Source organism: Phacochoerus africanus, chromosome 2, assembly GCF_016906955.1.
Source record: "Phacochoerus africanus isolate WHEZ1 chromosome 2, ROS_Pafr_v1, whole genome shotgun sequence".
NCBI classification, from domain to species: Eukaryota; Metazoa; Chordata; class Mammalia; order Artiodactyla; family Suidae; genus Phacochoerus; species Phacochoerus africanus.
The window spans coordinates 39,607,293-39,751,471 of NC_062545.1; the positions used below are offsets into that span (position 1 = coordinate 39,607,293).

Here is a 144,179-nt window from a genome sequence, read left to right on the forward strand (position 1 = left end):
AAAGATTGAAAGGGCATATATGCAATCCACATTTCTGAATCTGAAATTTCATTTAGAGACATTTTATTTAACAGAACTCCATTTGTCCTCAGAAATTAACAAACACATGGAATAAACTAGACATTAAATGAAACAATACTATGGGTTTAATAATATAATAAAACAGTGGCCTATTTTGTAAAATTTTTAAGTCCATTAAAAGGCGGATATACTAAATAAAATTTATCAAAGAACACATTGTAAGATTTCAATCATAAAAATAATTCATGAAAAAAATAAAATTGAGTAGAAGATAATATTAATTACAGTATCTTCCATATACTGTGTGTACTTGAGCTTGAACACTTTATTTCTGAAATGGTGCTAAACATATTCTTGAAGACTGGCAAAAAAGGATGCCACAGAGGTGAATGTCTTCCACTGTACACACTGTCAAGGATCGAATAGTTATAAACACAAGAAAATCCTGCCTTGTTTCTGAGCCAGAGACATTTAGTCTCTTCTCTCTAGAAGAAAGTTTTCCAAATTATCCATTAACCTGATTGCCATATATTTATATAATTGACAAGAAACATGATCAGTTTTGAGTACCAGTGTACCTAGTATTCATCATAAAGCCATTAATAATTGGTTGTCTTCTGAAAATACTTTCAAACATCTATCCTTATTTTTCAAGTTATAGTTCATACACTATCACCTGCCAACCATTTATTTTCAGTGTCTTCTTAATAGAAGACCTGACAGAAATTATAAAACTGGACGAGTGAATTATTATAATAGGGAAAAGCACAAATACTGTAGTGGAGGAAAAGGAATAGCATAGGTTTAGTAAGAATGAAAAGATATACTGCAAAGTATAAAGGTGAGGAACTCATCATACTAAGAACCAATATCTAAGGTATTTGGTTACTAAAATTATGAAGAAACCATGCCCAAATAATAAACTGAAGTATGGGGATAATTAAGGACCAAAAAATGTGATTGTAAAGTTCAGAAAATGAGAGCTGCAAGTAAAATACAGAGGAGAAGGGAAAAAGGTGGAAAGTCAGTCAGAATATATGTTTGTGCAATTCCTGTTCTGTGGTGTCAGAACTGTAAAAAATATGTAAACATACCAAATATAAAACCCAGTTGACATAAGACTTTTGTTATGAGAATTCATAGACTAAGTGGGCATAATATATAGATTTCAAGGTCATGGGAAGATCTTAGAAACATCCCCAAACTTCCTCTTTTATTTTATAATTGTTTCAGAGAAGAGGGATCATAATCTTTTTCCTTCCTCCTTCTTTTTTCCTTCTCCTTTCTAGTAAAAGTAAGTATATAGGTATAGTATCTTAATGTGGCTTCCAATATTGGAGGAATTATGGTCTTTTAATTTCCTGCAATTTTTAAAAATCAGAGTAAACTAGGATAACCAATGCAGAACACTTTGCTATGCTTTTGAGCTCAAAATGACTAAAAATAAGATCCAAGATATCTTACAGTCTATTAGTAAATATAAGCCATGAATATATAGACACAGTATCTCATAATCTTAGAGTAACTTCCAAAGATAAAGCTCACATGTTGACGTAAAACTTAGGCCCTGGGGATCTCAAGATTTGTGAGAAAGGGGAATATAATTCTTGGCTCATAATTCTATCATAATCAGAGAAGTAAAAATTCCCACTCTGATGACGGATTTTTAAAAAATGTTTCTTAGGCAAAACGGGCTTTCCTTAAATGCATACTACTGGCTACTATGTAATTTGGTGAAATAACTTAAGATATTCATGCAATCTTTTTGGATTTGCTAATAATTCCAGGCACTGTTCAAGGCACTGGTAATGTAACAGTAAACAAGACAGACAAAAACCCCTGCCTGTGTGGAGTTCATATTCCATTAGGGGAAAATGTAAAATGAACAACAACAACAAAAAGCTCTATGGTACATTAGAAGGTGATTAAAGCTATGGAGAAGAAATAGAGCAGAAAAAATAATGTGAAGAACCACAAGGCCATGTCAGTTTGAGGAGGGAAATCTAAAGAGTTCTAAGAAGGTGACATTTGAGCAAAGATCTGAAGGAGGTGAGAGAATAAGCTACATGGATATCTTGGGGAAAGAGTCAGAAGAAACAGAGTATAAATGTTCTAAGATGCAAGAATGGTTGGTGAGTTCCTAGAAAGCAAAGATGAGAGTTTAGCAAGATAAGAAAGAGTACAGGAAAGATTGTTAAGAGGTGAAATAAGAAAAACAAGATCAGGGGTGAGAGGATATACTGTATAGGACTTTAGAGGCAGAAATTATTTAACAATTACACTTGCATCATACAGGCAAAGATGCCAGCCCAATCACAAAACATGATCTTCTGCTATACAGGTGCTTACAAACTTCATATCAATCCTCCTCAAAAATGAGTATAATCACTTTTTCTTTCTTTTCTTTCTTTTCTTTCTCTTTTGGCCACACCATAGCATATGGAAACTCCTGGGCTAGGGATCAAATCCAAGCTGCAGCTGCAACCTACCCCACAGCTATGGCAATGCCAGATCCTAACCCACTGTACCACACCTTGTAAAGACTTTGGTTTTTACTCTTGCAGAGGACATTGAGAAGAATGAAATCATCTGAGCTCACCCTTGCTACTGTGTTATAAATTGACTCTAGGGGGCAAGGGCAGAAGCAGGGAGACCGGTTTTCAGATTATTAAACTACTTCAGATGGAAATTGAAATTTCGGAGCAAGGTACTAACAATGAAGCTTAGATGAGTGGTCAGAGTGTGGATACTATATTTTGAAAAAGAGCTAATTGTATGAGCTAGCAGACTGGATGAGGTTTTGAGATAAAGAGAGGAGAGAGAAGATAACTATAAACTTTTAAGCACTAGAAACTGGAAAGTTAGAGTTGACTCTTAGTGAGAGATAAGGCTATAAAGGCGAAGCAGGTGCAGAATAGAGAAATTTCGTTTTTTAAATGTTTGAAGTGAGATGTCCATTAAACATCCGAGTAAAATGCTGAGATATATGAATTTAATAGGAAGGATGACCAGTCTTCTCCATGAATCCTAGATACAAAGCGCATTTAATAATTTTCTAGCACTAAAATCTTATTGTATATATTTTAAAACTTTTAGGAAGAATTTATAAATCAGCATGCAAATATTTGAGTCCTATGTAAGTGAGTGAATTGTGTTTACAGGTGTATAATATACTATCTTTTTCTTAGAACATAACAAAGTGTTTATGGTTTCTAACTGATACTTTCATTTTTCCAGTTAGAAAAAAGGGAATAAGAGCATATTTTATTTTTAGAGAAAAGTGATACTCAGAGATAAGGGTGTTTGGCATTGCTGCTCTGTGAAGACAGACTACACATCAGAGCCCTGACCATCACAAAGCTATTTTCTTTGGCTAAGTATTTAACTCTTGATATCAGAAACCCTTGGCATTTTTCAATAGTTTTCTGTATTTATACTTAGTAATACAATGTAATGCACTTTGAAGTAACAAGAAGTACAGACCACATATCTGGCTTTGTGTTGTATTCTCTGGTTTCCCTAGGTTTATTTCCACGCAGGGTGCTTCTGCAGTAGCTGCTGGAAAAATTGGGCTCCTCCTCACAGTTCTTTAGGAAAAGGTGGCCGTAAAGAGTCTTGATAACCTCAAGAGATATGCAAAGGAGAGTCATCTGCATTTGAGCTAAAAACACTCACGAAGTTGATCACAGAGCATTCTAGTTAAAAGTCTTTTTTCCCTCATTAGATGATTTTTCATCCACAGGTAGGATAAACAAGGGAAACTTGCAAAAGATACAAATGTGTATTTATTGGGTAAGCAGTTGTTTTTTCCTTTCAAATCAGGCCGAATATTTTTATTTTACTTAATATTTTGAACTGGAATTATCTTTATAGGATTTATTTAAATCGATATTTTTATAATTTAGTTTTCTGAATTTAGTCACTTGTCTATTCCAATAACTTTACATGAAAATGTGAAATGTTAGTTATTTTACTTACTGATTATTCCCATTGCTTCATGCAACTTAGAAGTTAAGTTAGTTCTTCATTCAATCTATCCTTGAAATTTTGTCTAGAAGTCATAGAATATTGAAATGTGATTTTAATGAAATGAATTGTGTTTTCCCCTTTCAGCCCCAAATATACAAGTATCATAAAATTTCAGGTATCCTAACACAAATAGCTGACTACAGTTTCTCTCTAAATAAAGTTATTGCCCACTTTTAGATGACATTTTAGAAAGCTCCATATCACAGCTGCAACAAATCCACTACTACAAAATCCAACATTCACCATATGCAAAATAAAGGCTTTTTTAAGCAGAAATGTATATTTATTCAAAATTACATTAAACCATTTATAATACTGTATTGGAATAAACAACTCCCAATAAAGGTAGGTCAAAGGTAGTTGAGCCAAATAGTAAATAGTGTGCTTAGTATTCCTATCAAGGATTTGTATTATTACCTCTTAGATATCTTGATTAATCTAGACAGTTTCGAAAATAAAAGTGACTGGTTTGGGGAAAAACTGAAAAAAGTGAATTAGAAACAACACAAAGCTGTTAACCTCTGTTATATGTAAACCAATTATAATCCACTGCAATTTTTAATATGGTTTAAGATTTGTTCACTCTTAGTAGTTTTGTCAAACTTTATTTTGATTCTCATCCAGGTCCTTCTTATTCACCACAAAACTAATTTTGATAAAATAAATGCATTAAAATTAATTAAGGAGGAGTTCCCGTCGTGGTGCAGTGGTTAACAAATCCGACTAGGAACCATGAGGTTGAGGGTTTGATCCCTGCCCTTGCTCAGTGGGTTGACGATCAGGCGTTGCCGTGAGCTGTGATGTAGGTTGCAGATGCGGCTCAGATCCCGGGTTGCTGTGGCTCTGGCGTAGGCTGGTGGCTACAGCCCCGATTAGACCCCTAGCCTGGGATCCTCCATATGCCGTGAGAGCCGCCCAAGAAATGGCAAAAAGCCAAAAAAAAAAAAATCATTAAGGACAAAAATATTTGCATGAAACTTGACTAGGTCCAATTATGACCAAACACGCTCCAAATTGAAACAATGTTCACTATTTACTATAAAATTTCATTTATTGTATTTAAGTCCTATATTTATTTGGTTTCTAAATTTTTTTTTATTTCAGCAATATCATTTGTACTCCTTTAAAAAATGGTACAACTTGGGTGTTTCAATTCAGTGAATTTCTATTTTATACATTTTTTTCCTACAGTCCTAGGGAATAGATTCCCACACTTAGCACAAAATAGATTCCATAGCATTGTGTCCACATGTGGGGCCAACCTATAGACTTTGGCAAAATAAAAATTTCAACTCATGAAAAAATTATATTCTTTAAGCCATTAAAAATGTGATATAATAATGTTTCAAAGTCAAGTTTCCTTTTGTTTATTATTTTCTCCCTTTCAAATATTAATAGTGCTAACTAGTTCTAATAGCACATTGGAAAGTAGTTTTTTCAGCTAAAACAAAAAACAAACAAACAAACAAAAATCCTTTTACTGCTAAAGATAATTACGCTGGATATTTAGCCAACCCTCTACATTTGTTCCAATACATTTTATATACTCTGCTGATTCTTACATGATCTAATAGCCTCATAAATTTAAAATGCATCACTATTTCTTAGGCTATATATCTATATAGCACATATTAAATAGAACTTTTGCCTATTAGCTTATTTATGCAAAAAATGTAAATACCATATCTGAAAGTTCACATATTGTTCCAGAGCTCTGTTTCTTTATTTTGTGCATTGAAAGTCATTCTGAAATGTCCTCATGGCTAATGGAAATTTTCCAAATAATCATTAATACACAGCAAATAAGCAAAAGAGATATTATTAACCAATCAGACCACTTAGATGCTTAGATAAAACAACAGAAGGAGAGGAAGTCTGTTCCTGAAGACACACTGCCATGGCTCTAAAAGTTTCTTTTTGTTAAGAGTAATAAACATGTTTCTTGATGTCCAAAACAACCCTGAATTTTTTTTGTTGCATTAGAGGGACCTCTGTTCCTTCAGGCATGTTACAGAAACATCAAATGTTTAATTCAACAATGTGACTTAGTTAATATTAAAGAGAATCTAACTGCCTGACTTTCTGGCTTATAATTTTATGAATTTTCAGTACTGTGAAGTAAACAAGCATTTTATGTGAAAACACTTATGCAAACTATTATTGAAATAAAAGTAATCATGCATGCCCACTTCAAAAACTTGCTTGCAAAACTCAATTTAATGCCTTGATATTGTTTTAGCATAGTGCCAGGTTTGTCAATAACATGTTCAAGGTACTGTTTTAAACTTACACAATAAAGACAATACTACATGAGAATGCTCAAAGCAAGACCTCAAATATTCTCCTTCAAATGGTATCTATAGTTCACCCTTATAATACAGATGCATGTATTTACTTTTTGTAAGAGAGCACAAATAAAATTCATATTCTAGTATCAACTGCTTTATTCCATTTTTAAAGAGGCACTTCTTCCTATTTCTCAGAGTATATTTTTATGATAATCTCTTCCTTTTAAAATATCAGTCAAAATGTGTGCAAATATTACAGACAACACAAGGAAGTTACTTATTTTTAAACCAGCTTTGGAAGCAGCTGCCCTTGAAACACAGGAGAAAAGAAATGATACAAGAAATAGAAGGTAGGGCAGGCTGAGTAAAGGAAGTAAGTGAACTACTGGCCTATTCCAAATCAGACGTGGTAATTCATTGATGCCTACAGATTTTGAGTAACATGACAACTGAAAAAGAAAAGCATAGATCTCAAAATAGGCAAATCATAAGAGCAAACAATCTAGTGTTTGCGTGTATGCATGAGTGGGGATATACTATCATAATTAAGTTGAAAGAATATAACGGCACTTATTTGCTAAGTTGTGACAGATAACAGGCATAGCTGCATGATACAAAAAAATCACATGAGGAAAAAGAAAGCTCCTAAATGTGTTAGTTAACTGATGCTGAGTGGAAATTTCATAAAGTTGATCAAATAGCCTCCAACTAAGCAGCTTCAAAAGCATGACTGGATTTTTTTTTTTTTCCCAAACTGAAAAGATATAGGCCAAGTGAACTAGATATAGCCATTTCAAAAGACATCATTGTTGTAATGTGTTCATTCATTTAAAAATATTTCACACAATCTAGCCAACTCTCAGTTGCTCATTTGAGGAAGAGCAGCCGAGCAGCAATGCCAATGCAGTTTCCAAATGTTGGGTAGGGAGAGAGTGTAAGTGATATTTATAATTAGGTAGGTATACAGCTAAAATATGCCTTTTGACACTAGCCTATCATGGGAGGAAAAACCTGGGTAGGCTGATGGACATCTGAATGTGGTAGAATTCTGAAAATTGTCAATAGATGGTGTATATCAAAAGAAATTCATGAAAATGAAAAGTTGACTGGCCTTCTGCACTTAGTTTGTTTCTATTATTCCAATGCAATCCAATCTCTATAACATTTATGAGTGGAACACAGCACTTTATGGGCATCATTCTTCTGCACATGATTGGAAGCTGATATTTTTAAAGTATCTCTCATTCATATTATTTATGTACATTTATGTATTGTTATGAACACTAGACAATCCATTGGTGATACTGCAAAATGGTTTACTGATCTTGACTCAAGATTCTTGGTTATAGAATTATAACTGGATTTTTTTAAGTTTGGGGCTAAAATGTATGGAAAGGCCACTACATGCCTTTATTTCTGTTGGTTTCCAAAATTTCCTTGAGATACTTTTCTTTCAAAAGAATATTTTAATGATAAATCCTCAATCTCAAAAATTATCACTCTGAAAATGTGGTAAAAATCTTGCTTTTTCACACTAGAAACTGAAATTCAAAGTTAAATTTTTTTAAATGTGCTATCTTTGCAGAATTTTTGTGAAATGAAAACTCTAACATAAGGTCTCCAAATCTAGACTTAAACTATAATATAGTATCTCTGATGCCCTTAGATGATTTCATTATGTCTCCTGGATGCAATATGTTCTTAAAATCCTTTATGAAAAGAAAATATGTACTTATTGGATCATTAGGACAATTAACTTGAATTTGAGAAAAACAATATTACTCTCTGCCACCTGATACTGCCTACCTGTTTTTTGTTTGGTTTGGTTTGTTTTTTTGTTTTGTTTTGTTTTGTTTTGTTTTTTTGAAGAATCAAGTATATTTCACTAAAATGGCACAGATTCAAGATTGAATTACTAATTAAACTGAATTCTCTTAAATAAGATCACTGAAAGTCTGTTTCATTATACCTCATTAACTTTAGTTGAAGTGGTTTTCCAGAGTTACCATCTCATATAATAATCTATAACATTTCTAAGACCACTGAATATGTATATTTTATAAGCCTATCACATCAAGGACTTATTAGAGCTCAGTAAAAATATATATGTGTGTGAATATATATATATATTTTTTTTCAACCAGTGCACAAGAATTAGAAATTCCCCTTATTGGTACTTAGTGACTTTTATATTCAAAATTAACTGTCAAACACTATTCATTTATGAGTTCTCTTTCTCTTGGTCAAAGAATTTTTGGGGGAAAGTGTCTTAAATTATTCATAACGAGGTCCTGAATAAAGGATACATTGTGAAAACAGCAGTTTAAAAAGAATCCACTCTCTTTCAGAATGTCACATCTTCATTTGGGGAACATATTTTTTTCACAAGACTCCAAGAATTAAACATAGAAGAGTTCAAGTGTTGAGTTTACCAGCTCATCTGCCATTTCTTTCCTCTCAAATGCAAGGCCAGTGATAGTCCTAGGACACATTTTCCATGAACTGAAACTCACTAGACAGGAAATACATTTATCATAATAATTTCCTAGAATTATCTAGTTCCCTGTGACCATTAAACATACATTTGAATATGACAGTTTCAGAGAGAAAAAAAACCGTGAAATAATCACTATGATAGCTGAAATATGGCTTCATAGGAAACAGGGCTACATTTAATTAGCTTTGATTGTTTATATGTCTCTTCTGTTTTTGTTATAGTTCATATCACTGGCATGGACTCATGAGCCAATCTTCCCATTTAAGTTACTACCAAAATTTACAAACTTGATATGAAGATTACATTGTATTTACAAAGAGCTTGGCACTTACAGAATTGAATTATTGACTTGTGTTAAAGTCCAGACCAGGGCACCCATGGTTCAGGCAAATGGGAAAGCCTGATGCCTTATTATATAATATGCTACATTAACATGAATAAATAAGTTTCCAGCTGATAATTCCTCCATGGTGCTGGCCCTGGTGCTGAAAACAAGTACCTTCCATTTCTAATCCATGGGGAGGGTAGAGAAGCTATCAGTCCAGAGAAAGCAAAGGTTGCATGTTTTCTTCCTCATTTTTATCCATGCGTTTTAGCACTGTAGGATCCACAACTGATTGGGATCTGAAAATGATAAAACCAATGTCAGTGTGTTACTGCCAAACCATCCATTCTCTGCTCTGTCTTTTCTATTTTATTACTTCTCTCATGGATGCAGATTAACTTCTACATCAAGGGATTTATGAACTGAGAATGCTGTACATTTAGAGAGAGATACACTTACGGTGATGTTTTGCATCAGAAGAAACAATCCCCTCTGGCCTTTAAATAGAATAATGCACAGTAGAGGATTCTAAATACACAATAATAGGCTTAAGTTCTCTTTATAGCTGAGCAAGAACCTCTCTTTGAGACTGAGGATTTCTAGTACAGGACAGATGTGTATTCCAAGAGAACATCACCAAATGGGGGGGTATAATAGTGAATTTATTGTTATAAGAAATGAAGAAGAAATAATAGGAGCCTTGATTACTCTCTTAAAGGGTTCTATGAAACAACTTCAATAGGAATGTGCATTTTCAACCATCATTTTTTAGATTTAATGAGCACAGTAGGAAAAAATCAGTATTTCAGTGTGTTTTGTTAAATTTTCCACTGGAGCATCCGAATAAAATCAACCTTACTCTTGAAAATCTGTGAAATGTTTTAAAACTTTTAAAAGTACAAACCCTTATTGTTTAGGCAGCAGTACTTTATGATTAGGAAAGTAAATAATGTGAAAACCCCTTACACATGCCTTTGATAGCAAATGGGAGTTATATCTTAATTCATCTCTAGGAAACAACATGAAACTGGGAAGGAGGAAAGTCAACGAAACGTCCTGTGGCATTAAAGTCAATGGCTGTGGCATTAAAGAAGCAGCTGCCCTTTTAAATTTCTCCTCAGTAATGAATTTTTCCCTGCTGCTTCATTCCAGCTATTTGGCTATTGCTGTGGCAATATGCCTCTTAGCAGACCTCATTACCATTCAAAAAGAAAGACTATAAGCTAAAATACAACTGCATGTGTTAATGAAAAAGAACAGCAACAGAACTAATTATCAAAGCAAAAATAATTACAGGATTAACAGATAAACTGACTTTTTCATTGAAATAAATTCATTTCTAAAGAGGGGATGAAAAGGAAGGTAAGAATATTAAAACTGGGAAGTTTATTTCCTAAATCATTTCTACTATTTTACCTTTTACCTCAGTAATGGATATGAGATGCCTATGTCAGAATGGAGACTGACTACAGTTGAATGTGGGTGTGTGTGTGGGTGTTTGAGAGAGAGAGGGAAGTAGATGAAAGAGCAATGATAATTTATCTTAGAAAAAAGTACATGAATAAATTCATCTTAACACAATTGACAACTGCACAAAACATTTAATAATTAGACCTATAATATTGTTTTTCCAGCACTCAACTAAAAAATTGATTTCCCAAGATGAATCCATGCTAAAATATACAGCGATTCATTTAATGTCCTGCACTAGAACATTAACTCAACAACTAGTCCCCATTAGACTATAAGTTCCATGAGAAAGTACTTTATCAGTTTCTCTCCTTACTGTGAACTCAAGCTGTATCACAGAATCTGTTATGCAGTCGGATTTCAATGTCTTAATTTTATCCAATAAGTAGTTTCCTTACTGAAAGAATTTGGGTATTAAGCATTGAAACCGAAGAGCAATGAAGATAAAGCAATTTATCCTGCAGGGAAAGGAATTCTTAACAAAAATTTTATTTTAAAATTCTTGCAAAGTTAAATATTGCACAAACGTTGAGGTATATCCTCATAATAGTCATTAAGTACACAACACAGCTCTTCATACAACATAGAGTACACAATTTAAGCACACGGCATAATGTTCTATTAAAACGCATATTGTAAACACACATATATAACCTCTTAAAAAAATTTTAGAGAATATGGCAGTTTTAATAAAATATTTTAAATTACAGTGCACAATTCAACCTGGGATCAAGTTCCTAGTTTGCTTTTGTCATGCACTACAGATGTCAGAATTGTCAGATGATGAACGCTGACTCCACATGCAGAAAAACTCCTCAATAAGGCAAGCCAGACAAAAACAATTTCCGATTAAGATCTAACTGCCCCCAATGTACTATTGTTTTAGTCTAGATTTTATTTTTGCCTTCTTATATAAAACAACAGGATTATTTGTATACATCATAACTGTTAATGAACTCATCTATTTCAATGGCAAGAAAGGAAGTTATCAATCATTCACTCATTATACATCTTGCCAATCTCCAGCTTCTACTGTCTTTGCAATGAATAAATTTCCCCCCACCCTGAAAACTTAAAATTTACAATTTATTATCCAAGTATCATTTATTCATTTATTATGCATCTACAATATTATGCTATACTTTATTGTTTAAGAGATGAAATTTTGGACAGAAATGGATTCCAATTCTAGTTCTGCTATTTACTAGCTCTGTGACCAAGGAAGTGGAGGCTATTTAACTTCCTAAGAGTTTGTTACCTTGTGTATAAAAATGGGGAAAATAACACCTACATCATACAAATGTATTGAGAATCAATAATGCATGCATAACCCTTAGCACTAATTCTGGCAGATAGCAATGGTAGAGGTTAAGGAAATGACTTAGAGAATACTATTTCCTGTGTTCCAATATTAGCACTGCTGCTTTGTAGCTAAGTGATAGGTAGATGTGACCTTTTGTCTGTATATCTAGATTGCCTCATCAATAAGAAGGGTATTAGTGGTTTAGAGAAGCAAAGGAATTGATATATCTAAAACATCAGATAGGGTTTGGCATGTAGTAACAATAGTTATTAAATATTATTTAATAAGATGGAAGCTAGTCTTATCATAACAACATTAGCATTGATGCTCGCTGCAACTGTTGTGTGTCAGGCACCATCCTAGGTACTAGAGACATAAGGTAAAACACCCTTCCCCAGGTTAAGGAACTCAGAGGCTACTCAGCTTTGTATGCTTTAACACGATTAGTCTATCTCTCCACAGATTTACTCAGGGAACAAAATCTTCTTCCTATACATGTAGCTAAATTCACCCAAAAGAAGAGTTATCTATGACTCCTTAGTGAAGGAATGATTTTTCCCCATCAATCTAAGACTGATAGAAAACTGGAAAAGAAAATAGATCCTAGAAACAATTTTCTCCCATCCCTAATGGGGAGCCACCTTCCCTGCCACAGAGAAGATGAGAATCAAGTGAAACAAATTTCTTGCTCTCATTCTTCAGGAATTTTCAAATAGAACCATATAAGCTTCAAATAATTAAAAAAAAAACCTACACCAAACAAAAGATGTCTTAGATTCTAATTGGCCCACGTCAAAAGCAAGAAACTCAGAGCTGGGGAAGTCATTGTGCTATGAGCCAAATCTGCAGAGGACAAAATGGCCTAATTAATTGGAGAAGAAAATCAGGATCCAAAAAGACTTCAAAAGGTGGGTCATCTGTGCCAAGTGTAACAAGATGATGTCAATCAATTACAATAATGTGCTTGGAGGAAAAAACTAAATACAGAAGTAGAGAATAATGAGGATAAGGATCTGTGAGTAATGAGACTAGTTTTAAGGAGCTCAATATGAGTCAGCAATTTGGTGATTCGGCAGCCTAAATGACAGCAATAATGACAACAGCAACCAAAGGAAGCCCACGGGGTCTATGCTGCAAAGCCAGAATTCCAGAACCTCAGTGTGAGTAGTGATAGCAACAGATGTCACCTCTACAGTTCTAGACACTGTACTTAAAAGGACGAACTGGTAGACAACAGAGGACTCCTTCATTCATGTAACTGGTACTTAGTAGGCACCCTTTGTGTGCCCACCTCCATTCCAAGCACTTAGAATTCAGAAGAGAACAGGAGTTCCCGTCGTGGCACAGTGGGGGAAATAAGCACTGTTAGTTGGCAAAGGAAAAGACTAGGAGACACCCATGAGAGCTGCTTCCAAAACCTTCTGTAGCTCAGTCTAGAGTGAGGGCACTCTGTATCATGCTGCCACAGAAGAGTAGACAAGATTCCTATTAACAACGTGAAAGGCTCTGTACTTCATGGACTAGAACCCTGTTCTATGACATCTAGACTCTGTAACTTTGGGGATACAAATATCTGCTTAACGGAGTTGCTGTGAAGATTAAATAAATTAATGGTACAAAAAAAAAAGATTCCTAGTAAGGGTACCACAGGTATAATAAATGGTTGATTGTAACAGCTATCATTATTAGGACTATTATGTTTTTTTCAGAAGGAACTTAGGCAATGGCTCTTAACCATTTTGGGCCTAGATGAGAAAACTTTCAGAATTTGATGAAATATATGCCCTCTCTCCAGAAAAATATGTAATTCACACACAGACACATAGTTTTGAATACAACTTTTAGCATTTAACAGACTGCTTTCACAGTCCATTAATGAACCCCTTTGGTTAGAAGAGCATAGAACTCAGATTAGGAAGTCCTGTTTTAAGAGTAGGGAGTTGAGAAGCCTAAACTTGATTTAAACATAATCTTGTTGATTTGTAGAGGAATTAAAGCTGGAGATGTTACTGGCTTTTCCATACTCTCCTAGGAGGTGTGGAGCAGTCTGGTGAGAGAAAGGCATCGCATAGACACCAACAATAGCAACAACAACAAAAGCCAAAAGGAGGCCAGCCCCAAGGAACAAGGATGCCACTGCTGAGTCACAGTGGTGGCCAGAGGACCATAAGGCTTTTACCAGAGAAGGATGAAAGACAGTGTTTGGGATGACATGTGAGGTGCCCTTGGGTCCTCCCTGAACTACGTGAAGAGAGACTTGTAGGAACTGTGGTTACTTTATTTCCAAGATAGGAAATGAACCAAGAAAGAATATTTGTTACCATTATCCAAATGAATTCTAAATTGGTGTGCTCTGAGGTAGCATGAGAATTTGATATCTTCCGGTTTGCTACTGAGTGCAAACTCAGAGGCAGTTATGCATTTGTGTGCGTCTGGTAACCCCTGGTAACCCCTCTGCCCTCCATCACCAGGAGACTATGGCTGGACATATGTTTTATCCTCCTTGGATTCAGAACACCAGGGAAAGAGTCTACACAGAATATGCATTGAATAAATATGCACTGATTGAAAGAAAACAGACATAATAACACTATGAGAGTCAAAGCAGGGCATCAGATTCTGACTCAGTAATGAAGTCTATAAAGATAAAAGCTATAGGGAAATAGAATATTTTGCCTCAGGAATGGTTGGACAAAAACTTTTAAACAAACATGGCAGGGATACTGAAAAAAAGAATGTAAGCTTTGAATGTTAGTGTTCGAAATGCGTGTGTGTGTGTGTGTGTGTGTGTGTGTGTGTGTGTGTGTGTGTGTGTGTTTGCTATGGATCTCTTTCTTCGAATGAAATCTTACCTAGAAGTCTAAGAGATTGCTTTGATAGAGAGTCATTCTCACCACGGTGGAGATGGGCACAATCCGCACCCCACCTGCTTGCCCTGAGGCACTTTACCAGAACCTTAAAGTACAGTTTGAAAGAAAAAACCATTAGATTTGGTGACTTCTAGATTGTGAATTTGGAGCAACAGTAGACTCAAGGATACCTTGAATGACTATCTTTGACTCAAAATTCCAAGACATCCAATCATGGGACCATGAAAGGCTTTAAATTCCCACCCAATATCTACTTCAGAAAAATATAAAATCTGGAGTTGTAGTTGGGGTCCCCACTCTGGTCCCAGCCCCCTTCCCAGCTATCTCCAGCATACCTCTTCATGGACTTGGGGGAGAGTTCCTTCTCCATGTCCTTCACAGGCATGCTGTAAGAGTCCACATTGTACTCACTGTCATCATCATACTCGTGGTCTAGCAGTGTTCTTGCCCAGGTTCCCATATCATAGGGAGGAAGCATTCCTCCAAACTCAGAGGGCAGAATCTCAGGATGGATTAGTTGGTGTAGACTGTTCAGGTTGTTACCATGCAAAAATATCTACAAAGGCAAGAAGAAGGTGGGGGAAAACACACAGAGAAGAATAAATATCACCCAGATGCTCGGGGTGGGAGGGAAGGATTGAGACTAGGCAGAGCCAAAACAAGAGTTTTCCAAGTCTATTAAAATATTTAAGCCCTTCCTTGACTCTATGAAACAGGCAGGCTGGTACTGTAATTGTAATATTTCATATAAAAATCCCAAGGTTCAGGGAGTTTAAGTAGCTTTGAGAAGGTCAGATAGTTATTGGGTTAAGGAGCTGGAAACAAATTTGGTTTCCTGCTTCATAGCTGGGAACATGAGCCGAATCTAATGTGCACATTGATGTGTACATTATCCTGGTGTTAGTTGTGCAAAGCTGATAATATGCATAATGAATGCTGTTAAAACAGACTCTTCTCATAAGGGACTCATCAACTGCAGAGCCCATTCAAGTTATTAAACCCAAAATCTGTCACCAGTATGGCTTTCTCTTTATCATCAATAAAAAATAAGAATACTATAAGCACTGAATTACTGCTTTATAATGCAAAGTATGTGATGTAAATAAAAGTAGATTAGCATCATCATAATAAAAGGTTGAGTGAAGTTTCAAGTCCCAAAGGACTTATGGTCTGTCATGTTGCCAGCATCTTCTCTGCTAGAGATTTCCTGGCTTATTATTCAAATAGGAAATGGAATAATGACTTAAAACTGCAAAGCTGTGAGTATATGCTAATTACTGTTATTATTGACTACATAAAATTTTTGTTAAACAGGAGCATTATTTAAGCTACATATTCAAGATTTGTTTCTCTGTAAATTGCTACCTCTTTTCTCTTCTTTCATTTCTGTCTCAAAACTGCAGATCGGTCTTTTCTGATGCAGCACTGTTGTCATCTCATATAAATTTATATGTATATACGTATATTTAAAAGGTTATAGTTTACAAGTGGCTTAGAAATGATCTCAGACTTCAGGTTCAAGATGAACAGGCTAAGACATTCATCTTGCTTTCCATACTTTTAGAATCCACCAAAATAAATATAGAGGAAAACAAAGGAAGACTATTCTATACCACATAAAATAAGAGGAATGGGAGTCACTAGACAACAAGTAAATTCAACAAATTGTGGAACATTATAAAAGCACATGAGAGTAGATCCCTGGCCAAAACGATTAAGTAAGAGGCTGCCTAGAATACATGATGTGGGGCTTAGAGAGGTGGAAGATACTGTCTGCCCCAAGTTAAGTCAGGTTAATTGCAAACTTTATATCTTCCCACTCCTATATGCAGAACACAACAGCCAAGGAAAACACACACACACACACACACACACACACACACACACACAGACTCCCCTAGAATTTTCCTGGGAAAATTAAATTCTAGCACCTGAAATCCCCACTTTATTAGGTATATAAGCTTTGTTTCATCAGATGTGTTACCTCATGTAAGAAATCTCTTTCAAGTCACAAAAGAGTTATGGTAATAACTCCTTAGAAAAGTAAATGTAATTCACACTACTTCCTCTCTTTTCGCTAACACTCTGTTACCTCCTTCCTCAACACCACTTTCAGCTTTGGCTTTGTTTCCTCTTTCCCTGAAAAAATAGGGCAACCAGATGAGACCCACCCACCAGCATCTGTGTCCTTATGCTTTGCCTGCGCTCCTAGCAAAATAAAAGAATAAACCCTCCAAAGGCCAATCCCTCCACCTGTGCACTAGAATTCATCCTTTCTTCCACTCAGTTCTGTTTCCCAAGCAATTATCTTTGGTCTCTCTTGCATCATCAAATTTCCTCTCTTATGGATCTCTTCCATCAAAGAACAAACATGCCAACTCTACTCTCTTCCCTTCCTCCCATACAGATGCATAAAACCTCTCTTGACCCTACTTCCACCTCCAGTTATCCTATTTTTCTCCTGCCCTTTATTGCAAAACTCATCAAAGGAGTGATCTACATTCACTGTCCAAGTACTTTTGTCCCATTTTTCCTGAATCCAATCCAAATAGGCTTTGCCTCCCACCACTGCACAAAAATAGTTGTCAAGATCCTTTCACTGCTAAATTCAGTATCCAATTCTCCGTCCTTATTTTTCTTAAACTCTTAGCAGCAGTGGATGGAGTAGATGACTCTACTCATTGAGACATTTCCTCCCAGGTGCTCTTGGTTTCCTCCTATTTGATAGATGCCTTTTTTCAATCTCTTTTGGTTATTCCTCATCACCCAAACATCTTATCAGAGAGCTCCAGGCTTCACTTCTTGGATGTATTCTCTTCTCTAACTATATTCATTCCTTGGTGATATCATTCAGTCTAGAGGCTTTGAATATTGTCCATACACTGAAAATTTATATCTTGAATCTTGACCTTTCTCCTGAACTTCACATTGGTATTTCTACTCTCCATGTTACACCTCCATTTAAAAGGTTCATGAACACCTTGAACTTAACATGTCCAAAACTGAACTCAGAATTTTCTACCCCAAATCAGCCCCCCCTATTTTTGACATCAGTTGATGGTACAAATATGCTTCTAATTTCTCAGACCAAAACATTGACTTATATTTTCCTTCTTTCATAATCTAAGTTGATAGTAGATTCTTTTGACACTACCTCCAAAATCTACCCTGAATTCAAAATCTGATCAGCTTCACCCCTACAACCCTAATTCAACTACTGTCATCCTTACTATTATCATCCTTCAAACTGTATTACTGCACTAGCCTCCTAACTGCTCTCCCTATTTCTCCTCTCACCAATGACACTCTATGCTTTTTTTAAGATTTTTATTTTTTCCATTATGGTTGATTTACAGTGTTCTGTCAATTTCTACTGTATAACAAAGTGACTCAGTCATACATACATGCACATATATGTATATGTTCTTTTTCTCATATCTATTCTCAACACAGCAGCTGTAATGACCATGTCAGAACATCTGGCAGATCATGTCAGTCTGCTCACAAGTCCCCACTGACCTCTTCTTTCTCTGTAAGACCCTCTGTTAATCCCTGTAAATCCTGTAAGACCTGCTATAAACCCCTTCTTTGAATGAATCTCCTACCACTCACTCCCTACTGAAACATACCATGCACACATTAGTCTCATCATTTATTGATGTTTTACTATATTCTACCCCTTATGTATTTTTTCTTCTTCCACTTCATGTAAGAAATTGAGTCCTGTTGGGCTCCTTTGCTTCAGATACCCTACAATTATAATTATCCTGAATAATACTTCAATTTTTAAATCTTATTTTCCTTTAATGCGCTATTAAAAAGGTTGTGGTAGGTGGACATAATTATAGTAGGAGGAGGGTAGAATTTTTTTTTTAATTAGCAAGGAGTAGAAGTGAAGGTCCATGATACTGAAGAAGTAGTCGAAATTGGTGCCAACTAACAGTGGAACCAGTTTCCTGTCATTGCCTGGGATGTGGTAGGACAACAACTGTGGACCAGCTGAAGAGTACACTGGGAGTGGATCGAAATCTAGCCATTGGGTTCAAGCTTCAGTAAAGATACTTGGGACCAGAAACAGAACTTCCTTTAAGGAATCAATACTAGCTTGATCATTGGGCATGTACAAAAGTGGCCATGATGGATGGGAAATTAGGCTTACATGGAAGATTCCAGACGTAGGTAAAATTGTGAGACGAAGGGACCCCTATAACACCTAAGGTTGGCATTCTCATCAGCCTAGCGTGTAGGAGAGTCAAGGTCTGATTAATTTAAGAAAATGAAGAACTAATTTATTGTGAAAAATGATTCACAACAACTCCTTAGGTTTTGTTTTGTTTTACCAGTTTTTTAAAACAGATTTATAGCATCTGTATTATAAGGTGTGTGAGTAATACTGTAATGCTGAATCACTTGGAATCCCAGTAAGGAAATATAATAACTTTGCAGTGTGCATTGATTTTACAAGTAGAAATTAAAGGTGTTTTAATCCATAATTATTTTCTCATGTGAAAATTTCCAAGTTATATAGTTTTAATTAAAATGGTAACATTCAAATACCTCACTTGCATCTGGAATTGTGCCAGCAAAGCATTCTTCTAGGCATTGTCAAAATCATCAAATTCAATCAAATAACCCCTAAACTTGGAGCTTTCCTTCTTTTCTAGACTTGACCCCCTTCGGTCTTTTGAACAAAACAGAGTCCTGTTAAAATCATGTCACAACAAGTCACCCCTGCACGCAGTCTTTCAGGTGCTTCTCACTCCACCCTGACTGAAAGCCTTGATCTTTGCAGTGAGGTACCAGGCTGTCTACGAGCAGACACACCCTGTTCTTCCCTATCTAGTCCCCTCCTCCCCTCTCCAACAGCTTATTCCACTCCACCTTTTCTAGCCTCCTTGCTGTTTGTCAAATGTCCCAGGCCTGTTTCTACCTAAAAACTATTGCCTTTGCTATTCTCTCTAGAACAGTCTTCCAGGTAAATCCACATATTCAGTTCTACTACCTCGTAGCTGTGATTTAGAGCAAATGGCTTCAGCGCCTGTGCCTTGTTTTCCCATTTATAAAAGAACAGTAACAATCCTTACCCTAAAGCCTTGTAAGGATTAAAAGTGTTAACATACTGAAAGTACTTAGAACAGCATGTGGCACAGAGTGAATACTACAAAAGCATTCGCCAGTATAATTTGTACTAAAAGCCCCTACAGGTGTTTTGGATCACCTGATCATCTCTTCATAAAACAATGTTTAAAAGCCTTATTTCTGAGGCACAGCAATACATTTTTCTGAACTATAAAACGCAAATCAATTTGATTCTTGGTGATAGAAACAATTCCTAATATAAATTATAATTGTTTATAGAATTCTTCCTCCTAACTATTGGAATATTTTCAACAAATCCATAAACTCTCTCTTCATGAATGTTTGACAAAAACACTTACTTAACAATGATTTCACTTCCACACTCACAATGAGGCTTTTATGGCACTGAAATACCTGAAGTGCCTTCTCATTCATCAAGAAACATGGCAAATTATCTTCCATATGGATTTAGAAGTAACTATATTTTACTGTGGAACTAATCATTTGAAAATTGGTCACAGCATCATGGTAAAAATATCGCTAAATGCAGAGCTATTTGAATTCAAATGTTAACTCCTCACAACTTTACAGCTGTGTAAATGAGTAAGCAAGTTATTTATCCATCCTAAGACTTCCTTTCCTCAATTTTGAAATAGGAGATGATGCTTACTAAGCTTTACTTTTCAGAGATGTTTGGAGGATAAAATGATATAATGTATATTAAAGTGCATTTTAAAATCTTATTTTAGAGTTGTGGCTCATTGGGTTAAGGATCCAGAGTTGTCACAGCTGTGGCTCAGGTCAGGTTGTAGTCCATGTGCCACACATGTATTAAATGATTCATATAAATTATCTTATTCTCAGAAAAATGATTATTTTGGTACATACTTTGAATATCCTCATTGTTAGGTGAAATTGAATCTCAGAATTCAAGTAACTTGTAGTTTAGAGAAATATTAAAATTTCTACACATTAGCATTCTTTCTGAAATGGGTGATTAATCATGATAATCACTACAAAATTATATTAGCACAAAATTCACTCTGTTCAACATAATACATATTGTGAAATAGCCAACACCCATTTATCAACATATAAAATTATAACTTTTGTCTAAACGTTTCTAGAAAGAAGTGTACCACTAACAACATAGTAACATGGCATAATTTGTTTTTACCTTTAAACTGATGCTTTAATATATAATGAATGTGCTAAAATATTCTTCTCATTTGTAGGAAAGCAAGAGAGCTAGCTTTTAAATTTTTATTCCACAGATACACTGTTCAGAATTAATCACAAGATCTTTAAATTTTGCAAAATATCTTTTATGCTGAATAGTTACATTCTATATAATACATTTTACCATAGCCAATATCATACATAAAGTAAGCATCAGAATTTATTGCATGGGGAGGAGAAAAGAGATTTAAAAAAAGAAATAAACAAATACCCTTTTCCGAGTCTTCTCCTTTAGGAAAGGCCGGATCACAGTATACAAGGCGTGGATATACCAGGGTTGGTTGACAAAGTGAATTCCTCCAAATCGTGCTGGGAAACTATCCTAAAGTAACATGGAGGGGAAAAAAAAGTCAAAACATGGTTTAAACACTGAGAAGGTTTAGGGAAGGCCACATGGCACACAAATGAGATTATCCCTATAGTTAAGAAGAAGAAAGAAGGATGAACCTTAATGCAATTAAAAATTGTAACTTTCTTACACAAACTGAAGCAAGATGTAATAAAGCACATCTTTCTCAAGAATATGTTGTTGATAAGAATTTCAGCATTTTTAGGAGGGTCACATTTTAAGCCTGCAGAGACATTAGAAATTTGTTAAATAATGAATCTAGGAAGTTCCCTTGAGGTGCAGTGGGTTAAGGAGCTTGTGTTGCTACAGCTGTGGCTCAGGTCGCAACTGTGGCCTGAGTTTGATCCCTGGCCCTGGAACTTCCACATGCTGGAGGTATGGCCAGAAAAAAAAAAAAAAGAATCTATGTTAGATAAGTTCACATTAAAGTATATTTAAGTTGAAATGTTTTATTAAATTTCATTGGAGTCATCTATGATATGAGCACTGACACATATGAAACCTCACTTTACTCTCTTATTATCAACTTTACTATAAACACTCTCCTTTCCTTATCCCAACTATTAAAAAATGAAAATGTGTGTAAGCAAAATAAAAACCTGGAACTGTAGTGTGAGAAAGTTGCAGATGCATTCTCCAGGTTAAATGAAGGTCACACTCTGAGCTCCCCCCACAGGAAGAAAATGGTGCTATCACACTCATTAAACTTTTTTGTTTTTAGGGGACACTTATGAGCACTAGAAATTAATAAGTGATTTTGTGTATTGAGTTTTAGAGTCAACAAACATTTTTTGAAAATTAATTTTTATCTCTGAGAATAACACACTATAAAAAAACAGTACTTCAAATAATAAATTGGTAAAATGTGTCTTATTTTGTGCCTTCTTTTATAAATTTTTAGCTTTCATTCATGAGATTATTACAAAACAGAAATGATTCAGATAGAAATGCAGACATAGAATGTTTTAATATAATGACATTCTTATACAAAAAAGAAGATAAATAATATATATTTATGAAGTTCACTGTATTTAAATATTCTTTCACTTTCACTCATATTTTATAATCTTATTTTTAAATTTTGTTTTATTGAAGTATAGTTGATTTACAATATTATGTTAGTTTCTTGTATACAGCAGAGTGATTAAGATATACATATATACACACACATATTCTTTTTCATATTCTTTTCCATTACATTTTTGTTACAGGATGTTGAATATAGTTCTCTGTGCTATACAATAGGAACATGTTTATCCTGTTGTTTATCCATTCTATATATAAGAGCTTCCATCTGCTAATCCCAAACTCCCAATGCATCCTTCTTCTTGGCAACCACAAGCCTGTTCTCTACCTCTGTGAGTCTGTTTCTGTTTCATAGATAAGTTCATTTGTATCATATTTTAGATTCCACATATAAGTGATATCATATGATATTTGTTTTTCCCCTTCTGACTTGACTTCACATAGTATGATAATCTCTAGGTCCATCCATGTTGCTGCAAATGGCATTATTTCATTCTTTTTATACCTGAATACTATTCAAGTGTGTGTGTGTGCATGTGTGCCATATCTTCTTTACATTCACCTCTTGATGGACATTGAGATTATTTCCATGTCTTGGCTTTGTAAATAGTGCCACTATGAACATAGGGGTGCAGGTTCTTTAGTTCGTTCAGATATATGTCCAGGAGTGAAGCTGCTGGATCATATGGCAACTCTACTTTTAGCTTTTTGAAGAATCTCCATAATGTTTTCCATAGTGGTTGCACCAATTTGCATTTCCCCCTTTTCTGCACATCCTCTCCAGCATTCATTGTTGGTGGACATTTTAATGTCGGTTATTCTGACAAGTGTGAGACGGTACCTCATTGTGTTTTAATTTGGATTTCTCTAATAATTAGCAATGTTGAGCATCTTTTCATATGCCTATTGGCCATATGATGCCTTTTTCAGATAAATGTCTATTTAGGTCTTCTGCCCATTTTTTAATTGGGTTGTTTTTGTTGTTACTGAGTTTTATTAGCTTTTTGTTTATTGTGGAAATTAAAGCCTTGCTAGTTGCATCATTTACAAATATTTTCTCTCAGTCTGCAGGTTTTCTTTTCATTTTGTTTATAGTTTCCTTTGCTGTGCAAAAGCTTACAGGTTTGAGTAGGCCCCAATAGTTTTATTTTTGCTTTTATTTTATTGCCTTGGGAGACTGACCTAAGAGATCATTGGTATGATTCATGTCAGAGAATGTTTTGCCTATGTTTTCTTCTAAGTCATTTTGAGTTCTAGGAGTCATGTCTTATATTTAAGTCTTTAAGTCATTTTGAGTTTATTTTTGTGTATGGTGAAAAGAATGTTCTAACTTTATTGATTTACAAGCAGCAGTCCAGCTTTCCCAACACTGCTCACTGAAGAGACTGTCTTTTCTCCATTGTATATTATTACCTTTTTGTGTGGAAGATTAATTGACTCTAGGCATGTGGGTTTATTTCTGAGCTCTTTATTCTGTTCCATTCACGCAGATGTCTGTTTTTGTGTCAATAGCACACAGTTTTGATTACTGTAGCTTTGTGGTATTGTCTGAAGTTTGGGAGCATTATGCCTTCTGTTTTGTTCTTTTCCTCGGGTTCTTCTGGCAATTCTGGGTCTTTAATGGTTCCATATAAATTTTAGGGTTATTTGTTCTAGGTCTGTGGAAAATGTCATTGGTAATTTGAAAGGGACTGCATTAAAGCTGTAGATTGCTTTGGGTAGTACGGTCATTTAAAAAAATATTAATTTGGGAGTTCCCATTGTGGCACATTAGATATGAATCTGACTAGTAACCATAAGGTTGCAGGATCAATTCCTGGCCTCGTTCAGTGGGTTAAGGATCCAGCATTGCTGTGAGCCGTGGTGTAGTTCACACATGCAGCTCTGATCCCGCATTGCTGTGACTCTGGCATAGGCTGGTGGCTGTGGCTCCAATTCAGTCCCTAGCCTGGGAACCACCATGTGCTGTGGGTGCAGCCCTAAAAAGCAAAAGAAAAAAAACAAACAAAAAAATTAATTCTTCCAACCTAAGAGCATAGGATATTTTTCCATTTCTTTGAATCATCTTCAGTTTCCTTTGTTAATGTTTTTTAGCTATCAAACGTCTTCTACTTCTTTGGTCAGGTTTATTTCTAACTATTTAATTAATTTATTTATTTGATCTTTTTTGATGTGATTTTATTTTCTATGATGATTTTTATTTTTTTCCATTATAGCTGGCTTACAGTATTCTGTCAATTTTCTGCTGCACGGCAAGGTGAACCAGTCACACATATGTGAATACATTCTTTTTTCTCACATTATCATGCTCCATCACAAGTGACCAGACATAGTTACCAGTGCTACACAGCAGGATCCCATTGCTTATCCATTCCAAAGGCAATAGTTCTTATTTTTTTATAATGATTTTTATTTTTTTCCATTATAGCTGGTTTTGATGTGATTTTAAAAGGGATTTTTTTTTTACTTTCCCTTTTTGATATTTCATTGTTAGTGTAAAGAAATGCAACTGATTTCTGTATGTTAATCTTGTATCCCATTACCTTGCTGAATTCATTTATCAGTTCTGGTAGTTTTCGTGTGGAGTCTTTAGGGTTTTCTTTATATAGTATCATGTCATCTGCATATAATGACAATTTTATCTCTTCCCTTCCACTTCAGATACCTTTTATTTCTTTTTCTTGTCTGATTGCAATGGCTATGGTTGCCAATACTAGGTTGAATAGAAGTGATGAGAGTGGGCATCTTTGTCTTGTTCCAGGTTTTAGTGGGAAGGCTTTCAGCTTTTTGCTATTATTATGTTGGCTGTGGATTTGTCATTAATAGCTTTTATTGTGTTGAGACATGTTCCCTCAATACCCACTATGCTCTGGCCAGCAAAGATTTTCCTAGCACAAGCTTTCCCTAAGGGTATAGCACCTGGAGGATTGCAGGTTCCCACATACAGTCCCCAACTTGCCCTCAGTGTGTGCAAGCCTTATCTTCACTCCTGCCCATCCCACAGCTGAGGCTATCATTAGTCTCTAGAACTCTTAAGTTTATGAAGTCAACATTTGCTTCTAGAACCATCCAAGCTCCTGTTTTATTTATTTATTTTTTCAATAGACTCTGTGTGCTTGGCTTTGGGGTAAGGGTAGGGGTACTTGTTTTATGTTCCCCAGAGTTTGATTAAGCATTTAGAAGTATTTTCATTATGATTTATCCAACACCTCGGTGTTTCATGGCAGGGAGATATTTAAGAATTTTTAAGTTATAGCACTACCTACAGCAGAACTACTTAGTATGCTTTTAAAATATACTCCTGAGTGAGCATCTGATCTCTAGAGCAAAAGTGAATGAACAGCATCTTTTGGGTTATTAAGCCAAAACTCTTAGCTCAGTGATTTTTTTAACTTTGAAAATCATTTGAAGGGTATGCTTTTTTCGCCCTGAAGAAAAGATTATGCACATGTACACACATAACTTACACACAATGCTGTGGGATTTCTTGAACACATCTTGCCATGAGGCATTGAAATTATCTTTTTGTCTGTCAACAGGACTAAAGTGTGAGCTCTTTGAGTTCAGACTCAGAGGTTTTGTGTTCTGTATGTCCTGTTGATGCTAGGCCTGGCATCCATTTCCACCTTCATACCACACATAATAGAGTAGGGGATAGAAGGCTAAAACACAGAAATCTTACAGCTAGGGTTCCGAATAGGAGAGTTCTGTCAATGAGATGCACTTGAGTAAATTTAAAGGACTAAAGGAAGGTGTCCATCACTTTTCCACTGCAATGAGCTGCTAAGCAAATTCTAGAGGGGCAATTGTTTACAGCAGTGTCTGGATACCACCTTCCACTTTCTAGTTATCATTTTGAAAGGTAAAAGGCTGCTGGGATATCAGCAGTAAGATAGTGAAGACACCAGTTTTTTGACCTCTGGATCATATTTTCAGGGTTGTGATCTCAAAACCAAGAGAGAAGTCACAGTCCTCCCCTAACTTTCATTCTCCTTCTCTTCTAACAAGGTTTTAAGCACTTGTTCCTTGCATTTAAATCAATTTTCTTCCTTGAACTATCCAGAGAAATTTCTGTTTTGTGCACTAAATGCTCATCCAGACTATGCCTGATTCATTTTAATATTCCCAGCATTTTGAAAATGTGTGTGTATGTGTCTGTGTATACATGCCTCAGAGCTAAGCTAGATGAATATTTATTAAATGAAATAGATTCTGATATTTACTATTTAAGTAAACTATTTATATTATCTGAGCTACAATTGATAGTAACATTTATTAGGACTACTAATGACTAACTATTGGTGTTACTCATTGAGCACATTTCCTTGGTACTGAGTTACCATATTAACTGTCAACTCCCAATTTTCACATGTGGAAATGACCACAGAGATAATTTTATAATATGGTTTACTGGGCAGTTGTTCAGCCCTAAATAGCACTACAGGGTAAAAAATAATAATCAAAATATCAAGAATATATAATATACTGACCATTGGCTCTGCTATCCATACTGGTTTTCACCAGAGACAGTGAAAAGAAGTGCTTTAGAATATTGCCAAAATGGGCTGAAGAAAAGTTAAGAGAATTTATACCTTCCAAAAGATTCTGTCAATTCACCTGCTTGCATTCATTTTTCCTTAAGCAGAACATTTTGTGCTTGATGCACAGATTGTCTTGCCTGAATTCGTCAGTTAATGGAAACTTGGCCCACCAAAGCTCTGGGGGAATTCAGCACCTCTCAAAGCCTCTGTTAATCATAAACTCAAATAAATATGCTTCTTTGGGAGAAGATGGATTTGGAAGTACTTCTGTCATGTAATAAGTGAGTTTCATTAAGTGTTGATTGCTAGGGCAAACAATTACAAAATGAGCTCAGTCGAAGCAGAGCCTTGACCTTCTTCTCGCTGACATGTAAACACTACAGACACTGGTCATAGACTCTGGCACTATGGAGCACTATATAGAGGGGTAAACATATCTATGTCTATCAAATATACATAAGTGAATTATTCATATATTTCTGGCAAAAAATATATGTGCCTCAAATATCTAGCTATTCAAGGAAAAATTGGAGAATCTGAACTATTAACACATTACTCAAAGTTTTAAACTGATCGTGAAGAAATAGAAAAGTTGTATATTAAGATCAGCACAAGTAAATTGAGAACATAAGTCAAAACAAGTTCTGCTGTAATTAAAGTCTGAGGTCATAAATGTGAACAAAATGAACTTTTCCCTTATTAAATCTACAACTTTGGTCTTTTTTCACAAGTAAGGCTATCTAGGATTCCTAAATTAGACTGTCTAGGGTTCCCAAACTTATCAACTGTGTTAAGAAATATCCTCAGTGTGAATATAGGCAAAAATTGTACTTATAACTCAGCCATTCAGAATTAAATCTATTATGCTTTTTAATTTTTTAGTTTTTATTATTTTTTAATAAATTTCCATATTATGCACCCATGGTATATGGAAGTTCCCAGGCTAGGGGTCGAATTGGAGCTATAGCTGCCAGCCTAAGCCACAGCCATAGCAATGCCAGACCGAACTATATGTGGGACCTACACCACAGCTCACAGCAATATCGGATCCTTAACCCAGTGAGTGAGGCCAAGGATCGAACCCACATCCTCATCTATACTAGCCAGGTTTTCTACCCACTGAGCCACAATGGGAACTCCCTATTAGGCTTTTTTAAATGTTTTCTTTTCTTTTCTTTCTTGCACTTTTTTGTAGCACTTAGTTTCAACTACTATATGCACTGCGACAAAATGCATGTAGTGGTAAATCGTAGCATCCAGTGTCTAGAAATTACATCTTGAATTCCACAACTCTATCCCTAAAGTTATACTAGGATCAAAAATAATTGCACTATTCTTTTATGATGCTTTTAGTATAAATATCAAACATGCTTGTTGTAGAAATTTTGAGCACAAAATATGGTATAACTTTTTAAAAGTCACTCATAACCTTACCAATTAGAGACAAAAGCAATTCTCTAAACATCTTGAGGTGTGCTTTCATTTCTGTTCAGCTAAGTTTTGTTTCATAACATGAAACTCAACAATCTGGAATTATGATAATAGTTTTTGTTAATAATAGCTAATAGATATGCAATATACATAATATCTCTCTATAAGTATGAGTAGGTTAAGAAGGTAGAAGATGTTTATTGTAGTAGTTGGTACTCCTGGTTTCTTAGGTAGGATCAATATTAGTTTCCTTCAGATATATTCAAACTTATTAATATTGGTCTGCTTTGATGTGCTACCCACACCATGTTCTCTTAAATATGTATATTGAGGGTATTCTTCCTAGATGTTAAGATAGTATTTTTATGTCTCATATCCATCTTTTAGAATATTGAATTAGCTATTTGTCTAGATGTTCTACCCATCTTCTAGAAGGTTAAAATTCCTGAATAAAATCATGTTAAGAGTTAAGTTTAGTTTCTTAAGCTCCAAAGTCTTGCCCCCATTCCCTACCACTAGTTCCTATACAGTCTCTGGAACAGAAAAGAATGGAACTACAGTTTTGATTCCATATATCAAATGTTACCAATAGTGGACAGACAGATCCAGGCAAGTCATTCAATTGCTTTCACAAGGGAAAAAGGTCTTTGCCAAAATATTCTAACTAGTGACTTCTGCCAAACTGAGAGAAGACAGATAGGAAAGTATTAACTACCAAGCTAATCAGAATGTCTTTTTCTGTGCCTGTCTCATAATTGGTAATAAGCCCTCTGTAAATAAACATAAAACATATATTGAAAATAAAGGATCTTGACCCTGCTATGGAGATGAGTTTATACGGGAATTTTACACATGCCAAAGGATGCTTAACCTCCATCCTCTTAACTTCTAATTGTCAATTAAAACTTCATGCTATCCAGGTAGGCATACACTAAAGGAACTTGGTTAGATGCAAAGAAGTGTGTAGAAACAAAACCTCATCCAAAAAGTAATTGCTCTGTTATGTAGGGAAAGAATAATGATTAAGACTTTCTACAATCAGTTCATTTAAACACAAAATTTGTCATCAGAGAAAAGAGGAAAAAAAATAATTGAACAGTTGAAAAAAAATGAATAGTCAATTCCTTTTAGAGGAAACAAGTCAGCCTTCAACAATATATCACACTGTATTTCAAAATAGGCACTTAGCAAAGCTTTTTATTTGATGAGTAATCTCTGAAACAAAATGCATGTAAATTGCAGATTTAAATTTTTATGATTCCTCAGAAAACAGTGTCTTAATTTTAATAAGTGTTTTAAGAAACATGGATTAACCATGACGGCTCATTTAAAAGAATGATGAATAGGATACATTAATTTCCCATTAATATGTGGCAATGTAGGTAAAATTCTTTTTAGAATGAATATTTGTCAAGATATGAATATATTTTGAAGTAATTTTGCCCTTCTAAAGGTTGAAATCTTACATCCAAATATGCACTAAAATATGGATAACTTTTTGTGTTACATTTTTAAGTTTGAAAAATTGATGTTCTTAGATTTGCATCTGCATACTTTAGAATATCTGTTTGCTTAAGACCTCTGGAGACCTCTGGCAAAAATGTCACCTATTATTTAAACTGTCTTTCTTGAATACAAGTATGTCAACCCTTAAGGGTGACCAACAGAATGTGCTCTACCCAAATGCAAATGTATATCATTTCTGACATTTCTATTTAAAAAATAGCCACTTTCCTTCATCCCATATGCATCAATATTTGGCTAAAAAATACTTTATGACACTATGACTCCTGATAAAACTGTCTTTTGCCTTGTCACTCTCCTTTTATAAAATTCTCATTACAGAGATGTGCTAGCTTTGTTCTTTCTCAGTTTTGACTGAGCATGGTCTCTACTGGTTTTTTTTTTAAGTTAATTAGAAATGATGTCCAAGTGCAATTATGTCACCTGATAGTCTCCTTTCTGGTGAACATAAAAGGAAGCTTAGACGGACTAACTGGAGGGCTCTATCTTCTCAATGCAAACAACTAGGAAAACTGCCATAAGATTCTAAGGTGTTAAATCATCCTGTCCTGTGAATTGTGAGTGAGCATGTGCTGTAGGAGGAGCCAGTCTCACATCAACATTGTGAAGGCAGAGGGATGTGACTGCACTGCTTTGGTGATTGTTTGGACTGAGATAGTCTTTGAAGTCCACTCAGAAGGACTAGGAAGAATCCTCCCTGTCCACTCAGGACGCAATGGTGGCCAAGGGCTGCTCCAGCTCATGGAGCTACAGCCCTAGAGGAAGGGAAGGAGGGACCCTTTCTTCATCCAAGACAACACATCGTTGTCATTTGCTCACATGAAATGACTTTTGTGATGTTCTTGCCACTGTTGTAATCTTAATGGAGACCCACACGTCCAAATTTTTATTTTTGTTTTAAAAAACTTAAATAACAGTACAGTTGGCTTGTTTAAATTTACAAAGAATAACCTCATTTTCTCTCTCACCAGTACATTATCACTGGTAAATAATGGATATACACTGATTCCAGTTTTTTCCTATTCCTTCTTTGTTCTGAACAGACCTACTGCAGTAATCCACAACACGCTTGGCTTCTAGGTTCCAGGGATAAACCCACTTCCCTATTAGATAAATGTGTCTCCATCAGCAAAAGTAGCCTTGTCCTGCCCTCCCAGCCACATAAACAGAATTGCTAAATAGACCAGAAGATTATTTTCAAAAGAAATTCTACAAGAGTACATTATGCCTATATGATCATGATCCCTGAAATTTGTGGGCTTGAACTAACAAATCTTTCTCAAAATCTCAGGAATAGAGATCTCAAAATCTCTCTAACTCCATGCAAATCATTATTTTATTATTACTTTCCCATGCCAGTAGATCACTTGGTGCTGGTTAACTTTGCTTGAAATACAACCCTTCCCAACCTGTGAGAAACCCTAGAATATCAGTTAGGTCTATTAGTATGGATAAATCCCTGTATTTAGGCTAAACTCTCAAAATACACTGGTGACACACTGACATCAACTTTGCATGTAGAAGGGAATGTCGGAGTCTTGAGTACAGTACAATACAGACAACTTAAAGTGCGATATTACATAAAATATTCCTCCTCGAAAGAGCTCTACCTAGCTAAGAATATTTCATAACATAAAAACAACACCAAAAATTAATTTGCAACATGTTTAGTCATCACATAACTGAATGAGCAAGATCTCTCTTTCATGAGCTAAATAAGTTGGTAGTCTCCCTGCTACTTCTTTCTGTCAGAGAAGGTTGAAAACAGATTGAAACAAATCACAGCCACAGAGCTCTAACATGAAGACACAAGGCTTATTTAAGTTAGTTGCTGCTGATATGTGCCTGGCACATGCAGGGGGTGAAAGAGCCTGGGGAGTGGGACACAGAGCCATTCGTATACCTCGTCGCAACCCGTGATGTACCAATTTCAATCAAATGTAACAGCAGGAGAGAAGCCAAAGTAAAAATGACTGACTGCCTTATAAAAATGCTGGGTTCTTTTATTAAAACTGAACGCAAAGCAAAAGTAACAAATAACAGCGCCATTTCTAATTAAAAAAGAATATATAATAAGTTTCTATGACCTGTATCTTGAGTCATGTGGCTTCAATTTATCTGTTAGCTCTAGCAAGACAGCCTTACTTTTACCCCCAGCCAGTGTATCAATAATGAATTAGATCTCTCACTTGACTTTTAAACCACTTTAGTAATACACATTCAGAAGTGCTGACATTCTTATATTCAAAATTGCCAAAGGGGCATGAAGCAGCAGAGAACTTCAGCTAGAGGAACTGAGAAGAGCAAATTATAAAAAGAATTAGGCAGAATCTGTAAGTGAATATTTCAGGGCACTCCTGCCTCCATCAGGCACGTGAAACTAGCCAAGGTTGTTTGTAATGGTGAAACTCAATACTGCAAGGTTTTGGCAAGACAGGACCTGTCATATTCTGTTGAGGGAATATAAATTGCTTAAATGTCCCTGAAAGAAACTTCAATGTATACACTTTATTTCCCCTGATATTACTTCTAGAAATAAATTATAAAGAAATTATAATTAATTGGGGCAAAATTTTATGTACAAGAATGTTTTGTACATATTTGTACTGAGGAAAACACTGGAATCAATTTAAATGTATTCAACAAAAAAGTGAATATGTGAATAAGGTATTTATAATATATAATACTGAAGAGCCACTGAAATGGCACTTTCAGAGAATTCTTAATGATAGAAAATAATCAAAACATAATATTAGGCAGTAAATCAGGAAAAAATTTACATTTATTTTAACAAAGACTATAAAAGAAAAGACTTGGAAATATATATCAAATATTGGCCTGGTTAATTCTGTGTAATAAAATAATAAGTGGCTTGTTTTATTTATGTAGTTTATATTTTTCAAATGCTTGGAAATGGCCATATACCCCCCCACACACACACACACAGAAATCTATTTTTAAAAAATCAACATAAAGAAATAATATACAACTCTATGCATTGATTAACTCTAGCAAATATTTACTGAAAACTATTCAAGCCTAAGAAGGGGAATATGAATGAAGCAGAGTCCTTATGTTAAAGGAATTCATATTCTGGTAAAGATAAATAATGTAAAACAAGGAAATATCATGTCCACAGGGTGTTATAAAGTTTGAAGAAGTGAAAGAATATGGATTGAATAGAAGTTGGGATGCTGAGGAAAGAACTCCCTAAAGTAGTATTTGGGGAAAAAATGAGGGTTTTAATGAGAATCTGGTAGTTGTGGATGAAGCAATGAAGCGAGCAGAAGAAAGCATCTCAGAGAGAAGGAGCAGCAGGGCTGGAGATGGGACGACTGGGTCCCCTTTTGGATACGGTTGCCAGGACTGTTTGGAGTTGAAGGTGCATATGAAGAAGCATCGGCAGCATGGTTGAGAAGATGGTTTTGAAGTCTACCTAAACTGTCCAAGTTGTCTTGCAGAAGAGTTTGTGTGGATCTTAGCCCTGGGCCTTCTTGGGAAGAGTAACATATTGCAGTTGTGCTGTGGGAACATTCATCTAGCAGGGGCATGTGGTTTGTTATGGAAATTTGACATTTTAATATTTATGTTTTAGTACAACCACTTTAATATGGAGCCAGTCTGTCTCAGGTTAAAAATAAAAAAAAAACAAACACTAGAGTTTAGGGTTTTTTGTTGTTTTTTGTTTTGTTTGGTTTTGTTTTTTAATGGCCAAGTAATGTGTGACACTGATATCCATCCACCAAGTCCTCTTATCATGGTCACCCACCACTTGGCAACAGAGATGAGGCAGTGAGGGTAAGAATGGGGTGGGGCTGGGGGGAACTAATGGAGATAAGGGTAGAAGAAGGGTCTTGGGTGTCTCTGGTGCACATTTCTTGGAATACAAACAGTGATTTTGTGTTTTGACCTGCCCAGTTCATTCGATGAAACCTTGGAAAATGTCCTACTTTACTTGATTTCAAGTAGGGAGAAGGGGAAGATGGAGACATGAAGTCAAGGCTATTAGCGCTACGCGGGTAACTAGAGTAAATCTGAGTCATTGTAAGGTGTTAACTATAAAAGGAAAACAAGGTACGTTGGTCAGAAATGTAAGGAAGATGGAAGTTATAACTTAAATGACGGGATACAGAGGGAGTATGTGAAAGAATGGCTGAAAGTAGGCTGAAACATTTTAATCTTGGTTAGTTGAGAGACCATTACTTGTACTAGAAATTGAAGTAGGAAAAGGAATGATTTTATTTGAAGAGAAATGTGATATGTCGAATTTCAAGTGGCAGTAGGCCATGTGGAGATAGATGTCCTCAAGTTTGGATAGCTCAGACTGGAGTAGAGACAGAGAAAAGCAGAAACAGAGCAAAAAAAATTGAGATTCATGAATATGCTGAAAAACATTTTAAAACGTTACAGACATCTGTATATTTAAAAATAATAATAGTACACATTTGTCTCCTTAATTTAAGTTTTTGACCAGTATCATGTTGGTGGCTTGAGTAAAGAGTTGGGAGCGAAGAGGTCACCGAAGCCAGAGTGATGTTTTCCAGTCATGTGCCAGAACACATTTAGCTCTACCAGCTCCTTCCAAGACTGTGTGATGTCCATATGGATTGTGAGGCAGTGGATTATAAAGATAGCTTGAGAGGGTCTAAAGATGTTCAGGCACGTGTCCTTCAAAGAAGCACACGTGAACAACAATAGCACGGCGGAGGCTTAGGGTGTAGGCAGCCCCTCCGCCTGACACTGCTAATGAGGAACTCCCATTCAGTCTCTGAATGTCTTCAGCAACACCAGGCAGGCGTAAAGAGAATGATGGCTCAGTTTAGCTACTCTGGGAATATATACTTTCTCTTATCTGATAGTCTTATAACAGGAAGGAAGCAAGGGTTTAGTTTGAAATGGTCATTCCCTTTCCAAAAATCTGCACTTAATGAATGTACTTCTGAATAAAAGAACTTCTAATTCAATGCTTCAAAGACAGCACTGTGCTTTTCTTGTGTTTATCACAAAATCAAAGCTAGTTATCGATTTTGGTTAATTTGAGAGGATTCTAATTAAACCAACAGGAAAATCATGTGGCCTGTGCAGGATTCTTCTTCCTTTTGCTCTACCCTCCGTGATTTTATTGGCAATCATAATCATCCAAAGCTACTCCCTGGAAGTTTGCCTTCGTGCTGAGGCAGAGTCCTCCTACAAATAAAGCTCCATAAGGAGTAATTCTCAGCAAGTGGTTGAACCATGGTGAACTTGTTTGGAGTGGCGAGGTCAATGATTAGCACTTATCCCACCACCCCCCACCCCCGCCCGCCATGGCATTCCTAAGGACTCAAAGTCTTCATTCGTTCTTTTTTCTTTTTAATTGTTATTTCCCCAAAACAATTTTTTTATATATATTGTACATCATGGTGACCCAGTTACACATACATGTATACATTCTTTTTTCTCTCCTTCATTCGTTCTTGAATCTTACAATGAAACTGAACTGTTCACATTAGGCTTGAGTCTGCCAATTTGCATGAACAAGGTATGCAAGCATCTCTATTTGTCTAGGCATTCATATCAGGGCAACCACAGACACCTGCGGTCTTTCTATAACCTCAGTCACGGCATATACATTTAAAAAATGTCCAGCCCAGCCACATACCGTTGCATAAAATCCTCAAGGAAGCACAGATTTTCTGAATAAAGAAATGTTATTCCCAGTGATTGCTGTATGTATGGATATATGCTTATGTGGTTAAGAGAGCACCCTAGCTACAACCTCTTCCTTATAATTCATGAGTATGATATGAGATTACATTCCTTGCCCTTCATCTGCCCTTGAAACCTAAGTGAACACACCAATTCTGAACTAGTGAGAAAGCTGGTAGATTTCCTTTTTACATAGCATATAAATCTGACTGGGGCAATGCATATCATTTTAAAAACTGAAGCATGTGACATATTTAGGCTGATATTTTGATCTATGAAATTTTAAAACATTCATTCTCTACTCTTTAGAATAGTCATGGCCCAGTCCTGAGTTATAATTTACGTGGATTCCAGAGACTTTGGAGACAAACACAGACAACTCTATCTTTTCTCCAACTTCAACATTCTCCCCATCCCATCCATGTGGTTTGTCACTGGATCAGGTCTTAACAACATTCGTTTTACCTACCAACCATTTACCATTCCTTCAACATGGATCTTATCTGTGTTCATGTATGTACATATGTGTGTATTTGATGGAAAGTTTCATGTAAAGCTTTATGTATTAATTCTAAAAAAATAATCCACATATTTAGATAAAGCCATCAAAAAAATCCATTATGAGTAAATATTACCAAAGGGGTGGATTTTACTTTAAAGAATTTTGCTTTTGTCTCTCTACTAGTCTCTGTCATATAGATCTGATCAAAAAAATAAAACAAAACAGCAAAAAAAATTCTACTTCTTTTAAAGATGCAAAATAAAAACACTTTCTGAATGTTATGGTGTTCTTCAAAAGAGACAATAAGAGTGTCTTGATGAAGTTTAATTTGTTATTTTTTTCTTTTATAGATTGTGCTTTCAGCATCAAGTCCAAGAAACCTTTGCCTAGCCTTAGATCCTAAAGATATCCATCATATTTTTATAGTTCTGTGTTTTACATTTAATTCCATAGTCCATTTTGAGCTAATTTTTGCATAAACTTTGAGGTTTAAGTCAGAATTCATTTTTTTTTTCCTGTGGATATCCAATTACTTCTTGCATCATTTGTTGAAAAGCTATACTCCTTCCACTGAATAGCTTTTGCATTTCCATAAAAAATCAGGGCATATTTGTGTAAGTCTATTTCTAGGTTCTCTATTCTACTCTTTTTTTCTATGTCTTTATCCCTCTAACAGTTCAGCACTCTAGTATTTCTAATATTACTGTGGCTATGTAGATTTGACACACACAAAAATTTACTTCTTTTAAAGACATAAATTAAAAATAATTTACAAATAACCCTATGTTGTTCTCTGAAAGATAAATATAAGTTGATTTTTAAGGAAACTATTCCTTCCATAGAAAAAGCTGAAAATTAACTTGCCATTTTAAATCTTTCAATTTAAATTAATTTCAATCAATAAATAATATTAGTTCAAAATGTTTGTGTTAAAAAAAGATTAATATTATAACATGGGAAAGACAAACCACAAACCTGAGTCAAAAATATGTATCTGAAAACTAAGAAAAACTATTAGGAAAAAAATATAGCTAAGAAGTAATTAACTTAAAAAAAAATCTCTGATGTAGATAAAGAAACAAAAGATATCAAATAGCCCTTTGGTGTTTAGGATTTTCTGAAATGCCCATAGCGTCTTGGACAAACCTCTCATTGCATGATCTTTTTTTTGTTTTGTTTTGTTTTGTCTGTTTGTTTGTTTTTTGTCTTTTTGCTATTTCTTGGGCCACTCCTGTGGCATATGGAGGTTCCCAGGCTAGGGGTCTAATCGGAGCTGTAGCCACAGGCCTACGCCAGAGCCACAGCAACGCAGGATCTGAGCCATGTCTGCAACCTACACCACAGCTCATGGCAACGCCAGATCATTAACCCACTGAGCAAGGGCAGGGACCGAACCCACAACCTCACGGTTCCTAGTCGGATTCGTTAACCACTGCACCACGACGGGAACTCCCTCATTGCATGATCTTAAATTTTACATACTGAGAAAACTGAGGCACAGAAAATTGGCAGATTTAAAGGATTAAAGTTCTAACCAAGCTGTTGTTAGTCAAGGACTCTGCCACAGTTTCAAATCTACTTCTTGTCTACTCTTCTATAATTTTTTTATTCATTAGTGATAAAGAGGTCAAAATTTGAATATTAGAGTTGATTATCATACTAAGAAAATACTGCACATACTCCTGTAGCAGTAACACTGCCTCAGTTACTCTACATCCAACAGCCACCTTTATCATTTTCTTGTTTAGGCAAAAAGAACACCACATTTTATTGATAATATATTAATTCAAGAAACATTCGTTAAAGCCTCATTTTTTGCCTTTCCCTTAGTGATGATGAGTAAGATACCTTCCCTGCCACCCATGGATTTTGCCATTTAATTGAAATAAAAATTTTATACCCTATGTTTTACCAGAGAACATTTTGGCAGCTTACAATGATACATAAAATTGGTTAAAAGTGGGTGAGTATTTTCTGATTTAAAATGACAGTAGTTGTCTCCTTTACTCCTTAGACTTCATTAAAATGATGGGAAAGAAAATGTTAAGGAAATTAAACCATAAATAGTGAGAGGAGAGAAGAAAAAAACATGATCACATAAATTATTTCAAAGCATTTTTAGAATAGGAGAAAGATATAAGAATCTAATGAATAAAACAGAGGCAATATTGATGTGAAGATAAGAAGAAATAGAGATTTTAAATAAGAAACAGTAGTTTTAAACCAGGAATTTTCTGAAAAATAATCCAGGATGATAGCATGCAGCAAGAAGAGAAGGCAATTAGACAACTTAGAAGAGAAAATTACTGGGGTAAAAAAAAATGATTTTCTTTAAAAAATAAAAATTTCATTAGTAAATATTATGAAAAGAAGACTATAAAATACTGGCAGTAAATAGTAAGAAAAGGTCTTTTAATTATAAGCCCTTATATTTCACTTTTATGAAGAAGTAAATATCTTGATATAATATTTTAAATGGAGTTAGGTGTAAAAGAAGGAAAAATAAGGTCAAGATGCTCAATAATGAGATTAATACAGTAAAAATTATATGTAGTATTAGTTGACTGCAGATGTATCTCTGCATGTTTCAGTAGCAGAATTTGGAGCTGTAATCCGTGACAATCTTCTGGAAATAGTCCCTTAAAAGTTCATCAGATTCTTAGCAGGTGTGTGAGCTGGAATTAGAATTGGCATTTGCTTGTGAAAACAAGCAACTATTAGAGGTAGCCTAATGGAGACACTTCACAACAGAAATTCATCCTTCCTCTACTCTGTGATAAGCTGAATGATAACCTTTTAGGCAGGATTAAGATCCTCCTTACAAAATTATTTTGACCCTATCCTAATGCATAGCAAATAAAGTTGCATTAAAGGAAGGCCCTAGGATTTATTCCACGTAATTTGACAGAAAGTTTTAGTCTCAGATATTAATGTGAAGAAGGAAGTGTGTGTGGTCATTCGGACTTGCACATCTTAGTTCCACCCTAAAATTACTGAGACAGCAAAGTCCAACTTGGAGCTCTGAAAAAAGACAAAGGGAAGCATATCTGAAGAAAATGTTACTGAAGATAGGGCTGACCTTTATGCTTAGCCAGCAGAGAATGAGCAATTCCGCAAGCAGTCATGTATGAGTCTGAACAACACAGAGTTTTAGGTGGCATAAAGCTTGACTTCAACATGACTCATTCCTGCTTCTCACTCCCTTAGCACTGAGAACATTAAAACAGAACATGAGATAAGGTTCTTGGATAACTGGGACTCCACTGAAGATTAAACATTACACAAAGAATTCAAGACTCCAGTCTCCTATCTGTCTCTTATAAAAGCTCCATAGGACCAGAGATGAGATCAAAGATCAGACACAGATAGAATTGAACAAGAAAAGAACTAAATTTACACGCCTTTTATTAACAGCCTATTTAAAATCCTATTTCAAAGAAATAAGAAAAAAGTGATATAAAAGGAGACATTGCAATATTAGAAGGCAACACTGTGATGGTGATAACTGTAACTTCCTGCCTTTTTGACAGCTGGCATTGCAGAGCTGTGACAAAGCTTTGGCTCCACTCTCTCTGTGTGGCTTGCTAAAGGTCCTGTGTGCAGCGGTTATGAGCCTTTCACTAAATGAGGGTGATGCATTTTTGCATTCTCCATGTAAGATGATTCATGAGAACTATTCTCGCAGTGCTTTTAACAAAAAGTGCTCATCAGTCTGTATTTTAATACACAGGTTTCTTGCTACCCATGAATACCATCTTCAGAAAATATTTGCAACAATATTTTACAATCCACAGCATATTGCAAGTGCTACAATATTGCTCTCTGTTTAATCCATTCTTTAGGACAAGCCCACTAGATTTTTGTATTGAAATACCCTTATCCTGTCAAGTTAAAAACTTGACTGACCATCCACAGAAAATATTCAAACTAAAGCGACATTCATGACCTACTGTTAAGTATGAATTAACTTTCACAACCTTATTTCCTACTTTACCTTTTTCCGCCTTTTTTTTTGGCCACACCTGCAGCAAGCAGAAGTTGCTGGCCCAGGGATAGAACCCAAGCCACAGCAATGACAATGCCAGATCCTTAATCTGCTGAGCCATCAGAGAACTCCCCTACTTTACTTTTTCATGAATGCTAAAACACAACTAAATTAATTGACTTGCTATTACCTATCATGTACATCATGTACAAAGGATGAGATTTTTTTCCCCCTCAACTGTTCCTCGGCCTCTAATGCTTTTAACAATTTCCCTTCTCTCAAAAATCCTACCAGGGCTTTCTACAGATATCTTGTTTCCTTCCCTTAGGTAAACTATTATTGCCCTTTCCTTTCTCCCTCATTGATATATTGTTTTCACTTTTACAGAGCATTTGCAATTTTAAGTTAACATCACCTTTAGCTATTTAATAATATAATGATATTTAATGAGATATTTGCCACAGTTATTTAAACACATATGCAATATTTTTTTAACTTTGAGATAAAATGAAAAAAATAATTTGAATTTAAAAGAAGGCAACTAGCTGCGTCTCTGGCATAGGCCAGTGGCTACAGCTCTAATTAGACCCCTAGCCTGGGAACCTCCATATGCTGCAGGAGTGGCCCTAGAAAAGGGAAAAAGACAAAATAAAATAAAATAAAAAATAAAAGAAGGTAACTAGAATGATACACTATTTAGAAAATTTGCCATAAGAGAAAGGGATGGAGGAATAGACCAAATGTATTTGGAGAATAAAATCAGAAAATGAAAAATATCAGATAATTCTAAATGTTCAAAGGAACAGACTATATTTTTGAAACATTTTTAGGTAAAAGGTCAAGAATTAGGTGCAGGAACACTTATCCCGTCTACATGAGTTGGTATAAGGACCAACAGGTAAAAGATTCCAAAGCAGATTTTAGCATAATTTAAGAAAGAGCTTTTTTGCCAAACCCTTAGGGATGAAAGGGACTGCCTTTTGAGGTGCTGCACTAGCAGGCTCTGAATGTATATAAACAGAAGCTGCAGAATCATCCCTTAATTCTACCATAGAAGTCAAACTTACATAAGATGGCCTGTGTGACTTCTATGTCTCCTTTAAATGTTAAAATTCTAAGATTCTAGACATGTCCACGCTAAGCTCTTCACGACAGCATCTGATACAGAATGTGCTCCTATGACATGAACCTGCTAAAACTAATTTAGATCTGTACATAATGGTCAGGAGCCCTATACAGAGTCACATAGAATGCCAAAAAAATAGCATCTCTATTAGACAAGAAAGATCACATTAGAAGGCGCTCTGATATTTTTATACTCGGTTTTCCATTCACCTGTACTTAGTCATTAGTCTAGAAAGTCTACAGGAAAAAGAAGAATCCAATCATGAATTTATAACCTTTAAATATGTAAAATATGTAAACAGTTGCTTACAATTTACCAACATTTGATCAGATTTTAGGAGAAAATTAATTTCATTTAAAAAGCCCTATAAAACAGAATGGACCTCTCTATAAATGCATTAATATCATAAATACAACTTATCATCAGATCTCGAGCAAATGCAAGTATAAACCTTGTCAAGAAAATCTTTTCTAAAAAGGATTTATCATGAATAATAAATGATTTAATTTTTTCAAGAGTATCTTTAAATGGAATTTTAATTTAAGTCTCAAACTGTTGCCTTGCCAAAACCTCTGATTTGTTTAATTCGAGGTAAGTCTGACAAGCTCTAGGTCTACACAGCATGCCAGAGCCCTTACTTCTTGTCTATGCAAAGGGAACAATGTGAGCAAGGCATGGAGTAGGAAGATGTCTGGTGACTAGATCATATTTTAGAAAGACAGCTGTGATTACCATGTTCATATTGAGGTGGGACTGGAGAGGGGCCAGTTGGAGGCAGGACCACTGATTTGTTTTGCACATAACAAAGGTAAAAGGTAACAGAGATTTAAAAGGGGGGACAGGAAAAGATGTGAATCAGAAAGGACACAGACAAAAAATACCCTCCTCTTTTTTTTTCATCATCACTTGGCTGGCACTAACGTGGACTTTCCAGTATCCCTGGGCTGCCTTACTATAAAAGTCTCCTAACTTACCAACTTACCCATTTCTTTCTTTAAAATCATTCCACTCCATAGATATTTGTGGGCTGAAATCATGAACAAATGAACTATGTCAATTGACCATTTTCCATGATTTGTTCTCTGACTCAAAATACTCATTGATTCCCCAGTCTTTGTAAAATGCAATTCAGGAGTTCCCGTCGTGGCGCAGTGGTTAACGAATCCGACTAGGAACCATGAGGTTGCGGGTTCGATCCGCTCGGATCCTGCGTTGCTGTGGCTCTGGCGTAGGCTGGCAGCTACAGCTCTGATTCGACCCCTAGCCTGGGAACCTCCATATGCTGTGGGAGCGGCCCAAGAAATGGCAAAAAGACAAAAAAAAAATTTTTAAAAAAATGCAATTCAAATTCAAATTCCATCCCATTTTGACCCCAACCTATCAGCTGTGTATCTTTCATCAACCCTTCGCATCAGACTGCCTAGATTTGCTGCATATCCAAAATGCAATTTGTGAATTTTTACCCCTATACTTAGCTCTGCTCTTTCCCTCCCTTGATCTGTATACATACCAAATCATGCCGTCCTTGATACAGCTCAGTTTCTAAAACTTCCAGAAAACATTTCTAGTATTTTAATTCTCACACCACAACTCCTTCCTCTGAACTCTAAAATAATTTCTGTCTGTGAAATTTATTTTGCCATTTTTTAGAATTAATTTTAATAATTTAAGGGTATGACTGACAGGCATGAAATAAGAGGTACTGTTTAAAAGCATGTTTTTATAAGGTGTCATTTATGTCCACTTTTTTGTCTTTTACTTAATTCACCCATGGCTTTCTTATTCACATTTGCAAAAAATGTTTTTAAATGAGGCTTATTGGTGACTGTGTAACAACTTCCTTCTTTTCTCTTACCAGAAACGGATTGTTACACACCAGGTATATTAGCATGATATTTTGGATTATATATTGGACTGGTAGCTTTATGAAATATGCTTTCATAAGCATGTCTGATTTTTAACTCCAAAGCATATTTACATTTCCACTGACTCTTGCTTTCCTAGGTCTTGCTGTAAATTTCCTTTGTGACCCATCACAGCTATGTGTGTTAGCATAATTTTCTTAAGATGAGCAGCTGCAGCTGCCTGATTCCATTAATTTTCTCATCAGACTATGTTATTATCACTTTAAAATAGAAGATAACCTTTTAAACATGGCACATGTATATTTATTTGTTAAATAATGTGCTTTATTTTCTACTGTATATCCATTACTGTTTGAAATAAAATTTTTATGATAAAAATACTGTTCCAACGGTAAAATGCAGAAAGTAGAAAAAATAAAATTTCACCATGGTCCTACCACTCTCACATAATCATTGCATACATTCTAATACATTTTCTTCTTTGTTTAACATATTACTAACATAAATGTGACCATATTTTCCATTTGTTTCTGTCACACACACTTAAAGATTATACATAATCATTGCCCATATTACCACAAATTCTTTGCAAACATTAGTCCTAGCAGCGGAACATCATCCATCACAGAATCCATTTGGTGTTGCAGGATCCTTCTTCATGGGGATTTGTAATCTCCTTCAGTTCATGGATTCTGAGTCTGAGAATGGTCTCAAGTCAGGGAACTAGGCATGGCATTCTAGCTTTATATTTGAATAGCTGCCTTCAATCCTTTTCTTTCCTTTTCATTGAATATTTTAAGCAATGCTTATTGTCTTTCCATCATTTTTCCTATAGGAACACCATGTTTCATAACCATATCCATAGCTCTCTAAGGACCAGGTCCTTATGGTTGCAATTCCAATCTTGCCACTTAATAATAATTGTACCCAACATACTACTGATATTTAAATGCTATCCCCTGGCCAGTAGTATTTCTGAATCCTGTCAACCTCATTGCTCAGGAAATCCTTTCACTGACTTTCTCTAATGTATCATCCCTCTTTACTATAGTCCTTTTGATTACTAATTCCTCTAAATCTCTCCAATGTCTTAGATATTGCACTCTCCAGTGCAGGAAACTCTCCCAAGAGTTTCCCATCCTATTTCACCATGGGTGAAAGTGTTAAGAATTGCAGTTCTATAACAAGCTTTTAGCCCATCCAGGACCAGTGATATGATCCTCCTTGATAGCCAGCTAGTGAATTATTTAGCTGAATTAAATATTGTTCTTGATACAGAGGAACTCATCATCTAGTTGAGATCAGTAAGGAGAGATATGTATATTAATCATGTATATACAGGTCTCTTCACATATTTCAACAGAAAATATTTGTGATATTCCTAAGAGTGAAAAATCTCAAAAGTCGTACATCCTAGGAACAAACCAATGAGTTCTACATGTTATAAAGCACAATACTTATTATAATCATGTTTAACCATTATCTTACAACTTAGTATAACAAAGGCAGGAACTATAAACTTCTAAGAGAAAATTACCTACTTAATTTTCTTAAAACTTCATAATTTGCAGGAAATGGGGGTGGCCCACCTAACTTTCTTCCCACCTAATTTAAATTGTTGAGTTCTATTTGATCTGTCAAGTTAGGCTGATTAATTATAATATATAAAAATTGCATTTTGTTCTAAAGAAGGAATTCTCCTGTTACATAGTTTTCTCAGATTATCTTCTTGAGCCCAGGGCAGGGAAGAAGTCCATGGGCAGGACTGACTATAACCAAGAGACTTTTCTGATTAGGTATCATTCCAATCTCTTTCATCTATGTTATCTTTTTTAATCCTCATAATAACACCAGGTGGAAAGTATTAATCCCAATTTTATAGGTGATAACAAAAGACTAGGATCAGGTAAGTGGTCTATCTAAAATTGAAATCTGGATGTGGCTACGGCAAGATTTAAGCCCAGGAATGCTTGATTCTCAAGTTTAACCTATTCTAGCACTTGTCAAGCAGAGAGACAATTTTGCATTCAACTATATCCTGTATAATTTTTTGTACAAATAACTTTCATGAAGAAAGCATATAATCAAAACATGACTTTCCCAGCAATTTTCTCAGGTGAAAAAAAATCTCTTTCTTTCTTTACATGGCCTTATGATGAAACACATATCACAGTGTTATTTACCCTATATCCAACTTAGGAACATTTTATATTGTAAAAATTAGGATATATACAACTTATCCGAAGATTTCAACAAGAAAGGAAAGAGAGAAGATAGTTCTAATTCCAATAACAATACATGAGTTTCCAGCAAGTAATTTCAAAAAACAGGAGCTAAATTGTAAAGGAAATCTTAAAAGGAAAACCCTTGGACCACATGAAAAATGTAGCCTTGACTCAAACAGAGAAACTATAAGACTCAGGGGAGTTCCTGTCGTGGCGCAGTGGTTAACGAATCCGACTAGGAACCATGAGGTTGCGGGTTCGGTCCCTGCCCTTGCTCAGTGGGTTAAGGATCCGGCGTTGCCGTGAGCTGTGGTGTATGTTGCAGACGCGGCTCAGATCCTGCGTTGCTGTGGCTCTGGTGGAGGCCAGTGGCTACAGCTCTGATTCGACCCCTAGCCTGGGAACCTCCATATGCCGAGGGAGCAGCCCAAAGAAATAGCAAAAAGACAAAAAAAAAAAAAAAAAGACTCAGGGTTACTAATCGAAACCTCTACTTCTGTGAGAACTGTGACCTATTCCAGGAGGTAGAGGGGCTTACTTTAGAGATAGTGAAGACCAGAGAAAACCAGAACTGCAAAGCAGAAAAGACAAACAGCAGCAAGACTTTCCAGGAGCTCTCCGTGGTGCTGTGCAATTCAGCCTAAGCCTCCTTTGATGGTTTCTGTGCTTCCCTGAAGCCACATTAACTCTTTCTGAGTTAAGGCACTTTCCAGATCCAAATATTTATGAGGCTAGAAAATAGCCTGTTATAATTTACAGCAGAGTGTTTTTACTCTATTTTCACTGACTAAATTACGTCTCCAAGTTTAGTACATAGTAATAACCCACTATGATGATCTACCTCCTGTTGAGACAACAGATATCACTAAATACAGTTTGTTCACCAGCTCTGTAGCAACACATCATTGTCTAATAAGTGGTGGAATGTACTCGCCTCTTTTTTTATTTTATAGGATGTAGTTGAGTTACAAAGTTGTGTTAGTTTCAGATGTACAGCAAAGTAAATCAGATAGTTAGATAGATAGATAGATAGATAGATAGATAGCCATTCCTTTTCAGATTATTTTCCCATATAGGTTATTACACAGTATTGAGTAGATTTCCCTGTTATATCCAGTATATCCTTGTTACCTACCTATTTTATATATAGTGGTGTGTATATGTCAATTCAACCTCCTAATTTATCCCTCCCTCCCTCCTTTCACATATCCCCTTTGGTACCCATAAGTTTGTTTTTGAAATCTTAGAGTCTGTTTCTGTTTTGTAAGTTCTTGTGTCATTTTTATTAGATTGCACATATTAGTAAGCTCATATGACATTTGTTTTTCTCCATCTGACTTACTTCACTTAGTATGTTGATTTCTAGGTCCATTCATGTTGATGCAAATGGCATTATATCATTCATTTTTATGGCTGACAATTATTCCATTGTATATATTTACTGCATCCTCTTTATCTAATCCTCTGGTGGTGGACATTTAAGTTGCTTCCGTGTCTTGGCTACTGTAAAGAGTGCTGCAATGACCATTGGGGTGCGTGTATCTTTTTGAATTATGGTTTTATCCAGATATATGTCCAGGACTGGGATTGCTGTGTCATATGGTAGTTCTATATTTAGATTTTTAAGGACCCTCCATACTGTTCTCCATAGTGGTTCCCACCAACAGTGTAGGAGGATTCCCTTTTCTACATAGCCTCTTTAGCATTTATTGTTTTGATGATGGCCAAGAATGTGCTTCTCTTAGCCATCTTAGGCAGATAATGGGCTGACTGAAAGCAGGTCTTTGAGGTCGTCTTTGAAAACCAAGAGATAAAATTCCCTATCTGCCTGAATTACTTGTTACCTGCAAATAAACCTGGTTCTCCGAGCTTTAGTCTTAGCTCTATATTGATTTGCAAAGAATTATGAATTTATCTCTCGGATTTTTATTTTTTGGAAATAAATTTATTTTATATTCACCCTAGAAAAGATTTCTCTGGGGAGTTAAAGAACATAATAATAATAAAAAGCTGTTATTACACAGAAGAATTTCTCCCTTAAATTTTATCTAAAGATAAAAATCATGCCTCTTGACCTTCATTTCTATCATCGTGTGATCATAAACTAGATAATAGTTGGCTTTAAGGAGTTAAGGAGCTTCCAAGTCAATAAGGTAGACTGAATAAACACAATTTCCTCACCTGTCTCCACAAATTTAAATGACAGTAAACAGTAAACTATAATAAATTTACAACCACATTGAAAACTAAATGAGGCAGAGTAACTTTATTAAATCAAATATTTGATATTTTTGGAAGATAAAAAAATATATGTGGTTCTAACTTCCACTCTTGGGAAGATGGAATAATTACTTTTTCTTATTCTTCCCATTAAGTATAACTTAAAAGCTTAGGCATTATACATAAAACAAGAGACTATGAAAGGTGAGGAGAAGAAGGCAGACAAGTCAGGGACTTTGGGACCTAAAGAATGAAATACTAGCAAATGCCCTGGGTTTGATTTTGCTTCATATATCTCAGATTTATTGCTCAGGAAACTGGAAACTACAATGGGCATATCATAAAGCCCTAACTAAAGCTTGATCTCACTGTAAAAAAGGACAAGGAAAGGTGCATATTAGCAACACACATAACTCTTGTGCATAACTATTCTATTCCAGCCAAACACCAAAAGAAAAGGAAAAAAAGTGATCTCACTCCCACCCACACTAGCAAAGGATGACAGCTGCAAATTCACCAAGCTGTGATGAGGCACTCCATCCCCAACCAGTGTCATGTAAGAGACTGAGTGAGTAACCAGGACTTTCATCCTTATTACATCAATGTTATAGCCTGGTTGTGAGAATGTACAATATTTCTGCAAGATGTTACCATTGAGGAAAACATATGAGATCTCTCTGTACTAATTCTTACAGTTGCATGTGATCCACAGTAATTTCAAAAATAAAAATAAAAATGTAATTTAAAAATGTGATCAAGAAACATCATAGGAGTTCCCATCATGGCTCAGCAGAAGTATCCATGAGGACACAGGTTTGATCCCTGACCTCACTCAGTGGGTTAAGGATCCAGCATTGCTGTGAGCTGTGGTGTAGGTTACAGATGCAGCTCAGATCCCATGTTGCTATGGCTGTGGTGTAGGCCAGCAGCTACAGCTCCAATTGGACCCCTAGTCTGGGAACCTCCAAATGCCACAGGTGCAGCCCTAAAAAGACAAAAAAAAAAAGAAAAGAGAAAGAAAGAAAGAAAAAAAGAAAGAAAGAGAGAAAGAAATCATAATGCATAGGTGATTAAGCCCACAGATACAATACCCATACAATAGAAGTATTAAAAAAAAAAAAAGATCAGAGAAAAATTAGAAGGGAAGAAAAATAGAAATGTTTCTTTTCTAACTGAAGGATTCATTAAGGTCTGGTAGACACATAAAAAAAAAAAAAAATCTGCTCCCAGATGCATGCATGTAAATGCCAAAGAAGAAAAAAAAGATCTTAAATCTTTTACAAAGTACAGCTACCTACGAAGTTACAAAAAATTGTCTGGATCCAGGCTACCTATCTGAAATAATGGATGCCTAACAGCTATAAAATAGTGATTTCAAAATTACTGAGGGAAATTATTTTGAATCTATATTTCTAGATGCTAGATAGACAAAACTATCAACTAATGTGACAACAAAATAAACACATGTTATAGAATGCAAGTATTCTTCAATTTTACCTCTCACCACTCTTTCAGGTGAAAACTTACGTATTTTCAAAACAAAATGAAAAAAGAGAGAAAAAAGAATTCAAACACTTAAGAAATGTAAATCTAAGAAAGAGCAAATATCAGAGTGAAGTTTTTAAAATTTCTGAATGACAGCTCTAATACAGATCTAATAAACAAGAAGCAAAATCATAACAGGAAATGATCTCCTAGAATACTTTCAAGAGGAAAGTGGATTCTTTATAGTACACAATATAAAAGCTAGGTACTGATAATGTAACTTTTACTTTATTAATTTCTATACTAAAACTATATTGACATGCTTGCATGTTTCCACTAAATGACTAAACAATAAGTAAAATTTCAACTGTTTTATAAAGCACTTGAGAGGTATTGACAAAATGGTAAAAACTGATGTACTCTCTATCCTAAAGTGTGGCAAGGATTTTCATCTCTAAGTCTATGCAAAAGAACTTTATAGTGAAATCCCTTCAGTGTTTTAGCAGTTAATAGTCTTTGGGGGCAGTTTCTCAAGGTAGCTCATCTCAAATTTTTAAAAAGTCATATTCTCATTTAATGAAAATTGAATCTCCAATTCAGAGGATTTCTAACTTCAATGTAAAGATATCACATCACCATAATTGTCTTATATGCAATCTTAAGATGTTAAAGGAATGATTTACTTTTTTCTCCTTTTAAATTAAAAGGATTTTAGGAGAGTTGAATGGATTGAATCACAGGTGTGTTATCTTTGCTATAGGGATATAGGTAGAGTGACCTGGATGCCTAGAAATTGCCAGCACCCTTACCTAGGCAAAATTGGTTGGGTACAGAGATTGCAATCCAAACACAGAATGAATTGTAGGGAAGAGTTGTCTATTCCTTTGTGCTTAAATGTTGGAATTAAACTTCCTTTAAACACTGTCTAATTATCACCTCTTCCTTTCAGAGAACATAAGCAAATAAGCAAATACACTGTAAAGAGCTGATAGAAGAGTCATCAAAGCTATTTTAGGGCATGAGCATTGTGAAAGAGAGGATGAAACATCCACCACTGCTCTTCTTCCTAGGATCACAGACTACATTCCATTGCCCACTTTGTAGTTATGATTATTGACTGAGTTTTCTAGACAATAGAGTTCAAATAAAGCAATGTACACTGTTTTCAGGTAGCAATGTATCATATGCGGTCCTCCACACTTTTTCACTTTATAGGAAAATGGAATGAAACTGAACAAAGTGACCTAGAAAACCACATAGAAAGTGGTAAGGCAACAAGGTGGAAGGCAGGTAGATTACTGACTCACTAGGAGAAACACTCTACATTGATCAAAGCACCCTATTTGACCTTACAGTGAGATGGTTGAGCCAATGCACACATTTTGGTTTATTTGTTACAGCAGCTATGTATAACTTATACAACTACCTCACACTCACCCACATATTAAAATTCCAACTGATTGAGATGTTTCAAAATGCAGTTGACTTAAGCCATAGAAACACATTATTATTAATGGTGCATCAAAGAGTAGCCCAGGATAAATCCAAGGAGGCATTCTTCTTATAAGTTTATTATGACTTCTCCAACTGAATATATGAAAAAAATTAAGCCCATTAAAACAAATTCTCAGAAGAGCGATAATGAAAAGTAAAGAGTATTTTAATTTCCAGATCAATCTTAAGAGAATACATGAACACTCACTACCTATGGAGGGGACAAAAGAATTGCTAACCTCCAAGATTCTGGCAAAAAGGTGTCAGAATTTAAAAACATAGGAAAATAAAAATGACACCTTAATTTGAGACTTCAAAAGATTTTGATTTAGGAGTTCCCGTTGTTGCTCAGCAGGTTATGACCCCAACTAGTATCTGTGAGGATGTGGGCTCTATCCCTGGCCTTGCTCAATGGATTAAGGATCTGGTAGTTGCTATGGCTGTGGTGTAGGCTGGCAGCTGCAGCTCCAGTTTGACCCCTATTCTGGGAACTTCCATATGTTGCAAGTGCAGCCCTAAAAAATAAAAAAAAATAAAAAGATTTTGATTTAGATGTCCACAAGGTTACCTTTATGAAGGTGAAATGACTAAGCATTAGAAAGACAAGGAGGTCCAACATCTGTAGGAAAATCTGATGGAACTAGGGTCTTGAACTAAATTTTTTCCAGTTTCGTTAAGGTACGATTGACAAAAACTGTTTATATTTAGGTACACAGATGATGTTTTGGTATATACATACATTGTAAAATAACTGTCACAATCAGTCTAACATATCTATCACCTCACATTATTACTTTTTTATATGCGTGTGTATAAAAACATTTGAGATCTACTCTCTTAGAAAATTCCAATATATGATACACTATTATTGACTAAGTCACCATGCTGTCCATTAGGTGTCCAGAATTTAGTCATCTTATAATGGAAATGTTGTACCCTCTAACCAGCATCTCCCCATATCCCCCACCTCCCAGGCCTTGGCACTCCCGTTACTATGAATTTGACTTTTTAGTTACTGCACGTTAAGTGAGATTTGCAGTACTTGTTTTTCTGTGCCTGGCTTACTTCACTTAGCATAATGTCTTCCAGGTTGTTGCAAATGGCAGGTTTCTTTTTTTTAAGGTAGTATCTAAACTAATTTTTTAAAGATAAGTGAATGTTCACATTTTGCAATGTTGATTTGAAGAGAGTGACAAAATGAAGTTCTGCTGGGAGATAAAAATGTATCAAGATGCATTTACATTGCCACTAAAAAGAATAAGAAAGGCAGTTACTCGTGGTTTTTGTTCTCCAGTTGAGGACCCGTCTAAACATAGCCAATAAAATGAAATGTAGAATAGCTCATAGTTTGTTCAGTTCTTTGTTATAGATAAGTACTTTCTATCCATTTACCATTATCTCAATGACTCAAACTGAAAGATTATGCGCTTCTTTCCTTTTTGTTGCTTAAATTCTTTGGCTGTTTGAAGAAAAATGATAACTAGTCTCTTTTCCAGGGGTTGAAAATATAGAGATATTTAATTTTATTAATAATTACTGATACTCTAATTCAGTAAGCATATATTAAATAAGTCTAGTGCACTTATCTCTTAATTTTTTGTCAAGGTTGACAGCTACTTCCTGAAACCAGACATTTTAAATGGATTTAGCTGCCAATCAAAAAGATCCAGCAATTTTAATGCAAGAAAAAAATAGTGAGATATATATATATGTGTGTGTGTATAAGTACATATATGTGTCATGTGTATGCATATACATGTCTATACATATGCAGAATTAACCTAGCCTGTTAGCAAAGGTTATATAATCCCTAGCATGCTTACTGAACTAAATATCATATATAGCTTTTACATGCCTATTGTCAGCTTTTAAAAAGATTTCCAATGTCCTAATTTTGGGGACTAAACCTCTCAGCCAAGCCACATTCTCACACCATGAAATAAAGCAACTTTAGGGTTTTCATTTATTTTGTTTTAGGTTAAGAAATAACTGAAAGAAAAAAAAAATAACTGAAAGGAAGCACACTTAGCTAAAACAGCTATGCATGTGATGAACAAAATGTCACTTTTTTCACACACTGCCCTTGTCACTGTTTCTCAATATGGTTCTGCCTGTGCATACAAAAAGTGAAAATAAATGCTCCCACCTCTAGGCTGTCTGAATGAATATAGTTCATCAGTTTGTGTGTTCATTTTCAAAAAGATAGGCATTAAGAACTCTCCCATCACTGCACCATCATGTTGCCTTAAATTTACAAGGTAGCTTGCATGCAAGAGGTTTCTGCTATTATCAAAGCATTATGAGCCTGAAAATTATTGGCAGGTTAACAACCATTGCAAAAAAACACTGTTGCAAAGCAGAGTCCTTTGTTTTATTATGAACACCTAATTTATTCAATAGCTCAGTGAATTCCCATTTCATATTCTCCCATAACCATTCTACACACACACACACACACACACACACACAATTTCAAAGTAGCAGGAATTGTGGGTAAGCTCTGGAGGACTGAATAGGATAGTGCTAGACTGAAATAAATGGTGCTTCTCCCCTGTTAGCCCCAGAAAAGAGTATTCCAAGTCATTAGCATGGCGTCTGCTTTTGGCAATTCCCCTAGGTAAGACTGGGCTTCCAAACAGCCAGAGCCAGAATTTGTAGTGGCAGCACTTTCTGCCTTCCACATGAATGACCAGAGCTCTCAGAGCTAGCAGATTGGTGGCTGCTTATAACACTGGACCCTTGTGTCAAAAGAAAAGGCCAGCATTAAGTACTGTGAATTGATTACATATTCTTTCTTCTTTCACAGGTTCTATTTATTAAGGGCTCTCAGAATATCTGGCACTGATTTAGGCACTTGGTGATGGCCCTACATCTGAGTCTTATGTAGCAATTCAAAGAGCTATTCAATTCCTTGTTATAGCCATACCCTTGCCAGCAAGCTACATCTTGACTGATTTATGTACTTTTCAGCAGATGGAGTTTGGGGATTCCTATGAAACTGTGAAAGCAAAAGCACAGCAGGACAGAGCTAAGGGGGAATAACAGGTAAATATATTCAAAGGGCAACAAACAACATAGGTAGAGTCAGGTTAAGTTAAGAAAATCAAATAAGAGATTCTGGATGCATAGGAGAGTTTGAGCTTTTCATTACTAAAGAGTTTTTAAGAAGGTACTGTTTCACAAGAAAAAAATAATAGAACAAGAGGCAACCAAAAAAAATACTAACAGCATATCACTTCATTGTAAATTCAAACAGTCTAAGCTGTTCCAGGTATTTCCAAACATTTCACGCTTTAATTGGCTTCCCAGGTAGATATCTTAGAGTCAACAAGTAACATCCACTTAATCTTGTATTGATTTTCTAAGATGCTTCCAGTTACCATGACTACCCTAATCAATTAACTTCTTGTAAGGAGCAAGACAGTTTTCCCTTCCTCTTTTCTTTCCAACAAAGCCTGAATACTTTATCTCCACAAACACAAAATCTGATGCTGCCTCATATATCAAGGAGCTGCATTGTGTTGGTAAAAAATGTGGAATGCCTTTCATTAAAAAAATATATATATTTGAAGAAGATTCTTCAGAGAGAAAGCATACAGAATAGCCATGGATTGATAAAATAAATGGCTTACCAATTTGTGGTTGTGTGAATAAAAGATCTCTTTCGCTATCGGAAAAGTGTCTTGCCCTTGGCCTTCATCACATGGAACTAGGATGTTGGTGTCACTCAAGGAGACCACTCACTGGGAAGAAGAGAATGGCTTTGCCACTTGATGTCAAAAAAATGCAAGGCCAGCCATTTGTGACTACTTTAGTACTCTACTATATTAATAAAGAAATTTCACCTGATTTAAAATGTGAGGATTTTTGACATGGGAGAGGGAAATTACTCTAACCTGAGCCTACCCACTTTTTCTTAGGCACAGCCCTGGAAACAACAGAAACAACAAGTGGGGGAGGGGAGGAGCCACAAACTATTGAGTGTAAGTTCAGCTCAAGCATGTACATGTACAACCTGGGTAATATAGCCAATATTTTGTAATAATTGGAATAATAAGTGGAAAGTAACCTTTAAAATATTTTTAAATATTTTGTTTAATTAAAAAAAATTGGAAACAAGATTCAGGAAAGACATTGCTCTTTGGAATCAAACAACCTGGGCTCAAATCTTGATGTCAATTGAGAAAATGAAGGTAAGTGTCTTAAACTCCCTGAAGTTTCATTATCTGTCCTACAAAATGAGATCAATATAACTACCTCCAGGGTAGTCCCAGGTTCTCTATATCTAACCCTGCCTCCTTTGATCCTAGTCAATTCTTCTACCCAGGAGATCTTTCCAAAGCAGAGGAGTGACTAGGTCATTTTCCTGTCCCAAACCTCCCCATGTCCGGAAAACATAGGCCAACCAGCATCGTATGCTTTCCTCTATCCTCTAGAAACAGATCTCAGCCTGCCTTTCCCAGATCATCTCTGGTCTTTCATTTCAATCCATTTTTCACTCTAGCCAGATCAAAACAGATTTATCACATACTTTCAACCCCTTATAGCTGTCCATTTGTTCCGATCACCTCCCCAAAGTTTCCCTACTCAAATTCCTCTTCTTGTCCTTGGCCACTTAGCAAACTCTTGTCATCCCTCAAAGCCAAGGTTATCTCCACAATTACCACCTTCCCAACTGTGCCTGGAGCTTATCCCAGAGGAAACAAAGACTAATTTTCACCAGGTGAAACAATCTCATTTTTTGTTTGGCTTCCAACATGAAATTTGATTTGGCATCTAACATGAAAAAATCTAGAATCTATTTAACCACTAAATGAAGTGATTTAAAAAAAATGCAAACTGTGTACCTATCATCTGAGCACTAAAAGAAAAGTGTGGTATTTTTCAAACTCCCAAAGTCAATCGTCTTTAAGTCTTCACAGTCTAGGTAGTTACTGAATTGTCAGAAAACCAGCACACATCCCGAAATATATGCCACCTGAAAAATGAGCTTATCCACATCAATTTCTTCAATCATTAATATCACCTGCTAGGTGCAAGATGTATCATTTCTAATACAATGCTTTAAAATTGGTATAAATGAATAGACCGGCATCCAAATAAGTTAAGTAATTTGCCCAAGTATTTGATATGCAGCAGGACTGCCATCTAAACCCATGTCTGCCTGCCTCTGTAGCCCATTCTATTTCCACCCCTCAATAGTGTCTCTCTATTGGCCTTGTACTATGATCATAGGTGGACCTTAAAGCAATGGTATATGTTTTTATCCAAAGTGTAAGGTGCTATCTCTAGCTGGGTCACTCAGAGTACTCTTTTGCTTGAAGAAAAAGAGGATTGGTGTGTGTGTGTGGATAGGCAGGTTATATAGTCACCTCAAAAGGAAGAGAGATGGGTCCTCTTTGAAACACAATTACATCCCATTAATAATACACATCAGTAAAGTAAGTTTTTTCCCCGGCACTAAACCCATTGGTAGCTTTTCTTATTTTTGGATCAATTCCCTAAGTTTTTTTTTTGTTTTTTTTTGCCTAAATAAAAGTAACATTATCGCAGAATGATGACATGACATAAATTTCACTGAGTTATTTAAAATGTTATCACCTCTTGATTTCCCTGAATAATTGAAGGGGGTTGATATGGTGTTAGTGACGGTCTTAGTGATAGTAGTAGTTGTTTTTAACAACCTAAAATTATGTATCTTTATACATTTTATGGTCTTACGTAAATCAAAAACATGTTTATTTATGCTCTGTATGAAACATATATTATACGAATAATACTTATCATATAATAAGTGCAAAATAAAACAGTCTTAATTAGGAAAGTCAGAAAATGTCACTTCAGGAGTTCCCGTCGTAGCACAGTGGTTAACGAATCTGACTAGGAACCATGAGGTTGCGGGTTCGGTCCCTGCCCTTGCTCAGTGGGTTAAGGATCCGGCATTGCCGTGAGCTGTGGTGTAGGTTGCAGACGCGGCTCGGATCCCGCGTTGCTGTGGCTCTGGCGTAGGCCTGTGGCTACAGCTCTGATTAGACCCCTAGCCTGGGAACCTCCACATGCTGCGGGAGCAGCCCAAGAAATAGCAAAAAGACAAAAAAAAAAAAAAAAAAAGAAAATGTCACTTCAGTATAAAACTAATATGAAATCATACATGTCACAATGGAGCATATTTAGCACATCTTATATTGCTATTCAGAATCTCTATTGTTCCTAAATATCGATATAGACATAGACACAGATACACATAGAGAGCATTTAAAAATCAATTTGAACAGAGAAAATCTGAGTTGAAAAATTAGTAACATGTCAAATTTATCCCCAGGAGGCGCTCCCTTCTTTTAAGTGGCTTCCTAATTGGTAATCAGGAGGAATCAACCCTGGCCACTCAGTGTGGATCCTGGGGGAAAGGAAAGGGGGTTGTAACTCTGATGAGGAGCAGAGATAAGGTGGTTCAGCACAGGTTCCTGAGGGAGGGGCACCATTTTCCTAACACAAGCACAGAGGTTTAATCCGACTGAGTTCCCGTTGTGTTGACCCTCAGCAATTAACAGAGCTTGATCGGGGCTGTGGGTAATGAGTAAGCTCCCAAACATGTCCAAATGGTTGGTTTTTTCTCCAGCAATGACTTATTAGATTACTATTAAGTGATTCCATAAAGTATGTAAATTTGGCAAACAGCAAGATACTGAGTCTATCTCTGAGGTGCTTTTTTTCCTTCAATTTTTTCGGAAATAATATACGTTCTCCAGTTCTTCATGTGTTGAAAGCCTAGCCTACGCCTCATGTTAGTTAAGTAGGGGTCACAATTATAAAAGGATAGGTTACCATTCCGTGTTAAGTACTGTGGTTGGTGGTAAACAATTTTCTCTACAAAGTGAAGATCACTTTATACACTGCTGGCAATAGGGCAGAATTAGGACTGATTCTACATGACATAGATATTTCCAAACACATGCCCTCTCCAAACCCTTATTAACTGTCTCTATAGAGTTGAACAAGTGTTGTTCAAGATAAGGTAAGAGCAAGGCTGACTCACCAAGAGCAAGTCAGGAAAACTGCATCAGGAAAAACCTATTCAGAGAAAAGGATCTGTGTGTCTTATTCACTACAGAGCCAAAACCCAAACTGTGAATTCAATTTGGTTACAATGTCCTGTTGCTTGGAGAAGTGACCTTTTTAGGAGACCATCATCCATCAATTTAAGCGCCAAGAGACGCAGTCAGAAATTATTATAAAGTAGAGTTCTAGATGATTTTGGTTACTCAACTTAAAAAAAAAATCTAACATGTAGCCTAATGGATAAATGACAAAGATAAAATAAGCTCTTTTTGTGATATTTTCAATGCCAAAAGTTACAAAAATTAACTGTTGCAAATTTCTAAAATGCATGTGGAACATACTGATAATAAATACTGAATAACATCACTCAAGAATTAACTTGCAAATCTTTTTAAGTATTTAAATTTTATTCCATAAATATTGTCTATAAAGTAGCATAAAGCAAAGTACAGAAAGAGCAGGACATCCTAAAAGTTAAAAAAAGTTGTCAACATTAGGTTTATGACATGCCACTAAATAATAACTGATTTTCCATTGTATAATTCCTAACCAGTTCAGTGTCATTCATTGGAAGATGTAACATCCCTATGTCAGTTCCACATGATGGTGCTTACAAACACAGACACACACACAGAGAGCAACCAAAACCCGAATTCAGTCTAAAAAAGTAATTCAAAACAGTGATTTCATATCTTAGATACCAAAAAAAAAAAAAGAAAGTCGATTGACTGGCTTTCTAACAGTGATTGGGCAACATGAAGATATTGCTAATCATATCCCAAATTCACCAGGTTAAATAGAATAATGAACCAAATATTTAGCTAATTAAGAACTATACACAGAGAAGGAAAGAGAAACAAACAAGCAAACACAAGCCTAGATCGTTAATAACTCAAAGCCAGAATATTCGCTTGAGTTGATTATCAAGATAAAAATCCCAGATCATCTCCAGCATTTATGTTTAGACATAATGAGGGCTTAGGCCAAGTATCACAAACTTCCATTCGTTAAAAGGCCCACATCTTTTAGCTTTTCTTCCATAACCTTTTGTCCAATTAGTGTTTTATCGTTTGTGCTTGAAAATTAGTTTTTAAATGTGTTTTTATTATTCTTTAAATAAGACATTTTATTATTCTACCACAGATAATTCAAACATGGCAGACTGAGAAAAGGGATAATTTGAAAATCATTACCTGAAGGCCTTCAATAGCCAATCGCAGCATGCTTGGTGTAAGTTTAGAGGCTTGCTTGAAGGTGAAGTTACTCCAGTCTATGATCAAAACAAATCCATTGACTTGAAGCTCAGGATCTTCAATCATGGCTTCTAAAGAGAGTAGGATGGCACGCAAAATATCCACCAGTGTGTACCTATCAGCAACGGAAAAGTACTGCATCGAATCTGACAACCACTTTTGCAGAAAATTTACAAAGTTTTTAGCACACTTAAATTTACCTTTGAAATACCTCAGGAATCTTAAGGAGATGATTTTGGTTAAAATTATGACATTCACTTTATTCACAGTACTCAGGGGATATAGAAGAATTTAACATGCATTCTACCAAAACCAAACTCCAATCTTTTGAAAAATACTATAGTTCGTTTCATATTTTACCACCACTTCCTTTACTTCCAGGTCTTCCTATGATTTTATAAAATCTCACTTCAACAACCCTAAAAACTAGGCACGATATTTTTTTTCAGCTCAAGAATGATCTCAATAGTATTGACATTTCCTATCTTCACATTTGGAAAATTTGAGAATAAGATTTGATTGAAGGTGTTTCATCAATAAACCACCACACTATAGCTAAACAACTATGGTTAAAAGTGTCAACAGATTTTAATTACCTGTGTTGAGCTATATCATAAAGAGAAAAGAGAAGACAAAAACAAATGTGAGATGGACAGAAAAAAAGGGAGGTCAATGAAAATAAAAGAGAAAATGTACCTATTATTACTTAGGCCATCCAAATTTAGGGGTTGAGTCTTTATCTCTTTATGCCTTGCAACCTAGCATAGTGCCTGGCACACTGTAGAAACCTAAGAAATGCTCTTTACTTTCCTATAAAATGGAACTAGACTATAGTGCAAAGATATTTATGTAGATTAAGACACTTCCTGAGCAAAGTCAGCAAAAGTAAGGACAAAGAGAAAAAGAAGCCAAATTTGAGAAGTATTTTAGAGGGAAACTTGTTAAAATTTAATACTTAATTGGGACTAAGACTGAGGGACGAGTAAAAGACGACACACAGATTCTAGCTTCAGAGCCCGAGTAAATTTAAAAATCTTTCATCAAAATCAATAATGCAAAAAGAAAATACAGTTGAGGATGGCTGGAAATGTGGGATTTGGCATAGAATCTATCATATTTGAGAAATATGTATCCCAGAAAGATATCAAATAAACATCCCAAAAAGAAAATCCCAAACTCAGGAGAGAGCTCAGGGTTGAAAATTCCATAATCAAAAGCATACAGATCCTAAGTTCAAGGAAGTGAAGGTGGCAATGCAATCAGAGCTGAGAGGAAAGTGAGATAATGATTCTAAGAGGGAATCCCAGCATTTCAAGAGGAATTAATAAATTTATGAAAGATGTTAACAATTTTCCATTTTTAGCAGCCTGTATTTCAAGTTTATTTTTCTCCTCAGACATCCAAGCAGAGGTGTCCAGGAAAGGCTAGGGAAAGAAATCCTAAATAGGTTTAGATAACATTAAAAAAAGAAAGAAAAACGTGAAGAGGCAGTCATTTGTCCTTGAGGACAAAGGAAGGTCCTGAACCCACCAGCTCCTATGGACACACCTAACCCACAACTACAAGAAATTCCTAAAACTGAGTTCCCCTGTCAAGTTTATAATTCATCTCCTGATCCAAAATTTTATTCCCTTTCTTGCCCCCTCTGACCTAAATCCTGTGCTAAGAGAACTAATCAGCAAGAGTCAGATGACTAAAATTGCTATTGTAGATATCACCATTAACATACAAATGCAAGTCTTTCCTCCAGGGTAAGAGGAGCCATCCAGTCCCCAAGCCATGGACCACCTGCCCAGAAAATTGTAAGCCAGAGACATCTTGATTCCTGAAACTACTATTAAGGGAGGTCAAAGAAATGTCACCAAGACAATGATTAATCCCAACTTCATCATTTTTCCCCTTTAAAAAAAACCCCAACTCAAAGACCAGGTTGGAGTGGATCTGAGACTTATTTCCCACCCCCTCCCTTGGGGCCCTTAAATAAACACTTCCTTTGCTGAAGGAAAAAAAGAAAGGAAGGAAGAAAGGAAGAAAAAGAAGGAAGGGAGGGAGGGAGGGAAGGCAGGACGAGGAAGGAAGGAAGGAAGGGAAAGAAAGAAATCCTGTCCTCAGGGAAGAGGTGGGATGGGGGTGGGGATGGGGAGGGGGGGATGGATCAGGAGTAGAAGTCATTGGTATTTAGTGGGAGCGACAGGCTCACCAGGAAGACAGTATGAGACTGTGAGGACATGTGAGGGAGTAGTTCTATTTTTACTACTAAAAACATTTGGAGGCGAATGGAGAAAGCAGAGTTCAGAAAAGAAGGAATAATTAACAGTGAAACCTCAGGCAGTTTCTCATTTTCTCTGGGCCTCGATTCCTCATCTGTAAATTAAGTAGTTTGGAACAGACCTTCTTTAGGGTCCCAACATGAATCAAGCGAAGGGCATGGTGTCAGAAGTCTTTAAGATGGAAACTCTTCCTTGTTCCTCATTAGCTGGGTGGCCCCAGATGTGTCAACAATTTGTAATTCTGATACTTAGATCCCTTATGTGAGAAAAAATGAAAAGTACCTATGATTATCTTACTGGCAGTGGTGAGGTGGGAGGAAGGGGAATGAGAAAGGAAGTCAAAGATATGCTTGAGCGGAAAGCAGGTGCACAATGCTAGGTATAAAGCCTCTTTTCAGGACAGTGGGTTGGAAGATACACACAAAGCATACTCTGGATTGTAATAGTAACCATAGATATAGTGTACGAGGCATGGTATAATCAAAACTAAAGAATGTTTGGGGAGTTCCTGTTGTGGCTCAGAGGTAACGAACCTGACGAGAACACAGATCTCATTGCTGGCCTTGCTCAGTGGGTTGGGGATCCAGTGTTGCCATGAGCTGTGGTGTAGGTCGCAGATGCAGCTCAGATCTGGTGTTGCTGTGGCTGTTGGTGTAGGCCCAGGAGTTGAAGCTCTGATTCGACTCCTGGCCTGGGAACTTCCATATCCTGTGGGTGTGGCCCTACCAAAAAAAAAAAAAAAAGAAAGAAAGAAAAGAAAAAAGAAAAAGAAAAAAAAAATATGTGCTTATAAATTTTACTTAAAAATTAATGATGATCTTTAGACAGCTTATTACTACTGTGAAAGGCAAAGATCATGAGATTATTTTGAAACCACTTGAAAGTGTACATGCTATTTACAGGCCTAAGGATATAAGGATATGGCATCCCCAAATATATATATAAAAGTTTAAAATAAAACTTCTTGTAGAGCTCTGTAATGTATTTGTCCTTAAGTCTGTGAAATATGGGTGGCTAAATACCTTTATCTGTCACTTTATAACTGGGTTATCTTCTTTTTAAATATAATAGCCTAACACAGTATTATGACCAAAAGCCTATAAACCTACACAGAGTGGAAAGGTGGAACAGCAAGTCTGTACATCTAGTTAAAATTTAGACACCCCCCAAAAAAATATTCAATTTATTTTCTGAAATTTATAATAATATCAAAGTTAAGAAAATTTAAAATTATAACAATACAACTTAGACCTTCCCATTAGGATCATTCTTATGTTACCTATAAGACTACCAAATAGCATTAGGTAAAACTCGAATCTGATATTGGCTTTAGAAGAATAATGATTTGTATGCAGTAAGAATAAACCACAGCACCAGTAAGGGCTGAAAATACAAACAATTTGTTTTAAGTAACACATTTTAAGTATGGTTTTCCAGAACTATGCCAAATCAAGAGATAAGCTTACATACATATAATTAATCCAAAGGAAATAAATAAGGCAAATCCCAGAATCATTAAAGAAGAAAAGTAGGTTTGCAAAGGTTTCAAGAGTAAATCTAACCAATGAGTTTCCTATTTAGAACCTTCTTCCAAAAACGAGAATTAAATAAACTTTATATACATAACATTAATATATAAGCTTAATAAAAGAAGCATAAAACATCCTAGCTAACTGCATTCTAAGGGCAGGTCAAGACCACTCTTGAAACTCCAATCCTCTGTTGTCAAACATGTCACATTACTACCATTAGCAACTCAGCAGGTTCATCCTAAACCAGACATTATTACATGAGATCTTGCCAAAGTCTAGAAAATATCTTCCCCCAAAATGGAGCATCTTATGATTTTCCCGTCTTCAGGAATCCTACTTTCATTAATCTCTTTGAAACTAGTTTTTACCTGCAATATTTTAGAAATTAGAGGTCATTACAATAAGTATTTCACAAGTTCAAGTTCAGGCTTTACACCCCAATTACAGTAGCTGTTCTTCTCTTCTCTGTTGAAAGAAAGCCATAGACAACAAACCAGCACATTAATGGAGCTCTTGACTCCTGGTCATACTCCCCCAAGTAGCATTAGGTAAAGCCTGAGTCTGAAATCAATTTGGAGAGGATGAAATAATGACAACAGTGAGAAATTTTGCAACTGACACACAGGGTTATGTAGACCATTGCTCTTGAAAGAAATCAAAGCTGTTAACACACACTAAAAAATATTTTTTTCCTATTACTACCACTGCAATCAAGAGCAGGAAAGCTTCTCCTGCCTCTGCCCTTGCAAGGTTTTGGGGAGCTACCTGGCTGGTGTACGTCTCCTAGGGTTCACAGTATCTCATCCTGTACTAGAGCTTACAATCAGTGCAAAGAACAACCTAAATCACAAACAGGTCATTTCCTTCCTTACTCTCCAATGCTTTCTTTTAGCCTGACAAGGAAAAACTGGCATGTTGACATCACAGTGAGCAGCACGACAGCAAGCAGTTTCCCTTTGTCACCAAGTCAATCAGACATTATTAAATTCTTCATTAAGGATGCCCCCAACCCTCAGTTTTCATTAAGACACATTTTCTAAAGTCTGAAGTACTTTGTGTTAGAAAGGTGCCAGAGGGAGAGTCAAAGGAGAAGAATTACCTTTAATAATGCCTCAGGATATCGTTAGTACAAAAGTTGATGAATTCAACAGGGTATTTTATATCACTGAGTGATAATAATAATATCCCTATCTGTATAATCATTTAAGATTTCCAAAGCAATTTCAAATGCATTATCTTAATCTCAAAATAAGCTAAAGTCTCTGTGCTTGGCTTAGTTCCTATTATTTAAGAGACGAGGACACAGACGAAGTCTCAGAGAATTTTAGAGGTGAAGACAACAGGGTCTCAGAGAATTCAGACAGTTTGTACAAAATCACTATGGGAGTAAAACTGGAAGTGTAGATGAGAAGCCAGGGCTTTCTCACACCACAGTGCCCTCCATTTCTCAGGGAGCCTAGACCTAGAACAAAGCTTGACGAATAGGTTTTCTGTTTTTTCATGTCTCAGTGATGTAATGTGTGTCAGAAGATGGATCAGAAAGTCAAAACCAACATGGCGCCAGGCAAGGTACCAGGGCAGCTCCAGCCTGGTCCCAGCAAGGAGCTGTGGCAAAGAAAAAGTAACAAGACATTCATGAGACTCAAGATGGGAAGGGGCTAAATCTATAAACCTTGGAATAAATACTAACTGCAAAATAATCTTTCATCTGCTTTGTATCACTAGGCAGAGGAAATTAGCTGTCTCAGCCTTGCTTTAATTTAACTGCTATTGAAATGCAGGTGAGTGAGAACGAGAGCATCATTGGAAATGAAACAGCTAGAGGAAAAATATCTTTCTTTGGGGAAAAAAAGTTTTAAAAAATGTGCACCTACTGCCACCAAAGTAAAATATACTGAAAAGAAATAAAACAAAGTTGTGCTGGAAAAATAGGAACATCAGAAAGGCAACTCTATCTCAGGGCAGAATACTCTATCTAAGCAAGTGTTTGCTTAGCTGCTTAGTACAATCTTTGCCTCCAGAATATTAATTCCACCAAAGTAACTTTCATTGCCTAACTGTCTATATTCTGATATTTAATTAAGATTTTCAAAACCATATGTGAATTTTTTTTAATTATCAGAACTTGCTTTTTGAACGTAATTATATTGAATTATTCTTTCCCAGCTTTATGTTGGTTAACTATCTATACACATAAGAAAGTTTGACCTGTTCTCTTACTAGTTGTGTGGTTATGGGTGAAAAACTTAACTTCTCTGTGCCTCAAGTTGCCTCAGTGCAAAATATGGATATTAACAGGACCTATCTGGTATGACTGTGATAAAGATTTCATAAATTAATGCTTGCAAAGTGCTTAGAATAGTGCCTCACACATAGTGTATGCTATAAAAAGTGCTTTAAAATGAATGAACTATTCACAATAGCCAAGATATAGAAACAAGCCAAATGTCCATCAACAGATGATTGGATTAGGAAGATGTGGTGTATATATATATATATATACAATGGAATACTACTCAGCCATAAAAAAGAACAAAATAATGCCATTTGCAGCAACATGGATGGAACTAGAGATTCATACTGAGTGAAGTAAGTCAGAAAGAGAAAGACAAATACCATATGATATCACATATTTGGAAACTAATATACACCACAAATGAACCTTTCCACAGAAAAGAAAATCATGGACTTGGAGAATAGATTTGTGGTCGCCAAGGGGGAAGGAGAGGGAGTGGGGTGTATTGAGAGCTTAATGGATGCAAATTATTGCTTTTGGAATGGATTAGCAATGAGGTCCTGCTGTGCAGCACTGAGAACTATGTCTAGTTACTTATGATGGAGCATGATAATGTGAGAAAAAAGAATGTACACATATATGTGTAACTGGATCACCATGCTGTACAGTAGGAAAAAAAATTGTAAATGAAGTGATTAATTAAAATGAAAAAATAAAAGGTTGAATCACATTACCTAAGCAGGCGATGTTCCTTCTACACAATGCTCTGAGCAGCCTGCTGTTGCCCTCTAGCCTGATCTTCCAGCACTGGCAGACAGTACCCTCATTAAGCACTTACTACTGCTCTGGTAGTTATTTAGCTTTTCATGTTTTTTTCTTCCCAGAGAGGTTGTATGTCCCTTGGTGGTATAAAGAATATGTTATGTCTTTTTTTGCCCCTAGCACATATTAAATTTCTATGTATGTAGCAAATGCTGGATGAAAGTGTACTTTTGAAAACATTGATTTGAATCAAGTACTGTTCACTCAGTTTATTTGATGTCATAAGGACCCAACCAACATACAGGGACATCTTTTCCCTCATGTCAGTAGTTCCACTTACTACGCTGATGAAATTTATGTACCTGCCTTCAATGATGTAGAAGAGTTCAATATTTTTTCCAGAATGAAGGACATGTATTAATTTACTAAAGATAATTTATTAATTTAAAAACAGTTGGCCCCCATTTTAAAATATCTTTAAATATTTCTTTTAAGGCATCCTTTCAGAGCACTGCAGTAACATCAAATCCTTTGCTTCTTTTCAATTTTATTTAAAGTTGCATATTTGGAACATGAAAATAGCCTGGTTTGGGCCAGACCCAATCAACGTCCTACTGAAGGTTGGCACTCTTGGTCATTGCTGTTGTTTCAGGATTATTTCACTAATTACTGCATAATTGCCCTAGTTTTTAGAGACTGTCCTATTTTTTTTTAGAGATTTGTTCCAATATTATGCTAACATTTCTCAGGGTAATTTTTTTTCTCCCATTTTCCATGTATAAACTATGGCCATATTTTGGAATAAGCTCCAGTTCCCAGAGTATTTATTTAAAGAGCATCCCTATCAGGAAGCAATACAGAAGCCCTATGGAATCCACACCTGCCATTTCTAGCACTGAACCAATCGCAAAATTATCCATTATATAGCCCAGCAGTACCTCTAGGATTTTGAAGATAAGGATTCCTGACCCTGCCAAGATATATGACACTATGAAACAAAAAGTTGAGAGATATTTAAAATATTTAAATATATGTTAAATATGTTAAAAATATTGAAATATTTTAACAAACGGAGCCAATACTTGAAAAAAAAAATCACACGCCTCCCAAATTAAGCCTCCTTTTATGCTTGTTTTTTTTAATTTAGCAAGTAAGTGTGTTTCTCCCTAATTATCTAGTTGATTGCCCCTGTCTGTTTTAGTCTATTTCTAGTCATGTTATTTTATTTTAGATTTCATTTTATTTTAGCAAATATGTATAGTCTATGGCTATTTTTAAAATTTTGAGCCACCATCGTCATAACCTTCTTTTGTTTTGAAGACTGGCCACATTATTTTAATAAATGAGAGCACAATCATAATTCAAACTGAAGTTCCAAATATCTGGCCATTTGTATAGCATTTTATTGCCCTTGTATAAGAAAAGCCACACAATAGGATCAAACAAACTGACAACAATACATTTTTTAGGTAAATTCCAGGATATGTTAGAGGATCATAGCACTGTCTCACCCATCAGTCTTCTAGTCCTTTCCAGAATTCAGTAATCTAAGTGATAATCAATGTCCATTATGACCAGCCAAACATAGTACAAGGCAGTCAGTGCTTTCTGAATTTCCACAGTGTTAGAATCATTTTTAACATCTCTGTATTTAATTGTTTTCTTGTGGTTATTAACCAGATTCCAGATAAATAGTTGTCTGCTGTACTAAGTATAGAGAACTACTTTGTAAGTCTAAGGAGATAAAATACTACTTTCAGGCTAACTGACAAATCCCTCAGACCAACTATCAGAATATATATCATCATATGTTTCAGGTGACACAATTTACTCATGAACATTCCCAATGATTACGTGCCAGTAAATTTCAACTTCTCAGATGTCTGTGTATGCCCTAGGGTCTAGACCACAATCTACATTCATTTTAAACTTCCTTTTCTTAAGGTAATATACTCTATTCTAGCTTCTTGGTGCATTATCACACTCTGTTGATGAAATTGGGTGGACAGCTGGAAGGTATCTGCTGAGTCCTAAGCAGGGCACTGTCACTCAGGAAAGAAATACAGCATGTAACGCATGGAGAGTAACTGCATCGCTGCGTAGCAGTGGAAAAATCCAATTGTTTTTAATTTTGTGAAATTTGCTTTTATTTTCACAAATTATGTTAGACAACTTGAAAGAAGATAAAAATGTATGAATGTTTCCCAGGAGTAGCCTGCTCAATAAATGTCATCTGAACCTGTTCTACGGTTTCTAAAAGGAACCACAGACCGCCCTGAAAGTCATTTTGACATTTCATTATTTCAATTATTTTTTTAAGATTTATTAGAAGGTGGGTATGCTGTAAACATTATTTTACTTAGTCTTCCTGAAGATTCCATATTTCTTGTAAAGGCTTTGGAAGTGGTCCATTTATTTGCAATAACCTGAAACTGACCTGCACTATACTGCAGCAGAAAAGGACACTATTTTATTTATAGTTACCATCTCACACACATTTACAGTTTCCAGTCTCCTGAGACGCACAGAAAACTGTCCTAAAAATTTAATAGAGGGGAAAGTATATATCATATAACTTCCTACTTAGAATCCTTCTTTTAAAAACTTCATGACTCAATTCAACTCCACGAACATTTACTGAACATTAACTCTAGTTCAGGTGCTATTATAATGATATGCAGCTTAGTCTTTGTTGTTGTTGTTATCTAGATCAGTTATTTCAGAGGTCTTTACAACTTTTTTTTCAAAATTCACAAAAAATCTTGACTTTTCCCCCTTTGGGAAATTGAAAATGACCTATTTTCTAAATAAAGGGACACATTTCTATCTCATTTCTGGAATTTCCCTGTGAAACCCTGGACAATTTCCACCTATTCTCTCTTTAAAACAATGTTATTTGGTTTCTTTTAAAATGTTACTTTTAAAAAAAAAAAGTTGTTGAAAGCCAAATAACTCACTGAACAGCTCCAGGAAAGTGGTCAGAATTCTGTTCAAGGGTACAGCCTACCTGAGGGACCCAGGTTGTTTGGACTGGCAGATCAGAGCAGGAAGGTGGGAACACCTGACTCACAGAACAAGGGAGGGATGAGAAGCAGGAAATTTTGGCACATGGCACAGCCACCTAAGAGAGCAATAGTCAGGTAAACATCTAGAAATTGTGGCCAAGACTTCTGCAGGAAATCAGATAAGCCTTGAAGCTGTAGAGTGGAGGAAGGAAGGGGATTCAGGCCAAAGGTAGGAAAAGGGCCAGTTGACACCCTGCTTCTGTAGAAAGGTAGTTGTCCTGCAGGTTTCAGAGCAGAGCAGAGACAGCCCTTATGCACATCTCCCAAGGATAAAGGTTTACAGAGGATGCCAAGAGGATGGACCTGTTTTTCCACTTGTCCTTGGCTATTTGTATGGAGACCTGGGATGGGGGGGCAGGCAGGGAGAAGGAGAGACTTTTTTTTCAAGGGTCACACCTGTGGCACATGGACGTTCCCAGGCTAGCGGTCAAATTGGAGCTGCAGCTGCCAACCTATGCCACAGACACAGCAACACCAGATTTGAGCCATGTCTGCGACCTACACCCCAGCTCACAGCAACGCAGGATCCTTAACCCACTAAGCAGGGCCAGGGATCAAACCAGCCTCCTCATGGAGAGATACTAGTTGGGTTCATTACTACTGTTGAGCCACAACAGGAACTCCAGGAGGGACTTTTTTTAAAGAATATAAAAGGAGGAAACAACTGAATCTTAGACAAGCTCTAAATAACTTGTATACCTTTTGACCTTAATGTACTATAATTTCTTGATCATACCTGTTCATTCCCACCAGGGAAAAAGAATTCTAAATTATTAGTCTACAGGTCCTGATAAGGTATTTTTACAGGACATAGCTTTTCATTTTTAACGTCACATGTATGAAATTTTAATATTTAATATTTTGTGTAGATTTAAATAAATAGTTCCATATATCAATTAATAAGTCTCCTCTCATTTTGGATTTCCAGGGAGATATATTTTAATTACTAGTAACGTATCCTTTATGTGAAAGCATGAGATAGACAGCTAAAACATAGTTTCTTTAGAATATCCAAAATAATCACCTTCCCATATTCATGAGAAATAGAAGTCACTTTCATCTTAATTAGGTTTATGAATCAATGTGAATATTAGCTCATTTACAGAAATAAATGAAAATAAGTCTGATGTACATTCATATGTCTCTAAGTGCAATCTGCCTCCCTAGAGATATATTTAACAGCCTCTAAGACATATTTAAATATACAATTTCCACAGCCCCCATTTCATGGTAGTTCAACAAACAAAGTTCCATTCTAACTAACATGTGAAATATTAGGTTCTTTCTTGAATAAAGTTTTTCAAATTTGATACATGCAATCATTGGTTTGTATGACACTACAATGTAACTTTTAGATGAGATGAAAACTTTTTAAAGAGAAATTGTGGTCAAAGAATGGCATTTCATGATCCTTTAAACTTTGCCAATTGATAAAAAGAAAAGTAAAATTTCTACACCTAACCAAAGTAAGCAACAAAAACAGAATTCTATTCCCCCACAATAGCTAACTCTTTCCATGAGTTTTTTAGCTTTATGATTTCAGGTAGTAGTTTATATTTACCTAAAAAAATAATTAGAGTAGTTATCAACTTAGAATTACAGGGAAAAAGTGACAAACTGAAGGGTTAAATATTTCTTAAAAATGATTAATTTGCAATCCCAAATCCCAAGACTCTGAGAAGCCTATCTAGAGATCTATAGGATCTATTTCTCTGTGACTGTAAGAGTTCTTCTAAAATTGTTCCAGAGATGGTTGAAACTAACCAGATGCATCGAAAATCGCTGTTCACAGAACTAAAAATACACCAATGTTTTAACAACGAGCTTCTTATGATTCATAATTCTGGTAACATTTTTAAGTTCCATGAAATTTATTTAACTATGAATGTAATGGAAACTACCTTACACAAGAGCCTTTAATCATTTCTTATATCTTTCAATCTAAGAAAATAATTCCTCTGACTGAGGAAGTAGAAGAGCCATTGTCTGTATTTCTCTATTGTAATGTAGATGAAATAAGAATATCTATTAAAAAGGGAGAGAGCCCAAAAAATCTACCAACTGACATATCTGAACATTTTTCACTTCCTTCCAAAAGATGAAAAATCTCTTCAGACAGGAAACACATTCTTTAGATTAGTGACAGGTGTAGAACAAGAACACCAGTCAGCCTTTATTTTCAGTGTCGGCAGGCAAGCTCAGCAACAGAGGGGACAACTCTTCCTTTTCATTGAAGTGACAGGCATCATATTATTCCTTCATCTACACATCACCAAGCAGAAAAGTTCCTAAGCAATAAAACTGTTTGGTCTTGGTTGAGTGTCAGGCTATTCTTTAAAAAAATAAAACTACAGTACTAAACAGAGATAATGATGATGATGATGGTGATGATGGAGAAGAAGACGATTCTAGTTTAAGAATTCCTTTAGGGGAAAAAAAAGAGAGAATTTCTCTAGAAGGAAGGAGGAATTGCTGTCTCCATTCTCATTCTCATTTCTCCACAGAAGAGTAAACTTAGGAGTTGAAAAATTCAGCAGCTTTATTTAGAAGATGAATGATTTAGATTATACAGCACAGTAACATGGTTCAGAAAGTACTTAAAGCTGCAGTAGAAAAATGGGTGCTGTGAAGTAAGAGTTTCAGAGGTAATAATCAAAGTCCCCCTCCCAACCATCCCCCCCCCCACCAGGGTGCCCAACAAAATCTCATTTCCTAGTTTCAGTTTCTCTTTTTTCCTAGCCAAATAAACAAAAACATCAGAGCTGTAAACCTAGGACACTATTCAAGATAAATTCTGGAAAATGGAAGAGTAAAGAAAACCTAGCACAAGCTTCAATTTAGGATTTACCTGCTCTGATCCCAGTTGGCAGCGAAAAGGACTAGAATCTTCCTGCCATAGTGGTCCAGATTGGCCAGGCCCCCAGGGAAGCCATCCTTCAGTGCCTGCTTGATGCCAGGGTCAGTGGCCTTGAAGCTTTTGAACATGTCCAGGTTCTGCTGCCGGTATTCAAAGTATTGCGCCAGGAGGCGGAAGGCCTCAAAGTGATGAAACTTCCTGGCCCGCAAGAAGCGTAAGATGAAGGCATCATCTGTGCGGAGGAAGCCAATGTCCGGCCTGGTGATGACCATATCCCTTACCTCCTGGATGTCCTGGTGCAGTGTGTCTGGGTTCTCGTTGAGCTCCAGGCGGGCTTTCTCCAGGGTCTCAGGAGAGAGACCAGCTTGTAAATGAGTCATTGTTCTGCTTGTTCCTGAGCCTTGCCTTTCTCTTGCTGACTGTCCCACCACAGAACTGACCCTGGCCACCACTGCACCCTGGCTTCCAGACCTCGATGCTGCCGCTTCCTCTTCTTTACAGGAAATGATTCGTCTCGTGTCCAGTCAAGTACCCTGTTGCTCCTGCTTTCCCACACCTCGTCTCTGAAGGTTATAAACTTCTTTCCCCACCCTCTAAAAACAACGTCCCACTTCGAGTCCCTCTTCCCTTTCTTTCAAAGAGATGTGGACCTCTGGCGACCCAGCACTCCTCTTCCTATCCTTTCTCTCTCCTAGCAAAACACCCCTAATTGCACTCAGCACGGGTGGTACTGTCCTCTTCTCTTCCAAGATGTAACAAAAACAACCCCTACGCACATCTCAGCCCCAGCACTGTGATGCCTCTGCGGTCCCCAATGAAGGATGCTCCTGCCAGGGATAACGATGGAAATTCTGATTAATAATAAGGTGGCTCTTTAGCGCTGAGCTCAGGGCGGCGGGGAGAGAGCGTCTTTGCCAGAAGGAAAAAGAGAGAAAGAGAAGGGGGGGGGGATGGAGCTTATTTCTCCTTCTGTTTATTCAAAGATGCTATTTCTAAGACATTTGTTAGATTTTATTTTAAAAGATTATGATCCAATTAGGGAGAGACTGCAGATAGCGCACCTTCCCTCCTCCCCTCCTGGATACACCGTGATCTCATAAGGCACCAGAAGGGGTTTTGGTGGCGTTGGCACCAGCGTGGGTTCCCCCCACCCCACCCCCAACTTCTGCCTTCCTCTAGCCCTTTATTTCAACGGACTTGCTGAAGGGGGGGGGGGGGGGCAGGGAAGGTACATTTCAAATGCGGGTTGGGGGAGGAGAGGGTAGAAAAGAGGAGTGGAGAATAAAATTAAAATATCGCTACCTTTTCTATAAAATCCCAAAGCAAGAAAGAAGAAAGAGCAGCCGGCTCCTACCAGCAAACCCGGAGGCGGGGACGCTAAGCAATGCGGCACTCCCTGGCATCCATCAGCCCCGGCTTCAGTGGCGGCGGCGGCGGCGGCAACAGCAGCATCAACTCCTCTCAGTGGGATGGAGCGAACAGAGAAGAGGGGCAGCAGCGGGAACCCGGGCGGAAGACGCACAGGGGAGCAGCCGCGACCACATCGTCCTCGAGTAGCCTACTACTTCTCTCCGCAGGAGGGGTGGGGAGAGCAGAGCTAGAGCCACCGCTGTCCCAGGTCCTCACCCGGCCCTGCCATTCTCGCCTTCGGAAGAGAAGGAAGGGAGCGGGAATCGAACGCCTGGATGGAGAAGGCCACGCGGGCAGCCGCTGCCTTTGTGCACCCGGAGCCGCCGGGGCCGTGGGCGCGGCGGGGCGGCTGCTGCGGGGCGCGGGCCTCACCCTGTGCGCGCCCCGGCGGCCGGAGTCAGGCGCGCCCCTCCGGGCTGCTGCTGCTGCTGCTGCTGCTGCCGCTGCTGCTGCGGCTCCGGCTGCCGCTGCTAAAAGAGGACTCGGCTCAACCCAACTCCTCTCTAATTATCCCAGCACAGATCTCGCTGCGACGTAAGCACTCGCTGAGTTCGCTCACGCACTCCGCTCCTCTCTCCCAGACTCGTCGGGGTAGGACTGCAATTTCCGTGGCATTCAAATATCCCGAGCCCCAAGTTTAGCGTGCCCCAGGTCCCCGCTCCGGGTCTGGCTAGTTCAGTGGGCAGGGACTGGCCAGGCAGGGCGGCCGCGCCTTGCAGCCTCCCCACACCCCTCTCTCACCCTTTGTGTGCAAGACCCAGGAGCGGCCCGGCCAGTCGCTCTTATAGATGGTAATTCCCATTGACACATATTTTCTAGTTCCTGTAGGAGGTAATTTTGATGGGGAAGGAGTACAGAAACACTTTGTACTCTGCTCATTTCTTGTTGACTGAAATGTTGAATTTAGGAAAGAAGACCAGAGTGATTCCCAAAGCATCGTGCTGATGATTAAGCCTCCGAAGGAACTTATATGAATAGTATATCAATCATAAACTGGCTGCTGAATTCCTATTGAAGAGAATGGAAATGAGCACGGGTGAGACTGTGGGGACGAGTTCTCAGAGGAAGGAAAAATAGGCGCTCCTTGACTTACTTCTCATGTCATAATAAAGCACATATTTCTGGAGACGCATATGATGATTCCCTGAGTTTTATACATCTGTATTCTAGAATCATCATAAATTAACAGGAGTCTTTGAGCATAAGATAACTACGGGTTTGAGGAATAGGAACTTTTTTTTTTTCTATTTTCAAAGCACAGCAGGTATTACTGAGCATGTGATCAAGAGTAACTTTTGACTTACAAAACATTGAATGAGGTCCTGAGTTCAAGTCAACTCAATGTAACAAATATTTACTGTGCTCCGCTTTGAGTGTGTTGTCCTAGAATCTATGGATAGGTGGTCTTAAAGATACAAAAACGTTGTCAAATTTAATGACTATTAGATCTCTCAGATTATAGACACGCTTTGTTGTTGCGCTCAAGGAAATGGTGCTGACAAAGAGAAAGAGGGATGGCAGACCTCTACCTCTGTATTAATTAGGTTAATGCAAAGTAATGTAGGAAGCAGTATAAAAAATAAATTACGCACAGGAGAAATCATACCCACACATAGCCATTACCCTCAAGGAATTAACTCTTATTTTAGCCGCACCCACAGCATGCGGAAGTTTCAGGTCAGGAATTGAACCCAGGCCATGACAGTGAAAACGTGGATCATCCTTAACTTGCTGAGCCAGAAGGGAACTCTAAGGAATTTATATTTTAAAAGAAGGAGGCAGAAAATAAATCGTATAGAGATATGCATGTATTATATATAATATCTATCTATCTATTGATCTATCTGTGATCTATCTATATGTATTCAAGGTCTTCTAGGGTTTTATGTGATTATGACTGTCTAAAGCATTCTGAATTCAATATAAACTGTTAAAAAAATTGGTTCCCATTTCAAAAATTTTTGAAAAATTCGATTTAGGCTAGTATCCTAGAAATGGAAGAAAATGTCTCATATCAACTGTATAAAGAGGTTTTAGCCATCACTAATTTAGAGAGACAGTTTTCCATGGATCTCTTTCTGCATGTCTCATGAGAAGGCCCTAGCTGTCCTTTTTCTGAGAGTACCCTTTCAAGGCTGTACACATAGTGAACAGCCTTGAAGAGCCTTGGAAGCTGGAGATAGTACCTGCATCTGAATGAAGGATAGGTTTTTTTAGAGCTTTAGAAGACAGGAGAAAGGGCAAGGGAGCCTATTTGGTTTCCTTCAACTCAGAGCTGCTTCCTGTAAGACCACCCATTGTGTATGCAAATATAATCTGAGCCTCTTCTCTTAGTCTTCCAGGATTGGCGGCTCAGGGAAACCAGCCTAAAATATGCTGATGCTCACTGTTTGCTGCACCCAAGTCTTTCTTCTCTAACCCAGGAGTTTTGCATCCATGAAACTGTGGCCAGCTAACTTTTTAGCTTGCAAGTAGGGTTAAATCTAAAATCCTTCAAAGTACATAACATGCAATTGCTTAATTTTGTTCCCGGAGATGCAAATATTAGACTATATTTTTAGAAAGGAGTTTATAAAATAAAATTAAACTTGTTGATCATTGGTATGATGTGACATATATTTAGTGAAGGTATTTTCATTATATATCAATAATAGAATTGCTTTAAGTAAGGTTCATTTTAATAAATCAGTATATGATCTAAACAGCCTTTGTCATGCAGTATTATTGTCAGAGTTATTTAGTTGGTTATATTTACAAATTATTAAGTCGTCCAATGATTATATGATTTTGCTTTTATTCTGTCTCTTTTGCATATTTGAAACCAATTCTGAAACCAAAATAAATACACAAAGTCATCTAAGAATTAAACAACGTGTTTATCTGGATAACACCAGGGCACTTGATTCTCATTCAATATTAACTCACTTTGCCAAATTAATACAAAGTAATGTAGGAACTAGAATATGAAAATAAATTAACTAAACAAAAGAATTAATTAAAACTTTTTTGGAAAATAATTAACTCAAGGATTTCAAGTGTTTTACACAACCTGAAAGGACAGTTTGTTTTACTGCTGTATTTAAAAATGGATAGAGTGAATGTCATTATGTTTTAAAGCATTTTACACCATTTATTGTTCAATAAAATATACATACCAAAGAGGCATGATGTACAGGATGTACAGTTCAATGATGTGTTATGAATCAAACACCTGTGTAAATGCCAACCCAGATTAAGGAATAGAACATTGTGGGTATGTCTACAGCCCCCATCTCCCCATTCATAGCTATGAGCCTCTCTTTCCAACAAAGAAAACCGTCCCACAGCAACACAGGATCAGAGCTGTGTCTGTGACCTATACCACAGCTCAGAGCAACACCACAGCTCACAGCAATGCTCAATCCTTAACCCACTGAGAGAGGCCTGGGATCAAACTCACAACCTCATTGTTCCTAGTCAGATTTGTTTCTGCTGCGCCATGATGGGAACTCCTCTTTAAAGGAGTTTTTAAAGGCCTGCTTGGGGTTCTTGGTTCTATCTTAATGGCTTTCATTTAGTTTGAAATGATCTAAGTCACAACATCTTCATATACTGTCCCTGCTTCATTTTCTTTCTCCTTCGCTTCTGGAATTCCTGTTATAAATATGCAGTACATCCTCACTGTTCCCGTTATAACTCTTACTGTAATCTCTGCATTTTTCATCATTTTTTCTCTTCATCTTTTATTTTGGATACTTTTTGGGACTATGTGTGCATTATGAATTCACTACTAGGATCTAACATGTTCACCAAAAATATTTACTTAAGCGTTAGAACATATATTTAAATTTCCCTTTAATATTTATTTCATAAGTGCATATTTATTTGTACCTGTAAGTTTTACTTACAGACTAGCAACAGCTGATCCCAAAAGTATAAATTTAAGATTTAATTAAAATAAAATTTAAAATTGGGAATTTTTATTTAATTTTTTATTTTGAGATAATTTTAGATTTGTATTCTGAACTAATGCAGAGAGACCCTATGTACCCTTAGCATCAGTTTCCCCCAATGGTAACATCACAATCAGGATATTAACACGGATACAGTCAAGAGACAGAATATTTCAGTTACCCCAAGGGTCCCACATGTTTGCCCTTTTATCTAGCCACACACACTTCTATGAGTACTACGTAACCCTCAGACTCCAAAGACCAGTGTCTCTAATATATCTAAATGCACCAAAGACTTTAAAGTTTTCTTCTCATAACGAATAGTCTCATCCTTACAGGAAAGCATTAAAAGAACTTAGACATAATACCTTGATGACATCCATTGTCATGATGATAATTTAGAGTCTCTATTGTGGTAGTTAAAAGGCAAAATCCTTTCCTCCAGAGATTTGTTGTTTTTTTCCTCTATTTTTTCCATATCTAGGTAATACTATAGATAAGTTAAAAATTAAAATAATGATATGGCTTTTAAAAGCATTGCATAGACTAGGTGTTGCTGACGTAGATGACAAATTCTCATTTCATCTTAGTGTTGTATTACCAATAATGTCACACCTTCACAGAAACCAGTAATGGGAAATTGATCCAGCTATTCCCTGATGATATAAATGCTTCTCAGAGACCCTATTTGATGCAGTGAGGGTCATTGTACTGCTCTCCCTTCTTTCAGAGAAGAAAATGTAATCAAGGAGGTGATCACATTAAATCTTATTTGCCTGGCCAGTTTTATTAAATTTATAATATGTATTGTATATAACTATTTCAATATTATTTAATACCAGAAATCTATATTAAATTAATTTTTTAGTTATTTTATTTTGCAAAGTTGCTCTCTACTTTTAATAAAGGCTTTCCTATAGAGGTTTGTCTGAGTTACTTAATTTCATGTGTCAATAGTTCCAATATAGCTATGCAGGTGAAACTAGATTAAAATTATCATTAAGGAGCACCTCAAGGAAAAACACTCCATAAAAGGTTTAAGAGGGGTGTGTGTGTGTGTGTGTGTGTGTGTGTGTGTGTGTGTGTGTGTGTGTGTGAAGGTCAGGATGGAGGTATATGAACTATGAACCTCAGCTGTTTTTTGGTTTTGTTTTTTTTTTTCCCACTGTACAGCAAGGGGGTCAGGTTATCCTTACATGTATACATTACAATTACATTTTTCCCCCAGCCTTTCTTCTGTTGCAACATGAGTATCTAGACAAAGTTCTCAATGCTATTCAGCAGGACTCAGCTGTTTTTAACACAATCTGCAGCTGGATGCACCCCCTGAGCAGCAGTTTGTTTTAAGCAACACTAAACCCTCTAAAATGAGTCCACTCTCCCCCCAGTTTACAATCCTAAAGAGTCTGTCAGAGAAAAGATACTTCAATAGAAGAACATGTGGAAAACTACTATTTAGCTGAATTTCCAAGGCTTGTCATTTCTTAAATAAAGGCAGTTATATCCAGGCTTGTCAATGGCAGTGAACATGCCTGTGACTAAATGTCATCCTGTTTGTAGTGTCTCACCAGCAGATAAGAACAAATTCAGTTCTGCTTCACTGCTCTTATTTTGAGGCATATAATTTCAGTTATAACATATTTTCATACCAAATGCTCAAATTTGAATCTCTTTCATTTTTGTTCTCCAAAATAGTGAGACTCCTGTTATTGCATCATATCAGTTAAGAATCATCCAATAGGACCTGGGTTTGCTCTAATAGAACATAATTAGTTAAATTTCACCAATGTTTGAAATAAATTTTGGACAACAAGCACATGAAAACCATAAGTATATTTGCCCTGCCTACAGCCTGAGTGTTCAGCACACATTTCATGTTCAAAAAGACCACCAGTGAAAACAAGCAGAAGAAAAGTAAAACATGTGGAGTTAAAAAAAAAAAAAAAATCCCTATGTGTTGCAACAGTAGGCAAAATTTTTTTAAGTGGAAATAGTCCATGTAATATACAAGTGAAAATTTTTAGTCTTGAAAGCAATTGTCTTTGACATTTGACTGGGTGTTTTAAATCAGTTTCTCAGATTTCCTTTGCAGTTTAGTGAAATCATCCTTTGAAAGAGCTTTCCTTAGATTTCCATTGGTTCAATTCCTCTTAGGCAATATTTACAAACATCCACGTGCCTTTCCCAAACTGTTTATCTTCTGGCTTACTAGAGAGGATTATATAAGTGCAAGAAATTCTTGAAAATGACCAGATGGATATGTGTTGATGGATTATTAAAATGACATTCTTACTGATACAAAGAGTGTAGTATATCATGGCCTGATCCTCAGATGAAGTTTGTAAAAAAATATTGTTTAGAGATGGGAGTGGAGCTTCAGTTCTTTGCAAATTCATTTATTCTTTCACCAAATATTTATTGAGAACCAATGTAGAGCCTGTGCTAGGCAACTTTCTGCTTCATTTTTAGCTTACCACTATAGAACATACTGTAACTAAATTATCTGAACTATTAGAAGATTAGTTTGCAAAAGCCTCATTTTTAGAGTTATACTGCTAAGTCAAGTCATGTTTTCTAGTTTCAGATGGCCACAGGCCCATAAATTCAGGCAGAATCTTTCAGGATAATGACTGCTACTTTGTGGGTTTTCTAATTGATGCCCTATCCTACCATAAGTTAAAGGGCATCATTTTAGCATCTCTTTAGGAGCAGCTAAATTTTTCTTAACCACCCAAAACAGATTTTCTCAACCTATTTTAGATAGTACCCCCAAGAACCCATAGAAAGGCCTTTGGGTATTGTGCAATCTCTGGAAAGCTTATTTGTCTAGCATTCTTTCCCTCAAATAATTATATCATAAAAGTATGTTATAAGAATACAACCTAGAATCCTTACAAAGTATATGTGTTGGCTCTATATAATTAACAGTGACTGGCCTTGGCTTCATCAATCAAAGTGAAGCTTAGTTAGTTTCTGCGTCCAAATAATCAGACATCTTTGATTCTACTTCTGATGGCAGTTTTCTCTTTAGCAATGTCAGCAGCTACCTTACTCTCTCTGTCTCTGGTTGACTCAGGTTCTCAAAGCTGAATCCAGTGTTAGCTGCTCCTGAAGATTCTGGCCCTTCTCAGCTTCTCAGATCACTCAAAACAAAAGTAAGGTGTCAATCAAAAGTAAGGTGTCAATCAGAGTTTCCAAATTCAACTGTCATTAGAGACCCAGCAGCTGGATATCTTAAAATGTGAAGCAGCCAGGACATGTTTGTAACTGTGGCAAGTTTGAGAGCAACTTCTGTATATTCTGATTTCTTTCCACACTGTGCAAGCCACCAAAACATCTGCTGAACTGCCACTTTCATCCCCTGACATAAGTTGATATTTTCTATCTAAGCTCTTCCTCTATCATGCTTCAAACCTGAGATTTTTGTGGACTACTCACTGCAGCTTCTGGATGCTCAATCTGTGTTGCCCGCTGACCTACTCTCACCTCAGCTCTAGAAGCCAAACTCCCTGAGACATGATGTGTCAGAAGCTCATTCAAGTAGGTTCCCTAAATCGGAACTTCCTCATATTTGACCCACAGGCAGACCCAGTCCACGGGATATGAATCATGCCCCAGGCCCTTTCACACTGACTAGCCATCTGTTATTCTGCTTTGCTTGTTCTTATTGCCCTCCTATGGCTAGAACATTCCCTTGCATTTGAAACCAGATGTCAGTACTCAATAGATAATTTCTCCAGAAATTGACCATGAACTCTCTGATTTCTGAATGTTCTCTCACCAGTCTAAACACTGGAGGCTGTACTTGGACTACCTCAGCCAGGCCCCAGGACCTACTGCTTCCAGAATCATGGCAAAGAGCCCATCTCTTCTCCAACATTGTCTAGGAAAGCCATAGGCCCTTCCACAGAAGCACCCAGAGCCCAGTAGCATCTCACAGACTGGATCATCTAGCCCTATCTTTCTTCTTTATCCAGCCAACATTGTTCCTGAGCCCACCAATATTGCAATTCAAGGCAGAATATACTTTGAATGGGTCAGAATAGGCCTTCTGTTTTTCACTCACTGGATTATGCGAGTTTCTCCTCACATTTCAAGAAACTGATAGGCAGTTTGGTGATAGCCAATAGATGGAAAGCCATTTGTTATACCCACGCCAGGATAAGCTGCCCTGTAAGACTGGCATATGACTCAATCAAATTGCTATTGTCCGTTTTCACACTACTTGGTTGCAAAGACTAAAAGATATATTTACTATAAATACTTTCCCATACCTCAGCAACTTTGTAGCATGTGCCTATCAAGTTACTGTGGAAAAAAGATTTAAATGGCTTTTACTGAAGCAAAACATAATAAGAAAATAATATTATGATGAGAAAAAAAAAAGCTGTTAGTTGCAATTTTCTCCAATTAGAGTTTTCAATTTTTCTATTACTAGAACACTAATTACTGAAAGTAATATCCTACTTCTCTCTACTGATCCTGCAACTATACAGAAGCTACAAAATAGGACTCTAAAGATAGTTGAAAGTTTTCTAGGGTCCAAGTTATAAGAGCATATTGAAAGAGTTGAATGTATATTCATTACAGAACAGAAGAAATAAAACACTGATGTCATGATTTCAAAATTAAAGAATGAGTGACTTCATAAGGCTGTAAGAATTCCTAAAATATAAAGCAATCAAGGAAAAAAATTACTTATGGCTCAAATCTTAAAAACTACCCTTTGTTTCATGCATGTAGATTTACTCACTATTCCCCGTAATCATTGTATACTTTTCTTCCGATGCCACCCATTTCTCCCTTGCCCACAGCCTCAGTGGAGCTCAAGCCAAACATATGGTTGGCCTTCCCAGCAGAGGGAGCTACAAACAATACAGCTTGACTAACATCCAGAGGCACAGTGGGTCCCTTGGGGTCTAAGGCAGTTCAAAGTAGGGTTGCCTGACTTAGAAAAAAATCAAAACAAAACATGCTCAGATAAAATTCTCCGATAAAGAAAAATAAAAATGTTTAGCATAAATATGTCTGATGAAATACTTGAGATGTATTTATACAAAAAAAAATTATGTCCCATCTTTCCTCCACCTCATCTCACATCACCAACCCAGTGCCTTGACTTGTACTGGCAACAGACTGGTGTAAATAACACAGCCTTCCTACCAAATGAACTGCATAACTCAAGAGGAAAACTGGTGTTTCATCCTAAGAGGCTTAACCCTGGAAAAAAATCATTTTGAGCATAAAATGTTATGTTAGACACCATTAGAATAAGGAGACGGCATGAAATTAGGAGCATCATTCAAAGCAAAAGCTTTAGTTTAGCTCATAAGCTTTATCTTTTTCTATAATGCCTAGACTGTCTGTTTTACATGAAAATGTGCTTAGCTAATGTGGCTTAAACCACCTTCTAAAGTTCATTTTACTGTTAGTATAAAAATTTATCTTAAACTTTTTCAAAATTGAGAATTTCTTGTGATGTAAAGTAACAGATCAACATTACACTAATCCCTACTAGCTGTTGTCTTACTTCCATGAAAATAACACAATGAGAATGTATTTTTAGTTTACACCCTACAGAAGAGTCACCAAATCCAAATATTGGTAACCATTCAGGCGAAGGCAGAAAGATAAAAATCAAAGTGAGATGACCCTGGAGCTTTAAATAATTTGCACTATTTCATTCTTTAGTCTATAATTGGCATAACAGTTACTTATAATTACTTTATATTTCTATGTCTTTAATGTTTCACAATAAGCTTTGAAGAAAGAAGAAATCAGAGTTGCTTCAAAATCATACAAACACTGTAGTGACATATATACAGATCAAGGTATGTTATGCACATTTATTGATTATCATTTTTGTCCAAAGATGTAATCACTCATCCTCTTTGGTGTTTCTTTTTTTGTTTTTTGGGCTGGGGGGTGATTTTAGGGCTGCACCTATGGCATATGGAAGTTCCCAGGCTAGGGGTCAAATAGGAGCTGTAGCTGCAGGCTTATGCCACAGCCATGGGAACTTGGGATCTGAGCCACATCTGCGACCTACACCATAGCTTACAGCAACGCCGGATCCTTAACCCATTGAGCAAGTCCAGGGATCGAACCCACAACCTCATGGATACTAGTCGGTTCTTAACCCACTGAGCCACAACAGGAACCACCCTCTTTAGTGTTTCTATATTCATCCAATTGTGAATCAAAGAAAATGTTTTGATGAGTTATAAAAATGGCCTTGTATTTCCAAAAATCAGTATCTCATCAGTATCTCAGCTTCTCATTTTTGAGTCCTGTTTCCAAAACTTATTAGCCATTCCCCTTAACAAATTTTCCTCTAAGTCTATTTTAACCTACAAGCCTAATTTTCTTCATGGTGAAGATTACTCATTGCAGCATTACTTAGACTGCTTACAGTGTCCATGCAATGAAATGCCTGACAACTATTCTACAATGTAAAGTAGGGTTCCCGTCGTGCTGCAGCAGAAACGAATCTGACTAGGAACCATGAGGTTGCAGGTTAGATCCTTGGCCTCGCTCAGTGGGTTAAGGATCCAGCGTTGCTGTGGCTGTGGCTCTGGCTGTGGCCGGCAGCTGTATCTCTGATTGGACCCCTAGCCTGGGAATCTCCATATGCTGTGGGTGTGGCTCTAAAAAAAAAGGCAATAAAATAAAATAAAGTAAAATAAAATGTAAAGTAAATCAGTTGTGATCATCTGGAAAAAACCTAGTTGCACAAAATGTCACAGTATTTTTAAAAATATTTATCTACAGCAGTATAAATATGCAGAGTAGGAAGAATTAGAGGAATATGCACTAAACTTTACAAAGAGTTATTTCGTAGAGTGGATTTTGTAATATAGTTACTTACTAAATAACATATTTATATTGTGAATTTTGTAAAAGCGTATATTACTTTATAGCTATAAAATATAAAAGAAAAGGTGAGAAACAGGAATATAATATACTTCGTTGTATTGTCAGACTAAATGCCATAGCACTTGGCACTGTCTGTGTATATGGTAGGTCCACAACAAATGTTAACTATTATTGTTATCTCTCTGTACCTTCACAGTTTCATCATTCTTCTTCCAATCCTAAAATATCTGTGTTCCACAGAGTTCCATTTTCAGCTTTTTCTATTAGTCTACACACTTTCTCTGCCACTCTCATGTCAATGACCCAGACTTCTCTACCCAAATTTCCCTGAGGAACTCCAGGCCCACTTACCACAGTCTTGAGCTTATTTATACTTGTAGATCCTTCAGGCCTATGAATACAACATGCATAAAATTGAAGCTTTCCTTCAGGCCTATGAATACAACATGCATAAAATCGAAGTACACTGCCTCTAGGCTCCCTATTCCTATTTCAGTGACAGGTACCCCCATCAAGCCATTGTATAAGCCAAACCTGAAGGTTAACCTTATTCTGTCATCATCCTTCACAGCTGATCCATTAGTCCGGTCCGTTCTTCCCCTTTATAATCTTCACAGCTCTAGAGACCAACCACTTCCTTCCAATGTCATTGCCATTGTCTTGGTTACTTCACATCTGTAACCACTTCATATTAGTCTCATTGCCCCAGTTTTATACCAGCTTATTTATTTATTCAACAGGCATTCACTGAGTAGAGGTTATAGCCAGTGAGGAGAAAGATAAATAACTTTGCAATCACAGCTTCTCTTCCCAACAGTTTCAGCTTTACTGTTTTCACTTCATATAATATGGCACACGTATCATTTACATTCAATAGTTTTTTAAGAACACAGCATTTTCATTCAATCATATTATGGATGACAACAGTGATAGTAACAGAGATAGTACGGTTGGCCCTGAAGACACAGAGTAGATGAAAACCAGTTTAGACTGGGGACTGGAGGATTTCAAGAAAGGCTTCCTGGAGGAGGTAACATTTGAGCTGAAACCTACATTATAAGTAGGTGGGGCCTGGATAAAAAGGAAGGGAAAAAGTGTCCCAGGTATGAAGTACCATTTTCAATGGTCCAGAAGCCAGCTTTCTTAGCATGAATCATTCTGTTCTAGTGTGGCTAATATTTGGTTCCATGGTAGAAGAAACAGAAGCAGATGCCTATAAACTGTGTAAGGAGATTAGACTCTGTCTTAAGGAGAAGGAAAGCCATTGCAGATTGAAAGCAGGAAAGCCACATAGTAAGACGACTGCCCTCACCATAGTAGTGTCAGTCTCTGCCCTTCAATCAATGTGAACTTTCTATCTCTTTCTTAAGGCCCTTCAACAGACCTTTATTTCCCTCAGCTTAAAGTCCAAGCATTATCCAACCCTTTCATGATTTTCTACTCATTTCTCTTGCCATTCACTCAGCTTCAGTAAAATCAATCTCTTAGTACATCCTTGAAATTGCAAGTACTACCCAGTCTTACTCCTGAGCCTTTCACACTCTTTTCCTCACTGCTCCACACTCTGCTCCCTAGTCCTGGAACATACTTCCTCCATCCTTTCACAATGTGGTAATAATGACTGTTAATTATTCAAGGCTTATTTGAAATTGACTTTATACAACCCACCCCCCTCTGTCCAAGACTGATCTGTGCTCCTATGCTGCACTCAAAACACTGTATAATAACCTGTGTCTCATATCATGTTCCAGTATAATTACCTGCCTTCTCCTTGTCTATACTTTTCCCTAGTATGTATAAGTATAGATAAGTATAAAGTTAGGACTTTGTTTTATAGGGATGAAATAAATACACATTGAATTAATGAATAATACCCTTTGATTTTCTGGTTTCAAGAATATACCTGGTTTCTCAGTGGATTCAAAAACTCAAATAAATATAAAATAAAATACTATAATAGCAGTATTTTAAAACATATAAGAAAAAGCTTTATGAATTATGTGGTAAAAATTACATGAGTAGGAGTCAGGAGACCAAATATTAATTATGTCTTTCTTACTTGCTGTGATATTAGATTAGGTTATTTAAGATCTCTTAACCACTTTTTTCCTCACTTGTAAGGGTGTTCAGTTAGATAATTTCTAACATTTCTTTCAAATTTAAAATATCTGGTCACTTATGAAGGATCATGATAATGTGAGAAAAAGCAATGTATACATGCATGCATAACTGGGTCACCATGCTGTACAGTAGAAAATTGACAGAACACTGTAAACCATCTACAATGGGGAAAAAAATCATTATATAAAAAATAAAAAAATAAAATCCTCTACACAGATAATAATATTAAATGTAAGTAGAATCTATATAGAGTACAAATGTTTCCCAGATTATTTAACTAGCAAAATGGTTTGTTTACTTCTATTCAGTTGTGTAAAATGGAAGTAAGTGAAATAATGTATATCTTTATTAGCTCTTATGACTCGATTAAACATCTTTCACATTCTCTTTATAAACTGGTTTGTTTTTGTGATCTTGCTACTGAATGAAAAATTTAATTTTTTTTTTTTTTTTTTTTTTTTTTTGCTATTTCTTTGGGCCGCTCCTGTGGCCTATGGAGGTTCCCAGGCTAGGGGTCGAATCGGAGCTGCAGCCCCCGGCCTACGCCGGAACCACAGCAACGCGCGGGATCTGAGCCGCGTCTGCAACCTACACCACAGCTCACGGCAATGCTGGATCGTTAACCCACTGAGCAAGGGCAGGGACCAAACCCGCGACCTCATGGTTCCTAGTCGGATTTGTTAACCACTGCGCCACGACCGGGAACTCCGAAAAATTTAATTCTTAAATAAAATTGAAGTGGAAAACAGGTTTGTCTCAACTTTAAACAGTGTTTCGAAACCCACTCTTAAATCTACTCTTAGTAACTCAATTCTGGGATTCAATCTTAGAGAGAAATTCACTTTTCAATTTCTTTGACTTTTTCTCTGACTCTGTGCCTTTTATTAGTAACTTTTGGTGCATTATCTTCTTTGATTAAAGCAATACAGAAGCTGGCATGGAGTATTCAAAATGTTAGCATTATAGCCTTTCAAATGAGTATGCTTTAATGTCAGTATGTTTCTGTGTGGCTATAGATCTAGAATTTCCTATTTTAAATGAATAAGGTAATATTACCTTTGAGAATCTACCACAAACTGTCAGAGCAAAATTAAAAGCAATTCATCAAAGAGTATACTGACTGCCTTAGCAGAATGGACATTGATTATGTACCAATTAAAGCAAACATGACTCACATTGAATGGGAATCAATTGACTCTATCTGTATGATAAGCATGATCCTCCCTTCACTGTCTAGGACAAGGGAACTATGAAGATAGCTGCAGAGAGAGATGTGCTTCATCTGCACGTCACACAGCACTGTAGTCAAGTTCACGGAAGCTGAGGATGGTCCCAAAGAATGTGTGACCAAGGAGAAAGGAGACCACAGCCCACCATTCATGCCCTACTCCACTTAGGTACCAGCCAGCTTGAGGAGGGTAGCATAGAGGGAACTCTGTGCAGTGTGGCCCCAGGGAGATCCAGGGATTCTCCATGGAAGAAGCCTGTGCCTCCTGGAGCATCTGGGTGAGGGGCAGAAGAGGCCCCTTCCCCCACTACAGCCAGGGGGTGTGCATTCCTCTGGAAAGAAGCATAAAAAGCACGCATGCCTTTAGTGTTGGGTGCCCATGTGTCACTCACCATCCCTCACAGCAATGGAATGCCACACGTCTTCTCCACGCTGCTATAATACACTCACAGATTCCCCCAAAGCATTTTTAAAACAGAAAAAATAAATTCTCAGGTTCTACGCAGTTTGTAACACAGCACTAGAATGGAGGGAGCGAGGGCCTTATATCTCATCAGATCCATTTATTAGGTGCTGTAACCCTTTTATGGTTTATACAGACGACTGAGTGTGATGAGACAAAAGCAACCACCATGGCACCCGAGAACGCTCTTGGGATTGTGTGAATTCCATAAACCTCACACAAATCACAAGAGCAGCTGCTTTGACTAAAAGGCTTATTGTAATTCTATGCCATTTTTTCCCTCTGAAACTGTTTAATTCTGCAACATTGTATAGTACCTTTAGGAAAAAACTGACGATTATAACTCTCTTTTCTCCTATTTTTATTTGTAATTTTTTTTCTATTATATCAATCTTAAATACGCAACATGTTATCAACCATCCTGCGAGGTTGTAGATGAAGAGGAGAAAAGAAAAACCTATGTTGATTTCTGTAGACTTCCTACTTATGTCATGCTTTTTTTTTTTTTTTTTTTAGTGGTCTCTCAGGTCAAGAAAATGTGTTACCTTGTATTCAATACTAGTCCAACATTTTGTTTCTTTCCCACTCTTCCTTTGCTTTTAATGGCTTATTCCTCTATCATCTGCTTATTTGTATCTCTATTAAAGTATATGTTTTGCTCTGTGTAGCAGCAAACTTTTTTTTGCATATTTTTCATTATGACAGAATTCCAAGCTCTTAAAGGGCACTGACCATGGTTTTTTCATCTTTGCATCCCTCACAGCCACAAAATATGATAGTCTCTGAAGAGACAAAATTCAGTTTTTTTGTGTCTAATTGAACTAAGTGTAACTAGTCCAAAATATTCTTACTTTTAAAAAAGGCTTTCCGGGAAAAAGATATTTTCTTACAAATAATAAATCACTGCAGTGGAGGGGAAGGGAGAGGAATGGACTGGGAGTTTGGAATTAATAGATGCAAAAACTATTACATGTAAAATGGATAAGCATTGAAGTGCTGCTGTATAGTGCAGGGAACTAGATCCAATCCATTGTGATAGAACATGGTGAAAGATAATGTTCGAAGAGAAGAAGAGTATGTATATATGCATGACTGGGTTATTTAGCTGTATAGCAGAAATTGACAGAACATTGTAAATCAACTGCAATAATTGTTTAAATTTAAAATAAGTAAATAAATCATGACAGTCACCATGAACAACTGATGATCAACAATACTTCATGTGAGCAGATCCATTTGATCACCATGTCACACAGCAAAATGCCCTAAGCACACAGGTTACAAACTAGATGCAAAGATCTGACATTTAACATAAGCAATAGTGAGCAAAATATAACATTTTTCTTGCCATGTGTATATAATAATAAAGCATCAAGTGAAAAATGAAAATATCTGTCAATTATATGGTATTTTATAGACAAAAGACTAAAATGTCAAATGGTCTAAAGATATACTTTATATCCATTATATTCAATTGCTATTACTAAATAGCTACCTGCTCATCGGTTGAGCAAAACATTTGATGAAGTCATTCAACTTCATGTATTTGATGCAACAATCTAACATTGTACAGATAATGCCTTTAATTCATTTTTTACATACTTGTTCTTCCATTTAATACATATTTATTTGGTGCTTTTATGCTCAAAGTTTAGTAAAAGGTGCCTTTGTATTTGAGGTTTACAAAGTCAATTTTCCTTCTTTGTATGTTGCATCCTTATAACAACCGTGTATTTGTCTCTGAGGTAAAAGACATTTAAATTTTCCACTTTAAAAATGAGAACTGAGGACACAGAGGTGAAGGTGCATGACTGAAATCTCATTGTTAATATGAGCCTGAGTCAGGATTATAACTCGGGGAACTAGAAGCATGCTAAGGCTCCTTTTCACTCTCTGCTACTTGAGCATATCTAAAGGGATAACTTTGGTTTTCATATTCATTTGACTATTTTTCCTGCATAACTCTTACCCTTTAACAAAAGCTCTATGCAAATGAAATCATTTACAGGTGAAATGATACAATGTCTGGTATTTACTTTAAAACATGCTAGAGAAAAAATGGAGAGTCATGGAAATTTAAGAACAACTGGGATAATGTTGACAATTGTTGAAACTGAATTATGGATATAAGAAATTTTTATGCTATTACCTCTAATGTGTATGTTTGAAAAATCCCCATAATTAAAAATTAAAGAAAATGAAGAGGATTTTGAAAAACACACTGGAGAGCATAGATAGTAAATTATTCAAGTGACTCCTTGGTACTAACAAGAGGATAATTTTGAAGAATGTCCAAGATTAAAATTCTTAGAGTTTTAGATAAATTAAATTTATCCCCTTTCAATAAACAAAACTTTCACTAAGTGTTCCAATTACTCCATGGACTAACCAAACAGTCCAAGGGAAAATTCTGCAAAAAAAACAAAAACTAAAATCCCCTTTCAGGACAATAGGTAAGAAGAACTATGTGGAAAGGGGAAATGATAAGAAAATACAATTTGAATATATTATTTTCAAATTCTATTATGCTGACTTGGCACAATGGAAATTTAATGCTTTTTAATGGAACTTAAAGAATATTGTTTTAAACAACTTGAATAAAACCAGGAACACATACAAATTTAACATAGTGTTGAGAAGAAAAATGAAAAGTTGGGATCTTGAAAATCATGAAGTTAGATGACTACTTTACTCTGAGATGGTTATATGGCAACACAGTGGAAGGGTGATTCTTCATGGTTCTTTATGATTGAACCATGGTGTGGGTGTGACAGCCCTCAGCATGCCACCTGTGAAGGAAAAAGAATATAAAGTAAAAACATAAAAATAAAAATGGAGATGAAAAATATCATGCTGGAGATTAAAAGTCCTCTGGAGAATCTGCTAGTACTGGTCTATCAAGAAAAATTTTCCAGTTTCTTTTAAAGAGATACAGAGCTGAACTTTCTGTGGAGAGTAGCTTATTACCTTAAATGATTTATAGTCAATTCTTTGAGTATTTAATTGTATTTTGTGTGTATCATAGTAGGCAGAAGTTAAAAGAGGGGAAACATTGAGTCTCTAATGGTTTCTTCTTTAACTAAGGTCAATATAATTCACATTTTTTGGTCAGGAAGTCAAGAGCATACCACACTTAAACAGCAAAGGGGAAGAGTGTATGTTAGAGTCACATCAAGAGAGGCAAAATAGGAACATTATTAATGATCCTAGGTCCTCCCTTTATGTTCAATCAATCACATGAGATGCTGTGAATCAATGCTAATATTTTTGTTGCTTATGAGCTGCTTTAGTGATTTTGTCAATCACATAAGGCAGGCTAACTCTAACAATATTTTCTCACACTAGAGCTCTCTTTGTAATTTCTCTCACATGTTTCAAGGGAGTGAATCCTGTAATTGTGCTGCTTCTGTTTGAATTTTTCTACACCTTACTTAGCAGGAGCAAGTTGCTTAAATTCTCTGCTTTTAATTTTCCTATCAGTAAATGAAAGTAATTGTACCTACTTTAATAAGGTTGTTATGAGGGTTAATTTAGGTTTCTAAATTTCTCCACAAAGAGATTAGTCCACGTACTGTTGTTCAGTGTCTCTGGGGGTGGGAGTGGGGTAGCAGAGAAGAAGATTTGGGACTTCCTATTCTGCCATCTGGCTCTAACAGAACTAAATTTTAATCGTTTATTCACTTCATCCCATTGAGCCCTTGACTTTCAAGTCAACTGCCTCTACCACCAGTGCTTGGAAGTGGACCTGACTCCATTAAAAATCATCTGTCTCTTTTGCTAGTGATAGGTTAGTTGAGTTTCAAAATGATGAAATTAGATGAGATTTCACCTTCCCAAGCCGCTGAAACTCAAGGAGAATATTGCTGTTGTCAGGAGATTCTGGGAAAGCCTCTAAAAATTAAATTCTCTTTCACCTCTCTTGCAGGTGAGCAAGGAAGTATGAAGCTCTGTTGATATTCCCAGGTATCTTAGGGCCATGAAAGAACCATCCTTAGGTTGTAACCCCCACTGTGGATGGCTGTACAGAGAGACCAAAGGAAACAAGTCCTTGATAACATTTGGTTCATTGAATCAGTCAACACAGAAGCCCACCCTTTGCTTTGGATTTCATGCAATGTGAATTCTTATCACATTTTGGATGATAAATTATAATTGCAAACCAAAGTATATTGGGAATGGAGAGTCAATATCTCTAAAGTTCAGTTCTTTGATCTGTAAATTTCTTGCCATGTTTAAATATGATAATGTTTGTAAAGTTTCTATCACAGTGTCATGCACATTCAGTTTTCAGTAAGTATTAGTTCCTTCTTCTCTCTTATATACTGAGATTCAGCATTTCTTTCTTCATATATCCTTAGACTTATTAAGTAAAGTGCTGTTTTGTTTCTTAGGGTAAAAACAAATAAATCTCACACAGTTACCAGAAGAAGAAAGTATAATTCCTTCACCAGAAAAATGTTTTTTGTCTTTTGTTCCCAGTAACAAGATTAGTACAAATCCCTTATCAACTCCCATTCTCATGAATCAGCCCCAATTTTTCTACAAAATTTTAAATTTACATGCCTGAGAGAACCGTTGTCCCTCATATAAGAAAAATTGGAGTATAGGAATATAGGATTCAGAGCTGACAGTTCATGTTCAAAGTCTAATACCAGAAAGTGTTCTCACCAAACTCTACAGACTTTTTTAGGCAGTAGTTTTTACATAAAAGCAAAGGAGAACATGTACTAGCATTGTAGGCATTGGAGGAGACCACTGGGTTTCAGTCAGCCAAAAATAAAAATGCATGTGCAAAAAGAGTAGGAGACTTAAGGTCCTGAATGTTACCATTTGCAGTTCAAGGAATTAATTCGTTCAGTAACTTCTAATGTGCAAGTTGTGATTTAAACTTCCATCTTTTTCATAGAGACCTTGGAGCATCAATCAGATGGACACTATGCCAAGTAATAAGTTAGAACAGATTTAAGCTGATACAATAAAGGTTTAGTATTTAATGTCTCCTTGTGAAATATCTGTGCATTTATGAACTATATCATTTATACAGTTTGTGGAGTTATTAGGATAAGTGACACCAATACAAATAGTGTCCAATACAAATAGTGTAAAATAGAGATTTTTAATGTGTGTTGTCAGGCAGTGTTTATGACACTTAAAAGTTTCCAACAGCTAGTGGCAAATTATAATTGAAGAGATAGCTAGCCCTAAAATAACTCTACAATAGATTTTTACTCTCAGAACACATTATCAAAGACATTTTTTTCAAACTTAACACACATCACTGCCCTTCACTTGTGGAGTTAGCTTCTTCCAAGTTGTTTTCACTTCCCCTACTTACATTTTCTTTTCAAACAAGAGTTACATTATTTTTCAGTAGCTTCAATGAAGCATGCAGTTTGGGACTACATGGTTTCAAGCAATATTGGCCATTTTTCTTTTTAAACCATCAATGTCCATAGCTTTCTAAATGGACCAAATTCCCCGTGGAAAAGAAGCATAAAAATCTACCACAGAAAGTTCTGATTCCATAGTACATCAAGCTCGCTATTCCTTATTTATAACTATTTATTGCTGACAAGGCACTTTCAGAAGTTCATTAATTATGTGAGACTGCTTAACTGCAACTCACCAGGAAGAGTGTACTTACCCTGTCCACATATGGTTGTTCCAGCAATAAATTACTGATTTTTTAAATTTGAATCACTTATTTTAATCCATTTCATATCTCTCTTCTAGATCTTTGACATAAGCCTCCAATTTAGGAGCAAACAGTTATAATACGGCAATAGGTTAAGAATTAACTAAATAGGAGTTCCCATCGTGGCGCAGTGGTGAACGAATCCAACTAGGAACCATGAGGGTGCAAGTTCAATCCCTGGCCTTGCTCAGTGGGTTAAGGATCCAGCATTGCCGTGAACTGTGATGTAGGTCACAGATGTGGCTCAGATCCTGCGTTGCTGTGGCTCTGGCATAGGCCAGCAGCTACAGCTCCAATTCAACCCCTAGCTTGGGAAACTCCATGTGCTGCACGTGCGGCCCTGAAAATACCAAAAAAAAAAAACAAATTAACTAAATAATTTTATGACAATTCAAGTATTTATTAAATATTTTAGCATCATATACTGGTAACAGAGTCATAAAGAAAATATAAGGCACATTCCTGTTTTAGTTTTAGTTGAGAAAGGAGAATAAAAACTATAGAGATATATTTTTAATATACACATATATGTGTATTAAATAAAAGTTATACAGAGCTATAATTCTATATTATTATATAGTTATATATAATTATATAGCTAGATGTAATTATATAGTGTATATTGTTTTATTATATATTATTTATAAATTATATAACACTTTTAGTATGCATCTAATACACATGAAATTAATATTCTATTTACACATAAACATTTATGTTTATACATATACATTACATATATATATTTAATATACATGCAGTATAAATTATATAATATACATTGTTTGGTCCATAATAATATAATTAAAATATTAAAATTGAGTTGTGTTTTTTCACTCATTTAACAAGTATTTTTGAAGTAGAAGAGAGGTTGGCCAAACTGTTTTGTAAGGAGTCAGAGAGTACATGTTTTAAGCTTTGCAGCCCATACAGTCTCTATAGGAACCATTCTACTCTGCTGTTCTACAATGTGCAGATGAATGGGTTTGTCTGTGTCCCAATAAAACAAGTTTTTCCTGTACAAGCCTCTATAGGACTTATCCTCTTGTTTGCTCACTGTTGTCAGAAACCCTTACTTTCTCACAGACACAAGGACTCCTTATTTGTAGCCACCACAGGGTTTAGTATTTGTTTCTGCCTGGAATTCTCCTTCCTCAGATACCTGTATAACTTGTTTCTTCAAGTCTTTTAAAAATCACCTTCTGAATGAAGACTTTATTACTACATTATTTACTACCATGGTATGTAATATGGTAAAAAGATATCCACAGTTATCCAAAACTCTATATTTTGCTCCATGGCACTGATTTAGTTCAGTGTTTAGGGAGAGCACAGACTCTGAGGCAAAAGCATTTGGCTATTACTTACTGACTATGTAACTAAGGCTATTTTATCTCTCTATGGCTGATTTTCCTCTCCATAAAACTAACATACTAACAGTATATAATTCATGGAGCTGTTTGAAAGAATTAGTTAATGTATAGGTTTTTAATATGTATAAAATATCAAATTAATATTGAACTGAATGAAATTTCTAAAATAATAAAGGAATAAAAAATCCAGCAGAAGGCAGGGAAGCAGAAAAGTAAAAAAAAAAAGAAAAGCAGAAAATATAAGTTGCAAAAATAAACCCATATTGCTAATCATTAGTTGTACTTATTAGCACCAATATACGTAAATGGATTAATCCAGCTATTAAAGAAAAAAAGCAAATTGATGGTTTGGATTTTTGAAAGAAATCCAGCCCTATACTGCCGACAAGAGAAACACCCAAAACACTCACATGCTTTGGCAAACATATGTACACATTCACATGCTGAACATAAAATGATGAGAGAAGATATATTTTGCAAAACTGATCAGAAGAGAGCTGGGATAAGTTATGGCAAAATTCATTAAAAGATAAAGAGGCTGTATATATACATATCATATCCTACCCAGGCCGAATATCATAACCTCGGTAGCTTTTGAAAAACAAATATTTATTTCTTACTTTTCTGGAGGCTGAAACTCTGAGATCATGGTGCCAGTGTGATTAGATGAGAGTTCTCTTCCAGGCTGCAGACTTTTTATTGTATCTTCACATGGCAGATAGAGCTAGGGAGATTGGTAGAACCTCTTTTGTAAGGGCACTAATTCTGTTTGTGAGGGCTCCACACTCATGATTGAAGCACCTCCCAAAGGTGCCACCACTGAATACCATCACATTGTGTGTTTATTTCAACATATTTATCTGCTGAGGAAGGGGTTGACACAAGTATTCAGACCTTGCAGTACTAAGATATATGTGCAAGGATTTTTATTGTAGCACTATTTATAACAGCAAAAAAAACTATGACATTATTAAAAATCACATGACTAAAAAATTTAAAATTAAAAAATATATTTATATGCCATGCTTATAAAATATTATATAAACTTATATTTGCATAGAAAAAGACACTAAAAAGACATCTAACATTTAGCATTAGTTTTTACTTCTAGATGCTGGAATTTCAGAGGTTAATTTTTGAATTTTTATCTTAATTTTTTTTATAATTTAATAAAATGTACATCATTATGCATAATTTTTAAAAGAAGAAAAATAGATCATTTTAATTCAAAGTTTTACCAATAAACCACAAAAGCTTAAATATGTATGCATCCTGACATCAACATTAATTTTTTTTTAAGGAACTGCTCATTAGAGTGCCTGTAGAACAGCTACTTGCAATAGAATGTTGAACACATTCAGATGCTTCAATTCCTTGTTGCCTCTAACTTGAGTTCAGTACTGCAATTTTAGCTATTTATCCATAGCAGAAATCCTTCATGTATTTATTGAGAACATAAATATTCATTAGCACATTTTATTTCCCTCTAGGGTAACCTCAATCTATATCAACACTCCAAGTTCTCATTTTCCATACTTTGGTTTTGCAGGGATGAGGGTATATTATTTATGTTTTCACACATACATTCTAAACATTCGGGTGATAGGAGAAACCCTGGCTCTCATTATCACTCATTTAAATCGTTTTGCACAATGCACAGGAGAAATGATTTGGAAAGAAATAAGATGGGTTTCTGCTGTTTACAATTTAAGCAGAAAAGTCTGGACAATTTTTTTAACTAGGTTGTAAATGACACTCTATTGTCATTCTAAAGGGAGCTTTTCTGCATTCTTGAGTGGTTCTTTCCCAAGCTGTCACCTCACCTCAGATGCTTGCATAGGTGTTTGAGCTCTTTTTTTTTTTCCTCTCTCTGATTTTCTTTCCATCCCTGTTTTGAAGGCTTGGGTTAAGATTGAGCTAAGGAAAGGAGAGATGCCTTAAGATACAGGTAAAATTAGAATTTTGATTTACATTAAATTTCATTTTTCAATATCTAAAAATGACCGAAAACTATGAAATCTTTCCAAAATTCTGAAAAGGGGCAGGAATGATTGATCCTGGAGGCTATATTTGAGTGGTGGTGTTAGGAGAAAATCTCCTTTTCCTGGTTGTTCCCTACTGAGTACAATACGTAGAGAACCAATTAAAATTCATTCCTAAGGTGTGGATTATCTGTAATCAGTACAGTCCATGTTGTGCTCACTGTGAACCAAACAGGTTTTCATTTCACCTATGCGTCCAAGTTGACATGAACTCTGAAGGTCTTGCCTGCAGTCTTAAAGTGTCTAACCTCCACTTTGCCTCCCCAAAAGAACTGCACTACACTCTTCAAAATGCCAACATTCCATAGTAATCTGATGTTACACAGAGGAGAATTATCCCTTACTTTCCATTTTCCTACATTAAGTCAATTTTTTAGCAGGTACAATATGATTCCTTATTTTATTTTATTTTTAATTTTTTTAAACTGAATTTTATCAGTGTAGTTGACTTGATGCTATATTCAAGTACACAGCAAAGTAAATCAGTCATACATATAAATATATCCATACTTTTCCCACATAGGTTATTACAAATTATCGAGTAGATTTTTTTGTGTGCATTTTTGCTTTTTTTTTTTTTTTTTTTTTTTTGCTTTTGCTTTTAGGGCCATCCCTGTGGCAAATGGAGGTTCCCAGGCTAGGGGTAGAATCTGAGCTGTAGCTGCTGGCCTACGCCGCAGCCACAGCAACATCAGATCTGAGCCGTGTCTTCAATCTACACCACAGCTCATGGCAATGCTGGATCCTTAACCCACTGAGTGAGACCAGGGATTGAACCTGTGTCCTCATGTGTCCTCATGGATGCTCCCATTTTTGCTTCTTCTTAGGATGAATTATCATCCGTAAAAGTGGATTTCCATATGACTATCCTATCAGTTCTCTGGAAGGGTCCATATATGTCTGACTCTCAGATATGAATAATAAGCTGGAATACTATTGTTTGAACTTAAGCTGGAATTCCTACTATAGCAATCAAAATCAATATCTCATTAAGTAACTTAATCTAGGTTTGTCTATATGTTTTTTAACAAGAGAGTTACCAGAAAATAGCTTAACACACACAATATGGATAAAATTGTAATTGGAAATAATTAGGTATTTAAATAAGTATGGGAAAAAATGGAGTCCCCATTGTGGTGCAGCAGAAATGAATCCAACTAGGAACCATGAGGTTGCAGGTTCGATCCCTGGCCTCGCTCAGTGGATTAAGGATCCAGTGTTGCCATGAGCTGTGGTATAGGTTGCAGATGTGGCTTGGATCCTGTGTTGCTGCGGCTGGGTGTAGGCTGGCAGTTGTAGCTCAGATTTGACCCCTAGCCTAGGAACCTCCATATGCTGCCTGTGCTGCCCTAAAAAGCAAAAGTAAATAAATAAGCATGTATTCGAAAATTATAAATAAGCACAAGACTAATATCATATTTAATTATAGTTTTTAGATTTATATCTTTCTGGAAGAGTTATCAAGATACCCTTTCAAAAACCATCAATAACACCAACATTATTTTGATAAACTAACACCAAATACTCTTTCCACATTTTGCTGATATTTCATGATTCTTGTAACTAGCAACCAACAAATTTCTTCATCAAAACCTCCCATGTTATGATGTACAATAGGATCTTAAAACGCATAATAGGCAATGGGCTGTCCCAGGTTATACGGAAAGGGACTGAAGCATGAGATTAGCATACAAACTATAAAAGTGTTATTTTAGGAAATGGATAGAGTGGAAGGTTAAAAATTATTCCAAAAAAAAAAAAACTTAGATGTTTCTGCAAAGCACATGCTTGTGACATCTGTATTGTAATAGAAAATTTTGGTTCTTTATGTAATATTCAGCCTTTGATGCTTGATTTTAGTGCATGTCACTGATTCTCACATTTTAAAGAAAAATTTATTTTTCTGTCTTACCTATTCAGGTATCATTATTTATAATCACTAACCGCCCCCCCTCAGTGAATCTAAATGCGAAATTGGGTATGTGCATCACTGGGTTATGTATACATGCATGGGAAGCAGTGTAATAGCTGTGCCAGAAAAGACTGATTTAAAAGAGTGATCTGTGAGAAATAAAGAAAAGGAGAAAATTAGGGGGGTTTAGAATCTACTATCTGACAAGATTAAAGTACAATCAATAAATTACATCGTTTAATTGCCATGATCTATTAAGATTACTCATATGTCCTCTTCTTGCTAATGAGGAAACTGAAATCCAAAGAGGTAAGGAAATGTACACACTAATTAATTACAAAAGTGAGATTCAAGCCTAAATCCAACTCCAACGTCCTTATTCTTTAATTATACAATAGTTCCTCTTTTGTGCTTGTACTCAAATACAGTAAGGGATGTGTGTGTTTACCTGAACATATCTTTCTTTCAAAGATACCATGAATAGTAGATGTTTGTACCTATATAGACTGCATGATCACAAAAGCTGAGAACATCAAATAGACTGTCCCAACACACAAGTCGTATGTGGCACCAGACTTTACTGATAATCAGCAAAAGATATGACAAGTAAAGCAGCATGTCCAGCATAAACACAGTAGAGGCCTTGAACCATTTCCTCACTAGGATATGTTGTGATTCCATAATGAGGAATTAACCAAGAATGAGTTCAACTATAGGAAAGCCTTTAGTTTTGGGGTTGGCATACTTACATATCTTGCTAGTCATCTAGCTCTGTTCTGGCTATATAGCTAACTTTTATTCTTCAGTGAACCTGTGGTTCATATATTACAAATTTGTTTACAATAAAGAGACTGAACCAGGTATACGCTTCAAAGTGCATTCCTAACTTGGTAATCAGTATAAAACAAGTACAGCTCTCTTGTTTATCTTTAGCTAATTCCTTTAGTCCATATTAGAAAGACTTTGAGTTGCAGTCAAAATAACATTAAAAGGGAGTACTCCTTGCAGCTCAGCCGAAACAAATCTGACTAGTATCCATGAGGATACAGGTTCGAGCCCTGGCTGTGCTCAGTGGGTTAGGCATCCAGCGTTGCCGTGAGCTGTGGTGTAGGTCACAGATGCGGCTCGGATCCCGCGTTGCTGTGGCTCTGGTGTAGGCCAGCGGCTACAGCTCCGATTAGACCCCTAGCCTGGGAACCTCCATATTCCGCGAAGCAGCCCGAAGAAATAGCAAAAAAAAAAAAAAAGAAGACAAAAAAAAAAGAATTAAATCTGATAATCTGCAACATTTCAAAAATTAGGTGATTAATTCACATTTATATGTGAATGATTAATGGTCCAAAGAGAGATCTAGAAAACTCAATAATCTTTAACAACATAACTGAGAAGGAAGACTATTTTTAAAAGCCTTTCTAGGGCCTCTTGTTTCCTCTAGGAAGTCTCAGAAGCTCTTCCTCCCAACACATTAAAACAGCAATCAGTAATTTAATGTCTTAATTCTGAAAGAGCTTTATTATACCAAAAATTGATTTGTAAATGAATTCACTTGATATAAATCTACAGATAATGTAGACAATCATAATCATTCTCTGTGTTTAGGCAGAAGGTTATATCTGTCTTTCCATGTTTCTCAAGGTCCAGATACAAATTACAGCCAATCCCAACATAATAAAGCCTGCAGAAAAAGTTAGCGGTAATTGTTATAATTTACATCTCCCTTTCTTTTCCAAAACATCTAATGTCTTTTTTTTTTTTTTGCTTTTGCTTTTTAGGGCCACACCTATGGCATATGGAAGTCCAGGGATCGAACCCACAACCTCATGGTTCCTAGTCGGATTCGTTAACCACTGTGCCATGACGGGAACTCCAAGATTAGCAGATTTAAATGATGAAGAGTATAAGTAAACTAGATGTACTTTGAGGAACAAAGGCCTGAGTAAAGCCTCAGAGTGGTAGTAAAGCAATGTGAAAGCAGGGACCCATTTGGGTTTGGAGAATATTGGGAAAATGCCAACACAGAATGGGAAGGAGAAACAGAATTAGGTGAACACTGAGCACAAATCCAGTATCTTTGCAATTTTGAAAATTGGTGGTGTCCCAAGATCACACCACTGAAATCACCCTCCCAACTGTCATACGTTGTTGGTCTTTGCATATATCATTCTCCACTCTGCCTGAAGTAGTCTTGTCAGCTGAGGCATAATGGTTTTATGAAGTCAATACCTCTGTATAGAAATAGAGCCATTAAAGTTTCCTTTCAATCCTTTTGTCAACTCAGAAATACAGGAAAAAACATTATCTGTCTGTTAGTAGTAAATGATGAGAGAAGTTGACTTTAGCATAAATGCGTTTAGGCTGGAGGAGACATTACATCTATAACTGAAACAGAATACTCTGCAATAAGAAAGTAATAATAGGAGTAAGTAAAAAAAATCATTGAAAGTTAGAAGTAAGATTACTGAAATCAAAATTCAGCTGAGAATTAGATGATAAAATGAAGATCACCTCCCAGAAATCATAACAATTAAAGAGGTAAAAATGTAAGAGAAAGAGATAAAAAATAAAACACCTTAGAAGAACAATTCATGCCTTCAAATATGTAATTAATATAAATTCCAGAAACAGAGAATGAAGAGAAGAAAGGGATGAAATCGTCATTTAAGCAATAAATCTATATATCCCAGAGTAGAAGTAGGTCAAAAAACCCTAGATTCAAAGATGAACTGCACTGAATGAAAAAAACAAAACACAACACTACACTATGAAACTGTAGCACACCAAGAATAAAGAGCATATCCTAAAAACTTCTGGAGGATTAAGTGGATCCTTTACAAAGTTCTGTATAAAAATTATCATCACTGAACTTGGTTGACTGAGCAATTCCTTCAGAGTCCTGGGTAAACACTTTTCCATTCTAGGAGTCCAAAACCAGGCAATAGCCAATCTTTTTGAAGACAAAACTGAGACAATTTTACACATCCAGAGACCCAAAAAATTTACCTCCACACACTTTTCCTTAGAACACTCTTTAAGTCAATTTGGTCCTGATCAACAAGGGTGTCAGTTGAAAAAAAGGTACAGTGGATATTATTTCAATAGCCAATCTTTCCATTCTTCCTATTTGGGGGGAAGGGAGATAAGGGGAGCAGGTAGGTGTCTACCTTTCTTCCAGATGGTCTTGAAATGGTGATCCTAGCTCTTACTTTATAAGTAAATTTTGATTATTTAAGCCAATCATACTAATTCTATTGTCCTTGTCAATAATTTATTTAGAAGTTAGACAAAAGCAGAAGTATGCACAATGGCTTCTAGGGAAGATTTTCTTAACCCTGAAATAGAGAAATAAAAAAGAGATTGGATATTTCCAAGCCTACATGTGATACTTAAAATTGTGGCTTCCATGTTGCCCTATTGAGAGCAGCAAGACAGTTGGACAAAAACGGTGCACTGAGGGTAGCAAAGGAATAAGATGGAAAGTAATTACAGACTTGTTTCATTTAGTTACCAAATTAACAACCCTAGAATCACTACATCTCAGGACTTCTTTTGTGTGAGGTGATTCTTTTGGTAATTATGTAGATCATCCGGGTGTGAATTTGTTACTGTCCAAATTATTCTAGTGATACAACAAAAAGGCATGGGATACAGGAAATTGTGGGATAAAATATGAAAAATAGAGAAAATCTCAAGACAATAGTTTCCTAAATAGGCCTAGATAGCAAACAAGTTCAGAAAATTTTCAGAGAAAGTCCTCCAGAGAAAAGGGAAAGTTAGAATGCTTGATTGGTAGATTAAAAAAACGAAAATATGATAAACCAAATAGTATAAGAAAAAGAAAAAAGCAAAAGAAACCAGAGGAAAAGTTAAACAAAACAAAAAAACTGTACACAAAAGAAAAAACTTCATAGCAAACCACTGGTTCTGTAAAGAGCAAGATTTTTACCACTCGAAAAAATGTAAACACTGTTTTCATCTTTAATTTTTAGAATTAATGTATGGAAAAATCAAACAACTTAGTTTGGGTCACACAGCATAATATAGATATTATTAACTTTATCAATTCAAAAGTTTAGATGGCAAACCCTAAAACGGAAACTATGAAAAGGAGATTTGAAAACAACAAAAAACTTAAATATTGAAAAACAAAGATAAGCTTTCTAATATAAATGGAGCAAAAAAATTGCTAAAGTATAAAAATGTGTTAAAATTTATGTGATGGTAAATGTAATCTCGATAGAAAATTCCTACCTTAGGGCCTTCGCTTTTGCTTTTCTTACTATCTGGAATGTACTTACTGCCCAGATTTCCATGAGGGAAATCCCTTACTCAAGCTCTCTCTCCCCAGAGAGCCTTTCCTGACATGTCCATGTAAAGCTCTACCATAGCTCCAACCACATTTTCCTTAACATCATGGTGCTTTGTTGTCTTCATTTCACTCCATTAACATTTGAAATTTCTCATTAATTCATGTACATGCTTATCTCTCTCTTCTCACAAGACCACATGCTCTTTGAGAACAGGGATCTTATCTGCCTCATTAATTGTTGTATCCCCACAACCTGGCTCACAGTGCACACACAGTGAGTATTTCTTTAATGAATAAATGGAGAAGGGGGATGAGATAGTGCAAAGAAGCCAGCATAGCATGAAATCAGAATATGAGGTATAAAATTAATAACATAAAACATATCAATGTGAGGATATTATTTAGAGATATAAAGACAACCAGAGAAGAAATAGTTTAAAAGATTTAAAAGTAGTTAAGGTGCCTCTTAGAAGGCCTTATTAATAGTCCAATATGAACTTTCTATATATAGTGTTTCAGATATTTATGCAATATCCTATGTTTTCATCGTGTTGACATTTAATATCCTCAATCCATTTTTTAAACCACTTGCACTTGTCTTCCTAGTGCTCCCATGCTGAGACTGGAGATCATAAATTGACGAAGATGGTACAGCAACTTCATTTCTTAGACAAATGAATATAATATTTGGATAAATCACCATCCTGCAGGCAACACCTTCACTAGTATTTTATGTCTTTGAAAACATTTTCCAAGGCTTAAGAAAAGAAGTCTGAAACAGACCCATATACTGGAATGTTGACCTACTCTTTCACAGCCAACTGAGAGCTTGCTCTTGGCTTTAAACTTATTACAGAAAACAGGAAATTTAAAGAAAAAGACCTTTGTTTATAAGTATACCAGTGTCCCTTACCTATCCACAGAAAAAGAATTCATTTTGTAGATTTCATGATAAAAATAATGATTTCATTTGTACTTCATATTTCTAGGAGGAGTAAAAAGGATTTGTTTAGTGCTTAAAGATAAGAACTGAAGGAGGGGGACGAGGGAATGGATGGGGTGCTTGGGGTTAATAGATGCCTTTGGAATGGATTAGCAATGAGATCCTGCTGTGTAGCACTGGGAACTATGTCTGGTCATTTAGGATGGAGCGTGATAATGTGAGAAAAAAGAATGTATACATGTATGTGTAACTGGGTCACCATGCTGTACAGTAGGGAAAAAATTGTATTGGGGAAATAACTATTTAAAAAAATAATGATAATAATAAAGTAGATGCAAAAAAAGAAAATTGACAGAACACTGAACCAGCATAACGGAAAAAAATAAAAATAATTACATAAAAAATAATTATTGAAGGATGCTAAAATCAAACTGAAATTCCCTGGGATTTTAATTTCATCCTAAGCCTAAAAGAAACATTACAGAAAGAATTTCCCTTTAATTCTGTATTATAGGCAGACTTAAGACTCTTGTCAATATACGATTACTATCTGTTTACTCCCAATGTCTTTCACATTGCAACACCTGCTGTTGTGAGGTCAATAGAGTTTTCTATCAAATTGGATAATCAGTGCCCTAACTTTGAAGTGTTTAGTATGAATTCCTTGATTTGACTCTTCATAGAGTAAATGGCTTGTGGAACAAAAATCCTTGATGAACTGTGTGTACTGTGATTTGCTATTCTTAATTATACTTTACTTTTGCCAAGAGTAAGAAATAAGTTTTCCTGTATAAGATTAAAGCAGATTTGATGGAGAGAGGTGCAGAATATGACAGCAAATAAAGGAGAAATATAAATGAAGTCATTTCAAGCTTTAAAAAATTCCAGTAAAATTTATATAGCATAGTTAATTCCAAGTTGTCCAAGTCCTCCGTTTCCTTATTCGTTTTCTGTCTGGATGGATAGTCTATCCATTATTGAACATTTGGTATGGAAATCTTCTATTACTGTGTTGCTATCTATCTCTGCCTTTAGTTCTGACAATGTATGCTTCATATATTTGGGTGCTTTGATGTTGGGGTCACATGCATTTATAATTGTGATATCTTCCTGGTAAACTGATCCCTTTATCATTGTATAATGGCCTTTTTTGTCCCTTTTGATAATTTGGGGTCATTTTACTTATTTTTATTTCCTCCTCATTTCTTTATTTGAAGTATAATTGACATAAATATTGTATTCATTTCAGAGTAAACCAAGTGATTTGACATTTAAATTTATTATGAATTGATCACTATGATAAGTCTAGTAAACACCTGTTACCATACAAAATTATTAAAATATTGGTGATATACGCCTTATAATGTGTGTTATATCCTCATGAATTATTTATTGCAAACTTGAAATTTATACCTCTTAATCTTTTTTATCTATTTTGCCCAACCCTATACCACCTCCCCTCTGGTGACCACCAGTCTGTTCTCTGTATCTATGAATCTATTTCTGCTTCATTTGTTTCTTTGTTTTGATCTTTACAGTGTATATATAAGTGAAATCATATGCTATTTGTCCTTCTCTCTCTAACTTATTGCACTTAGAAAAAATACTCTCTAGGTCCAATTGTGCTGTCAAAAATAGCAAGAGTTCATTCTTTTTATGGATGATTTTCTAAGTAATATTCTTTGTTCCTTGTGAAGAAGCCTCAAGTTCTGTCTCTTCTCCCAATCTCACAGAGCTGTGCTGGATACTGCAAGCTGCCTGCCCCTTTCCATTTGTTCTTAGCCGCCTCCACCAAACCATGCAAGGTCTGTCAGTGCTCTTGGTGAGACAAGACAGAAGTCAGTCCCTCAGACAATGATGTGGAAGATTACAATGGTGGAGACGTGCTCCATGACGTGTCCTTTCTTCTGGGACAGAGAAGCTTCAGGTTCTGTGCCTCATCTCCATTACAGAGCTATGTGGCACAGTGAGTCACCTGCTATTTTTCCTTTGTTCTTAACTAAACGGAGGTATCTGCATTATGTCAATTCAACCATGTCACGTGAGACAGAAACTGGCCCTTAGGGCAGTGCACCAAAAGACCACTCCACTCTCTTTTCTCCCAAGTGCAAAGCTATGCTGTGTTAAGGAGGGGCTGATTCAGGTAAAGTGAGATTGCTGCTCTTACTCATTTCAGTGTGGCTGTTCTTGGCTTTACACTCATTTAAGTATAGCAATTTTGTAATTAGATTCTGGACTTCTCATAGTTATTTTCATCCATATATCACTAACTTGTTGCTTCTGTGGGTAATGAAGGCCAGCATTTCATATTCTGCCATTTTTGTAGGACTCTTCTATGAATGTGTATTTTGTAATTTTCATTTACATTCCTAGCAAACTTCTTCAACAATGAAGACAAATAGAATTACTTTAATATATAACTAAAAGCTTAGTAATTGTGGTCAAATGCCTTATGATTTGGGGGTTCTTTCCTTTACCATCATTTAACTTACATTTTGAGGCAAAGCTTTTTAATATAAATGTTGCTAAAGTTACAATTTTCATTGCAATAAAATCTACTTAAAATTGCCAGGAGGAAGCAGGCAATGCTAATATTTTATTATTTAAGTGCCTGACTTTATTTAAGTTTGTTTACTATAGCTGCCATTATAGCATTTACTTGTGTGAGTTATGACAATAAAAAGGAAAGATGTGATTTTTTAAAAGTTTAACTTACTGAACGGTAATCATCCCAACAATTCACTTAAAAGGCTAAACATACATGCAAACGCTGCCACAACAATTCTTGGAAATTCTCCATTGAAATGTCCTTCTAAGTCAACTCAGAAAACAGTATTCACTGATTTATGGTTTCATATTTTATCTGCAAATCAAAATTCCATATTTTACCAAACATAAAATGAGATGTAGAGAACTATTGCCACTGTTCTTAAAGTGAAGAATCTACTGGCAGCACAGCTGATGTGGATAAATGTACATCTGACAGATGGAAAGCGATAGGTGGTCACTGTACCTGGAACAGTTTAAGGGACAGATGGCATTTGTCTGTGTTTTTCAGTAAGAATGAAGAGATGTGTGTTTCTTTTATTTGAAGTGATATCCAGAAAGATATGAAAGGACAGAAAACTGCCTTAAGAATAACAGGGTGAGCAAACAACGAGGATAAGTAAATTGTATATGCTACAAAAGGAAAGAACACATTTTCTTCCAATTAAAAATTATAATCTAAAGAAGGTTGACTCAAAGCCTAAATCTAAACATAGGAAATACATATTTTGAGATGCTAAAGATCTTAATCTTTTTATTAGCCCAATTACACAAACGCATTACATCAACTTTATGGTAGAACTTTTATGTTTCAGAATGCCTTTTGCCTAGTATTTAGTTGAATGGTCTTTGTTCTCTCATCCCCCCTCGGTTGCCTAAGTAACAGAAATTGATTTGACGAATAACTGGCCTATGGTGATAAATGGTGGAGGTTAAAGTAAGGTGTTTCTCCTTTAAAAGTCTTCCAGGACTAGTGGTAAATTAATTTCTTTTTTGAAAAAAAAGAACATGTGCATATACTCAAAAGTTATTCTTCACCTCGGAAAACTATAGTATATACTCGTTCTAGAGAAGCAGTCAGTAGTCAAGATATTTGTAGAACTTTTTAGGTTTTTTTAATTTTTTTGAAGTTTTATTGAATATTGCTGATTTACAATGTTGTGATAATTTCTGCTGTACAGCAAAGTGATTCAGTTATACATGTATGCACATCCATTCTCTTTCAGATTCTTTTCCCACATAGATTATCACACAATATTGGGTAGAGTTTTCTGTGCTATACAGCAAGTTCCCTTTGGCCAGTCATTTCATATACCTCAGTGTGCATGTGCCAACCCTAAACCTTCAGTCCATCCCTCCCTGCTCCCAATTGTCCCCTTTGGTAATCATTAGTTTTTCAAAGTCTGTGATTCTGTTTCTGTTCTGCAAATAAGTTCATCTGTATCCTTTTTTAAAGATTCAACATATAAGTAACATCATATTATTACATTTATAATGTTCTGAGGCAAAAAAAAATATAAATTTACATTCACATTGTGATTGTCATACATATTCATCTAGTGAAATATCTTTTATATTATTTTTGGGTCCAAGTAACTTTTGGAAGCCTCCATTGAGCCTAATTCTCCACCAAACAAAAGGATGGCAATCTGCCACCATGGAAGGTTTCCATGAGAATTTAACACAGATTTGGAGGATGAGTTTGAATCCTGCCTCTACATTTATAAGCATGGGATCTTGGGTAAATGTTACTTAAACTCTCCAAGTATAAATGTTTCATTTATGAAATAATTTTCTAATGCTTGAGCCAAAAATCATGATGTCAGAAGATGGAAGACAAGAAGGAAATTTTATGCATTCTGTTTATTCAGAGCCTAACACATCACATAATACAAGTATGCATTTAAAAGATATTTACAGACTATATAAATAATGGTTTCATTTTTAAAAGCTATGGTTCCTGAGATGAGTTTATATATGTTATTAATAAAATCATAGGAAGATTTAAAAAAAAACGATTTCAGAGTTATTTAAAAAATAAAAGTGAAAAATATGTGACAGGTAAAGAAGAGGATGTTTTAGAGAAATGGAGAGCAGACTGCCTGAAGAAACTGGAAAGAGATAAGATAGCTCGTTCAAGTTCACAAAAACCTTAAACTCATTCATCAGCCAGTATTCTGTGTGATACAGATAGAGCCAGAAGAAAAAGAGGGGCCAAGTGAGAAAGATTTCTAAATCAAGAGTAAAATACAAGTAAAACATGATTTCAGACCTCAAGTGATTGGAAAAGAATATTTTTGGCCACGCCCACAGCATGTGAAGTTCCCAGATCAGGGATGGAACCCAAGCTCACACACTGCTGTGATAACACTAGATCCTTAACCTGTTGTACCACCAGGGAACTCCTGGAAAACAGTTCTTAGGTGGGATGAATGGAAGAAACTGGGATTTAGGCACTAAAATACTTACTTCCTTGGAAACCAAGAAATCTCTGAGAAATAGTTCTAGTGTTATATTGAGAACACTATGTATGTAAAATGTAAAGCCAAAGTCAGCTGTCTATGTGCCCTGAGAAGATGCACATAGAAGAAGGCAATCTATAGGGATCAAGAATCAAGATGATCTGCTTGGAAAAAACCTCAGGGCCCTGAGAGACAGAGCCAGGAGCACAGGCTCTGAGTGCCACCTGCCCATCCAGCTGGCCAGTCCCACGAAGCAACTCTGAATACTTCCATTGTCTTCCTAATTTTACTTAAACTAATGTTATAGGTTCTTCTTTGCAACCAGACTCTCCAGACTACGGAAAGACTCATGGAATGCAACCTAATCAGAATTTGTGTGTTACTTTTGGATTCAGACATGCTTGAGTTTTAATCAAGGAGCTACCAGAAATCATTTTCCTAAGAAAAATCCAGGATAACAGTACTATTTCCCATGGTCCCAGGTAATGAGGTAGAAGCAAAAAAGCCTTTAGTATCCTTAAAGACCTAGAGGAGTTAAATAAGGTTAGAAAATTCTGCATTACAAGAGAAGGAAGGAAGGAAGGAGAAAGGAAGGGAGGGAGGGAGGAAAAAAGAAAGAAAAAGAGGGAGAATTAGGTAATAAAAACCTTTTAAAGAGCTGTTTTGGGGGAAAGTTAAGACAGAAAATAAGGTTTCCCTCGAGGGGAAGAGCAATAGCACAGTTACTGGGAGAGAGGGGTATGGTCATTCACACAACAGTTTTCTTGTCTTTTTTATGTTTTATGTTTTAAATTAATTTAATAAGGAGTCATATGGGGGTGCCTAAACTCTGAAGGAAGGAGATAAACTCCAAAGAGTTGTCTCATTTTATTAGGCAGAAACAAAAAGGAAAATTCTGGTGTGTGTGTATTAGGTTTATAGGCTCATGGGCAACATTTTGAAAATGTTCTATTTGATGGATCTGTTTTCTTTGAGAAGTGACAGACAAGATTAATTTCCCAAAATATGAAGGGGCTTAATAGAAAGGTAGGGTAGAGGTTTAAGAAAAGAACATTTGAGATGGCACCTGCGGAGAAAGAGAACTGACAAGGGAAACAGAGCACAATTCTTGGAAAACCTTAAGGGTGTGGTTCATATGGTCCCCAGATCCATTCGAATATGGTGAAAATTATAGGCTTGATTGTGTAATTACTTCCGGCAATATTGCCCAGCCCAATGCAGAGATTTTTTTTAACATGTAAACAGTTGGATTTGTTCAACACTGAGTTAGTCTGGGTGACAAATAATGGGTCAAAGGAACTCAGTATGTAGGTAAGAGATTGATTGAAACTGCACCATGAACTCTAACCTAGTTGGAGATGACATGAAAATGGAAAATGTATAAATAAGGTAGACATAAAGTGATCTGCACTAGAATTCCTGATAAGGTAGAAACAGTGGAAAAAGAAATAATATACTGGCTATTTGAATAGTTCCTAGCTTTAAGGAAGGTTTTGAATACCTATGTTATACTTGAGTACTTTCTATCTTCTGGGTTGTATTTAGCCAAGGTAGAAACCAAGAAACTTCCCTGAACAAACTTTTCTACTGCAGAATGGCATGTGAACAACACCCAGGTTCATAGTCCTAGAACATCAATTTTAGGAGTGAGCAATGTGAGGATGTGGCCAAGTGGAATCACTTCCTATCAACTATATTAAAAAGATGCCTAGCTTCTCAGGAGAACTGGGGACTTGAGCATCCAGTGACACCAGGGTCATCCCTAGAATCAGAAACACTGGCAGCACTGAATATTGGCAGCATCATTATTTTCACTAGAGCAGCCCATAACAAGGTCAAACCCTATTCCTAGTTTCTGGCACGTGTACATGACTCTCTGGCATCCTTGCTCAAACTAGTATATTTTAACATTTTTTTTGTCATGCTTAAACAATCCAGATCATATTATTTTGTTTATAAGAAACACTGACTGAAACACTGAGTGAGGTAGGTAGAGGGATTAAAAGTTGGGGCGAGGTGTTCCCATGGTGGCACAGGGGAAACGAATCCAACTAGGAACCACAAGGTTGTGGGTTTGATCCCTGGCCTTGCTCAGTGGGTTAAGGAATGCGGCTCACCGCAGGTGCAGCCCTAAATAAAAAAAAAAATTAAAAAAAATTTAAAAAGTTGAGGTGATAGATTGGACCAATTCTCTCTCTAAGTGATGATCTGATCTGGTCCAAATATGGCAATGGAAATGTTACTGAGAGGTGATTATAGTATAGGTTAGAAATTGGAAGCAGCCCAGATGTCCGGCTCTTCCTGTAGAGATGTTGATGTCACCCTGGATCCTGAAGGAGAAAGAATGCTGACAACACCTACAAATAGCACAAAAATACAGCTTGTTACAAAATCCTCAAAGAGGTAGGAGACAAATTAAGGAGGAGGATTAATGGTTCCAACATGGTAGTGTGGACTGAGATCTCACCAACCCCATTCTTTTACCCTAAGATTTGGGGGTAAGATTTTAGTCTTATTCCAAGAGTCCTCGATTATAGTCCTCAATTACAATTTAATTCATTAAGCTAGAGTCATGAAATTCACTAAACCCCCTTGAAGCCCCCTGCCACTACAAACAAAAACTGTGTGAGTATAATTTAATTTCACTGTATCATTCTCATCAGCTCATTACCTGAGCTCCAATTTTATACAAAGACTGCCCAAAACCCAAAGCGTAAGATGGGGCTTAGGAAGAAAATGGACCAAATTAAAGCCCAAAAGGACCTTTCCACATCAAAATCACCAAAGATTCTCTCCCCTTTTATCCTCAGTCAGTCCTGAGGTTAACAAAACTGAGTTCCATAGAAAATGATATAATACAGCGCCAGCCCATGAGAGCTTGCACTGCACAAATGAATGTCCCTCGGAGTGGTATGAGATTTATGGGAAAGAGGGGGAAGAGAACTATTACTTTCCACTCCAAATAAACTTCTGTACTGTTTGCTGTTTCAACAATAAGCGTGCCTGACTTTTTAAATTAAAAAGCCAGTAAAGGTGTGTTTATTTGTTTCTTTTAAAGAAACAGGTCTTTTTCTCAGGAGTCAATACACTCCAATGATTACAACTCTGGAGCAGACTGCTGGGTTTATAGTCTGGGTCTACTACTTCCAGATTGTGACCTTGGGTATGTTATTTAAACATCTCATGCTTTCATTTATTTACCTATAAATGAGGTAAATGCTTTCCTACAAGGATTAATAAAGTTTACATATGTTAAGTACTTAGAAGAGTGTTTGGCATATAACAAGCCACTTAATAAATATTCATTATGACTCCCATTTCTTTCAATAGTGATACTTCCTCATTTGTGTTTTTCTCTTTAGTTTTAAAGTCTTCTCCCCAAAATTCAAAATATCATGTTTCATTGTATGTGTTTTACTACATTCCTTGGTTTGTTTTCCTGTGCATGTATCAGTGCATTTTATATCAGTCTCCCTTACCACTTAGGTTGTGGGCATTTATACTTTTTTTTAAGCCACCCATCATTTGAAACCTTTCCCTACATTTTGGGAATTCCTATCTTACCAGTCACATGAAATAGAGCAACTTCTCTCTGATGAAGCTGAAACTGCCAGATGCTTGTTCCCCAGCTTCCTCTGCAAAAGCTTTTTGATCCAGAATTGACCAATCAGATTTACCCAACTTAGACTATGAGCAGGAGTTAATGATTCAAAGATGCAGGGGTTATGCAAACTCTACTCCATTGGCAGAGATTGGCGGCAGCAGCAAAACCACTAGGGAACAGCCAAGCAGGGTGGGGCTTGGGGTCCCGGAACTGTGATGGTCAGTGTCAGCAGCCTCCGTGTCTCCCCAGGATTCGTTCAGGGCATACTCCCAACCTGGTCCTAGATAATGCCTGGTCCTCCTTGTTCTTATTTATCTTTTGAATCCTATAATCAGTAATGTTCCCAATATCCTCTCAGGAAATTCATTTTCTGCTTAAATCTGTCAGAGTTGTTTTCTGAACCTTGCAACTAACAGACCTTGACTGATACAATCTTGTTTCTTGTATTTTTGCATGGTTGAATGTATACTCCCCAGTCAGCCTTCCCTTCACAGAACCCTGGGAATATCTGATATAAAAACAAAGGCTCTTATACTATATTTGCAGAAGGAAATCAAATTAATAGAAAATATACAAAATACTGTTAGTTTCCTATTGCTGCTGTAACAAATTACCATAAATGTAGTGACTTTAAACAAAACAAATGTATTCTCTTGGACTTCTGGTGGACTCTAAAAATCCAAAATGCATCTTAACAGGGCTAACATCATGGTGTTGGCAGGGCATATTTCTTCCAGAGACTCCAGGGGAGAATCTGTTCCTTGCCTCTTCCAAATTCTAGAGGATGCCTTCCTTGTCTCCTGTCTGCACCACTGGGATCTATTGCTTCCTTCCTCATCTGTCCTCCCTCTGACTGATCTTTTGCATTCCTCTTATAAGTACCTTTGTGATTAAATTTAGAGTGGGAGGGACTGGGAGCTTGAGGTCAATAGATGCAGAATGTTGCCTTCGGGATGGATTAGCAATGGGATCCTGCTGTGGAGCACTGGGAACTCTGTCTAGTCACATATGATGGAAGACGTAATGTGAGAAAAAAAGAATGTATACACATAAAAAAATATTAAAAAAGAAAAGAAAAAAATAATGATCATCAAATGGTATACAACCAACAAAAAAAAAAATTAGAGCCCACTAGGATAATCCAGAATAATATCCCTATCTCAAGTTTCTTAACTTAATCACATTTGTAAAGTCCCTTTTTCCAAGTAAGGTGACATTTCCAGGTTCCAGGAATTAGAACATGGGCATCTCTGTGTGCTATTATTCACTACAAACATGCAGTCCACTTATTATTAAATGTGGCTAAAATAAGTAATCACAGGTCTTCCAGGGACCCCGACCTCCTGTATATTAGAAAAAGTTCTCAGTCTCCTCCAGCCCTCAGCCTACTTCTGGATGTAAGTAGTATAAAGATGCTGGCTGCCAAATTCAAGGAAATAGAGAAAGCTTTCTTGAGGAGAACCCATAGGGAGAAAAAAGTCACAAATATAGAAATACAGAGTGCTGTGGTCTGTCTTATTCCCTGCCTGGCTTGGTTATAACTCAGAGTGTACATCACCAAGATATGTTTGCCCAGATGTTCCAGGCAAAGACGAAAAGTCTATTCAATTTCCTGTCAATCAGATACATATTTTTATCTTATATCATTATATATATTATATATTTGGCAACTGTGAATATTGATATAGGATAATGCAGTCCTAATCAAAGTATACTAACTGTATTTTACATAAGGACATTTTTTCATCCCCATATACATGAGTTAAGGAGAAGCCCTTCCTGATGTTCTCATTAGGGGATCATAGAGTTGGCTATACTTGTTTTCCAGCAGCCATAACCATCACAGAACACCTCTGCCTGTTGGACAAATCTACCTTTCGTTGACAAAGCAAAGCAGCAGCTCATTCTGCCCATGGTCACTCTACCCTAGGCATTCTCTGGCTGTTTAATGTTGCTTTCCCTTAGACACCCCAATCAGCTCTGCAGACTTTCACACTCTTCTCCTCCTGAAGGTCAAGTGTCATTCTGTGAATTTTAGGACTCCCACATATTCCTTGGTTCCAGTGCCTCAGAGTAACTTCTGCCTTTATTCTTGCTCTGGATCTCATTTCCTTCCTTTCTTTTGGTTTGGTCAATTCATGCCTTAATTTCCATTCACCTGTTAATGTGAAGAACCTCCTTGTTTCACTTCATGGTATTTCCATTGTTTTACCTATAATTGTGAGTTATGTTTAAATATTTGAAGAGCAATTATGATTCAAGAAACTCAAATTTGGGGAAGAATTTGAGGAAGAATTTTCAGCAACTAGAAATTATGATGAAATAGATCTAGGTTTAGACTAAGAAAAATTTTCAAACAGTGCTCTTTAAAGATGGAAAGAGCATCCTTACACTAAAATAACTCATTCGAAGTATTCATGCAGTGGGCATAAGTTTATCCAACAGAAATCTTGTCCTAAGTAAAGGAAATACTATAATGAAATAAACAGTTTGGGGTTAGTAGATGCAATCTATTACATTTAGAATGGATAAGTTAAAACGTCCTGCTGTATAGCACAGGGAACTATATCCAATAACTTGTGATAAAATATGATAGAAGATAAAATGAGAAAAACAATGTATATGTATAAATAGATAGATGATAGATAGACATAGATATATGACTGGGTCACTTTGCTCTACAGTAGAAATTGACAGAATTTTATAAATCAAATATATACTTTAATGAAATTTTTAAAGAAATAAATGGTAGTGTCAAAAGGTCCCTCCAGGTTTTTTCATCTTTAAATTCCATTTTACCAAGTCATATGTATTTTATAAAATGTGGTTTTTTTTGCCTATGATTGATACTTATTTTATATTTATAATATGACTTTTAGGTTGGTAGTGGTTCTTATTTTGTGTAATGGTAAATAAAGTATAAAAATAAAAGTATACATTCAGTAGAGAAGCAAAAAGACAGGAAAAAAAGTACTGTCATTTCCATTCAATGTGAGATTTCCTAAGAGGATGCCTATGAAATTAGAGCTGCGCTAGTGAAAAAAAATCAAGAATATATATCTAATTATGCTATCTAAAATTTTTGTGTTGCCAATTATCTTGAGACAGAACATGTACTATCAGGGGCTAGAATAATATATGTGTGATAATAGGATATTAGCAAGTTTACCCCTAAGAAAATGTGAGGCACAGCAAGTGGAAAACTTAACACAAAGAGCCAAATGCAACTTGAGAATTAAAAGGTGAAGGAGCCAAAAGAACTTTTGTGCAGAAGAGGCAATGAGATTAGCCATTATTTCTATGATGGTAAGACACCTGTCGGTATGGCCACCATTAATGCTCGACACCCAGAAAGTCACATCATTAACTTTTATTAAGGTTAATTCTTGAGGATATACTGCATCAACATTATCGGTCTAGTAGAATGCTATTCTAGCAAACATGTCTGAATTTAAAGTTAAGGTTAGGGAATTTCTAAGCCATGTACCATATCAGAGAAGTGCTTTACTGAATGAATGACTCAGTCACTCAGAGTATACACATGTTTCCATCTGGGCCTGGTATGAGGTGTAGGAGCAGATCCTTGCAGGAGGCATTAAAGAGAGCTCAGAGTGTCTAGAAGCCTAACTCCATGGGAAAAACCCACTTTAAGAACAGAACAAAGTTGTTCTTAGGCCACGGGGGCGGTCTCCTGTGATCCTCCTTGAGGAAGGCAGGAGCTCTTTCTGAGCTGTTAACACTGAGTTCTCTGAAAAATCTCCCTGGTAAAACTAAAGGGCATCTAAGGGTATCTACCATTTTCAGGAATGATTCTATTCTTAAAGTTTGTATGTGTTTTTTCCCCCTCAGTTTTGTTGACATACAACCCTGTATAAGTTTAAGATATACAGCATAATGATTTGACTTACATAAATCATGGAATGATTTTCACAATAAATTTAATGAACTTCCATAATCTCTTACAGATACAAAATTAAAGAAATAGAAAAGCTTTTTTTTTTCTTTTTTTTGCTTTTTAGGGCCACACCCATGGCACATAGAAGTTCCCAGGCTAGGGGTCGAATCAGAGCTACAGCTGCTGGCCTATGCCACAACCACAGCAATGCCAGATCCCAGCTGCATCTGCAACCTATACCACAGCTCACAGCAGCACTGAATTCCTGACTCACTGAGCAAAGCCATGAATACTAGTTGGGTTCCTTTCTGCTGTGCCACAATGGGAACTCCAGGAAAAAAAAAACAAGCATTTTTTTCTAGTGATGAGAATTCTCAGGATTTACTCTCTTAACAATTTTCCTTTATAACATACAGCAGTTTAGTTAAATCGATCATATTCTACACTACATCCCTAGTACTTATTTATCTCATAACTAGAAGTTTGCATTTTTGACTGTCTTCATCTCTATATTTTTAATTTTTTAATATTTGTCTTATTTCCCTGATTATTTTTAAAGTTGCGATAGTCAAAGATCTACCTTATTACTTAGTTTTGACTTTCAATAAGTTATAATTAAATGCAACTCAGTTGTGCAAATCCGTATCCATAATCAATTTAGTCCAAAAAAAAAAAAAGAGAGAGAGAGAGAGCGAGAAAAATATGTTCTGACTATGAGGCAGGGCACCTCCAGGCTCTTGATATAGTGTAGAATTCAAAGAAATGCCACTAACATCTCAAGTAATGGAAAGTAATTTAAAGGAGATCCACGTCTAACTCATGGCAATACTTCTTAAAATGATCTTTGCCTCTCTAACATTCCAGAATGTCTGTCTCTAGCATCCTCACCATTACTACCTACCAGTGACATTCAGAATTTCTGCAGCATTCAGTTGGCAAGTGGTTTTGTCTGTTATCCTTGCATCATTTGATTCTTCAGTCCTCTTTCTACCCATTTGCCTAATTCTGACTCATAAGGTGTCAAAGTAAGACTGGAAAAAAAAATCTCATATTTAGGGGAAGGTAAGTAGCCAAGTAAACAAAAATTATCTTTAGCAGTAAGGGAACCCTAGATGTGTAAATAAATTTGCTTTATTACCTTTACTAATTTGTTTGACAAATAGTCATTGAAAAGCTACTTGTTCTAGGTACTATTCCTTTGTAATATAACAGTGAACAAAAAGGACAATGATCCATGATTTGAAGCAGCTTATGCTATAACAAAAGACTAACAATAAAATTCCTTGGAGTGAAAAGTGAAGATAGAGGCAGTTAAGGGGAACTGTGATTTGGGGTCAGAGAAGAAACACTAGGAAGAGGGTGAGCGAATCCTAAATGGCCTCTGGACTCTTATAAGTATCTGACAGTTCCACATGAAATAGGGAATCCTATTAGATATTTGAACAGAATTTCTCTATTGGTCAAGTAGAAAAAAATCGATGAGAAAATTGTCGTTACATGGAACATATTGCTATAGAATTGCCAAACTTGAAAAATCTTTCTTCATAGTAATCCTTTCCCCATTCCCAGTAAAAGTAGACATTCCTTATTACTCAGCCATTAAAAAGAATGAAATACCAGCATTTTTTGCAACACGGATGGATCTAGAAACTATCATGCTAAGTGAAGTCAGCCATACAATGAGACACCAACATCAAATGCTTTCACTGACATGTGGAATCTGAAACAAGGACAGACCAAACTTCTTTGCAAAACAGATGCTGACTCACAGACATTGAAAAACTTATGGTCTCCAGAGGAGACAGTTTGGGAGGTGGGGGGATGTGCTTGGGCTGTGGGATGGAAATCCTGTGAAATCAGATTGTTATGATCATTATACAACTACAGATGTGATAAATTCATTTGAGTAATAAAAAAAAAGAGTAGATATTCCTTGCAGATTGTATTGTTACAGGTACTAACTTGTAACAGCTCATTAGCAGAATATATATATATATATATATATATATATATACACACACACACACACACTATTTGTACACCAACTATATATAATATATAATATATATATACTATTTGTACACCAACTATATATAATATATAATAATATATTAATATATTAATACAAATAGTATTATATATATATATACTATTTGTACACCAACTAATAACAGCTTATTACTACTAAGACATACAAAATACTTTTCAGATTTTTATTTTGAAAAACACTATTAAACACTTCAGAATAAGCATTGGCTCTTCGGGATAAAGATTGATAGTAAAAATTAATTTTTTAAAAAAGAACAATAAAAGATATTAATATAAGTAATTCAGTTAAGGGTCTCATTCTCAAAAATCTAAAAAGTCAAGCTAACAAATAAAATGTAAAATATATCAACATCTTTCTACTATTAAACCCAACAACAATCATTTAGCTTCAAAGATCATTCATTATATAGTATTACTGTTATTTGAATTTTCTGACTTTGACTTATAAATGTTTTATGGTTTTAATTTATAGTTGTATTCAAAATAAGTATAAGCAATGTATATCTGAAATATATTTATAGAATTTTGAAAGGAATAATGTGGCAATTATAAAGTCAGCATGGGAAGACTCTATTTTTAAAAGAAATCTATGTATTCCTTATGTGTGAGAAATCTGGATGTGTGCATGTTATTGTTTTGCTTTTGATTGAAAAATGAAGAGAATCAAGAGAATAATACATAGGTAACTTAGGGAATAGACTGCTTCTGAGAGCTTAGGGCTCCTGAATGTGGTGCCCTGGCAAGAGATTCAGGACATCTCATAACACTGAGCAGAGGCACCCGGGGGCCCAGGTGATGGAGGAGGAGGTAAAGGAAGTATGAGGACACTTGGAATTTCCCACAGACCCATTCTTGGCGTTTCTGGCAGCTTCTGCTTCTTCTCATAACAGCAACAGACTCCTGACTCTAGAAACCAGAAAAATCGACATATTTTAAGTATGTGTAACACTAAATGTGCTTTCATTGAGTGAAAATGAGAAAAGAAATTAATCAGACTGTTATTTTTGCTAGAAAAATGCACTAGGGGTTCCTAAACCACTAATGTATACATAAACTTTGGGAAAGTAACATCTTTGTTCTCATATGCTTTGGCTGTCTTAGTATCTAATAGACATGCATATAATATGTAACATGATATTATATTATATATTAATATTCAATAAGTAATATGTACAATCCCACAGGTGATATTCAAAGACAAAATTATCAAGCATTTCTGCAAGATTTTGTTTTCACATTAAAACACAGCACTGTCCAACTCCTGCTAATTTACACATTCTGTGAGGGGCAAGCTGCACATTATCCAGACACTGAGAAATGATGAAAAATTATCATCCAGATAAATTATTCCTAGAGAAGTGGAGAAGCCATTTTTGCTTCTCATTGTGAAAATTATCCCGATTATTGCTCTAATTCAGTTTTCTGCCTTGGAAGTAAGGGCTTGAACTCAGAGGCCTCTAAAGCTCCAGCGCTTCTACCTTTAGACCTAGAAACCATGGCAACCGACAGCCACAGCAAAGGCAACTTCCTAGGCCACTGTGTATTTTCTAGATCTTTATAGCTGAGACTTGAAACACGTCTATAATCAGCCAGTCCCACAGATTCTGCAGTGAGCCCCTTGTCCTTTATTGATAAGACTGGCATCATTAGTTTCTGGATGAATGTGCACATCAGGCAACGTTGTAGAAAGAAGGGATTAATTTTGTGCTGTTCCTTTTTGCTATCATCATTATGGGACAAACTATGATAGCTCTCTCTACTTTATTATTTTAATTAAATTCCCAGAGCATAGGGAGAAGTGAGGAGATGTAATGTCCTGAACATAAACACAGATGCTCTTATTTTTTCTAAATATGACATTTAAATTTTTCTCATAAAGGAATATCCCAGAGAGTATCTGACTCATGGGCTATAAATAAAATGAAGGATATGTGTGTATATGGTGGGGAGAGTGGTAGAGAGATCGAATTTTATTAAATCAAATGCCTTTGAAGTGTAGAAGCTTTACTATTGCAGGGCTTTACAGTTCTTTAATGTGTCATTAAATAAATTGCACTAATTAGTATGTAAATCCTCCTTCCACAGCACCTAAAAACTATAGAAAAATAGAGTGTAATAGTTTAAAGAACAAATTCAGGAGTCAGACTACCTTAGTCTTCTGTCACATACTAGCTGTGTGACCTTAGGTAAGCTACCTACCATCTCTTTCATGCCTTATTTGATCACCTCTAGAATGAGACTAAAAACAGTTTCTATTTCTTTGAACACTTATGAGGATTAAATGATTTAATATATATAATTCATAAATATACCTAGAATTTCGTTTTTCGTAAATGTTAGCTATTATCATTATAATTATCATTACCTTTTTTACTGCTATTGAATTATTGCATGAATTTCAAACATTTTTTAAATTACGAATTAAAATTTTTGGAGTTCCTGCTGTGGCTCAGCCGAAACGAACTGACTAGTATCCATGAGGATGCGGGTTTTATCTCTGGCCTCACTCAGTGGGTTAAGGACCCAGTGTTGCCACGAGGTGTGGTGTAGGTCACAGACGCGACTCAGATCTGGCATTGCTGTGGCTGCGGTGAAAAGACTGGAAGCTACAGCTCCAATTCAACCCCTAACCTGAGAACTTCCATTTGCTGCACCTAAAAAGAAAAAATGCCCTAGAGATCATTCAGTGCAAATGCTGTATTGCATAATTGTGGATACCAGGTACAATAGGAGCAATGGCCATCTCAGCATCCTGGAGCTGGTCTGTGCTACTTGCTACTCAAGTTTCCTAATTCCTGGTCTTTTTCTACCCCATTACACTATATCCCTTCAGAATATCCCATTACACTAAATCCCTTCAGAATTTACCAAGTTAACTGTAGTAAATTCAGCTTTCAGGAAATATAACTTGCAGTATTAATACATCTAGTAATAAGGCCATCCTATTATGGGGTCTGTTTAGGTGTGTGTGCACATGCCTAAGCGTAAGTGTGCATGAATGTGTATAGACGTTCTTGAATAACTGTTAATGACAAGATAAACTTCTTAGCTTGCTACTGGTGTATTATATGTTTCAAAATCATCAATAGGTGCAATTCAGTGGCTAAGAGCCTCGTCATTGCAGTTAAACAGATCAAAATTCCAGACTCAAATCCTGACTCTCCATTTGCATACTTGTGCCTCAGTTTTCTTATTTGTAAAATGAGGGTAATGATAATAACTCCCATGTGGCTTTACAGTGAGGATGAAATGAGATAAAATAGATATCACCCTTAAAGTACCTGACAATTAAGAGTAAATATCAGCTACAATTGTTATTGATGCAGACAACCTCAAACTGCAGAGCTGGGACCAAATGATTCCTTAGAATCATCCAGGGAACTTTTAACTTCCAAATCTTCATGATAATTAAATTGGAATCTGTGAGGTGGGAGCAAGGTGTCAGTAGTTTGTAAAGCCCTCTGGGCTTCCAGGGTGCAGCTAAGGATGAGGGCTGTTCTATGATATTAGGTATGGTTACAGGTTCTTTGGATGGCTGGACACTTATATAGAGAAAAAGCAAAATTCTCTTCACTTACTGTTCCCAGTGAAAGAAGGATGCTTTGTGGCACTACACAGGGTATTGTACCAGGGTTATGGCATAAACCAGAATTGAAGAAGAAGGCTTATGTCTGGCAAGTGGGGTGCGGTTATCAGGGGCTCCTTGGAGATGGGGTATTTTGAATAGTTATTTGGGTTCAAAGAAGAAGGGACTGTCCCTGGAAGTCAGGTATCTAGGTTTTTTATATTGAGTATGTAGGTATGGCAACCCAAAGGTGTCAGAGCTTAGTCAGAGGACAGTAGTTGGGATGGGGGCTTAGCAAACTGCGTGCAAAGGGGAATTGAGAGTTTTTAGTCATGACTTCAAAATTGGGTCAAGACAGTACTTGTGAAACATTACAAGAACAATTGCTCTAGATTTTTACATAAAGTGCAATCCTCTTTAAATATACTCAGCCAGCAGCAATTGGAAGATGGCATAATGAAAAGGGCACCACATTATTGATCAGAAGACTTGGATGCTGGACAGAACTCTGCCACTTACCAAATATGGGGCCAAATCATTTAATCTCAGATTTGGTTTCTTTATCAAATGTGCAGAACATCGGCCCTGCACATCCACGAAGCCATGATGAGGATCAAATAAATCAATGCCTATGTATCAGTGCCTGGTAATCATTAATATTCTAAGTGAGCATCATCATTTTGTATTAGGTGTTATTCCTCTTGGCACAAGATAAGAGGTGGCTGAGATACATAGATGGTGGAAGGCAGGGGAAAAGGGAGAAAGGTGGTGAATGAAAAGAAACATAGCTTTCCAGACAAGCCTGAACTAAAAAGCAAACATTCCTTTTTTTATTGCTACATACCCGGCACAAGTAAGGGCCCTCTCCTGTACTATGGAAAAGCAAGTGTTCTTCCTCAGAGCAGTTCTCTAATATGTCCTTCTTCTGATTCCCCCCGCATTCCCTTGACCCCAAAATATAGTAACCAAGGCTTTAGATTGTCTTGTGCAGCCCTTCTGGGTTCAGCCAAGACCTGACACCACTGGGAGTTCTCCTCATCTTCCCTCTTTCTCTCTCACTTCTGCTTGGTCTGTAAATCCTGTCCAATTCTCTTCTTTAACCTTCTCTCCCTCCCATCTGCCACATTCCTCCTCATCTCCCATTTGGACAGCTCCTGACAGATCTTCCAGCCTTCCAAACTTTCCCCAAAACAGCCCATTCTCTGAATTCGGGCTGAGATTTCTAAAAATATAAGCCTGCTCAAGTCGCTCCGTAGCTTAAAATCTTTACTTCACGTTTCAGGAAAGCACCACTCAGTTTCACCTTTTATGGTTTTTTGTGTAGTTTTCTTTGTCCAGCATATTCTTTCTACCCTTATCCATGAGAAAAGTTTAGGTGAAGAGAAAACAATTTCTCCCTTTAACATTTGTAGGGGACAAAGATCAATTACTTCTTATATTTGAGAAATTAAGTTGATGGGTTCTTTTGTTATTTTATTTTATCAAGGAGATTTGTTCTTTATTCAGTCTATCATAAAGCCTTTCAAAAATACTGCCATGTTGTTCTCAGAATTGAGGATGGACTATGGAATAAAAATCTTCCAAACTGAATATGAATCTTGAGTAGGATGTGGTAGACAAGATCTTAAGGTGACCCCAAGACTCCCAGCCTTGGGTGTACACATACCTTCTCCCCATAGTTCGATTAAACATTAATCTAGGTACTGCTGTGAAGAGATATTGTCGATGTAATTAAGATCCCAAGTCAATCAATCTTAAATTAAGGAGATTATCGGAAGGGCCTGATGTAATCACACAGGCCCTTTAGAAACAGAGCATTTTCTTTGGCAGATGGCCCAGAAAGGAGTCAAAGATTCAAAGCACAAGGAGATTTGACCAGAATACCACCACTAGCTTCAGGATAGAGAGGACTGTGTGGCAAGGAACGTGGGTGACATTTAGGAGCTCAAAGCAGCCCCTGGCGGATAGCCAACATGGAAATGGAGACCTCAGTCCACGAACTAAAAGGAACTGAATTTTGCCAAAGGTTCAGAATGAAATTGGAAGATTTTCCCCTAGAGCCTTCTGATGAGAACTCTATCCATGTGACATTTGTGGCTCAGGCTTGAGATGCCCTGAGCAGGAAATCCAGCCATGATATGCTAGACTTCTGACCTAGAGAACTCTGAGCTAATAAAAGGGTGCTTTCTTAAGCCACTGAGTTTGATAATTAATTATACAACCATAGAAAATTAACACAAAGGGCTTTTCAACATGTTGAAGACAATGGCTCTCTGTCACCCTTTCCTTAAGGTTCTTCTCTTCCCTTTGTGCACCTGTCTTAGAGAGCGCTTGTTTTCATAATATTGATTGAAAGTAAATAATCTTATTTATTGGTAAATTTATTTTAAAGATGCAAGGAGTTACCCCTTAAAAAGCTATAGGACTCCCATAGGCATGCACGTATCTCCTTGGTCTCCACCATGCCAGCTCCCATCACTTCCCAACTTCAAACCTGGACAGAGTACAAGTGTTGGGCACAGTGACACAGAGAAGCATTAAGAAACTTATACAAGGTACCACAGCAAACAGTAGAACTTGGTCTTAAATATCAAGTTGAAATCCAACTCTGAGAAAAAAAGGGGAGGTTCCCAACGTGGCTCAGCGGAAATAAACCTGACTAGCATTCATGAGGACTCAGGTACAATCCCTGGCTTTACTCAGTGGGTTGAGGATCCGGCATTGCTGTGGCTGTGGTGTAGGCAAGCAGCTACAGCTCCAATTCGACCCCTAGCCTTGGAAGCTCCATATGCTGTGGGTGCAGCCCTAAAAAGACCCCTCCCCAAAAAATCCAATTCTGTCCCTAACTAATCATTTGACCTTTTGCCGATTTCTTTTTTCTTGATCTATAACAGTGATTCTTAACTTGACTGTACATTAGAATCCTATGAGAACTTAAGGAAAAGTCTGATAGCCAAATCATATTCAGACTAATTTTAATCTGGATATCTGGGAGTACATCCAGATGTAGGTCATTTTTAAGGTTGCCGAGTGATTCCAGTATGCAGCCAAGTTGGGAACTGCTGGTCTATAAAAGCCAACTCAGGCTATATGCCATCAAAAGCCTCTTCCAATTGTAAGAGTCTATGAGTTTATGTTCAATAAACATAAATTAAAAAGCAATATTTTAATGATGATAAAGATAAAAGTGGTCAATTATCATTTAAAGCTACAACTCACTATAGCTGTTTCTGTCCCTAAGTGAGTGGGGATACTTTCAATCCAGAGAAGGTGCCCATTTTATTATTTTAGCAACCACTCTAATAGGACCCTTTGGATGTAAAAGCTAATCTTCTATGTATATGACTTTGAGGAGGGTAGAATACAGAACAAAAGTGAGAAGAGATAAATGTGTGTTGGTATTAAGGGGACAAAGTTAGGGGAAGAGGAAAAAGAAAAGCAAAAAAATATATATGTCTTTCAAATATATGTGTGAAAGTACGAGAGAGAGAGACTGAAAACTAGAGAAAGAGACAATGACATACCCTTGATAATGAGCTGAAGGACATGTCAATGCTGGGATATCATATTAGCTGTCCATTTTGCAAAACATTCTGTAAAATTGACTATTACATAAAAAGCCCTATGGGAATATGAGTGTTTTAGGGACATCAAGACAAAAAAACAAAAATGGTTGTTTTTCTTAGCTTACTAGGCACAAGGCAGAGAGCAGAAAGCAGCTCTGTGAAAGGAAATACCATTGAAATTCAGTTTTCAAAAAACATAACATTGAACCAAAACATTACTATGAGAAATTAAGTCCTTTGGAATTCCTAGAAATCTTGTGTGGGGAGTGGGGTGGGGGTGGGTGGCTAGCATTTCTACTGAATATGGATTGAGGGAGCCAGCATTTATGTCACTCCTCGTGGTGCTTCAGTTTCCTAATCTGTAAAATGGTTCAGTAACAGGGCCTGCTTCATAGGAATACTTGAAGATGAAATGTTGTAATAGCTATAAATCACTAAAAGTAACACTTGGCACTTGGTGTTATATAAATGTTTATTAAATAAAAAGTAAGAGGAACTAAATACCAGAGGATAGTCTAAAAAAGTGTGGTGTTGGCAGACGACTAGGCAGATAAATTAATCGAACAAATTCTAATGTACAGAGGGACTTGGATATGAACTCGGTCAGTCTGTGATGAAGATTCCATTTCTCTTCAGTGAGAAAGGAATGGAGTTTCAGAAAGTGGGGTTGGAATCACAGCTCCTTCTGATTTTAATTCCCATTTCTTAGAGAATCAAAGCTCTGAGAAAAAGGCCTGAGCTCACTTTGAGCTTGCTGACCTCACTTTGTCCTCTCTAGCACTGACCTAGCTAAATAATTTATAGGTATGATGCCATGTATGGACCACGATCTCTAAGCCCCTAGACTGCATATTTCAACATTGTTAAAGCTCTCAGCTCTTTCCATTGTCTGGCATCGTATTGCATCAAATTGCATTGTATTTGTTGCCTTTAACACTATCTTTGGAGTGGAAACTGCTTTAGACATAAAGAACATACATCCGGACATAGAGCTCTATTTGATATATCCCTGGTCTAGAGGTCTGTAGCATGTTTACTGTTTAGATTTTTAGTGTAAGCAGTAAACACTCTTCTTTACACAGCCTTGCTTTCCCAGTGTGGAGTAGATTAAGCTTTTAAGGGAGCAAACTGGCCACATCTTCCGGAGCTTCAGGCAAAGCAGAGTTAATGGTCCCCTGAGAGTCATCCCCAGGCTAAGAAGAGCCTACATATTTCTCTGCCATGAGACTCAGCAGGCGGTGGGGGAGTGGGGTTGCAGTTAATGCATTGGTCTGTCTATTAGTAACGCTTGAGGCTGCTACATTGCATTTAGAAAATGACTGCATACATTCAGTGCCAAAGACAACACTGTATAGCCCCTTTTGGTCATAACCAACCCCAGGAAGAAAGATTGATGGTGCTACTTTTGACTTGCAATCCTACTTTTGACATGTACATGATGAAATAAAGCAAAAAAAAAAAAGCATAGGCATTTGTAAGACTCTGGAAAAATATCTACCCTAGCATGTGCCAGACTCATGTGGTAGAGAATAAAATTACTGTAGCTTGTTTTAGGGACAAAGTCTGTGAATCCTTGCAGGGCATTTTTTTCAATCTAGGCGTAAACATTAAATGTTAAAATGGTATCATTTAATAATACTCCAAAAATCCTTGAGTCTATAATGTTTGACCTGTTTACTATCTTACACCTTTCTCCATCCCAATATTCTCCTGCCCTCATCCAGATAATTCTGCAATGAGTGTCCCCAAAAGCTTGGTATTAAACATAACTTTCACTGGGGCAAGTGAGGTTTCAGTTTCCCGCTGTGTTTCCTTCTCCTGGCCTCTTAGTGCACCCTGCTGGACTCTCTTGGGAATGCCACCTTCTCTTGGACAGGCATCCTCCATATATTCACAAATGAGACATAGTCTCTAGTGCTATGGTCCCAAAACCTTTTTCTCCTTTTCCTTGGTTTACAGACTAACCCATCTATTAAAAATTTTGATTTCAATGGTTTCTGGAAAAGTTTGTGCTTTTCCCAGAGCAATGGACTAAATATTTGAATGCCCCCAGAAACCTAATCACCAATATGAGGGTATTTTGAAGTGGTGGTTTTGGGAATTAAATAGGTCATGAGGGGGAAGCCCTCCTGAATGGGATTAGTGCCCTTATAAGGAGAGATAGGAGAAAGACATCTCTGTCTCTGCCATGTGAGCACACAGCAAGAAGGCAGCTGCCTGCAAGCCAGGAAGTGGGCTCTCACCAGATATCAGAGCTGCTGGTACTTTGGTCTTGGACTTCCAGGCTCCAGAATTGTGAGAAATAAATGTTTGTTGTTTAAGCCACTCGGTCTTTAGTATTTGTGTGTGTGTGTGTGTGTGTGTGTGTGTGTGTGTGTGCTCGTGCGCGGGTGTGTGTGTGTGTGTGTGTGTGATAGCAGCCAGAAGGAAGCCACTAGTTAACTTGAATGAGTATCAAGAAACTGAAAGCAAGTTTCTGTATGTTAGAGTTATTTTCATTTATCTTGTAGTGCACAAAGACACATGCTTAGATTCTGCCTGTGAGGTAGCCTAATTGCACGGTGATAGCAATAACAAGAATGGTAGCTCCACCAAGGAACTCTGTAGAATTCTATTCTTTATCTCCTACTAATCTAATACTTGTGATGTACCCCAACTTCCCTCTTCCACCAGAAATCCCAAAGAAATCTCTCAAGCTGATAGACTGTCTTATACTCCATCTAGTCTTCAGTTACTATTAAATTCGTTCTTTTGATTTTGCTCCTTTTCTTTTTCTTTTTTCTTATTTTTCTTATTTTTCTTTTTTTTTTTTGGCTTTTTGGGGCCACACTGGTGGCATATAGAAGCTCCCAGGTTAGGGGTCAAAGTGGAGCTGCAGCTGCTGGCAAATGACACAGCCACAGCAAAGCCAGATCCGAGCCTCATCAGCAACCTACACCACAGCTCCTGGCAATGCAGGGTCCTTCACCCACTGAGCAGGGCCAAGGAATCAAATCCATATCCTCATGGATACTAGTTGGGTTTGTTCCTGATGAGCCACATTGGGAACTCCCTATTTGGCTCCTTTCTGTTTTTCCTATTTCCTCTACTCTTAACCTTCTGATCAGCCCATGGTGACCTCTTATTAACTTATTAAATAGCTGCTTAGAGAACCTGAGGTAACTTATTTCTCCACATGCCTTCCTTATGTTAATGATGCAGGTTGGCTAATTTCCTAAAGATCTTCACTATTATTAATGTTAAGAATTGTCACAGAAAGAATGAAAATTTGTAAGACAAGAGTTTACGAAGAACAGCTGGTATGCCTTGCTCTGTGCTGAGTTCTGTCAATACTATTTAATATACATCCACAGAAATCCTACTCCATCCTAGACAGTCCAGAGAATTCAACAAGTATGTTACAGGAGGTTCTCAAGAAGGTACAGTTCACTGTTGAGCAACAGCAGGATTAGGGGCCCTGACCATCTGTGCTGCTGAAAAATCTTCAAACATCTATTCTCTGCCTAAAAACCAAAGGAATTGATAAATGAGTCAGCCAAGGGCAGGAGACTGAAACAGTTTGATTAGAATCAGGACTCAAATCCCAGTTCTTTTGATTCCACATACTATGATCTCTTAGTGAACACAAATTTTCCCCCACACTTAGTTAATTAAAAAATCTATAAAATGGGAGTTCCCTGGTGGCCTGGTGGTTAAGGATCTGGCATTTGCCACTACTGTGGCTGCGGTTCAATCCCTGGCAGGGAAACTTCCACAAGCCACGGGCAAGGCCAATCATCATCATCATCATCATCATCATCTGTAAAATGAAAATAAAGCTACTGTATTTTTGAAAAAAAAAATCTATGTATAAGTGGACCTGCGCTGTTCAAGGTTCAACTGTATAACTCCAGGGAAAAGGTGAAAAAATCCTACTGTTTTTTGAGCTCCTAATAAATATAAACCTCACAATAAATGTAGCATGTTGTTATTATTTACTCCTGTTTCACAAATTTAAAAAATCAGAAGGTCAGAAAGATTAGGAAACATCCAATATCCCAGAGGGAGAAGAAACAGAATTATTATTGAAAACATTTAACACCATAATGGTCTCCATATTATAATGGAGGAATAAAAATAATACTCAATTCATCATAACATAGGGGAAAATAGACAAGTAACATGTAACAAAATTGAAATGTGTATTTAAGAGAGAAGTTGCTTTTGGTAAGAGAAACTTCCAGGTTTCAGAAAGGAATTATATTTAAGAAAGGCCTTGGAGAGGGGGTAGGGGGGAGATGGGGCAGGAGACGAAGAGATACAAACTACTATGTATAAAATAAATAAGCTACAAGAATACATTGTGCAGCACAGGGATTATAGCTAATATTTTATGATAATTTTAAATATAGTATAATCTACAAAATATTGAGTCAGTATGTTGCACATTTGAAACTAGTATAATATTGTATATATCAACCATGCTTTTTTCTATAAAAACAATATTTTGTACAGAAAAAAAAAAAAACCCAGATCTTGGAAAAAGGTTAAGGTTTCCAACAGGCTTATCTGGGGGAAAATTGAACAGGTCTGTAAGAACATTCTTAAAACTAACAAGTGGCTTTATCTTGGACTTAAAATACAAAGTAAATACCCAAATACCAATGACATTTCTATGTACTAGCAAAGTATGTATGAAAACTGATTTTAAAAACAGTATCGTTTATAGCTCCCCACAAATGAAACTGGTATAACTCTAACAAATCTTACAAATCTATATGCTGAAAAGTACAAAAATGCTAATGAAATAAGTCAAAGAAGATCTAAATAAGCAGAGAGACATGCCATGTTCAAGGATATGAAGATTCAACATGGTAAAAGATGGCAACTCTCCCAAAATTTATCTGTAGATTTAATGCATTCCAGTAAGAATCTAAGTAGGATTTTTGTGTATATAAACAAGATAATTTAAAATTTACATGGAAAGACAAAGGAACTAGAATTGCTAAAATTATTTTTGAAAAAGAGTAGTGCGTTTGGAAGACTCATTCTACCAGATTTCAAAATTACAGTAATCAATTACCTGTATTAGCAGGTAATTACCTGTATTAGCAGGTAGACCGTAGACCAGAACAAAGAACCCAGAAATTGATCCATATGGCCAATAGATTTTTGACAAAGGCGCAAAAGCAATTCCATGAGAGAAGGATATTCAACAAATGATAATTGTTGTTATTAGTACCCATATGCGAAAAAAACTTTACCTAAACTTCACATCTTATACAAAAATTAATTCAAAATGTATCATTATATCTAAATGCAGACACATAAAAAAGTATAAAATGCTTAGAAGAAAACAGAAAATTTCCATAACCTAGGCCTAGGCAAAGAATTCTTATATATAAAACACAAAAAACAAGATCCATAAAAGAAAAAATCAGATAAATTGGAGTTCATTTTGAAAGAAATCTTTATTGGAGTTCTTGTTGTGGCTCAGCAGGTTACAAACATGACTAGTATCCATGAGGATGCAGTTTTGATCCCTGGCCTCACTCAGTGGGTTAATGATCCCTTGTTGCCATGAACTGTGATGTAGGTTGAAGACTCAGCTTGGATCTTCATTGCTGGTGGCTGTGGTATAGACCTGCAGCTGCAGTCCTGATGTGACCCCTAGCCTGGAAACCTCCATATGCTACAGATGCGCCCCCCACCACCACCAAAAAAAAAGCAAAAAAAAAATTTTATTCAGTTAAAGACACTGTCAGGAAAATGAAAAAGACAAGATTTAGACTAGGATAAAATATTTGCAAATCAAATATTTAGCAAGAGACTCATATCCAGAATATATAAAAACCCTCTAAACTCAACAATAGACTAGAAACGACCCAATTAGAATATGGACAAAAGAATTGAACATTTACCCAATAGAATATACAAATGGAAAATAAGCATGTAAAAAGATGTTCAACATTACTGGCCACTAGACATCTCTCAGAATGGCTAAAATTAAAAATACTGACAATACCAAGTGCTGGTGAGGATGCAGAGAAGAGGAACTCTGATACATGGCTGGTGGAAATGCATAATGACATAGCCACTCTGGAAAACAGTTTGCCTGTTTCTTATAAAGCAAGACACTTAACCAGTTTATGGGTTGTTATGGATTAGATGCCTTGTCCCTAAGTTAATATGTTGAAATTCTATCTCCCGATGTGATGGGATTAGAAGGTGGTGTCTTAGAGAGGTCATTAGGTAATGAAGGTGGCGCCCTCCTACATGGAATCATTGCCCTTATAAAAAAAAAAGAGAGATCCCCAAGCGCCCCCTTGCTCTCTTTTCTGCCACGGGAGAATACAGTTGAGACACCAGCAGTGTTCAGAGGGCCCTCTCTAGAGCCCAGCGATACTGGCACCCTGATCTCAATCTTGCAGGCTTCAGAATGGTGAGAAATGAATTTCTATTGTTTATAAGCCACGTGGTCTACAGTATTTCCTTACAGCAGCCTAAACTGACTAAAGGCATAAGTATTTACCTTAGATAAATGAAAAGTTATGTTCTCACAAAAAATCTGTTCAAGAATGTTTTCATCAGTTCTATTTATAATCACCAAAAACTAGAAACAAGCTAAATGTCCTTTAGTGGGTGACTAGATAAACAAACCATGATACAGCATACGGCAGAATACTACTCAACAACAGAAAGGAGCAAACTTTTGATTAATAACTTCAATGAGTCTCAAAGGCCTTAGGCTGAGTTAAAAAAAAGCCAGATACAAAGGGAACATGCATATGATTCCATTTACATAATATGCTCAAAATGATAAAATTATAATGGTGAGGAGTACTTCAGAGTTTATTCGGAGTTACAGGCGAGGTAAGGGTATGATTTATAGGGGTAGCATGAGAGCATTTGGGGTGATAGAGTTTTTGTGTTCTGGTTGCAGTGTGATTACATGCATCTACATGTGTGCTGAAATTCATAGAACTGTCTGTCCAAAAAGTCCATTTGTATATGATAATTTCACAATAAAAGTAAATAATAAGGGGAAAGAAGAGAAGGAACTATGAGTTATCCTGTTTTAGGAAGTTGGTAGGATAGGTATGTGGTACTAGTGGACTATGGAGTAGGATGGAGCCCTGGTGTCAGGTTCAAACTTTCAAAATCGGACACCAATGGGAATTGGGGGCTAGTGAACCCGACTAGCATCCATGAGGATGAGGTTCCATCCCTGGCCTCGCTCAGTGGGTTAAGGATCCGGGGTTGCTGTGAACTTGTTGCAGATGTGGCTTGGATCCCGCGTTGCTGTGGCTGTGGTGTAGGCCGGCGGCTTCAGCTCCTATTGGACCCCTAGCCTGGGAACTTCCATATGCCATAGGTGTGGCCCTGAAAAGACAAAAAGACAAAAAAAAAAAAAAATTGGACACCAATGTGGTTTTCGTTGTGCCAGGGATGGCTGATTTTCTTCTCTGTGGTAAGATTTCTTCCTCCCTCTCTCACTTCATCCCGGAAGCAGATATTCAGACATCCTTGAGTCTTGTCTTTTCTCTAAAATCCCTGTATTGACAGGACTTTACACCTGACCTGCGTCTGGTCAAGGGAAGATGAGAACACATGTCCAGCAAAGAGATATTAACCGATGGATCAGGGACATATTTGGCAACAAAAAGTACTCCAGCAGGTTTGACACAAGCATGAGAACAGTGGAGAATTAAAACTAGGTAGGTTAAGATTAGCATGAGAGAGCTGTTAGTGAAGGATTCAGGACTTGGTATTGGGGAGCTATAAAACATTTCTAAGAAATTATTTAGGAAGATTAGGATCTAATGTATAGGATGTAATAGAATGTAGAGAGAGCAAGTGAAAAGAAAGAGGAAACAAAAATCAACCTCTGCAAGAGTCAAGGTTCACGGCCATGGTCATGAGGAAATGGAGGTAAGTAGCAATTCACGCAGGAAAGTATAGAAGTTAGCAACTTATTGGAGAATAGGTTAAAGAAGAAGGAGATAAGATTGAGCATCAAAATGTCACTTGTTACTGAGACAGAGATAAGGACAGAGATATGTAGATGTATGGATATATACATATGTAAACATAGAAATTATAATTTCAGGGGAATTTTTGACAAGGGTCAGAAAAGAAAACTTTCTCTCTGCCAAGTCCCAAAGCAATGCATTTATACATCAGGGAAAAAAACACTCAGAACAAACTCTTAGTCTGAAGAGTTTTCTAACAGTATTTCTATATTTTCTACTCAAGGTAATACTAGGTGATAGTCAGAACTACACAAATACTACTCTCAGCCCTCCGCTGGTGAGGCCTCACTCTTTGGCCTCTTTTAAAGCTTGAGCACCAATGAAAACACCCTCCTCTCCCCGACTACCCCCACAATCAAGTTCTTTCTGTTTCTCCTCCCTGATAGGGGATTTGATCTCCTCATTTGTATCGCTGAATGATCAACACAAATGACATCTAGTCATACTTTTCCCTTCTCCTCTGGCGCCCTGAGTGGAAGATTCCCTACACTTTCTAATGGAGACAGATGAGCAAAGAAGTTACACAGTCAGAAGTTGGGGGGGGGGGGAACGTCTCATTCTTTCCTTCCCTATTCTTGTTGAAACTTATGGAATAATCCCAGCCTCGCTGTACATGTCTCCCTAAAAACAGTTTATCAAGGCCATCCATTCTCAAATGAAGGAAACTGAGCCACATAGCAAATTGCTCAAACACCCTCCTCCCAACAGGCTTCATAAGCCTGTCCAAGAGCACAAAGTATGGTAGGTGCTTGGTATTTCTGTATCAATCACAGTGATAGCTTCTGAAATTTCTCAAACTGCACTTATATGGTTTATGTCAGCGGAGCAGCTTCAGGCTATTCTGAGGATAGAATCACTAGTGTTCAGACTGGTTATGAGCTTAGTCACAGAACTAGAAAATGGTAGAGTCTGGATTCAAACAGTCTGATTCCTAATCTTTTTTTCTTTTTTTCTTGTTTCCTGATATAAACAAGCCATTTTTGTTCTTTTAATCTACAGAAACTTCCGGCTGTTTCTTTTATTGAAATGAGGTTAAGGATCAAAGCTTTTAACCGGTTCCAAGGAATTAGTCCAGCTTCATCATCACATCACTCTCCCCTTAGCCCAGCAGCTGGGTCATTCTTGGCTTCACAGATTAAATTAGGATACTATGGGCTTTACTTTCATTGGCAAAGTATGCCAGTGGATTATAAACAAGAAGCACTCTTCACAAAGAGATATCCAGTGCAACCTCTGCTCAGTTCAGCTGTATACTGCAAGGTTTATTGACACCCCCTGGGTTATTTTTAAATTCTTTTTATTTTCTAGAAATTAATAACAATGTTATCTATAGGTTTATATCAGAGAAACTACTCTGTTATATTATTAAGAAATAAATTATTTTCTCAGGAAAGCTAATAATAATTTTCTACAAGGGTTCATTTCATCCAAGAATTTTTAGAACGGAGATAGTGGAGGAGGTAAAAGAAGGACCTGATATGAACTCTAGTTGAGAAATTTAGAAATTCCAGTCTTGCCGAATAAGGAAACATTATGCTAACATATGTATACTTTGGCTACTTGATTTTTATATTGAAAATTGTGGAAATGTTTATATTAGCATTATAAACATAATGATATGAAGGCATGCATAAATGCCTTCAAAGCAAACAGATACACTCATTTGTAGAAATCCAATCTAGAACATTGGATATAATTTACTCTCGGATGGTTTTATTAACTGTGTGTGCTGAATCATTCATTAGTTTTCTATTCAGCAGCCAGGGCATCTGGACATGCAAGTGTGCCTGTTGGAAAGGAGCTGTTGATGCCACTCACACATCAGTGCTGACAAGGCACCTGCAAGAGCCAAGACCAGAGCCCAGCCTTATCCCTCTGCTCATCTCCCTTCCCCACATCTGCAGGCACTTCCTCATGAAGAGATTGCCAAAGTATGGTCACGGACAACCAGTATCAGGTTTTGCCATTCTCAGTTAAAATGTGAAGTATGCCCCTTACCCAAATACTCAGTGAACCACAACCATCCTGGACTTTCCTATCTCCAGCCCAAAGAACCTGTTACATAACTTCTGCAGTGAGTTGTCATCAGCTGGCTGTGCGATCATAGGACAGGATCTGATAAACTCTGACATGGAAATGTTAATGGATAATACTCTTATCCTTCCCAGGCCTATATGCCTTATTATAGAATATATTATGGAATTAAAATACATAATATATACATATATGTGTAACATTTTGTTCCTAAAGTATTATTTCAAATCATAGAAGCTGGAGTACTAGATACTATCAGCATCATTCTTTCCAGTGTTATTCCCGAGAACCTTCAAATTATAACAAACTTAATAAAGAGGAAAAAATCCCTTCCTGTGTTTTCACAGACAGCTGCCCTAACTGGGCATGCCACAATAAAAGTAATGTCAGCAGCAAAGAGGAATATTCTAATCACAGAGGTGATGCAGAGAAGAAGGGGATGCCCAGGCACAAAGAATCATGTTGGTTGGGCAACCCACACACACAAAATTAAGCATATTTTCTTGCTTGCTTTTTTTTTGTCTTTTTTTTCTTTTTAGGGCCACACACATGCAGCATATGGAAGTTCCCAGGCTAGGGGTCTAATCAGAGCTACAGCTGCTGGCCTACACCATAGCCACATCTGCAACCTACATCACAGCTCAGGGCAACGCCAGATCCTTACCCCACTGAGCAAGGCCAGGGATGGAACCCGCAACCTCATGGTTCCTAGTTGAATTCATTTCCACTGCATCATGATGGGAACTCTGCATATTTTCTAAATTAAAAAAATAACTATGTTGTGCATAGGATTTTTAGACTTTAGACATATAAATTTCAACTATAATAAAAAACAGAATTTTTTTTTTTGGCTTTTTAGGGCCACACACAGGGCATATGGAAGTTCCCAGGATAGGGGTCAAATCGGAGCTATAGTTGCCAACCTACACCACAGCAACACAGGATCCAAGCTGTGTCTGTGACCTATACCACAGCTCATGGCCATGCCAGCTCTATAACCCACTGAGCAAGGCCAGGGATCAAACCCACATCCTCATGGATACTAGTCAGGTTTGTTTCTGCTGCGCCACAACAGGAACTCCCCAGAATTGATTTTCTGAATCACCCTAATCTATTGCATTTTTTCTATTTAATAAACATTCTTGTAAAGTTCACCACCCATCAAGGACCCAAATCGTAAGTCTACAGCTCAATGAATTTTTCACAAAATAAACACATTCATGAAACAAGCACTTGGATTGAGAAAGAACATTCCCAGCACCTCAAGAGGCTCTTCATGCCCCTTTCAAGGGACTACCTCCCTCCCAGGTGTCATTGGTGTATCATCGGTGTAACCATTCTACCTCCTAATGTCATTGGATAGCTATGCTAATGCTCTTTTAAATGGAAACAACTCTGTCATTTTATATTAGTGATATTATTATCCATTTGGCAGCAAACAAAGAGAGCAATTAGAGACATTTGGGTTTTGTAAGGTATTCTTAAGGGTATTTGTTTTTCTAAACATATATTATCTTGAGTTGTCAAGAACTGAAAGAGTCAAGTTTGAAAAGATGACCTTTTAGCACCAGGTCCCAAGACAAATGAATAATGATGCTGAAAGAAGGCACTAAGTCAGGTAAGCAAGAGCATTATTTCTGCAACATGAAATACAGGGCAACTTCAGCCATAAATTCCTTATTTGTAATACTTTATTATTTTATTATCATCAAGGAAAAATATAACTTTGCCTTTAGCGATGTTCAAATCTTCTGAGGGAACAATATTAAATATATAAACATGTGAGGAATGAACATAAGCATTGTAATCCATTATGAATACATTTGAGGCATAAAATCTATGATAAATGCATATAACCAGTACTAGCACATTTCATATTTAATGTGAGGCTGGTAAGACTTCCTTCTGGCTGAGCAGTTTATAGATTGGGTAGTTGTTTTCCTTACTCTTTACTTAAATAGTCCATTAATTTCCATGTTTTTTAAAAGTTGAATGATGAGTTAATCAGAGCCAGAGTTTCATATTTTTTAAAAACTGTTTGATGCGTTATTCATATTTCCCCACTACCAATTTCACTGTTTTCAAAGCAGATGGAGGAAGAAATAAATTGACTTATAAACCCTCCTTATCCCTTGGTAGTTTCTTCCATCAGCCACCAACCCTGAGAAGCAAAATATCAGACTGGGGGGAAGGAATATAATTGCATATATTATTAAACAATTGGATGGATATAGTACTCTACTAGTACTAACAAAATAAATATAGCTCTGCTTTTTATGAACTTAAAATTCAAAATTAAATGATATCAACTTTATTTCATGCTAAACCCAAAGGCAGTCACATTTACATTTCTATAAGCACAGAAGGGAGCAGCCACATGGATAGTTCTGAATGATGGATATTACAAAAGCTTTTATCACTAAACCTGCTTTCACCTATATTTATATATGGTCCTGTCTCTTACTCTAGTAATTAAGTCATAGCACTTCTAACAAAATAATGAAACAATCTTGTAAAGGCCTAACACATCAAGATGGCAAAAGTAACCACCCCTTCTATTACATCAAATTTCAACTTCTCCCTAAATCCTACTTCAAGCCGATATATGTAGTCACTTACGTACCTAATAAAAATCATAGTTTCCCTCTCCTTTGTAGCTTTCACTCAAATAAGGAACACAAATGTTGTAGCTTCAAATTATTTATTTGATATGGTATGGGAATGGGGTCAATAGATATGACTAAAGCCAAAGGGAAAAGGATTATTGATGACAGTAGTTTCTAATTCTTAAAAAGAGCTGGATGCAAAAATGTCAATATATTTCACCTCAGGACAGTAAGAAGAATGCCAGGCTTATTTCTTAATGAATTTTTTTTTACCTTAAAGATCTGTACAGAGGGAAAGAACCAAGGGGAAAGGCCATCAGATGAAATGAAGTTTCACAAGAGTGATGATAGTTCAAGCTGAGGTAGAGACAGAACCTGAAATCATCCCTGGAATTTGTAGCTAAGGCAGTTTTTGCTTTGATCCAGGTGTGGGTATCCTGAGGTCTTAAATGAAAGAAGTGGTTCTCAAAGTCTGGTCCCCAGACCAGCAGCATTAGCATCACCTGGAAACTTGGAAATTTGAATTTCCAGTCTGCAATCTTAACCTACAGAATTAGAAACTTTGTGGATACCACCCAGAATCTTCTGTTTTCAAAGCCCCTGGAAGTTGTGCTGCAAGCCAAACTTTGAGAACCACTAGTCTGAAGAAGAGATCAGCAAACTTTTTCTTTAAAAGGCCAGAGAGTAAATGTTTTATATTTGGCAGTTTGTATTATACCTACCACAACTACTCAACTGCAATGTAATGAAAAAGCAGCCACAGACAATTTGTAAACTAATGGGTATGATGGTCCAATAAGATTTCATACACAAAAATGGGCCACAAGCTAGAGCTGGCCCAAGGGCCACTCCTCACTCACCCCTGTATAGAAAGCTGGTGGATCCCTAGCCTGGGAATCTCCAAATGCCTGGGAGTGTCCCTAGAAAAGGCAAAAAAAAAAAAAAAAATCTGGCGGGAGGAAGAAGAGGCAGCAGGTTTGCTCACTACTTCTCTCTTTGCACTTTTACCCTTGTGTTGGTCCTGCCACCTAGTGATGAGTCCAAAGGGCACCAAAGTTCCTACCACTGTGTATTCACTTCCTTGCTTCCCTTTGAGAGCTGAGTACAGGACATACTCAAGACATTTAGTAACTACCAGTGAGGCCCAGAAAGCAGAACTATGGAAAATGTTGAACATAAATCAACCAATGAGTCAGTCAGGAGAATTCCAGGGCCAAGAAAGAAAGAGTAGCCTTAAGACTGAAATATAAACTTCATAAAGATCATTATCCAAGTTTTTGCATCTTTTTCCTGAAGGAATTATTCTCTGTGATCCTATCTTCAGTCCTCAGAAAATGTGGGGGGGTGGGGGGTGGGGGGGGAAGCATTCTGACATCTTCATTCACTCAAAAAAGTGCATCCAAATCACTAACCACAGTGAAATGGTACAGGTGCCACTAGAACATCCCTACCCGATCATCCTCCTGGAATACTCCACAAGTCTCAGGTTGAAAATACTGCCACCTCTCCTCCAAAACAGAGGCTCTCAAATTCTGTCAAATGTCAGAGTCACCCAGAGGGATTGTTAGAGCAGATTGCTGCCCCCACCTCCAGGGCTCCTGATTCAGCAGGCTGGGTATTCACATCTCTAACAAGTTCCCAGGTGATGCGATGAGGCTAGTCCCAGAACCACATGCTGAGAACTACTGCTCCAAAAACATGCCCTTTCTTCTGTGGTCCCAGTGTCAGTTGGCAAAATCACCTCTTTCTATATCCAGGCACCTGAGCAAACGCAGGTGTCATCCTTGACTCATCACTATCTCTTGCCCCCATATTAATAAATAAACTGCCAAGTCTAATCAGTTTTGCCCCTTCAGTGTTTTGGAAATCCAGGCTCTCTTTTCTATCCTCCTCATCAGTGAATTCACTTAGGCCAGTGAATTCTCATACTTTCGACATAATTTAAGCCTGTAGAGGTAAAGAGATCTAATTGTAGGTTGCTGAACACAACAGGCCCTGGGGACCCCTTCAGCCATCCCCAGAGATGAGGGAATCCACTTCCTTACACAGCTCTTTCCCATTCATTCAGTGGAGGAAATCTTATTTTAGGCCCTCATAATCACATGTCTTGAATATTTTTGTAGCTGTCTAGGAATTCTACCTGATTCAAGATGTAGCCCTTAAAACACATTTCCTGCTAGCCAAGGTGATTTTTCTTATTTTTAAACTAAGCAAATATTCTAAGACCAAATATTTATTCTCTCCTTGTGCCCTACAAAACAAACACTGGATTCATTTAGTTTTGCACACACTGTGTATTAGTCATAATTCCAACAGGATACAGATGCCATAATCAAAATAGGATAATTCAGGGAGTTCCTGTTGTGGCGTGTTAAGGACCCCTTGTTTTTTCTGTCAGGATATGGGTTCAATCCCTGGCCTCACTCAGTGGGTTGGGGATCTGGCATTGTCATGGATCTGGCATTGCCATGGCCCCAGCTGCAGCTCCAATTTAACTCTGGGACTTCCATGTGCTGCAGGTGCAGCCATAAAGAGGAAACAAAAAGGAAAATTCAAGGAGGGTTTATCTATAAAGGAGTGTATAGAGCAACGATTCTCAAACAGCAGGAGTTTTACTCCTGAGGACATTGGGCAATGCTTGTAAATATCATCAAGCCTGAATGGAAGATGAGGGGAGGTTAGGAAATAGTACAGGTACCTGGTGGGTAGAGGCCAGGGATGCTGCAAACATCCTACAATACACAAGACAGTGTTGTACAAAGAATTAGACGACCCAAACTGTCAGTAGTGCTAAGGTTGAGAAACCCTGCTACAGAGTACGTTCTCATTAAACATTTGTCAAACTGAACTAAACCTGAACTGCAAACACAATTCCCTAATGCAACCAATGCTGCTTGAGTCAACCGCAAAGGAATCATGATAAGCAGTCCCTGTAGAATGATGGAACCTCAGTCTCAGAGCTCATTTTGGGCTCTAATACCTACTTTACGTTTTTGAAGAGGGCTTATCTGCCCCAGTTAGTAGCTTTTATGTGGCTAAGGGTTCCCAGCTTCCCTGAGATGCTTTGTGAGCCCAGTACGTCAACGTTTTACTGCAAGGAAAATCCTTGAAACTAGGCTGAGATATCCATTCAAGGTGGAAAATGGAAACATCACATGAATGCACTTAGGAAAATTCATGGAGTGCATACTTTTGTCTAAACATGATGCAAAACAAGCTTGAAGATACAATGCAATGTAATCTAAAGAAGGTTGAGCTCTGATGTTACAGGTGAATCTTTCCTTAACCTTTAGGTCAGAGGATGAGATGTGTTCTTCTAGATTGCCCCTTATACAGAAAAGACAGTGATGGCCCAGTAATGAGTCCTGCAAGATAAAAAGAAAAAGGGAGAGATGTCCTTAGCCTGTTGGCACCCCCTCTCCATTAGGTCAAATGAAAGCATGTATGGTTTACACAACTAAATAGTCTATTTGCCAACCACAACATACTAGAGAAAAAGGAACAGGCGTTTGTGTTCTTAACTAATTTGACATTGGATGTATGTGCTTATGAGTTTTTCTTTGGAAATAATTAATATCTTTCTCAGTGAAAGCAGAATAGCTTATATTCTATATGGATAGTTCATAGTCTATATTGTGTCATTTGTCACTTGCCCCCAAATATATCCATTTATTATTTTATGTTAAGACAGGTGGATTAAACACATGGTACAGTTGCCTCTATTCTCTCCCTTGCTCTCACAACAGAAAGGAGCAATCAATCATGGCACTCTTTCCCCCTGAGCCTGGGCATGGCCTCAGATCCCTTCTGTATCTAACACTTCAGGAAGCTGCTATTAATGGACAAGAATTGGCACTTCAGAAAAAATCTACTCATGCTTGCTTGGCTAAGATATTGACACTGAGTAAGTCTTCTTAACACATAAATATGTACCTGGAAAGAGGAATTCAATGACACTATATGATCTTATTTTATTTAGTCTGTCTCTTCTTTAGGAGGAATCTGATAGGTTACACGATGCAGAACAATTTAGTTCTGATAAGATGGCTGGAGCCAAAGGTGGGGAGAAATGACCCAAGGCAACAGGTGATACATTTATATTACAATTGTGTATTTCCATTCTGAATCTCCTTCCTAAACTCCAAACTCATATATCTAATTAACTACTTGACATCTTCACTTGCATGTTCAACAGAGTCCTGTCAAAATTAAAACTGCCTTAAGGACTTCTGCTTCCTGCCCCAATGGAATAAATAGGGATTGGATTGAGCCAGCAGCAGCTGCAGCAGCCCAATATTATACAATTAGCAAAACAGACAAAATCAATAAAACTACAGATTTCAGACATTGGACAAAAGGGAGTATGGACAGTGACCCCAGAGGGAAGGGAAATGAATGAGGGGCCCCCTACCCTTGCCCCCACTTACTGCCTGGAGAGAGTTTCTTGGCTGCAGAGCCAGGAGAAGGAACCTAAACAGAACCCAGGTGTCTCACTGAGTTGGAAGACAGAGATCCGAGTTCAGAGCGTCCAGGGCAGCTAGAATCCGTGAGGCAGATTCCAGGGAAGGAGGGAGTCACATAGAGAGAATCCGAGTGTTTGTCTGAGCATTGATATGAGCACAGGTGAAAGGAAACTCCCTGAGACTGGAGAAAGAACCTTCCAAAAGCAATGGGAGAACAATATTAATAGAAAAGAACATGCAGAGGTGGGAAGACAATATTTCCACAAGCCAAAGAATAAAGACCTTGTACAACCTTAGAGCCTTGGGTAGAATCCTCACAAGAGATCATGCTAGTATTGGGGATAAATTAGATCTTGATTAGGGGTGCTCTGGACTCACCCTAACAAAGGTTAAGGTAGATGCCAAAAGGGCCAAACCGAACCTAGGTAGGTTAACCACACACCAGAACAATGCCCTGCACTATTTAAGTGATTACAACAAAATCTAGCATGCAACAACCTAAAATTCATAATGTCTGTCTTCAAATAAAAAATCAGGCGTCAAAGAAGCAGGATATATGACCCGTCACTGGAAGGAAAATCAATCAGTAGCAACAGAACCAGAATTGACAAAGATGGTAAAATTAGCAAACAATGAATTTTGAATGCTGTTATGTTTATACTCCATATATTTAGGGAAAGCATGAACATTAAGAGAGAAGAAGTGAAATATATAAAAAGAATCAGATGTAATGTGTAGAGATATAATATGGGAAATGAAAAACATGGAAGGGATTAACCATAGATTAGAAATTTCATTTAAAAAATCAGTGAATTTAAAGATGTTGAGGTGAACTTAAAGCAATAGAAAATACCCAAAATGAGGCACAGAGTTAAAACATTAAAAAAAAAAAAAGAACAATGTATCAGTGACCTGTGAGGCAATATCAAGCAATCTAACATAGTGTTATTGGAGACCCGGAAAAGGGAAGTGATAGAAAAAGTACTTGAAGAAACAATGACAAAATAGAAAAAGTACTTGAAGAAACAATGACAAAATAGAAAAAGTACTTGAAGAAACAATGACAAAAAACCTTCTAAATGTGATGAAAACTATAAACCCATATATCCAAGAAGCTCAAAGATCTCCAAAGAAAAGAGACATAAAGGAAACCACACCAACGCACATCAAACTCAAATTGCTGAAAACTGGTGATAAAGAGAAAGATTTAAGAGTAGTTAGGGGAAAAAAATAATAAATTCAGAGGACAAAGACTGACAACAGAAGTGTCAGAAACTATGAAAGCCAGAAGACAGTGAAACAATTGAATGAATTGGGAGGAAAGGTTAAGCCTGTCAATGTAGAATTCTATATGCAGTTAAAATACCTTTTAAAAATGAAAGTTAAATACTGTTTCAGATTTAAAAAAAAGCGGAGGGGATTAATCATCAACAGATGTGCATGAAAGGAAGTTTTCTGA

At 36.6% G+C, this 144,179-nt stretch overlaps 1 protein-coding gene across 1 annotated transcript; it reads right to left on the reverse strand.

Annotated features, from left to right (window-relative positions):
• Positions 1-8,680: 8,680 nt before the first annotated feature.
• CLVS2 (clavesin 2) lies at positions 8,681-73,378 on the reverse strand. Its single transcript, XM_047759409.1, has 6 exons — positions 72,919-73,378; positions 71,608-72,443; positions 58,835-59,009; positions 21,333-21,443; positions 15,139-15,359; positions 8,681-9,459 (listed from the first exon to the last, which is right to left on the reverse strand). The coding sequence occupies exons 2-6, from the start codon at positions 71,994-71,996 to the stop codon at positions 9,372-9,374; spliced, it is 984 nt and encodes a 327-aa protein (XP_047615365.1). The 5' UTR covers positions 71,997-72,443; positions 72,919-73,378; the 3' UTR covers positions 8,681-9,371.
• Positions 73,379-144,179: the final 70,801 nt, after the last annotated feature.

Bases quoted from the DNA above. Each gene is read 5' to 3' on its own strand.
- CLVS2 (XM_047759409.1), bottom strand. From the start codon at position 71,996: ATGACTCATTTACAAGCTGGTCTCTCTCCTGAGACCCTGGAGAAAGCC. The intron at 21,444-58,834 runs GTAATGATTTTC...ATGTTACTTTAG, and splicing joins TGGCTATTGAAGGCCTTCAG to GATAGTTTCCCAGCACGATT. The intron at 9,460-15,138 runs GTATGCTGGAGA...TATCATTTTCAG, and splicing joins TCCCCCAAGTCCATGAAGAG to ATCCCAATCAGTTGTGGATC.